Genomic DNA, 144,179 nt, shown 5'->3' with positions numbered 1-144,179 from the left:
GATACATGAAGCAGACATACTATGAAGGGGGACCGAGAGCGACCAGACTGTTAGCTAACGGAACGTAAACCAATCCCGGTCACCCTCTTTATCTGGGAACGCCCAAACCCAACTTCGGTCACGCCCCATCTTGCGCGGCATTCTGGATCTTTCCTCACAGCCCCACCAGATTTTGACGTCGAAAGGTAGGTGATATGAAATCATACTTATTTTAGAGTATATATATCAAATTTCATGAGTATTCATCTATATTTAGTCATCTAAAGACTACTAGATGTGAACGTTTGTACCACTGCAACATTATAATTGTTCGAATGTGTTCGGGGCGACGCTGTTTCCCAAGTAAAAGTAGCATCCTGTTCCTTAAACATGAACTCCCACTCGCCCCAAGATGAAGTCAGATCGTTTGTTTATGTTGCTAGCATATATAGCCAGTGTTTTGTCCGACGAAATGTGTTGTACATTTGTAGTCTTCTTAATAAGAGATCTAAGTTTGTCTGAAGTAGGGTGACCAGGTAGTGATGAACTGAGGTTGCGCGAAAATAATCGAAGGGAGAACAATAATTGTCGCGGGGAAAATAATGAACTGGTTTTCTCTCTCTCTCTCTCTCTCAATCTCTGTATAAAAAAACATCTGAAGCATAGACAGACAGAGTGACAAAGTCCAGAGACAGCACAGCAGACACGGTAGGTTTGTGTGTGCTTGTTTGTTTCTCTACAGGTGAATGGAGGTGTGTGTGTGTGAGGCTGCCATGCTGAACTGGGTGAAGGTAAGGTTGTGTGTGTGTGTTTGCATGTCTGGTAATATTTCGGCATAATCATTTTGGTTTCATGCTCATTCATATTCAAGTTCATTAACAATAGGCAAGATCTTCTTGATACCTTCCATTGTTCTTCATCTTTTCATCAGAATTTCACTCATATCCAACAAACCATAGCAATAAACTAAATTCATCATTGAGGTCAACAACCTCCTTATCCATATTCAAAAAACAATTCAAATCTAATTTAATTTCATCATAAATCACTCACATACAGTAAGTTCCCTCCTAGCACTGTTTTTTTAAATAATGTGCTAAATAAATCAAATAAAATAAACTCATCAGTCGTACAATAATAATAAAGTTCATATTATTTTACTTTCTTGTTTAAAATATTTTTGTGTGTTTGCAGAGCATGCCTAATATCCGGCAAATGCCGAAGAGGGAGAGGAAGGTGCGTCTGTGGGCCCCGGAGGCCATGGACTAGGCCATTGCAGAGGTCAGAGCAGGCAGGTGGAGTGCGAGGCGGGCAGCCACGTTGTTCGAGGTCCCTAAGTCCAGCCTGATCCCGGACACCATTGACCGTGGTAGGGCAGCCTGCGCCAAGAGGGGGGCCATAGAAGACTACTTCAAGCTCCTCACCACCACCTTGGAGGAACATGGGCTGAGGGAGAAACCCTGTCATATTTACAACTGTGACGAGACAGGGTTTCAGATGGACTCCAACCGGAGGAAGGTCGTTGTGCCCTGTGGGACGAAGCATGCCTACAGGCAGGCCCAGGGAACCAGGGAACACATCACGGTCCTGGCCTGCCTCAAGAGTTCACCCGAAGATCTGGAAAGGAGGAACACCACCAAGGCCCGCCTGCTCACCGCCCAGGAGATGACGGATGCCATCGACGAGACAGAGGACCGCGCCGCCCGCGCCGAGGCAGGAGCTCTGGCCAGGGCAGACCGACAGCGGCAGCGGGCTGAAACATCAAGGACTCCCACAACCTCCTCCCGTACCCCGCGTGGCGGCTCTCTCCACAGCCGCAGAAGAGGAGTGTATGAATGAAAAAATTTATAAATATGTATGGTGTGCTGTAAATAGTTGATATTGTTCTAAGTTATGTTTATTATATTTTTTATATATTGTTTATAAAATGTTAAAAAGTGCTGGATGTTGTGTTAAATTTGTCATATTTTTGTTGAAAACACATGTACTCTCAAATGTTAATGTGACAAGTGATTGTGATTAATATTTTGTTTGTTAGACAAATAAAACGGGGATGTTGTTTGCTCCTGAGATGAGATGGTAGACAAACGCTTTATACACTACCTTCCAGTTAACAGTAGATGGCAGCATTGATTTTAAAGGATGAAAACGGGTTCAAACAAAAGAACTTCCAAGATCTTTTTTCACAGTTCACAGGTCAGCAGGTCAGTAAAAGTTGATGAAAATGCGATCTGAACACAGGAGCGTTAAACTATGAATGCGCCCTCACGTCACCTCAGTACAGTGACCGTGAATGGCCACCTAATTATCATAATTAAAGTGCATCATTAGCATTATTTTTGTTGTCTAAAGGGAACTAAAATGGTAACATTTACGTTTTTAAATGATATCCGCATATATAGGACAAATAAAACAGCGTTGTTTTGTAAAAAACTCCAATGAAAACGGCGCAATGTACGTAATATTTGCTATTGTTATGCAAATGTGATAGAATCCTATAAAAAGGTGGACGCACTTGGGCACCATGACGTTAGACGAATCAGGACACAACAAAGATTTAACACAATACACACAATAAGGGACACAATCACAAACAAAATACTGAGAGAGCCAGCGGAAATAGAGAAGACATTTGAAGAATATTATAGGAAACTATACACACAACCGATAGCGGCAGGAGAAGAGGAGATAGAATTTTTTTTAGAAACATTTTATCTACCATCGATAGGGAAGGACTAGAATGAAATATTAAATGCAGAGATCACAGAACAGGAAGTTTGGAATGCGATCAGTAGAGCAAAGAGTAGTAAGTCACTGGGTAGCGACGGATTCCCCTCGGAATTCTACAAAACATTTAGGCAGGAACTGAGCCCCATATTAGAAGCAGCATTCAGACACACAATGGAAAAAGGCGCAATGCCGTCTTCATGGAAAGAGGCCATAATTACTACAATTCCAAAAGAAGGGAAAGATAGAGAACTGTGTAGCAGTTTCAGACCTGTGTCCATACTTAATGTAGATTACAAGATGTATACATCAATAATATCCAAAATATTTGAGACATTTATGACAGATATAATAGACGAAGACCAGACTGGATTCATTAAAGGAAGACAGTGCAGATAGTAGAGGAGATACAAAAGGAAGGAGGGAGTGCAGTATTAGTTAGCCTAGATGCAGAAAAAGCCTTCGACAGTGTAAGCTGGATATTTCTATATACAGTTACAGCATTGCAAGTTGAGGTCCCTCCTACCGTCATTCCAACGGCCTCTACCGCCCGTTAACGCCCTCGTCAACTGGCCAGGAGGCGCAAAGTCAAAGTCAAAGTCAAGTTGGAAATATATCCATCCAGCGCACCGCTGTGTGTGTGTGTGTGTGTGCACACTACAGACATGGACATATTATTTTGCAATGTAATGCTTTTCTGTAGATTATTTGACTGTCATTGGTACAGTAATGGTGTGGTATTTTTTCGATTTTCGATTAACGTGCGTTTTTTATGGATAATCAGCTAAGCTGTACAGTATTATTCTTTACGTTGAGACAACCGAACTGCTGGCACCGAAGACCCGCCCCTACTCTGCCTCTGATTCGCACTGTGGCTCTAGTTAGGCTCTGGTTGGAGGAAAATGTAACCTGGTCCGTCGACTCTTGTGATCAGTGTGTGGCCGTGGGTCCTAAAACGTAGGTTTAACGTTAGTTTGTTTACTGCAGTTATGTCAGAAAACGACAATCAACTAAGGTAACGTTACACTAGCAACTGCTCAAATAAAGCATATCCACATTTGCTGTCAAGTTAACGTTATGGTCCCTCGACCGCAAGGCTTTTCAACACTGGCCGTAACATTAGCTAACGTTCATTTAGCAGTATGTAATGTGTAACGTTTAGAATCAACGTCAGTGAAATGGCCCTGAATATATCAAATAATGTATTTCCCAGCTGCTAAAGATTGTAAGTCTATGACCAAAAATATATATCACTATGAATTGAAAATGGGGGACCCTGATGTAAACAAGACGAAAGTCTTTCTCTGGTCTGCATCCCCTTAACAATTGTGTGTATTGAGCTGTACTGTATTGTACCCATTCTGCAATCTGTTAATAACATTTACATATCTGTAGATACTATTGTTTGTTTGTTTGTTTGTTTATTAACACAGTTAAACAGAAGTAAAAACAGTACATAACAAGTTATAACGATTGTGAAGGAGAAGTTAGAAGCCTAGAGGCTTATCAAGAACGTCCCGTTTTATAAAATCAAACATACAAAAATACAAAAATATGCATATTATAAAATACCAGAATACATTAAAAGATTTGTGTTAATACAAACATACATACACACAGTACATACATGCATATACTGTGTACATAATAATATATAACAACCCACCCACCTGCCTACAAACCTACCCACCCACATAACCAAATACATACCTACATGTATGACCTGTTATCTATCTACTACTTTTGGATGAGAATCTTTTTGTAGTTTGCTTTAAAAATAAGCAGAGATGGAGATTTCCTCAGCATAGGATCAGCTGCATTCCAAAGATTGGACCCTCTATACCTCACTGAGAACTGCCTAAGTGAAGTACCACAATAAGGTATATGCAGGTCCCTGGACTGACGTGTAGCATATGAATGAACATCTGAATGTATGAGCTTCCTCCTGAGATTGTACATTTTAATTTTAATTTTTTTTCTTGTTTGCAGGCATGATGACTGACAACCCAATAAGGACTCAGAAACTGGAATTAAGGACCCCAACATTTTGCCATCCTTCCTCTGCAGAGTTCAAATAAACACACTTTTATTAGCTAAATAAATAAATAATAAATAAATAGCAAAAGTGTATTGTCATGAACTGAATAGACACTTCTTCAGGAGGCCAGGTTGCTTGGAGTTATAATAGATGAAACACTCTCTTGGTCAACTCACATTAACAATATTGTAAAAAAAATTTGCAGAAGTATTTCAATTATTAGACGGAATGCCTATTTTTTAACAGACACAGCTACCAAGCAAGTCATACAATCACTAGTTTTGTCACATCTGGACTACTGTCCAGCAATCTGGTCAAATGCATCCAAACAAGACTTAAATAAAATACAGCTTACTCAAAATAGAGCTGCAAGACTTGCATTGCATAGCTCAATTAGAAACAGTGTTGAGAAAATGCACAAGGAACTGTCATGGGAGTCAATGAGACTAGTGTGTAGTCTTATTTTGTTTATGAGAAATATTTATACTTTACATAAACCTGTGTGCCTCTTTTTGCAGCTGGTGCTTATTAGTGATGGTCATGGCTATGGCACTAGACAAGCCTTGAGGGGTCGGTTCGCCCTGCCGAGACCCAGAACTGAAGCCTTAAAGAAAACTGTAATGTACAGGGCAATGTCCTACTGGAATAGACTTCCACAATATTTGGTTTCAATTACCAGTAAGGTGGGATTCAAGAGGAGACTACGAGTGGCTGTAATGCAGAAAGAGATTGATTTTGGTTGGGTCTAATCTGTGTCTAATCCCTTACCTACTCTTACTAGTTACGCCTACTGGCCAGTATGACCACTACCGTGTCTTTATACCTGTATCACTGTACATAATAATACTACAACTCTGTACACTACATACATCTGATTCAGAAACGGGAATTAAGGACCCCAACATTTTGCCATCCTTCCTACCCAAAAGCAAACCAATTATTTTTGGAGTCTGTTACAGCAGACAACTTTTATGATGTTCTAGAGAGGAGATACAGTATGAATGATCCCAACAGGCAACCTTGTTTATGGTTTGATTCAGTTTTAAATAGACAATAATAAAAATAGTAAGATAAAATAGACAGAGTAAAATAGTGCAGTGCAATAAAATAGTAGAATAGAATAGATAAAACTTATTTTTTTACAATGACAATTTTATTAACAGATTGCAGAATGGGTACAATACAGTAGGCTACGGCTCAATACACACAATTGTTAAGGGGATGCAGACCAGAGAAAGACGTTTGTCTTGTTTACATCAGGGTCCCCCTTTCTTCTTTCATTATTCTATTTTCCGCTTTGACCTCCATTATTTTCTATAATTAATGGCAAAACCTTTACCAAACCAGTTATGAGGTTGTTGCATGTTTCTATTGTGAGTTTATTTGCCCAAAAAAAGTTGATGGCATCCACCAAAGCCTCCTTTGTGAGCGGTTTTGCCTCTCTTCGAATTAAGTCTTTGAGCATGTGCCAAACAATTTCAATGGGGTTCAGATCTGGAGACTCAGTGGGCGTTTTGACCCAATTAATCCCCTCTGCTTCAATGCAAAGTCGTGCAGCTGTGTGTTTTGGGTCATTGTCTTGGAAGAATCGGTGTCGTCTCCCAAATGTTGCACGTATGTAGGGGCCGGCCGCTGCCTTGATGATGGATTCCTCAAAAAACACCCGGTCCATGATCCCATCAAAAATTACCAGAGGGCCCCGGCCCATTCTGGAAATCGCTCCCCAAACATGCAGTTTCAATGGGTGTTTTGGGGCTGGTTTAACCATTCGATGGCCTTTCTTGGAGAAGCACTGTCTAGCAAAATGTTCTAGTGACACAGTGCTTTCGTCTGTGAAAATGACGTCATGCCACGAATTGAAAATGGGGGACCCCGAAATCTGAAATCTCGTGAAATCTGAAGTATCCGACGTTCTGACTCCCCCCCCGGCTGCACTCGTCTATTTTCGAGGCGAGCCAAAATCAATCTCGAACACGCCTAGCTGCTATTGGCCGAGCGCAAGATACGTTGGTTGGTTGGTGACGACTAGCAGCTGAATACATTTTATTTCACAGCGATACACTTTTTTTCAGTGTAATCACTACAGTATACAGTATTCTTACTGAGGACAGATCGCAATGACGACTTTTTACAGTAAACAAACGAAGAGATCTACTGTTGATCGCCCGTGCGTAATCGCAGCTCCAATCAAAGAAAAGCAGCCGCCAAAGACCAAGATTCGGATGGTTAAGAAAAAGGCTGTAAGTATTACATCAACATTATGTGACATGTGTCCGTTGGTACCCGTATCTCTGTCCGAAACCCTCATGCAACTGTGAGTATACCGGTTCGGCCAGAACCAGTCCTTCATGGTCAACATACTGTACGTTGGTTTCCTATTGAGACATCGGACATTTACGCATATAACGTAGAACATTTGCGCATATTTCTCTACAGTAACGTTTAGGGGTGGGACATTTGAGGTGTTGCCATTGTATGATCTAATAACAATGAGTGTAATCCTGGATGAACCCCCCCCCCTCCCTCCCCCCTTGTGTCAATGACATAATTAGGCTCATGTCTCAGGAAAGCAGCACACACACACACACCCCACACACACAGCCCTAACACACACACCCCCCACACACACACACCCAGGGCCGCCTGGGAGAAATGCGAGGCCCTGTGCGAGATTTAACGCGAGGCCCCCCCCCCCCCCCCCCCCCCAAAGGTAAAAAAAAAAAAAAAAAAAAAAATTATATATATATATATATATATATATATATTTTTTTTTTTTTTTTTTTTTTATATATACAGTCAACATATTCTTAAATAATAGCGCTGCCCGAGGCGGGGCATGATACAGTCAACATATAGCAAAAGAGAGAGCGAAAGAGAGCTCCCGTTCTACAGTCAATATACAGTGTACAGAGAGAGAGAGAGAGAGAACATGTGTTTGTCATGTGTGTGTGTGTTAGAGAGAGACTAGAGCATGTATGACAGATTCAAAAGGACAAAGATCAAAAGAGAGAGAGAGAGAGAGACACATTGGAAAGAAATTGAAATGCTATTTGGCCCTAAACAGAGAGTACACAGTGGCAGAATACCTGAGCACTGTGACTGAAGATCCTTGAGCACAGCCTAGCCATCGAGAAAGGCCGCCATAGGCAGACTGTGTGTGTTAGAAAGAGAGAGAGAGAGAGAGAGAGAACATGTGTGTTTGTCATGTGTGTGTGTGTTAGAGACTAGAGCATGTATGACAGATTCAAAAGGACAAAGATCAACACTTAAATCCAACAAGAAGAGCAGGGTATACCAGAGAAACCAAAGCAAGGAGCCAATGGCCGACATCAGCTAAATAGGCTAGCCAGGTACTCTGTGACACCAGGCCACACACAGCTTTGGCCTATGGCCCAACGCTACACAAGCTACACAAGCTACACAAGCTACACCATTCACACACAGCACATGTCGTATCTCCAAATGTTGTGAAGTAGCATATGTTTTGCCTGGAAAAAAACATCGTTATTAACAAAACATTCGGGAGGGGAAGGAAGTAAGAGTGGGGTAATGTCATGACATTTTCATTAATCTTAGTTACCTGGCTGCACGAGGGCGCAGGGCGAAAGGCCGCAACACAGGTCTCCACGTTGACGAAAGGCCTCAGCGCGCCTCCCTCCACCTTCGCTCCCCACCCCTCCCTCCTGGTATAGTACGGGGGGCCACGGCTCCGGCCGAGGAGACTGGGTGTGGGGAGGACGTGGTGGGCCGACAGCCAGCCAGCCAGCCCACACATGGCGTCTGGCTAACAGTTAGCTCAATCAGGCACGTGGCTCTATGTAGCTGCATACAGCCAGGTGCTAGTCTCACCACCAGGCACACACCGTTAGCGTTAGCTACTAGTAGTATTAGCTCGTCGACCAGTTTGGCTCCAGATAGAGAAAGACAGATCCACGGCGGGTATATAATCATATGTTGACTCACGGTCACTCACCATAACGCAGTATCAACGTGGAAGGAAACTTTCTTGGCCCCACGGTGTAATTTCTTCTTCTTCTTCTTCGAGTACTTTCCGGCAGACTGGACACCTTTCGGCGTATTGCTTCTTTTGAAAAGACATCCACTCGCCTCGCCGCGCTCCTCTGGATAGATTAGCTAACGTGATAATGACCGACCTCTTTCTTCGTCTTGGCTATTGGGCATAACTAAGCATAGTCAAAAGCTGCACGCGCGAAAATGTCAAACGCAGCCGACTCACGCTGCCGGCGTCTACACTGTCTACACATGAGTAAGTAAAACCACTCCCTTCGTTGAAACCAATGCTGCTGCAGAACCCCAGAGGCTGAGCTCCAATAGTGAGTATGTCTGCAGCTGCAGGACTGCAGACCCAGGAACAAGTCAGACACATTCTACAAACGTGTCTAATGTGAAATATATAAGCATATAAGCAAAACTAGATTTTAGGTCTGTGATGAAAAAGGGCCTCGCGGGAAGGGGGGCCTCGCAAAAAAAAAAAAAAAAAAAATAATAATAATAAAAAAAAAATTAATAATTTTTTTTTTTTTTTTTTTTTTTTTTTTTTTTGCGAGGCCCCCCTTCCCGCGAGGCCCTGTGCGACCGCACTGCTCGCACACCCCCTGAGGCGGCCCTGCACACACCAATGTACAGCCCCCACCCACCCAACCCCACCCCACCCACCCAACCTCCTCCAATGTACAGTTTCTACGTCAAATGTATATACACTTCAAATCTGATATGTCATAAATGTATAGATGTAGCAGTACTGTCTATCTGTATGTCATATATGTTATGATGAATTAAAAATGGGGGACCCTGATGTAAACAAGACGAAAGTCTTTCTCTGGTCTGCATCCCCTTAACAATTGTATGTATTGAGCTGTACTGTACCCATTCTGCAATCTGTTAATAAACTTATCAATCAATCATTCAATCTAACCTGCTTTGCAATCCTCGCCATTCCACTACTACTAATAATAATAATTTATTTTGCATCCCTTTTTTTCCTGTGCAGGCTGCAGTTACAACCATGTCGACGCCGCAGTCCACTGTCCTTGGTCCAACACCAGCAGATGCAGAAAAAACCATTTCTGAGATTTGTAATGGAATCGTCATGTCGATAGTCAAAGTATACGTTGCCACGCTGGAGAAACGGCATGAGGCGACGGAGAAAGACTTGGCCATACTGCGTACACAACTTCAGGCCACAGAGCAAGGTCGTGCTACGCTGGAGAGACGACTTGAGGCTACAGAACATCTGCACGCCACACAGCTTAGACAGCTACGCAACCAACAAAACAGACCAAGGCTAGTCGAACCCTCTGTCACTGCTCGGGCTTTTCACCTCCAGCTATTCACACCTGCAAGAGATGAAGGTTCTCCGTCTCCGTTCGAAGCCGCCACGGCTGCAGCAGCGGATGAAGGGGTTACAATAAGCTTGTCGGTGTCCCCGTTCAAAACCCCAGAACCGGAACGGGTTAGGATGAATTTGTCGCTGTCTCCATCCCCGTCCGTGTTCAAAACCCCAGAGGCTGAACGGGTTAGCATGGATTTGTCACTACCTCCGTCACCGTTCAAAACCCCCCAGCCGCCAGTGGCTAAACGAAAGAGGCCGACAAATGGTTCACTTTTGCCCAACATACAATTGCAAACCATTTCAGCGGAAGCAAAAGGCGTACGAAATGTCTAGCAAAGCCGGCAATCGAGCCGATGATTATGCAGCTCGACTTTCCAACATACCAACTGTGGTCTCAGAAGGTTAATTAGAGCGGCCTACAGGGAAAATCTGCCTTACCTCTCAACCTACGACAGTCGTTGATCGATATAGTTAAACACCGTTATAGTGTTTTTGAGTATGGAGCAGTTCGTGATCGGATCAATGGGCGTTTACGAACGCCACAGACAGAAGATCCCAGGAAGAAGTCCGTTGTGATTTAATTATTCTCACATTTTAGTGTGAATTTGGAGGCATACAGGACCCTGATGTAAACAAGACAAGCGTCTTTCTCTGGTCTGCATCCCCTTAACAATTGTGTGTATTGAGCCGTAGCCTACTGTATTGTACCCATTCTGCAATCTGTTAATAAAATTGTCATTGTAAAAAAATAAGTTTTATCTATTCTATTCTACTATTTTATTGCACTGCACTATTTTACTCTGTCTATTTTATCTTACTATTTTTATTATTGTCTATTTAAAACTGAATCAAACCATAAACAAGGTGGCCTGTTGGGATCATTCATACTATTCCAGTAGGACATTGCCCTGTACATTACAGTTTTCTTTAAGGCTTCAGTTCTGGGTCTCGGCAGGGCGAACCGACCCCTCAAGGCTTGTCTAGTGCCATAGCCATGACCATCACTAATAAGCATCAGCTGCAAAAAGAGGCACACAGGTTTATGTAAAGTATAAATATTTCTCATAAACAAAATAAGACTACACACTAGTCTCTCATTGACTCTCATCCATGACTGTAACTGAGGGGTACAATTCCCTGACTGTATTGATAAGTATGGTATTATTAAACCACTACCGCTTGTACTTTAACTTCTGGCCATCCAGTACATGATATAGATATGATGAACACTTTCCCACCTGATGAAACGAAGTCCACACAAATGTATAAATCGAATATTTTATATAGCAAAGGGTATATACAACGTTCACTTAATGACATTTATGATTTGAAATGCACTTGTAAGGCAAATGAGTATTCGTAGGTAAATCAACATTGAATGTCCAATCTCTGGTTACACAGGGAGCAAGTATACAACCTGGTTCTTTAGGGAACTATAGCGATGGTACTTAAATGATTATAGCTGGATACACTAAAGGGGGGGGGGGGGTCCCGCTGGTTGTAAGACAGTAGGGGGGGTTAGGAGAGCCGCTGGCGGTATCCCATCTGGCCGACGATTTCTTGGGAGAATTCAGAGTGCTGAACACGGTGCCCACAGAACCTCGGTCCGCAGATGAATACAGCTGGGCCCTCTGATGGACGGTAGCTGCCGGTCCACAACGAAGAGACGTGAGGCGACCTCACTCGGGGTAGAGCGCCGTCTCACCTGGACTCCTCTCGGGGGGGTAGTTCCAACACTCAGCAGTGTTGGCTGTTATCCATGGCATAATCAAAGCACCCAAAGCATGTAGATAATCCAAGCCGTGGAAGGCTCGCCGTCGTCCGGGTAAAGTAATCCAATGTACAGGTCCACTCGTCCTGGCCCGGAGCTCCTCGGATGCAAGCACCACACGTGGTCTGCCCAGCCTGGTTAAGACTCCAGATAACGTCAGGAACGATGGGGGTACTGCTCACTTTATAACTCTAACCGAACGATGCACCATACATAATAGACTATTATTAACTTAATAAAAATACGTCCCACTCGACGGTATAGTGCCAAACTATGACAATTCAACTATTAATCCACACGATGTCTCAATGCCTATTCTGAGGCCAAGTAGGCCTTACTGCACCACACGTGCGTCGTGGGTGAGGCTTCACGTCTGTTACTAGGTTGGAGGGTAAAGGACTAATGGACTAAAAAGAAAGTTCTACTTTACTTGCGCCATATATATATGCGCTGTGAACAAATAGTACCATTCGTATTTCGCCAGACGTATTCCTACGCGGAACCGGGCTTGCCACGACATGTTTGTCGGCACGATTGAACTTGAACCAAGGGGCATGGCTGCTGGCGCCAGGTTCTCGTCCAATGGTAGAATGAAACTATTATGGGCTGTTAGTAGACTAAAGGGATATTCAGTGCATATTGTACAAGGAATATACAGGGGATATCAAACGATATACAAATACTATTAAATATATATCCATAAATAAATATATATATTCGGTTTAATCTGATCCTTCACAACAGCCGCCCCCTAATTAGTCCCACCTAATTAGCTAAGCAGAGACAGATTAACCGCACTGTCTACCACTCAAGGTCCGCTGTAAGGGTCAGTCAACTCACAAAGTCATGGGGTCATGGTCATCATCGATAGTGTCTGGGAGTCTGGGCAGTTCTATTAGCCTCGCCACGGGTCGTGTGTAAGTTCGCCCTTGGACGAGCACTTCAGCTGCTCGGACCTTGCCATCGGCACCGGTGATCACTTTGCTTACGCGGCCAGCCGGCCACATAGCTCTGGGTAGTGACTGGTCGATAATCATGACGACTGTTCCTTCTGTCAAATTGTCTCTCTCTTTTACCCACTTCTGGCGGGTCTGTAGAGACGGTAGGTAGTGGAGTAGGAAGCTGCTCCAAAACTTGTCAGCTAGTACTTGACTGTACCTCCACATTCTTCGGCCGTTCGCTTCTTCAGGCCTGTACATTGTCTGGGGTAGCGCGGGGTCCAGCCGCCCCATTAAGAGTGTGTTGGGGGTGACTGGGTCGACATCTGCTATATCACTGGAGACGTAGCCGAGGGGTTTTGAGTTCAATACTCCCTCGATCTCCGTGAGGACTGTCATTAGGACTTCTTCCGCCACAGTCTGGGCCCCAAGCACGGCGTACAGGGCTGTCTTTATAGAACGTACTTCTCGTTCCCAGGTTCCACCGAAGTGGGGTGCGTTCGGGGGATTAAACTGGAAGTCAATCTGGGATGGAGCGAGGTGGGTCTTAAGTTCTGGGCCCATAGCTTGGAAGCTCTCTCTCAGCTCTCTTTCTCCGCCTTTGAAGTTTGTCCCGTGATCAGACAACAATGTAGACGGTTTTCCTTTCCGTGATGTGAATCTTCGGAAGGCCATAAGGAATGAGTCTGTGCTCATGGTCGGAAGGAGTTCGATATGTATCGCTCTGGTGGTCATGCATTTGAATACAATACCCCACCGCTTCTCGGTTCCTCTTCCTCTCTTTATATACAACGGGCCAAAACAGTCCATGCCTGTGGAGTGGAATGGCTTGTCGCCGAGTCGGAGGCGACAGGGAGGTATGTCAGCCATCCGGGGTATGCTGGGCTGCGCGCGCCACTTTCGGCAGTCTAGACAGGTTCGCTGGAAGCGTCGCACCGCTTCTCTTCCTTGAAGTATCCAATAGCGACGTCTGATCTCCGCGAAGACTCTCTCTGCTCCTGCGTGGTGTACATCCTCGTCGTATTTCTTTATGATCAGCTCTGTGACCTTGTGTCGGCTGTTCAAGACTATCGGGTACTTAACGTCATCCGATAGATCGGGAGCAGTCTGCTGTCTGATGGGACGGGCTTTCCTCCCTGTAGACAGTCTAGCTCGTCGGGGAACGAGTCTCTCTGGGCTCGTTGTAGTAGAAGAAGTTCTGCTTCTTCGTAGTCAGCTGCTGAAATGTCGGCAGTGGACTGAATCTCTGGGTGGTGCCACAGGAATGTCTTTAGCTGCGCACTCTGTAGGGTAATGCAGTCATCTATGTTGGGGTCTGTGGAGGCGACTGTGCTCAGTCCACAGAACATAGGTTTCTTGTTCTCAGCCTCCTCTTTACTTGCTTCCCGTGGGGTGGGCGTAGGCCACTCTTCTTCCGGGAGCTTGAGGAATTCTGGTCCGTCACTGTAGATGTTGCGACGGGTGAGGTCATCCAGGGACATTCCCCGGGTGATGACGTCAGCTGGGTTGTGTTTGGTGTCCACATACCGCCAGCTCGCTGCTTCTGTTAACTCTTGAATCTCGGTGACTCTGACTCCCACGAAGACCTTGTATCTGCATGAATCAGACTTGATCCATGTGAGTACTGTCGTGGAATCTGACCACAAGATTGTTCTGTGCACCGGAATGGTGAGTTCACGTTGGATTAACGTGGCTAGATGCGCTCCTGCTAGGGCTGCGCAGAGCTCTAGACGCGGGATAGATTGTTGCTTTCGTGGGGCTATTCTTGAGCGAGCCAGGATGAAAGCAGTGTGTATCTCTCCTCACCTCTCTTGGGCACGCAAGTAGGCCACCGATCCATAGGCTACTTCGGAGGCGTCACTGAAGACGTGTAGATCCATCTTGCATGTCTCTGGCCTCACCGTGGGTGGGAAGTAGCTGCGGCGTATATTGACGCCTGGGAGTGAGCGGAGTTCCGTCTCCCACTCTCTCCATGTGGAGGCAAGGTGTGCAGGTATTGGGTTGTCCCAGCCCTGGTCCTTGTCCCATAGTGCTCGTACAATCATCTTTGCCCTGGTGGTGTAAGGTAGAATACATCCCAACGGGTCATATTGTCTGGCGAGTGTTCTGTACACACTCCGTCTGGTGGTCGGTATCGCCGTCGACCTTCCCTGCTCCGTGGTCAGGGGTTTGTGTCTATAGTGGAGCGAGTCTGTTTTGAAGCGCCAGACTAATCCTAGTGTCATTTCTTGGGCTTCTCCTGGGATGGTCGCCATCCAGGTCTCGCTGCTGGCAGCCTTGTCCGCGGGGGAGAGGCTGCGCAATACGTGCGGGTCACTGCTGGCCCACTGCCTGAGATCAAAGCCGCCTTTGATCAGGGAGGCGCGTAGCTTGATTAGGAGAGCCTCGGCTTCTTCTTGAGTCGAAGCGCTTTGTAAACAGTTGTCCACGTAGAAACTGTTCTTCACACTGTGTCGGACCTCTTCATCTGCTGCTGGGTCCTCTGCGACGTGTTTCTGTAGTGCAAATGTAGCACAGCACGGGCTGCATGTGGTTCCGAAGGGGAGTACTTCCCACTGGTAGATGGCTGGGTGCTCATCTCCGATCTTCTCTCTCCATAGGAACCGCAGCAGGGGCTTGTCCTCCTCCACTAGTCTCACCTGCAGGAACATCCCTTTGATATCCCCGCTGATAGCCACCTTGTCCTGGCGGAAGCGTAGTAGCACGCCTAGTAGAGAGGGGCCGAGTGTGGGGCCGGGCAAGAGCTCTTTATTCAGATTTTGGGATCCGATCTGGTAGCTGCAGTTAAACACAATGCGATCCTTGCCGTTGTGGTGGACCTTGTGGTGCGGCACGTACCATGATTCGGTCGTCTGATCGGCCTCTTTAATGTCAATCTTTGTCACGTGTCCCGCTGTGATTAGCTTCTCAATCTCAGCGCGGTACACACTCTCTTGAGCGGGGTCTTTGGCTAGGTGCCGCTCTGTGTTCAATAGATACCGCTCCGTGGCGTCTTTCTTTGCGTGAAAGGTGGGCATTCCCTCTCGCCTCAGGAGTGGAGTTGCGTATCTCATCACTCCGCCGACTGTGACTCTCTTTGTCCCTTGCTCGAGTAGGTTGATGGCGTAAATGTCTTCTTTAGAACGAATATCTTTCTTTTCGTTCTTAAAGGGTATTGTCTCTAGTGTCCATAGCCTCTCGACATGCTGCAGGAGAGTGGTGTCTTCTTCTGTCGTTCTGGAGTGGAGGCAGCTAGTGGCTGCTGTTCGGTTGAGAGATTTAGCGAGGGGGCCTTGTAGTGTCCACCCTAGGCGGGTCTCGACTGCTGCAGGACAGCCTCGGGGTCCTGTATGGACCCGGTCAATCGGGACGATGAGGTCTGCATGGTCGGAGCCTATCAGCAGGGTCGGGGTGGCGCCGTCTATGAGCGGGATAGGTAGTTCACGCAGGTGCACATATTTATCCATCAGCTTGGCGATGGGGTAGGTGTACTGCGATAGTCCTATTTCTTGGCTGGTGAAAGCATTTGTAATCCTATACCGTCGCTCTGGCTGCCCGCTTGCTGCGATAGTGAAGGAGACATTCTCGCCCTTTATCGTCTTTAAATCTCTTCTTATTGTCCGAATCGTCATTTGGTTCTCGCTCCCCCGCAGTCCCAGCTGGGCCGCAGCGGACGCGAGCAGAAGGGTCTTCTCTGACCCGGCATCAAGGACGGCGTAAGTGTCCATGACTTTATCTTGGTAGCTCAATGTCACACGGACTACCTTTAAGAGCACTTGGGCGCCGCTGCTGCTGGCGGGGTCAATGTACATGACACTTGCCTTGGTGCCGCTCGATGGTGCAGGTGAAGGCCGTCTTCTGTTACTGTCGTGTAGTATATCTAGATGGGCTCCGTCACACCGACTGCACCTTTTCTTTAGGCGGCATTCGGCTGCCATGTGACTACGCGCACATCGGTAACAGCGCCTGTTGGACTTTATCCATTGACTCACTTCTTCTGCATTCATCTTTGTGAACAGGTCACATTGTGACAGCCAGTGTTCCTTCTCACAGTAGGGGCACACCATCTTCCACTTCTCTTTTCTCGAGGGGGTACTGTGGCTCTTACTGCTCGGTACTGACTCTGATTGGTGCATGACAGTCACCGATCTTCTTCCATCGTTTATTCTCCTGGGTCCCTCTCTGGAGCTTGGCGTGCTCTGCACGAACGTATCCAGTCGTAAGCTGCTGACTTCTCTCGCCAGGAAGTCGGCTAGATCGAGGAGGGATGGTTCGGGACCGTTAGGATCACGGTGGTCTCTCTGCCGCCTAAAACGCTCTTGTCTTGTGGGTGGCAGCTTCTCTAAAATCCTCTCGACGTTAGAGTTGGCGTATAGCTCGTGCATGCCCTTTTCCCATTGCGCTCCCAGCATCCCTACCAGGGACTGCACTTTTATCGACAGGTCGTCTAATGAGCGATTGTCTGTTGCTGGGGGTAGGCGATCAATATGCCTTATCTCTTGGATTACGTAATCCCATATACGTCCATATCTCTGGTCCAGCGCTGCTAGAGCCGCGGTGTATGGGGTCGTAGAGGTGGCATAGGCTAGCGCTATATTGTGCGCTCGCGGTACTTTCAGGTGCTTCAGTAATATTGCATACTTGTGGCGTTCATCAGCGACATCCACCATCATTGTCTCTAAGCACATCCGGAGCTCCGTGTACTGTGCTCGATTCTCATAGGTGAAGTCTGGAAACGTCGGCGTGGCAATGTATGACGCCGTGGATGGCTGATACATCGGCGAGCGTTGGGGGAGAGACCTCCTAAGCGAGTCTCCTCTTGCGCCTCTCTGTGGGCTGGTACCGGCAGGGTACCATGGCCCGCTGGTCCAGGTGCTGTTCCTCGGGGCTGGTTGTGCGTCATGCTCACCCGTGAATAGAGTCGGGGGTCTGTAGCGCAGCGCCGCGGGGGTATAGCCTGGGCTGTACTGGACCTCCTGGTCCGGTGGAGTACTGTGCTGTCGTCGGGCTTGGTTCTCCTCCTCTCCCTCTTCTTCTTCTATCAGGTCCTCTAGATCCTGTAGTCGTTTATTTAGCTTCTCCGCAGTGTATGCCGCTCCTTCCTTGTAGCTGGGTCTCGCTTGGACCGGTCTGGGAAGGGGGTCTGCGGGGGGTATAGGCTTGGTCTGTTGGTCAAGTTCAGGGTCGCTTGCTCGGTTAGGAGACGCTGCCCTTGACTGTTGTCTCGACGAGTTCCTTGAACCCCTGGCGGAGGGAGAGGTTGTTGCCTTGAGGATCAGCTGCTCCATTAGTTGCGCTTGTAGCTTGTCGCGCTCGGCTTCGCGCTTGGTGAGATCTGCTTCTCTTTGGGCACCGGCAGCGGCGCGCTGTGCGTCGGCCCGGTCTCTTGCCATATTCTCTTCCGTCTGAAGGCGTCTCATCTCCAGGCGTATGCGCTCTTCTTCGCTCCGTTGCTGCGCTTGGAGTTGTTCGCGCTCGATAAGCATCTGTGCTTGGAGTCGATCGCGTTCACCCTGAAGTCGATCGCGTTCAGTAGCGGCTGTCAGGCTGACGAGGAACGCCTGTGATAGCATCCTCTCCGCTTCGCTGGGGGAAGACGGTTGTAGGGGTGAGCCACTCCTGGGTGAGCCGCTCCTGGCTGTACTCGTTGGGGAGTCCTGGAGCTCTATTTCCTCGGCGCTCTCCTCCTCTTCTTCCGTGCAGAGTTCTCTCTCTGTAGGGTTGTCTTCCTCCCGGGGCTGGTCGGGGACTACTTCTTCGGTATTGGCGGGGGGTAAAGGCATGTCAGCTCCCTCCTGGTCCCCACCGTGAGCTTGGTCAGTTACATTAGAACCCACTAGGGCCTCTGTGGTCGGGGAAACCTGGTCGTTAAGGTCAGACATAATTTTACTTTCTACTTTTACCGCGTTTACCGTTTGTAGAAGGCTAGGTAGTTGACTGACAGCGTAATCCTCTAAGTACTGAGGTGGCTGTCGTCTGCGCTGCGGGCGTTCTACGTTAGGAGGACCGTTTCGTGGAGTGTTCATCATAGGCCATTTCAATATTAATAACACTATATTAATATTACACTAGTTACCATCCGGCTCGAAGGACCAATTGTAACTGAGGGGTACAATTCCCTGACTGTATTGATAAGTATGGTATTATTAAACCACTACCGCTTGTACTTTAACTTCTGGCCATCCAGTACATGATATAGATATGATGAACACTTTCCCACCTGATGAAACGAAGTCCACACAAATGTATAAATCGAATATTTCATATAGCAAAGGGTATATACAACGTTCACTTAATGACATTTATGATTTGAAATGCACTTGTAAGGCAAATGAGTATTCGTAGGTAAATCAACATTGAATGTCCAATCTCTGGTTACGCAGGGAGCAAGTATACAACCTGGTTCTTTAGGGAACTATAGCGATGGTACTTAAATGATTATAGCTGGATACACTAAAGGGGGGGGGGGGGGGTCCCGCTGGTTGTAAGACAGTAGGGGGGGTTAGGAGAGCCGCTGGCGGTATCCCATCTGGCCGACGATTTCTTGGGAGAATTCAGAGTGCTGAACACGGTGCCCACAGAACCTCGGTCCGCAGATGAATACAGCTGGGCCCTCTGATGGACGGTAGCTGCCGGTCCACAACGAAGAGACGTGAGGCGACCTCACTCGGGGTAGAGCGCCGTCTCACCTGGACTCCTCTCGGGGGGGTAGTTCCAACACTCAGCAGTGTTGGCTGTTATCCATGGCATAATCAAAGCACCCAAAGCATGTAGATAATCCAAGCCGTGGAAGGCTCGCCGTCGTCCGGGTAAAGTAATCCAATGTACAGGTCCACTCGTCCTGGCCCGGAGCTCCTCGGATGCAAGCACCACACCTGGTCTGCCCAGCCTGGTTAAGACTCCAGATAACGTCAGGAACGATGGGGGTACTGCTCACTTTATAACTCTAACCGAACGATGCACCATACATAATAGACTATTATTAACTTAATAAAAATACGTCCCACTCGACGGTATAGTGCCAAACTATGACAATTCAACTATTAATCCACACGATGTCTCAATGCCTATTCTGAGGCCAAGTAGGCCTTACTGCACCACACGTGCGTCGTGGGTGAGGCTTCACGTCTGTTACTAGGTTGGAGGGTAAAGGACTAATGGACTAAAAAGAAAGTTCTACTTTACTTGCGCCATATATATATGCGCTGTGAACAAATAGTACCATTCGTATTTCGCCAGACGTATTCCTACGCGGAACCGGGCTTGCCACGACATGTTTGTCGGCACGATTGAACTTGAACCAAGGGGCATGGCTGCTGGCGCCAGGTTCTCGTCCAATGGTAGAATGAAACTATTATGGGCTGTTAGTAGACTAAAGGGATATTCAGTGCATATTGTACAAGGAATATACAGGGGATATCAAACGATATACAAATACTATTAAATATATATCCATAAATAAATATATATATTCGGTTTAATCTGATCCTTCACAACAATGACAGTTCCTTGTGCATTTTCTCAACACTGTTTCTAATTGAGCTATGCAATGCAAGTCTTGCAGCTCTATTTTGAGTAAGCTGTATTTTATTTAAGTCTTGTTTGGATGCATTTGACCAGATTGCTGGACAGTAGTCCAGATGTGACAAAACTAGTGATTGTATGACTTGCTTGGTAGCTGTGTCTGTTAAAAAATAGGCATTCCGTCTAATAATTGAAATACTTCTGCTCATTTTTGTTACAATATTGTTAATGTGAGTTGACCAAGAGAGTGTTTCATCTATTATAACTCCAAGCAATCTGGCCTCCTGAAGAAGTGTCTATTCAGTTCATGACAATACACTTTTGCTATTTATTTATTATTTATTTATTTAGCTAATAAAAGTGTGTTTATTTGAACTCTGCAGAGGAAGGATGGCAAAATGTTGGGGTCCTTAATTCCAGTTTCTGAGTCCTTATTGGGTTGTCAGTCATCATGCCTGCAAACAAGAAAAAAATTAAAAATTAAAATGTACAATCTCAGGAGGAAGCTCATACATTCAGATGTTCATTCATATGCTACACGTCAGTCCAGGGACCTGCATATACCTTATTGTGGTACTTCACTTAGGCAGTTCTCAGTGAGGTATAGAGGGTCCAATCTTTGGAATGCAGCTGATCCTATGCTGAGGAAATCTCTATCTCTGCTTATTTTTAAAGCAAACTACAAAAAAATTCTCATCCAAAAGTAGTAGATAGATAACAGGTCATACATGTAGGTATGTATTTGGTTATGTGGGTGGGTAGGTTTGTAGGCAGGTGGGTGGGTTGTTATATATTATTATGTACACAGTATATGCATGTATGTACTGTGTGTATGTATGTTTGTATTAACACAAATCTTTGTATGTATTCTGGTATTTTATAATATGCATATTTTTGTATGTTTGATTTTATAAAACAGGGGACGTTCTTGATAAGCCTCTAGGCTTCTAACTTCTCCTTCACAATCGTTATAACTTGTTATGTATTGTTTTTACTTCTGTTTAACTGTGTTAATAAACAAACAAACAAACAAACAATAGTATCTACAGATATGTAAATGTTATTAACAGATTGCAGAATGGGTACAATACAGTACAGCTCAATACACACAATTGTTAAGGGGATGCAGACCAGAGAAAGACTTTCGTCTTGTTTACATCAGGGTCCCCCATTTTCAATTCATAGTGATATATATTTTTGGTCATAGACTTACAATCTTTAGCAGCTGGGAAATACATTATTTGATATATTCAGGGCCATTTCACTGACGTTGATTCTAAACGTTACACATTACATACTGCTAAATGAACGTTAGCTAATGTTACGGCCAGTGTTGAAAAGCCTTGCGGTCGAGGGACCATAACGTTAACTTGACAGCAAATGTGGATATGCTTTATTTGAGCAGTTGCTAGTGTAACGTTACCTTAGTTGATTGTCGTTCTGACATAACTGCAGTAAACAAACTAACGTTAAACCTACGTTTTAGGACCCACGGCCACACACTGATCACAAGAGTCGACGGACCAGGTTACATTTTCCTCCAACCAGAGCCTAACTAGAGCCACAGTGCGAATCAGAGGCAGAGTAGGGGCGGGTCTTCGGTGCCAGCAGTTCGGTTGTCTCAACGTAAAGAATAATACTGTACAGCTTAGCTGATTATCCATAAAAAACGCACGTTAATCGAAAATCGAAAAAATACCACACCATTACTGTACCAATGACAGTCAAATAATCTACAGAAAAGCATTACATTTGCAAAATAATATGTCCAAGACTAGTGTCGCATGCACACACACACACACACACAGACTGTAGGATAGCTCCCTCTCTCCACCGTGTAACTCGACTCCCCCTACTGGTTGAACCAGGCAGAGCAGCGTCAGCAGACGTCAACTTGCGTCAACCAACGGCATCAAGCTGGATACCAGCGGGAGAGTCCTCGTTTTTCAATCCCACATCTGTAAGGTATTGGAGAAATTTGGATTAGACAAAAACGCTATGAAAACAATTAGGGCATTATATCAAGAACCGACGGCTAGGATTAAGGTGAATGGTAGTCTGACGGACCGGATTAAACTAGAGAGAGCTACCAGACAGCTCTTCGGTGTATTCATCGAACCACTGGCTCAACTAATTAGACAGACCAAAGACATCAAAGGGGTGGAGATAAGGGGGACAGAACATAAATTGGGACTGTTCGCAGACAACGTGATAGTATATGAGACAACCAGACACAAGCTTCCCGACACTGATGGATCTACTGACAGAATATGGATATTACTCAGGGTATAGACTTAATGTGACGAAGACACAGACATTAGCACTGAACTACACACCAACGATAGAGATCAAAGAAAAATACAAAATCAAATGGGGCATGGACAGGATCAAGTACCTAGGGGTGAACATCACAAGAGGGGTGGAGGGGTTATACGATGCAAACTATACACAGATAAATCAGAAAATCAAGAGAGACCTAGAAAGATGGAGGGTAATGCCCCTAGATTTCAGCTCAAGGATCGAAATCATTAAGATGAACATATTACCAAGGTTATTATACCTATTTCAATCTCTACCTATATTAATACCACAAAAACAATTCAGGGAATGGGATAGACAGATATCAAGATTCATTTGGGGGGGGAAAGGCCAAGGATCAGAAATGTGACTCTACAATTACCAAAGGAGAAAGGAGGGATGGCAGTACCCAGTTTAGAAAGCTATTACTATGCAGCACAGCTTAGAACAGTAGCATGCTGGTGCAATGTGAATTATGAGGCCAAATGGAAAGATATAGAAACCAAAAGAGAGGGATTCAAAGTACAGACACTGATAGGGGATAGGGAGCTGTTCAGAAGACAGGAACAACTACTAGATCCTATTACTAAATTCACTATAAACATATGGAACACAATAGTAAAGAAATACAAGCTAGAAAAAGAATCCAAGATACTGAGATGGATAGCACACGACAACAAATTCAGACCAGGGATAGAAGACCATGGGTTCAAGAGATGGGAACGGGGGGGGGGTATAACAGCAATGTGTACAATGACAGAAGGAGGGGAGATGCAGACTCTACAAGACTTGAAAGAAAGATACGGACTAGAGAATAGGGACCACTTTAGATATTTACAGATTAGAGACTACTATAACAAGGAAATAAAGCAAGACAGAGACAAAGAACAGAATGGGGTAATTAAGATAATGGTAAAGTCATACGATGGATGGAAGGGAATGGTGATATCAGCACTATATCAGGCAATAATGGACAGTAAGGGAAATACAACATTGTATGTAAAAGAAAAGTGGGAGAAAGAGTTAGAAATAAAGATAACAGAGGAGGAATGGTATAACACATGTAAGACACAACAAACAACCACAGGATAAAGGATATGGAGGGAGTTTGGGTGGAAAAACATAATTAGATACTTTTTAGATACCCTCATTTATCAATTTTTCTCAGAAAGTATTCTATTTTCATACGTAAGCACAGAATTTAGAATGTGTGCATGCACAAAAAAAACGGGACTTATCACACGTGCGTACACAGGTCCTACGCACACCTGTCTTGATAAATATGACTTTGATCCTACGTTTGAGCTCGTGCACTGTTTTAAGTATTTGCATACCAGAACCGCCCCGATTAACCATATACGGTAATGGAACACCCCCATGAAATGTGGAAAAGTGGACTAACCCGAGCAAACTCTGAGAGACTTCACCGAGAGCGAGATTGATCACAGAGGTCCAACCAACAAATTGAACGTATACAGCATTTCCCGTTGTGAACAATCTTATTTGGAAACATGACACACAGAATAATAGTATTTAGCGTTTTATTTTAAACAATATTTAATCGTATGATTATAGATATTTTTAGAGAATAAATAAATCCAATGAAGTTGCCAAGTTCAAATCAAATCAAATCAAATTTATTTATAGGGCCCGACAACACACGTTAATGTCCCCATGGGCCGTACAGGTCTTCTTTAAACAAGTCAAGAAGACAACATAACAATAAGTCAAGAACAGAACAAGAACACCATAAGGTCCAAACATTTTTAGATGAATGCAAATAAATGAAAGAATGCAAGCACTCCCAGACATACCCCACGCAAAGGTAAGGAAAAAACTCACTAAAACCTAACAATAGGGAAAAAAGCTCCACAGGCAGTGTGGAGGAGAGAAACCTTAGAAGGGCCATTCAAGGGGGGATCTCCCTTCTTAGATGTTGGTGATAGTAGTGTTGCAGACGGACAGTTGGTAAGCATGCACTCATGTGTGTGGTGAAACACAGATGAGTGCATGCAATAGCAACTGTACATTTTGAAAAATTAAAGATAGAGCTAATAGCGATAGCAACTGAACATTTTGAAAGATTAAAGATAGAGTTGATAGCGGATCTATTTGAGGCACAGGGGCGGCGCAAAGAGGGTCACGTCCTCCCCGTCTTAGTCACGGGACATTCAACACTCCGGTCATTGCTCAGGGACAGCCAGAGACAGGGAGATAGGGGGTGGCGCAGAGAGGGTCGCGAACTCCCCGACATCATCGCGGGACATCCGGCACTCCGGTCACCACTACGAGACCTCCGGAGACAGGGGGGCACGCAGAGGGAGTCGCAATCTCCCGGCCTTCGTCACGGGACGTCCAACACTCCGGTCAACACTCCAGGACAGCAAGTCATAGGGAGACAGGGAGACGGGACAGGCGTTAGACAGCTCATGAGATTGTAGTAGGTGGACATAGCAATAGATACAAGTGGTAGGCATATATGTGAATGGAGTAGATATATGAAGTAAGCGTATTATGTGAATAGAATAGAAGTACTTAACCCAGCAATGAAACCGTGTTGACTGTTAATCTGTTAACAGTCTGTTAATACTGTTAATCAGTTGACAGGACCACGGACAGACGGCGGTGAATAACTGATCCAAGGCCTCGGAGGTGCATGTAGAGCAGTCACTACAATCTTGGCCAAGACCCCGAGGCATCCATCACCTTAGTCAGCGCCAGGAGACGGGCACTCAGAGAGAAGGGGGATGGAGGGGGGGAGGGAGGGGGGGGAGGGAGGGGGGGAGGGGGGGGGGAGAGGGGGGGGGGAGAGTTAGAGAGTTCCCATGTTTGTGGTGCTGCAAAGGAGCAGACATGTAGTACCCTGTAGTGCCATGTAGTACCATGTAGTACCCCGTAGTGCCATGTAGTACCCTATAGTACCCCGTAGTGCCATGTAGTACCCCGTAGTATCCTGTAGTACCCTGTAGTGCCATGTAGTACCCTGTGGTGCCTTGTGGTACCATGTAGTACCCCGTAGTGCCATGTAGTGCCATGTAGTGCCATGTAGAGCTATGTAAGCCATGTAGTACCCTGTAGTGCCATGCAGTACCATGTAGTACTCTGTGGTACCATGTAGTACCCTGTACCCTAACTAAACTACCCTATAGTAAACTACCCAGTGGTACCATGTAGTACCCTGTACCATAACTAAACTACACAGATTAATCTAAAGGTCAGTCCCCGACCAGGTGAGATCAAGGTAGGTTGAAGGAGAGAGAGAAAAGATGAGTCTTAAGCAGGGATTTAAAAGCTTCGACAGAGCAGGCGCCCCTGATGACGGCAGGTAATTTGTTCCACAGGTAGGGAGCGCGGTAGACAAAGGCTCTGTGGCCGGCGGATTTCTTTTTAACCCTAGGGGTCGATAGAAGCCCCGCATTTTGTGAGCGCAGAGCACGAGCGGGCGAGTATCGGGAGATGAGATCGGATAGATAGAGCGGTGCAAGCCCATTTAAAATTTTGTAGGTGAGGAGTAGCACTTTAAAGTCAGAGCGGGCTTGGATAGGAAGCCAATGTAGGGCGGACAAAACTGGTGTGATGTGATTGAATTTTCTAGTTCTAGTTAGTATCCGTGCAGCCGCATTTTGCACGAGTTGAAGATTTTTGATGCTTGAATTAGGTAGGCCTGAAAAAAGTGCATTACAGTAGTCCAGACGTGATGAGACAAAAGCATGAATCAGGGTTTCAGCATCAGCCAGAGTTAAAATGGGGCGTATTTTTGCGATATTACGAAGATGGAAGAATGCAATTTTGGTGAAATTTTTTATATGTGCATTAAATGAGAGGGAGGAATCAAAAATGACTCCGAGGTTTTTTATGGTGGAGCTCTGGGATACATGACAGGTATCAAAGTTGAGGGAGATGTCCTGAAACAGGCCTCTGTGGTTTGGGGGGCCAACAATTAACATCTCAGTTTTATCTGCATTAAGGAGTAGTAAGTTTTGCGACATCCATTTTTTGACGGCAAGCAAGCAGGCCTCAAGGTTTTGTAGTTGGGAGGAATCATTTGGCTTAATAGGTATATATAATTGGGTGTCATCAGCGTAAAAATGAAAGTTTATGCCAAATTTGCGTATGATATCGCAGAGGGGTAGCATGTAAATCGAAAATAGCAAAGGGCCCAGGACAGAGCCTTGTGGGACACCACATTGCACTGGGAGGGTCTCAGATGTTAAATCATTATAGACCACACAGTGTGTTCTGTCAGTTAAATAGGATTTAAACCAAGCTAGTGCGAGACCCCGAATGCCAACATGATTCTCAAGCCGACCTAGAAGAATCGAGTGATCGATAGTGTCAAATGCTGCACTGAGATCAAGCAATAAGAGCACAGAGGTGAGGTTTGAGTCAAGAGAGAGCAGTAAGTCATTTGTGACTTTGGTAACCGCCGTTTCGGTGGAGTGTAAGGCTCTAAAGCCAGATTGAAATGATTCATTAAGATTATTGTTTGATAAATGGTCAGTAAGTTGTGTTGCGACGATCCGTTCTAACACTTTGGATAGGAATGGGAGATTGGAGATAGGTCTGTAATTTTTCAAGATTAGAGGGTCGAGGTTCGGTTTTTTAAGTAGTGGTTTAATGACGGCTGATTTAAAGGCCAGGGGCACCACGCCAGTAGACAAAGAGGTGTTGAAGATATTGAGTAGTTCACAGACAACTCTGCGCTCTAATGCCTATTATGTGCGCTCGTCATGAGCCCGTTCTGGTCAGAGTCATATGGCTTCAGTGGATAACTATGATCTGCATTTAAGTGAATATGAATGAGACTCCGGCCACCGGCACATTATCAGCCAAAATGCGCATCGCAGATTATCTGTACATTGACCAAGTGGAATCCCGTTCACATTACTGATTACTGATGGAGCAAACTCTGAGAGATTGTTCACAGAGGCGCTGCCGAACCAAGATATAATATGATGTGTATAATATAATGTGTGTATATGATACAATCTATTTTGTTGTTGGTATTAGGCAGCCTATATGAAGTACATATAATAGCAGCCAGCCCATAGCCTACATTATGCAACAGTAACTTGCGCATATAATAACACACAGCCCTGCGAAGCCTGCATACAGTAAACTAACTTGATCATTAATCTAGCTGTTGTATCTTTACGCTTATGAAAACATTAAATAATATGTATAGGCTATAGGCCGTCGCTTTAGCCTATATTCTCAAATTGCATTTAATGGCTGAATGAATGAAAACTTTATTTAACAGATTGCAGAATGGGTACAATACAGTACGGCTCAATACACACAATTGTTAAGGGGATGCAGACCAGAGAAAGACTTTTGTCTTGTTTACATCAGGGTCCCCCAACTCGAGTCCTCGATATCCTCGCGGACGGACCAGTATACCTTTATATCATATCATATTCATATCATAGTTTACTCTATCAGCCTACCAGCATGTAATACGTTCTTTGTTAGAACTCAACTCGTTATTATTTTGCGCATAGATTGCAGAAATACGGGGACGTTTTGATTTAGGCTTTGACACAGAATACAAGTCATGATATCACCCACACGATATATGCTCTGTGTCCAGAGCATGTATGCTTTTCATTCATTTAAGACACATTTATTGCAAGGGTTTTGTATACACATACACTCAACAAATAACCTCTGTCTGTTCTCGTTGCAATGCGTTTATATCGTGGGTGTTCATATGACTTGTATTCTGCTTACAGCTTCAGGGTTCCACTTATTACATTTAACAATGGCAAAGCCTTTTAAATATAATCAAAACGTTCCCGTATTTCTGCAATATATGCGCAAAATAATAACGAGTTGAGTTACGCGGAGCGCAGTCAGTGCTTATTTCCGCGTAATATTCTACCACCGGGCGCCAACTACGCATGGTCCGACCTGTGCTTAAATATACGCACAAAGTCAAGCACAAGTTGAAATTGATAAATCCCACACTTTGCTTAGAAATGGTCGTACGCACGGCTTAAGCACATATCTGTGCGTACGTCACGTTGATACATGAGGGCCCAGAAATAAAGGGCAATTACACACCAGCAAAGAAACCATGTTGGAGGGAGTGTGGACAGGAAGTGGCGAACCATACACACATATTCTGTGGATGTCAGAAGATAAGGCACTACTGGGAAGAGATAGGAGGGATAATAAATGAAATAATAGGATACGAAATACCCCAGGGAGGCCAAGTGTTGTATCTGGGGAATCTATCACAAGAAGGAATCCAAGGGAAAGACAAATACTTGATTAAGATATTGATAGTGGCAGCCAAAAAAGCTTTAACTAAGCTGTGGTACAAGGTAGAAGTGCCGAAGAAGGACCAATGGATAGAGATAGTAGAGAGGATACAGGAAATGGAGAGAATCATACATCTGCTGAGGCTGCAAGAAGTAAAGTTAGAATGGAAATGGGGAAAGTGGGAAGAATATAGGAGGGGAAGGAACAACATCACAGGGGATTGAAAAGGATACAAGGAAATGAATGAAAATGTAAATAAATAATGCAAATATAGAATGGACCGAAGGACCCATGCCACACTTTTTCTTTTCTCATTTTTGTCTATTTGTTTTATATTTATGTACTGTTGATATGTTGAAATGTATTGTCTATGAATGTTGTCTATGTATGTTGTTGAAAAAAAAATTCAAAAAAGTAAAAAAAAAAAAAAAAACTACAACTCTGTACATACATCTGATTAGCACTATTACTCAGTAGTACTCATTTATATATTTTATACCCAGTTTAATCACCTGTATATTGTATATTACTATTGTACTCTGGTTGGATGTCAAACTTATTTTTGTTGTACTGTACTTGTGCTGCATGATGACAATACATTTGAATGTAATCTAATCTTAATAAGTCGTACGTTTGAAGTACTTGAAAAAGGTTAGTCGGAGAGGAAACAGCGGCAGCAGAGGAATCTCATTTCCAATTAGGAGTGTCTGCCATTTTCATTACCGTGTAATACATGAGAAGCAATATGCCTGTGTCAGGACACATAAACACTCTGCGTTTCCTCAAAGCCAAACGACACATTCATTACAGTGACCTTTCATTACAGTAGAGCTTATTAATTCTCCCTGATCCCTTTACAATGTAAAAATCTGTAACAGCAGCCACATGAAAGCCCGGTATCTGTGAGAAAGGAGAAAACCAAGGCACTCGACTTATAGTGATTGGTAAGTTCTTAGATACAGAACATGGTTAAAAAGTAGGGATGTCCGATATTATCGGCCGATATTGGCATTAAAATGTAATTTCGGAAATGATCGGTATCGGTTTTACATTTATTTGACCTTTATTTACCCAGGCAAGCAAGTAAGAACAAATTCTTATTTTATTTATTGTCAAAAGTATGCATAATGTTGTGTTAATTCCATGACAAGAGATATGTAATGTTAATTACCTAAAATTATTCAGTTTTTGGGGGGGGGGGGGGGGGGGGGGAGGAACCCAGCATATATCGGTATCGGTTGATATCGGTATCGGAAATGGAGAGTTGGACAATATCGGTATATTGGACATCGGTAAAAAAGCCAATATCCAACATCCCTATTAAAAAGTTAACTCTAACGCGTGTCTATAGTGTCTAGTCTTCTTCATGAGGTTACAGCCAGCTGGTGTGATGAAGCTACTAGAGAAAGACAAGAGTAAAACAGCTGAGTGGTGAAGCTACTAGAGAAAGACAAGAGTAAAACAGCTGAGAGGTGAAGCTACTAGAGAAATACAAGAGTAAAACAGCTGGGTGGTGAAGCTACTAGAGAAATACAAGAGTAAGACAGCTGGGTGGTGAAGCTACTAGAGAAATACAAGAGTAAAACAGCTGAGAGGTGAAGCTACTAGAGAAATACAAGAGTAAAACAGCTGAGAGGTGAAGCTACTAGAGAAATACAAGAGTAAAACAGCTGGGTGGTGAAGCTACTAGAGAAAGACAAGAGTAAAACAGCTGGGTGATGAAGCTACTAGAGAAAGACAAGAGTAAAACAGCTGAGAGGTGAAGCTACTAGAGAAATACAAGAGTAAAACAGCTGAGAGGTGAAGCTACTAGAGAAATACAAGAGTAAAACAGCTGAGAGGTGAAGCTACTAGAGAAATACAAGAGTAAAACAGCTGGGTGGTGAAGCTACTAGAGAAAGACAAGAGTAAAACAGCTGAGAGGTGAAGCTACTAGAGAAATACAAGAGTAAAACAGCTGAGTGGTGAAGCTACTAGAGAAAGACAAGAGTAAAACAGCTGAGAGGTGAAGCTACTAGAGAAATACAAGAGTAAAACAGCTGGGTGGTGAAGCTACTAGAGAAATACAAGAGTAAAACAGCTGGGTGGTGAAGCTACTAGAGAAATACAAGAGTAAAACAGCTGGGTGGTGAAGCTACTAGAGAAAGACAAGAGTAAAACAGCTGAGTGCTGAAGCTACTAGAGAAAGACAAGAGTAAAACAGCTGAGTGGTGAAGCTACTAGAGAAAGACAAGAGTAAAACAGCTGAGAGGTGAAGCTACTAGAGAAATACAAGAGTAAAACAGCTGGGTGGTGAAGCTACTAGAGAAATACAAGAGTAAAACAGCTGGGTGGTGAAGCTACTAGAGAAATACAAGAGTAAAACAGCTGGGTGGTGAAGCTACTAGAGAAAGACAAGAGTAAAACAGCTGAGAGGTGAAGCTACTAGAGAAATACAAGAGTAAAACAGCTGAGTGGTGAAGCTACTAGAGAAAGACAAGAGTAAAACAGCTGAGAGGTGAAGCTACTAGAGAAATACAAGAGTAAAACAGCTGGGTGGTGAAGCTACTAGAGAAATACAAGAGTAAGACAGCTGGGTGGTGAAGCTACTAGAGAAATACAAGAGTAAAACAGCTGAGAGGTGAAGCTACTAGAGAAATACAAGAGTAAAACAGCTGAGAGGTGAAGCTACTAGAGAAATACAAGAGTAAAACAGCTGGGTGGTGAAGCTACTAGAGAAAGACAAGAGTAAAACAGCTGGGTGATGAAGCTACTAGAGAAATACAAGAGTAAAACAGCTGAGTGGTGAAGCTACTAGAGAAAGACAAGAGTAAAACAGCTGAGAGGTGAAGCTACTAGAGAAATACAAGAGTAAAACAGCTGAGAGGTGAAGCTACTAGAGAAATACAAGAGTAAAACAGCTGAGAGGTGAAGCTACTAGAGAAATACAAGAGTAAAACAGCTGGGTGGTGAAGCTACTAGAGAAAGACAAGAGTAAAACAGCTGAGAGGTGAAGCTACTAGAGAAATACAAGAGTAAAACAGCTGAGTGGTGAAGCTACTAGAGAAAGACAAGAGTAAAACAGCTGAGAGGTGAAGCTACTAGAGAAATACAAGAGTAAAACAGCTGGGTGGTGAAGCTACTAGAGAAATACAAGAGTAAAACAGCTGGGTGGTGAAGCTACTAGAGAAATACAAGAGTAAAACAGCTGGGTGGTGAAGCTACTAGAGAAAGACAAGAGTAAAACAGCTGAGAGGTGAAGCTACTAGAGAAATACAAGAGTAAAACAGCTGGGTGGTGAAGCTACTAGAGAAATACAAGAGTAAGACAGCTGGGTGGTGAAGCTACTAGAGAAATACAAGAGTAAAACAGCTGAGAGGTGAAGCTACTAGAGAAATACAAGAGTAAAACAGCTGAGAGGTGAAGCTACTAGAGAAATACAAGAGTAAAACAGCTGGGTGGTGAAGCTACTAGAGAAAGACAAGAGTAAAACAGCTGGGTGATGAAGCTACTAGAGAAAGACAAGAGTAAAACAGCTGAGAGGTGAAGCTACTAGAGAAATACAAGAGTAAAACAGCTGAGAGGTGAAGCTACTAGAGAAATACAAGAGTAAAACAGCTGAGAGGTGAAGCTACTAGAGAAATACAAGAGTAAAACAGCTGGGTGGTGAAGCTACTAGAGAAAGACAAGAGTAAAACAGCTGAGAGGTGAAGCTACTAGAGAAATACAAGAGTAAAACAGCTGAGTGGTGAAGCTACTAGAGAAAGACAAGAGTAAAACAGCTGAGAGGTGAAGCTACTAGAGAAATACAAGAGTAAAACAGCTGGGTGGTGAAGCTACTAGAGAAATACAAGAGTAAAACAGCTGGGTGGTGAAGCTACTAGAGAAATACAAGAGTAAAACAGCTGGGTGGTGAAGCTACTAGAGAAAGACAAGAGTAAAACAGCTGAGTGCTGAAGCTACTAGAGAAAGACAAGAGTAAAACAGCTGAGTGGTGAAGCTACTAGAGAAAGACAAGAGTAAAACAGCTGAGAGGTGAAGCTACTAGAGAAATACAAGAGTAAAACAGCTGGGTGGTGAAGCTACTAGAGAAATACAAGAGTAAAACAGCTGGGTGGTGAAGCTACTAGAGAAATACAAGAGTAAAACAGCTGGGTGGTGAAGCTACTAGAGAAAGACAAGAGTAAAACAGCTGAGAGGTGAAGCTACTAGAGAAATACAAGAGTAAAACAGCTGAGTGGTGAAGCTACTAGAGAAAGACAAGAGTAAAACAGCTGAGAGGTGAAGCTACTAGAGAAATACAAGAGTAAAACAGCTGGGTGGTGAAGCTACTAGAGAAATACAAGAGTAAGACAGCTGGGTGGTGAAGCTACTAGAGAAATACAAGAGTAAAACAGCTGAGAGGTGAAGCTACTAGAGAAATACAAGAGTAAAACAGCTGAGAGGTGAAGCTACTAGAGAAATACAAGAGTAAAACAGCTGGGTGGTGAAGCTACTAGAGAAAGACAAGAGTAAAACAGCTGGGTGATGAAGCTACTAGAGAAATACAAGAGTAAAACAGCTGAGTGGTGAAGCTACTAGAGAAAGACAAGAGTAAAACAGCTGAGAGGTGAAGCTACTAGAGAAATACAAGAGTAAAACAGCTGAGAGGTGAAGCTACTAGAGAAATACAAGAGTAAAACAGCTGAGAGGTGAAGCTACTAGAGAAATACAAGAGTAAAACAGCTGGGTGGTGAAGCTACTAGAGAAAGACAAGAGTAAAACAGCTGAGAGGTGAAGCTACTAGAGAAATACAAGAGTAAAACAGCTGAGTGGTGAAGCTACTAGAGAAAGACAAGAGTAAAACAGCTGAGAGGTGAAGCTACTAGAGAAATACAAGAGTAAAACAGCTGGGTGGTGAAGCTACTAGAGAAATACAAGAGTAAAACAGCTGGGTGGTGAAGCTACTAGAGAAATACAAGAGTAAAACAGCTGGGTGGTGAAGCTACTAGAGAAAGACAAGAGTAAAACAGCTGAGTGCTGAAGCTACTAGAGAAAGACAAGAGTAAAACAGCTGAGTGGTGAAGCTACTAGAGAAAGACAAGAGTAAAACAGCTGAGAGGTGAAGCTACTAGAGAAATACAAGAGTAAAACAGCTGGGTGGTGAAGCTACTAGAGAAATACAAGAGTAAAACAGCTGGGTGGTGAAGCTACTAGAGAAATACAAGAGTAAAACAGCTGGGTGGTGAAGCTACTAGAGAAAGACAAGAGTAAAACAGCTGAGAGGTGAAGCTACTAGAGAAATACAAGAGTAAAACAGCTGAGTGGTGAAGCTACTAGAGAAAGACAAGAGTAAAACAGCTGAGAGGTGAAGCTACTAGAGAAATACAAGAGTAAAACAGCTGGGTGGTGAAGCTACTAGAGAAATACAAGAGTAAAACAGCTGGGTGGTGAAGCTACTAGAGAAATACAAGAGTAAAACAGCTGGGTGGTGAAGCTACTAGAGAAAGACAAGAGTAAAACAGCTGAGTGGTAAATAGCTGTATTCATCATCATCATCATACATCGGTCAAGCACAGAATTAATATTATACATAAGTGAACATTGCGCTATTTTATATACGACAGCGGGGCGACAGTGGCTCGGGAGGTAGAGCAGCTATATTATATACAACAGGGAGGCGACAGTGGCTCAGGAGGTAGAGCAGCTATATTATATACGACAGCGGGGCGACAGTGGCTCAGGAGGTAGAGCAGCTATATTATATACAACAGGGAGGCGACAGTGGCTCAGGAGGTAGAGCAGCTCTATTATATACAACAGGGAGGCGACAGTGGCTCAGGAGGTAGAGCAGCTCTATTATATACAACAGGGAGGCGACAGTGGCTCAGGAGGTAGAGCAGCTATATTATATACAACAGGGAGGCGACAGTGGCTCAGGAGGTAGAGCAGCTATATTAGATACAACAGGGAGGCGACAGTGGCTCAGGAGGTAGAGCAGCTATATTATATACAACAGGGAGGCGACAGTGGCTCAGGAGGTAGAGCAGCTATATTATATACAACAGGGAGGCGACAGTGGCTCAGGAGGTAGAGCAGCTATATTATATACAACAGGAAGGCGACAGTGGCTCAGGAGGTAGAGCAGCTATATTATATACAACAGGGAGGCGACAGTGGCTCAGGAGGTAGAGCAGCTATATTATATACAACAGGGAGGCGACAGTGGCTCAGGAGGTAGAGCAGCTATATTATATACGACAGGGGGGCGACAGTGGCTCAGGAGGTAGAGCAGCTATATTATATACAACAGGGAGGCGACAGTGGCTCAGGAGGTAGAGCAGCTATATTATATACAACAGGGAGGCGACAGTGGCTCAGGAGGTAGAGCAGCTATATTATATACAACAGGGGGGCGACAGTGGCTCAGGAGGTAGAGCAGCTATATTATATACAACAGGGAGGCGACAGTGGCTCAGGAGGTAGAGCAGCTATATTATATACGACAGGGAGGCGACAGTGGCTCAGGAGGTAGAGCAGCTATATTATATACAACAGGGAGGCGAAGTGGCTCAGGAGGTAGAGCAGCTATATTATATACAACAGGGAGGCGACAGTGGCTCAGGAGGTAGAGCAGCTATATTATATACAACAGGGAGGCGACAGTGGCTCAGGAGGTAGAGCAGCTATATTATATACGACAGGGAGGCGACAGTGGCTCAGGAGGTAGAGCAGCTATATTATATACAACAGGGAGGCGACAGTGGCTCAGGAGGTAGAGCAGCTATATTATATACAACAGGGAGGCGACAGTGGCTCAGGAGGTAGAGCAGCTATATTATATACAACAGGGAGGAGACAGTGGCTCAGGAGGTAGAGCAGCTATATTATATACAACAGGGAGGCGACAGTGGCTCAGGAGGTAGATCAGCTATATTATATACAACAGGGAGGCGACAGTGGCTCAGGAGGTAGAGCAGCTATATTATATACAACAGGGGCGACAGTGGCTCAGGAGGTAGAGCAGCTATATTATATACAACAGGGAGGCGACAGTGGCTCAGGAGGTAGAGCAGCTATATTATATACAACAGGGAGGCGACAGTGGCTCAGGAGGTAGAGCAGCTATATTATATACAACAGGGAGGCGACAGTGGCTCAGGAGGTAGAGCAGCTATATTATATACAACAGGGAGGCGACAGTGGCTCAGGAGGTAGAGCAGCTATATTATATACAACAGGGAGGCGACAGTGGCTCAGGAGGTAGAGCAGCTATATTATATACAACAGGGGGCGACAGTGGCTCAGGAGGTAGAGCAGCTATATTATATACAACAGGGGGGCGACAGTGGCTCAGGAGGTAGAGCAGCTATATTATATACAACAGGGAGGCGACAGTGGCTCAGGAGGTAGAGCAGCTATATTATATACAACAGGGGGGCGACAGTGGCTCAGGAGGTAGAGCAGCTATATTATATACAACAGGGAGGCGACAGTGGCTCAGGAGGTAGAGCAGCTATATTATATACGACAGGGAGGCGACAGTGGCTCAGGAGGTAGAGCAGCTATATTATATACAACAGGGAGGCGACAGTGGCTCAGGAGGTAGAGCAGCTATATTATATACGACAGGGAGGCGACAGTGGCTCAGGAGGTAGAGCAGCTATATTATATACAACAGGGAGGCGACAGTGGCTCAGGAGGTAGAGCAGCTATATTATATACAACAGGGAGGCGACAGTGGCTCAGGAGGTAGAGCAGCTATATTATATACAACAGGAAGGCGACAGTGGCTCAGGAGGTAGAGCAGCTATATTATATACAACAGGGAGGCGACAGTGGCTCAGGAGGTAGAGCAGCTATATTATATACAACAGGGAGGCGACAGTGGCTCAGGAGGTAGAGCAGCTATATTATATACGACAGGGAGGCGACAGTGGCTCAGGAGGTAGAGCAGCTATATTATATACAACAGGGGGGCGACAGTGGCTCAGGAGGTAGAGCAGCTATATTATATACAACAGGGAGGCGACAGTGGCTCAGGAGGTAGAGCAGCTATATTATATACAACAGGGAGGCGACAGTGGCTCAGGAGGTAGAGCAGCTATATTATATACAACAGGGAGGCGACAGTGGCTCAGGAGGTAGAGCAGCTATATTATATACAACAGGGAGGCGACAGTGGCTCAGGAGGTAGAGCAGCTATATTATATACAACAGGGAGGCGACAGTGGCTCAGGAGGTAGAGCAGCTATATTATATACAACAGGGAGGCGACAGTGGCTCAGGAGGTAGAGCAGCTATATTATATACAACAGGGAGGCGACAGTGGCTCAGGAGGTAGAGCAGCTATATTATATACAACAGGGAGGCGACAGTGGCTCAGGAGGTAGAGCAGCTATATTATATACAACAGGGAGGCGACAGTGGCTCAGGAGGTAGAGCAGCTATATTATATACAACAGGGAGGAGACAGTGGCTCAGGAGGTAGAGCAGCTATATTATATACAACAGGGAGGCGACAGTGGCTCAGGAGGTAGAGCAGCTATATTATATACAACAGGGAGGCGACAGTGGCTCAGGAGGTAGAGCAGCTATATTATATACAACAGGGAGGAGACAGTGGCTCAGGAGGTAGAGCAGCTATATTATATACAACAGGGAGGCGACAGTGGCTCAGGAGGTAGAGCAGCTATATTATATACAACAGGGAGGCGACAGTGGCTCAGGAGGTAGAGCAGCTATATTATATACAACAGGGAGGCGACAGTGGCTCAGGAGGTAGAGCAGCTATATTATATACAACAGGGAGGCGACAGTGGCTCAGGAGGTAGAGCAGCTATATTATATACAACAGGGAGGCGACAGTGGCTCAGGAGGTAGAGCAGCTATATTATATACAACAGGGATGAGACAGTGGCTCAGGAGGTAGAGCAGCTATATTATATACAACAGGGAGGCGACAGTGGCTCAGGAGGTAGAGCAGCTATATTATATACAACAGGGAGGCGACAGTGGCTCAGGAGGTAGAGCAGCTATATTATATACAACAGGGAGGAGACAGTGGCTCAGGAGGTAGAGCAGCTATATTATATACAACAGGGAGGAGACAGTGGCTCAGGAGGTAGAGCAGCTATATTATATACAACAGGGATGAGACAGTGGCTCAGGAGGTAGAGCAGCTATATTATATACAACAGGGAGGCGACAGTGGCTCAGGAAGTAGAGCAGCTATATTATATACAACAGGGAGGCGACAGTGGCTCAGGAGGTAGAGCAGCTATATTATATACAACAGGGGGGTGACAGTGGCTCAGGAGGTAGAGCAGCTATATTATATACAACAGGGAGGCGACAGTGGCTCAGGAGGTAGAGCAGTCGTCTGGTAATCCAGAGTTTCCCGGTTCGATTCTCGCTCCTCCCGGGCAGCGTGTCGAAGTGTCCTTGAGCAAGACACTTAATCCTCAGTTCAAACTAAAACCTGAAAATCACCCGAACTGGATTCATGAGGTATCTGCTCGACGGCGGCGACACATAGCAGCCGTCCTCGATAAATGATGAAAGATCAAATAAAGATGAGTAAACATTTCCCTCCAGAGACACTGGGTGCAGTGGGCTGAGTCAGCCAGGAGCAACGCGTCCGGAGACACGTCCTGTGATGTGTTTAACAGAATAAGAACAGCCATCAGACTATACGCCTCACTGAGCACAGAGTTACAGCACAAACTCCAGGGCCCTCATGTATCAACCTGACGTACGCACAGATATGTGCTTAAGCCGTGCGTACGACCATTCCTAAGCAAAGTGTGGGATTTATCTATTTGAACTTGTGCTTGACTTTGTGCGTATATTTAAGCACAGGTCGGACCATGCGTAGTTGGCGCCCGGTGGTAGAATATTTTTACAACGCGGAAATAAGCACTGACTGCGCTCCGCGTAACTCAACCTGTAACTGAGGGGTACAATTCCCTGACTGTATTAATAAGTATGGTATCATTAAACCACTACCGTCTTATGTACATTACTACTGGCCATACAGTACACAGGTATATGATGAGAACACCTCCACAATGACACGGTTTCCACACAAATCTGGATTTAAGTATTTATTAGCAGCAAGAATACATAATATACTTTACTTTCAATGCGCTTATAAGGCAAAGGAATGTGCGTAGGCAAATCAATAACGTATGTCCATTCTCATATTACGCAGGAGATAATAATACAACCTGAATATTAGGAATTATATCTATGGTACTCTGGGGAGGCAGCGGGAGATACTGGTAGGGGGTTCCCACCGGTTGTAAGCCAGCAGGGGGAGGAAATGTTCGAATGCAAAGTCTGGATCCACGGGGACTCAATAAGCTCCTGCTATGGGAGGCGGTATATTACTCCCTGGATCAGCAGACGAAAAGCAGCAGCTGTAATCCCAGTATGCGTGCAGCACAGGTGAAAGCCGGCCAGCCTCTCCAAGAGACGGGCTCGAGTGATGTTCCTCACGTCACGGGTAAATCCCACACAGTAGTGGGTGTAGACGATTCTTCTCCGCTCCAACAGCCTGGTCCAAAGCAATAATAATAATAATAATAAAGCCGGAAAGGGGCTCTGCATCCACCGGTGTAGATTCTCCGGTGCGCGGTACTTCACATTAACTAGGTTGAACTTGACGTTATTCCACTAAGCTCTGACACTTTACTATCCTATTCGCACGTGGCTATAAGTGCTCTATTTAGACGCACGGTTGCTCACTTCACTTGGTCGTTGACTCGTGATGAAGGCTTTACTAGTAAGGAGCGAACGATACGTTGAACAAACGTATTAGGATAAGACAAGACTCTATTTTGGGGCAAAACGGGCCCTACTTCACCGAACGTCGTATCGTGGGTGAGGCTTCACTTGGGTAACTCGAACTACTTCTGTATTCACCTGCGCCATATTTATATGTTAGGCGAATAAACTAGTACCAGCCTTATTCCTGTCTCGTATTCTTGGGCAGAACCGGGCATGTTGAGACAAGCCTTGACGGTGGCTTTGAACTCGACTCTGGGGGCATGGCAATGGCGCTGGTGGAACGCTATCCAATAAGAGAACGAAATATTATGGTCTGTACTAGGTTAAAGGGATATTCCGTGTATATGTACAAAGAATACACAAGGGATATCAAACGATATACAAATATTATGCAATATATATCAATCAGTAAATATATATATTCGGTTTAATCTGACCCTTTGTAACACAACCCGTTATTATTTTGCGCATATATTGCAGAAATACGGGAACGTTTTGATTATATTTAAAAGGCTTTGCCATTGTTAAACGTAATAAGTGGAACCCCGAAGCTGTAAGCAGAATACAAGTCATATGAACACCCACGATATAAACGCATTGCAACGAGAACAGACAGAGGTTATTTGTTGAGTGTATGTGTATACAAAACCCTTGCAATAAATGTGTCTTAAATGAATGCAAAGCATACATGCTCTGGACACAGAGCATATATCGTGTGGGTGATATCATGACTTGTATTCTGTGTCAAAGCCTAAATCAAAATGTCCCCGTATTTCTGCAATCTATGCGCAAAATAATAACGAGTTGAGTTCTAACAAAGAACGTATTACATGCTGGTAGGCTGATAGAGTAAACTATGATATGAATATGAATATGATATGATATAAAGGTATACTGGTCCGTCCGCGAGGATATCGAGGACTCGAGTTGGGGGACCCTGATGTAAACAAGACAAAAGTCTTTCTCTGGTCTGCATCCCCTTAACAATTGTGTGTATTGAGCCGTACTGTATTGTACCCATTCTGCAATCTGTTAAATAAAGTTTTCATTCATTCAGCCATTAAATGCAATTTGAGAATATAGGCTAAAGCGACGTGTCATGTTTCCAAATAAGATTGGCCACAACGGAATGCTTTCTACTTCAATTTGTTGATTAGAATAGATTACCTCGCTCCGTTGAAACTTCACTGAGCTCAGCACACAGACATGATAATAATAATAACAACAACAATAATAATAGCTTCATTTTACATAGCGCCTTTCAAGAGACCCATGCAAGGTCGCTTTACATAGATGGGGGGGGGAATAACAAAGTAATGAAGATAGTGGACAGACTATGTAAATATGATGATGGGATTCAAGTTCGCGTTTTTATTGATCATAGGCATGCTGTCATAATCAAACATTCTAGAACATTTGTCATCACAGATCATGTCATAATAGAACATAGGCTACATGGCATGGTCCATCGTGATATTGTGTAGACTGTTATTACTGTACCACCCATTGTGACAACAGCCTTGTGAGCTCCCGCACACAAACATGATGGAATTCAGTTTGTATTGATCACATAGGCAGGCTACATCATACATGGCAGTGAGATTCATTGTTCTTGTATATGCTCTCGTATTATTGTTTATATAGGCTACCCAATACTGACATCAAAATAGATTGTATGCCTCTAGAAATCATATGCAGCAGGTAGAAAATTGACGGAAAATCCGTCGCGATTTGGAATAAAATTGAGGAGAACTTTAATCCCTGGGTATTAATCAAACAAAACGGAAAAAGGCAGTCATATTCCAGCATGGTCTTTATTAGTGTTTGCGCTGCCCAGGCAGCAATGGTTAATAGATATCATATCCGACATCACCGTACGTGTACACGTCTGTCAGCCTGTCTCATAACACGCTTCCCTCGGTTTAGTCCATTTTTCCACATTTCATGGGGGTGTTCCATTACCGTATATGGTTAATCGGGCGGTTTTGGTATGCAAATACGTGAAAGTGTGCACGAGCCTCGGCGTAGGACCAAGGTGATATTTACAGGTGTGCGTAGGACCTGTGTACGCACGTGTGATAAATCCCGTTTTTTTTGTGCGTGCACACATTCTAAATTCTGTGCTTACGTGTGGAAATAGAACATTTTCTGAGGAAAATTGATAAATGAGGGCCCAGTAATCTTCCTGGGCCCTCATTTATTAACACTTCTTAGAAAGTGTTCTATTTTCATACGTAAGCACAGAATTTAGAATGTGTGCACACACAGAAATATTGGGATTTATCAACCGTGCGTACACAGGTCCTACGCTCCTCCGTGTTGATAAATACCTCTTTGTTCTACCGTCAATGCTCGTGCATGATTATCCATATATGGTCATGAAACACCCCCCATGGGATGTGAAATAATGGACTGACCCGAGCGGAACTCTGAGAAACTTCACGGGAGATTGTTCACTGAGGCGCTGCCGAACCAAGAAGACACAACCCGTGTTATGGGATAAATAAAAGGCGGACTTGTACATGGTGATGTCAGATATCAACGGCTCCCTAAGACCATTGCTGCAATTCTGCCTGGACAGCTCAAAATACTAATAAAGACCGTTCGTTGACCACTGTTTGTCGTTGGTGGTGTGTCATTATAACCGTGCTGTAATATGAATGCCTTTATTAGTTGTGTTCGATTGGCTATAATATGATTTTTAGAGGCATCTATTTTGTTGTCGGTATTAGCCTAATACCGACAACAAAATAGATGCCTCTAAAAATCATATACTATTAGGTAGCCTATATGAATTACATATAATAGCAGCCATAGCCTACATTATGCAACAGTAACTTGCGCATATATAATAGCACAATGCACAGCCCTGCGAACCCTGCACAGTAAACTAACTTGATCATTCATCTAGCTGTTGTATCTTTACGCTTATGAAAACATTAAATAATATGTTTTCATTGCATTAATAGCCTATATTCTCAAATGGCATTTAATGGCTATCCGACTCCTCGTCGCTATCCTCGCGGACGGACCAATGCATACCTTATATCATATTCCTATTCATATTCATATAATAGTTTACTCTATCAGCATACCAGCATGTAATACATTCTTTGTTAGAACTCAACTCGTTATTATTTTGCGCATAGATTGCAGAAATACGGGAACGTTTTGATTTATATTAAAAGGCTTTGACATTGTAAAACTAAATACGTGGAATTCTGTAAGCATAATACAAGTCATATCACCCACACGATATATGCTCTGTGTCCAGAGCATGTATGCTTTTCATTCATTTAAGACACATTATTGCAAGGGTTTTGTAATACACATACACCCTCTGTTCTCATTGCAATGCGTTTTTTATTCTTTCTTATACAGTAGGAAGGGGGAAGAACACTATATTGTGGGTGTTCATATGACTTGTATTCTGCTTACAGCTTCGAAATTCCACTTGTTTCGTTTTAACGTAAAGCCTTTTAAATATAATCAAAACGTTCCCGTGTTTCTGCGGTCTGTGCGCAAAATAATAACGAGTTGAGCTACGCGGAGCGCAGTCAGTCAGTACACCCCGTATATTTTGACCCATGACTTTTTACTCTCACATTGACACTTTACATTTATTTTTTGACATTTATTACTGTACATTTACTGTGTATTACTGTATATATCTGGCTGTATATTTTAGAATGTATATCCCAGACTGTATTTTTATTTTTATTTTTGATTTTAAAAATGTTGACTACCTAAATGTTTACTGTGAGCGATCTGTGGTGCTGAATTTCCCTCGGGATCAATAAGACATAGAGTATAACTGTATATTGTATAATAGTGTACATAGGACTCATTACCTTATGTATTTTATCTTAGTACTTTTATCATGTCTATTTTATTGCTATTCTATTATTATTTGTATTTTTTGCACAATCGAAGCGGGCTTGCCCACCTTCATTTCACTATATGTCTTGTGTAGGTATGTGATGAATAAACCTCTTGAATCATGAATCTTGAAAAGTACTTCAATTCTATTCTAACAGTGATGGCCGAGCTTCCATCACTGTTCAGTACGTGTGTGTGCTCGCGCGCTGAGGCTGCCTCACTAAACCATTTCTCCACGCATTTATTTCTAGAAATAGGAATAAATCAAAACCAACAATAAATAAACTCATAGAGAAGAAGACAGTAAATAGCATATTATTACAGTATATTCCATTATAATATCCCCGGCGATCAGTTTAGTTCTTATTTATTTAGTTTGCAGTGTGTGTGTGTAATGCTCACAATGCCTCATTGAGTCAGGACTATAAATGCAAAACATAATTATTAATGATACAAATATTGTCGTATTTATCTTAATTAAAATGATTTAATTCCGAGGATGTCTGTACAATCACCAACTATTTATCCCAAATGCTTTTACCAGTTTCATCACCTGTGCATTGTATGTTACTATTGCACTTTACTGTTACATTTGCACTCTGGTTGGATGGTGTATTGTACTTGTGCAATACATTTTTATCTAATCTAAGTTCAGTCGCAAATTGCTCCCGCGCTACCTGTTGAGGTCAGCACGGAGCAGATGCAATGCTGACCCTCTCGCTGTTTTGCACACGGCCCTCGCCGTTTTTCACACAACCTTTGCCTTATAAGGAGCTTGCGGGGTGTGTCTGTATGCAAATTCAGGTGTACGAGAACGCGCTTCCAGTTTAAGAATGAGTAACGTTTTTCATTCATGGAAACCCAGCTGCGATGATTTTGGCCACTTCACCGTTTCACACGTTCAGGAATGTTTAGTGTTAGTACCACATTTTTACCAAGATATTTACAAAGGTACTTACGAACATGTTCAAGAATGAGGACCACTGTTAGACTATCTGACTCTTAATAATAAACACTGTTAGGACTATCTGACTCTTAATAATAAACACTGTTAGGACTCTGGTACAGTGTGTTACTACGGTTACTACCATCATCACTATTACATATTTAATACTGTTATAACTATTTCCATTATTACCTGCACTTTGTTCTAATATTCTATTATCTATTTACTTACCCTACCTGTAACCCCCCCCCCCCCCCCCCCCCCCCCCCACATGCTGCTATGACACTTGAATTTCCCCAAGGGGATTAATAAAGGAACACTTGAATTGACTTGAGATCTGATTCTTTCATGACAGTGTGAACAGCACAAATCACATGGAATACAGGTCTGGTTTCTTTGCAATCCGACCTCAGTTTTATCGGAATTCATGCAACTTTTCCGTCACTCTAGTCTAGATTAACATTCATCACAATTCTGTGGTGGTCGGGAGTCACTGAAAACAAACATGGAAGACAGCCATGATGGAGGTGGTCAGTGGAGGGACAGTGAGGAGTTTTATCTATTTATTTATTATTTGGGTGATACTTCTGTACAAGTAAAACTTACTTTGTGCATGAGTCCGTTTCAGGAGCGTGGCCGGTTCACACTGGAATCAGATATTGGCCGGACACTTCTTTCTTTTTATCTGAGCAATAAATCAGAATTGTGCACTAAGGCTTGCTGTGTGAACACAGCACTAAGGCTTGCAGTGTGAACACAGCACTAAGGCTTGCAGTGTGAACGCAGCACTGAGGCTTGCAGTGTGAACGTAGCTTAAGGCTTGCAGTGTGAATGTAGCACTAAGGCTTGCAGTGTGAACGCAGCACTAATGCTTGCAGTGTGAATGTAGCACTAAGGCTTGCAGTGTGAACGCAGCACTAATGCTTGCAGTGTGAACACAGCACTAAGGCTTGCAGTGTGAACGCAGCACTAAGGCTTGCAGTGTGAACGCAGCACTAAGGCTTGCAGTGTGAATGTAGCACTAAGGCTTGCACTGGCAGTCCTACTTTTACTGCTGACATAAATCTGTTGTCGGCTTGGACACTTGAGCCAATGAGCAGTGATCTGAGTGGCTCACTTCCTGTCTCCTCTTGGACACAGATGACCTGACAGACACGCCATGTTTGCACTCGGCCTGAGTTGCGGAACAAACACCCGAAAGTGGCGGACCTGCGTGGATACCATTAAAACCATGTTTGACGGACATCGGCGAAGTGGAAACACTCTCGTTTGCTTTCTCGAACAAGTGGAAATGCATTAAATGTGCTGACGGGACAAACGGAGGACGGCTGGGACTTTCCTCCCCACCTTTATTTGGACAGAGATGAGCGCTGGTGCTGCTTCCTCAACGCTCTCCCTGCCTCCCCACCTCGTCCAGTTTTACACATATTCACACCTTGCCCAGAACAACCACAGCAGGTTCCTACCGGGTGCCAAGTTCTACTGGAGAAGCTCAGCGCCCTCGCTGCAGAAACAACGTGCTTATTGAGGGAAGAGCCTTGCTTACTCACCTTCGCTCGTCATTTGGCAGAGAGATACAAAGTTGATACAAAGTTGATGCAAAGTTGATACAAAGATGATACAAAGTTGATGCAAAGTTGATACAAAATTGATGCAAAGTTGATGCAAAGTTGATACAAAGTTGATATAAAGTAAACATAGGGCTGTGGGAACATAGGGCTGTAGGAACATAGGGCTGTAGGAACATAGGGATGTAGGAACATAGGGCTGTAGGAACATAGGGCTGTAGGAACATAGGGATGTGGGAACATAGGGCTGTGGGAACATACTGTAGGGCTGTGGGAACATAGGGCTGTGGGAACATAGGGCTGTAGGAACATAGGGCTGTAGGAACATAGGGCTGTAGGAACATAGGGATGTGGGAACATAGGGCTGTAGGAACATAGGGCTGTGGGAACATAGGGCTGTAGGAACATAGGGCTGTAGGAACATAGGGATGTGGGAACATAGGGCTGTAGGAACACAGGGCTGTGGGAACATAGGGCTGTAGGAACATAGGGCTGTGGGAACATAGGGCTGTAGGAACATAGGGCTGTGGGAACATAGGGCTGTGGGAACATAGGGCTGTGGGAACATAGGGCTGTAGGAACATAGGGCTGTGGGAACATAGGGATGTGGGAACATAGGGCTGTGGGAACATAAGGCTGTGGGAACATAGGGATGTAGGAACATAGGGCTGTTGGAACATAGGGCTGTAGGAACACAGGGCTGTAGGAACATAGGGCTGTAGGAACATAGGGCTGTAGGAACATAGGGCTGTAGGAACATAGGGCTGTAGGAACATAGGGCTGTAGGAACATAGGGCTGTGGGAACATAGGGCTGTTGGAACATAGGGCTGTGGGAACATATGGCTGTAGGAACATAGGGATGTGGGAACATAGGGCTGTAGGAACATAGGGCTGTAGGAACATAGGGCTGTGGGAACATAGGGCTGTGGGAACATAGGGCTGTAGGAACATAGGGCTGTGGGAACATAGGGCTGAGGGAACATAGGGCTGTGGGAACATAGGGCTGTAGGAACATAGGGCTGTGGGAACATAGGGCTGAGGGAACATAGGGCTGTGGGAACATAGGGCTGTAGGAACATAGGGCTGTAGGAACATAGGGATGTAGGAACATAGGGATGTAGGAACATAGGGATGTAGGAACATAGGGCTGTAGGAACATAGGGCTGTGGGAACATAGGGCTATAGGAACATAGGGCTGTGGGAACATAGGGCTGTAGGAACATAGGGCTGTAGGAACATAGGGCTGTAGGAACATAGGGATGTAGGAACATAGGTCTGTAGGAACATAGGGCTGTAGGAACATACGGCTGTGGGAACATAGGGCTGTAGGAACATAGGGCTGTGGGAACATAGGGCTGTAGGAACATAGGGCTGTAGGAACATAGGGATGTAGGAACATAGGGATGTAGGAACATAGGGCTGTGGGAACATAGGGATGTGGGAACATAGGGCTGTAGGAACATAGGGATGTAGGAACATAGGGATGTGGGAACATAGGGCTGTAGGAACATAGGGCTGTGGGAACATAGGGCTGTGGGAACATAGGGATGTGGGAACATAGGGATGTAGGAACATAGGGCTGTGGGAACATAGGGCTGTAGATCTATCTGCAGCCTTCGACACAGTCAACCATCAGATCCTCCTCGCGGCCCTCGCAGGAATGGGAGTGGCTGGATCTGCGCTGACATGGCTGACATCATACCTCAACGACCGCTCCTACCAAGTGTCATGGAGAGGGACTCTGTCGGCCACCCGCCCCCTCCGGACGGGTGTCCCCCAGGGCTCGGTCCTAGGACCCCTTCTCTTCTCCCTCTACACTAAATCACTGGGTAACATTATCACGTCTCATGGCTTCTCATATCATTGTTATGCCGATGATACTCAACTCTTCCTCTCCTTCCCTCCCTCAGATATCCACGTCTCTGAGCGGATCTCGGCCTGTCTGTCCGACATCTCCGCCTGGATGACGACCAACCACCTCAAACTGAACCTAAGCAAAACAGAATTGCTCCACCTGCCGGCCAAATCCTCCCCCCTGACCGACCTCTCCATCACAGTCGAGAATGCAGCTGTGACCGCGTCCCCGACCGCCAAGAACCTTGGTGTTGTCCTCGACGACCAGTTGAACTTCTCTGCTCACATCGCAGCGACAACCAGAACCTGCAGATTCCTCCTGAGCAACGTCAGAAGGATACGCCCCTTCCTGACAAAAGAAGCCACCCAACTCCTCATCCAATCAACAGTCATCTCCCGCCTCGACTACTGCAACGCACTGCTAGCTGGCCTCCCGGCCACTGCCACCAAGCCTCTTCAACTCATTCAAAACGCAGCGGCCCGCCTGATATCAAACCTACCGAAGTCGGCCCATGTCACCCCACTTCTTAGGGACCTGCACTGGCTCCCCATTGCTGCACGTATCCGCTTCAAGGCCCTCGACCTAGCATACCGTGCAGCAAAGGGAACCGCTCCCGCCTACCTCCGGTCAATGGTCTCTAACTACACACCCTCAAGACCCCTACGCTCTGCATCTTCTGGCCGCCTCAGACCTACTCCTATCCAAGCTCCCGGAGGGTCATCAAAGAGAAGCCGCCTATTCTCAGTCCTTGCCCCACAATGGTGGAATGAACTACCCATCCCAGTTAGGACAGCCGAATCCCGTCCAATCTTTCGCCGTCGACTAAAGACTCACTTCTTCAACCATTATCTGAAATGATTAAAAAAAAAAAAAAAAAAAAAAAAATCTAACCCTGACTAACCTTACTGTCATGCACTTGTCCTAATAAACTAACCTACACTGTAACACGCAACACTTGATGAACATTGTTACTCAGCTGATAGAGTTGTACCCTTCTTGCTGTCTTGTCGTACAGAACTTGTAAGTCGCTTTGGATAAAAGCGTCAGCTAAATGACTAAATGTAAATGTAAATGTAAATGAACATAGGGCTGTGGGAACATAGGGATGTGGGAACATAGGGCTGTGGGAACATAGGGCTGTGGGAACATATGGCTGTGGGAACATAGGGCTGTAGGAACATAGGACTGTAGGAACATAGGGCTGTAGGAACATAGGGCTGTAGGAACATAGGGCTGTAGGAACATAGGGCTGTAGGAACATAGGGCTGTGGGAACATAGGGCTGTGAGAACATTGGGCTGTGGGAACATATGGCTGTGGGAACATTGGGCTGTGGGAACATATGGCTGTGAGAACATAGGGCTGTGGGAACATTGGGCTGTGGGAACATAGGGCTGTGGGAATGGCTGTGGGAACATAGGGCTGTAGGAACATAGGGCTGTGGGAACATAAGGCTGAGGGAACATAGGGCTGTGGGAACATGGGGCTGTGGGAACATAGGGCTGCGGGAACATAGGGCTGTAGGAACATAGGGCTGTAGGAACATAGGGCTGCAGGAACATAGGGCTGTGGGAACATAGGGCTGTGGGAACATAGGGCTGTGGGAACATAGGGCTGTAGGAACATAGGGCTGTGGGAACATACTGTAGGGCTGTGGGAACATAGGGCTGTAGGAACATATGGCTGTGGGAACATATGACTGTGAGAACATAGGGCTGTGGGAACATAGGGCTGTGGGAACATAGGGCTGTAGGAACATAGGGCTGTAGGAACATAGGGCTGTGGGAACATAGGGATGTAGGAACATAGGGCTGTGGGAACATAGGGCTGTAGGAACATAGGGCTGTGGGAACATAGGGATGTGGGAACATAAGGATGTAGGAACATAGGGCTGTGGGAACATAGGGCTGTGGGAACATAGGGATGTAGGAACATAGGGCTGTGGGAACATAGGGCTGTAGGAACATAGGGCTGTAGGAACATAGGGCTGTGGGAACATAGGGATGTAGGAACATAGGGCTGTGGGAACATAGGGCTGTGGGAACATTGGGCTGTAGGAACATAGGGCTGTGGGAACATGGGGCTGTGGGAACATGGGGCTGTGGGAACATAGGGCTGTAGGAACATAGGGCTGTGGGAACATACAGTAGGGATGTAGGAACATGCTGTGGGAACGTAGGGCTGTGGGAACATACTGTAGGGCTGTGGGAACATAGGGCCGTGGGAACATAGGGCTGTGGGAACATAGGGATGTGGGAACATAGGGATGACCCACTGCCATTTCACTCCTTCCTCGACAAAATGCTGCCAAACTCCGTCTGTCAAAGTAGAAATCTGTCCGAGCTGTGAAATCCCTCGACGAGCCCGTCCGACCCGTGCAGGAGCAGCTGATTTGGCCTGATGAACCGTGAACGTGATTGGTCGAACACCAGGCAGCATCATTTCCAGTCTAGACGGCGTTTGGCCCCTGCAGTCTGAGGAGACTTGGCTGAAGTGGAGTCTGGCGCTGTGCCGTCAGCGCGTGGCTGATACAGTAAGTGGGGCAGTTCGCACACACAGTTAATGGTCACATTTGTGTGAATGTTTTCCCTCGTTTAGCCACCGGTCCGAGACCACGCGGAATGGTGGTGCACCGTTGGCCCGTTGCTCGCCCGCTCGTGTCAAAGTGTCAAATGAGTTCAACTCTGGCCTGTGGAACGGCACGACACGCCCAGGCCCGGCCCAGGCAGGAGCAGCCGGGAGGATTCTGGCTGATGAGCGGTGGACGTGATTGATTGGACCCCGAGCAGCATCATATCCCAGTACAGCCCGCTGTGGCACCAGCATGCAAAGGAACCTGCGTGCCAGCGGTACCAGGTACCTTTACTGACTCAATAAAGAACCTTCTCTCCTGTACCTTCTCTCCGGTGTCTCCTCTACTCTGTCTCCTTATCAGCCTTCCTGCTGTCTCAATAAAGAACCTTCTCTCCTGTGTTTCCTCTACTCTGTCTCCTTATCAGCCTTCCTGCTGTCTCAATAAAGAACCTTCTCTCCTGTGTCTCCTCTACTCTGTCTCCCTCTCAGCCTTCCTACTGTCTCAATAAAGAACCTTCTCTCCTGTGTCTCCCCTACTCTGTCTCCCTCTCAGCCTTCCTACTGTCTCAATAAAGAACCTTCTCTCCTGTGTCTCCTCTACTCTGTCTCCCTCTCAGCCTTCCTACTGTCTCAATAAAGAACCTTCTCTCCTGTGTCTCCTCTACTCTGTCTCCCTCTCAGCCTTCCTACTGTCTCAATAAAGAACCTTCTCTCCGGTGTCTCCTCTACTCTGTCTCCTTATCAGCCTTCCTACTGTCTCAATAAAGAACCTTCTCTCCTGTGTTTCCCTCTCAGCCTTCCTACTGTCTCAATAAAGAACCTTCTCTCCTGTGTCTCCTCTACTCTGTCTCCTTATCAGCCTTCCTGCTGTCTCAATAAAGAACCTTCTCTCCTGTGTCTCCTCTACTCTGTCTCCCTCTCAGCCTTCCTGCTGTCTCAATAAAGAACCTTCTCTCCTGTGTCTCCCCTACTCTGTCTCCCTCTCAGCCTTCCTGCTGTCTCAATAAAGAACCTTCTCTCCTGTGTCTCCTCTACTCTGTCTCCCTCTCAGCCTTCCTACTGTCTCAATAAAGAACCTTCTCTCCTGTGTCTCCTCTACTCTGTCTCCCTCTCAGCCTTCCTACTGTCTCAATAAAGAACCTTCTCTCCTGTGTCTCCTCTACTCTGTCTCCCTCTCAGCCTTCCTACTGTCTCAATAAAGAACCTTCTCTCCTGTGTTTCCTCTACTCTGTCTCCATCTCAGCCTTCCTACTGTCTCAATAAAGAACCTTCTCTCCTGTGTCTCCTCTACTCTGTCTCCCTCTCAGCCTTCCTACTGTCTCAATAAAGAACCTTCTCTCCTGTGTCTCCTCTACTCTGTCTCCCTCTCAGCCTTCCTACTGTCTCAATAAAGAACCTTCTCTCCTGTGTCTCCCCTACTCTGTCTCCCTCTCAGCCTTCCTAATGTCTCAATAAAGAACCTTCTCTCCTGTGTCTCCCCTACTCTGTCTCCCTCTCAGCCTTCCTACTGCCGGAGTGGATTGACCACTCTCCTATAAATAAAGGAGTTTAGCAGTATTCAGCTTGAATCCAACTAGGGTGGAAATACAACAGTGTGGCCATGAGCAGTGACCATTCCAGCAGTTAGCCAGGAGCCTGTAGATCACAATGGCTCTTGTTTTGAGTCTTTTGAGTCTGAGCCTCATAGTCACCCTGGTCTGCATACCAGTTTGTTTCCCAAGACCAGGAAATGAATACCGAACAGCTGCAACACAGTGTGGAACGACAACAGACATTATGTGCTTCACAGGGTCTCTTTCCTCCTCTGCAGATTACTTATCTCCCCGTAAAGAGCCAAGACAACAAGGGCCCGGCAGATTACGTGGCCGTTACACAACAATGTAACAATTCCTTCAGTTCTGCAAAATGACTATCAGTGGAATATGGACCTGAGGTTGAGAACAGGGAGCGTAGATGACCTGAGGGTCAGAACGGAGGGCGTAGATGACCTGAGTTTCAGAACAGAGGGCCTAGAATCCTAGATGACATGAACGCCTGATTGCTTTTACCAAACGGTTCGTGTTTCCGCGTTCCCGTTTTGCGCTCTGATTGGCCACTGATGTTTCTGGTCATGTGACATGTGCGCCCAATCGTGTGACGGCAAGTACTTTGGGCGGTTAAGCTTAGGCGCTCTTTTTCGAAGTTGGTTAAGGTTAGAGTTTGTCTTAGAGCATGGCGATATCGTGTGACGGCAAGTTCTTTCACCGGTTAAGCTTAGGCACTCTTTCGAAGTTGGTTAAGGTTAGAGTGTGGATCGTAGGCGTTAGGTAGTTTGCTGCTGGTCGAGGCGGAAATGGGCGCGTCATGCGATTGGGCGCACATGTCACATGACCAGAAACGTGCGTGGCCAATCAGAGCGCAAAACGGGAACGCGGAAACACGAACCGTTTGGTAAAAGCATAGACGTGGGCAGCACATACTGTTAAAGGCGCTATATATATCATTCAGCCACTAGATGTCGCACTAGAGCACCAGCATGTCGGACCAAAACAATAGTGTGCTTACATAGGATTACATAGATAGGGTACGATGAATATCGTAAGCTGTACCATCGAAGTTCAGATCAAACTGGCAAACTAGGCATTGCAGATCAAATATGAATCAGGATCCTGCAAATGTATGCCCAATATCTCATGTAAAATGTTGTCAGAAACATATTTTAGGTTCAACTTTATGTTGAGTAATGGTCTCAATTATTAATTAGTAATTAGCTCCTTAAGAAACATTTTTAGAAGTATTTGTGGGGCAACAGTGGCTTGGGAGGTAGAGCAGTCGTCTGGTAATCCGGAGGTTCCCGGTTCGATTCCCGCTCCTCCTGGGCAGTGTGTCGAAGTGTCCTTGAGCAACTCAACCCCTAACTGCTCCTGATGAGCAGGTCGGCACCTTGCATGGTCGCCTCCACCGTCTGTGTGTGAATGAATGGGTGAATGTGAGGAACAAATTGTAAAGCGCTTTGGATAAAAGCTGCTATATAAATGCACCATTTACCATTTACCTCCCCACCTACAGTATAGACAGTTATGGAAATCAGGAATAAGAAATATCTTCAGATGGGGGTCTGAGTCCTACTGTGGGTCTGTGACCTATTGCGTATCAATGTGAGGGTCCTAATGCGTATCAATGATGTGTATATATTCTCTCCCCACCGTATGTATAGCGTATGTATATTTCTACACCCACCCACCCCCTCCTAATGTACAGTCCCCTCCCCATCATATGTATATACTCTGTCAGGATCTATGGGTAACAGTACTGTATATTTGCATATCGTACGGTATGTCACAAATGTAACAGTACTAAATACCTGTATGTCATGTATGCCCCTATGCCATAAATGTCATGTATGTTGTGTATGTCATAAATGTCACTATGAATTGAAAATGGAGGACCCTGATGTAAACAAGACAAACGTCTTTCTCTGGTCTGTATCCCCTTAACAATTGTGTGTATTGAGCCGTACTGTATTGTACCCATTCTGCAATCTGTTAAATAAAATTTTCATTCATTCATTCAGTCCTAATGCGTATCAATGTGAGGGTCCTAATGTGTATCAATGTGAGGGTCCTAATGCGTATCAATGTGAGGGTCCTAATGCGTCTCAATGTGAGTCCTACTATGGGTCTGTGACCTAATGCGTCTCAATGTGAGGGTCCCAACATGAAGGCAGATAACCAGTGTTCTGTGATGTATAGCCTACTGCAGGCACTTAGACTATGTGCCATTACGTCCCGCTCTCGCTCACAAGTAACCATGGTTACATAAAGGGGCGTCGGCGTTCAGAACAATGCTGAATGCCTTGTCACTGGTCAGGATCTCCAGTGCGGAGTCTGCTCTCCATTGTGGTGAAGTACAGATAAGACTGCAGTGCTCCAGAAGTGACCTGGTCCCACCGTCAGACTCCTTATGTAACACCCACACCCTGGGAGAACACACACACACCCTGGGAGAACACACACACACCCTGGGAGAACACACACACACCCTGGGAGAACACACACACACAAATTCTTCAGGAGCACACACACAATTCCTCAAGAGAACATACACATAGAAGGGGAGGAGGACGTGACGGTAGATCTTTCTTCCAGGGCTTTTCCTCTATCTACTGATGTGACACTGTGGCCATCTGTCTCCAAACATCGGTCTCCAACCATCGGAGTAAAAACATCTGTCTCCAACCATCCGAGTAACATCTGTCTCCAACCATCTGAGTAACTACATCCGTCTCCAACATCTGTCTCCAACCATCTGAGTAACTGAACTGAAGACTGATCTCTCCACACACAAGCACACACACACACCACACATCCTGCACTCTATCACACACAAACACACTACAGGTCACTTTAAACACAAAAGAAACGGTCACTTTAAAAAAAACATAACTGTATGTTTTTGTATAGTATAGTTACCGGTAGTATAGTTATACAGTATAGTATAGTAGTGTATATAGGACTCATTACCTTTAAATTCGTAAGCATAGCATTGTATTGTATTTTATCTTAGTACTTTTTATCATGACTATTTTATTATCGATTCTATTATTATTTGTATTTTTTGCACAATCAAGGCGGGCATGGCCACCTTCATTTCACTGCATGTCTTGTGTATGTATGTGACGAATAAACCTCTTGAATCTTGAATAACAACATCTGTCTCCAACCATCAGAGCAGCAACACCGTTCTCCATCTGTCTCCACGACACAAATCAACACCAGACACACTTTGTGATAAGAAGTCAAACTCAAAAATCCAAATTTATTAATTTGCCAAACTTAATCTGCGGGGACAACCGGGTGCTGTGGTTACCACGGCAATACACAATATACAAAAGTAACAAAAACGTGTGGTGACATAGGAAACAGAATAATTTTAACAGTAGCATGAGATGGTCTTTAAGTGAAGGAATTTTACAGACAAAACCATTTTTCACGACATTACAATTTGGATATTGATATAGCGCCGACTCCATGTCATCACTGTACATATTCATAATCATCGCTGTACACACTGCTCAACTTCTTCCCAGAAGGAGCAAACTTGACGTTTTTAATTTTAGCCCTAATTTCTTCACCAGACACAGAGAATGAGTTCATACAGGATAGGGCGGGGCGAATAATCTATTTTATCGATTAATTCGAATTCATGATTTAGGACGATATTTTACAAAAAGTGATATTTGGTGAAAGTTAGATTTGCACTTTATTAAATTCATTCTTGTTTGATGATCAAGAGGCACCTTTTATTTGTTTTAAGTGAAGTTTGGTGAACAAGCAAGTTATTGCACTATTAATCCCAATAGGGACATTTATCTTTGTTTGATCAAGAGTGAAGATTGGTGAAAGTTAGGTTTGCACTTCAATCCCAATAGGGAAATTCCTCTTGGTTTGATATTTTTTTGTGTCAAATAAAAACAAAGCTTATTTGAATGATTTCCTTGGCGTTTCTAGTTTTTAAGAGAAAAAAAGCTAATCGTAAATCGGATGTGGTGTGAAAAAATCTGAGATAAAATATTTAGGCCATATCGCCCAGCCCTAATACAGGAGGGTTTCTCTGAAGACGGCGCGTCGAGACGGTAAAGAGACGTATTGGGAGTCAAGCTGGTTCCACACCTTCTTCTGACAAAACTAAATACATCTGTAACTTGAAAGAAGAATTACTAGGGTTTTTCAATTTTAACATTTGTTTTATTCCAGTGTCAAAAACAATACTTCTAAAATGATGCCCGGTTTGTCAAACTGGGTACCGGTCTGCGTATCAGCCAGGCCGATAGGTACTCCACACTTAACCCTGATGCTCACTGTCTTCACATTAGCATTTAACCCTTTCACTACCACACTACAGAAGGTTAACCCTTTACTATCACACTACAGACGATTAACAGTTAAGGGGCAGCGGAGGCCTAAAGGTTAGTGAAGCGGGTTTGTGACCAGAAGGTCGCCGGTTCGATCCCCTGGACCGGCAGGAAAGAATATGCCGCTGAAGTGCCCTTGAGCAAGGCACTTAACCCCCAACTGCTCCAGTGGAGTTGCTCAGTGGCCAATGGTGTCAGACTGTGGTTGTACTGGGCAGCTCCCAGGTGTGAATGGAACTGTGTGAATGTGAAGCAGGGCGTAGCTGAAAAAGAGCATCTGTGCTCAGCGAAACCTACCCTCAGGTAAATAAAGGTTAAACAAAACAAACAAAAATCCGTCTGTAGTGTGATAGTAAAGGGTTAACCTTCTGTAGTGTGGTAGTGAAAGGGTTAACCATTTGTTGTGTGACAGTGAAAGGGTTAACCTTCTGTATTGTCGCAGTGAAATGGTTAACAATTTGGTAGTGAAAGGGTCAATGATGTTTCGATCCCGACTGAACCTTCCTCAAGAGTTTATTCATACAGTTATATTGTCGTCTAACAGCTACAGTTACATGAGGATGTTGTTTGGATGATGTGAAAGAGTCAGTGTCGTACGTGTCTGCCGTACGCGCTGCCCTGTCCCTGTGTGGGCCTGTCCCTCTGTCCCTGTGTGGGCCTGTCCCTCTGTCCCTGCGTGGACACGTCCCTCTGTCTCTCTCTCGCCGCCCTGATGGCCAGACGCTGCGCTCGCTCCCGCTCCACCACCTCCTTCGTCTCCTTCTCCCTCTGGACCAGCTGCACCCGCTCGGCCTCCCAGGCCTGCACCCGGCTCCGGTACTGCTCCAGGTCGGGGCCCTCAGCCCCCGCCAGACTGGACCGGGCCAGGCCCGACGCCAGGGTCCTCAGGGAGGACGGCTCCACCTTCCCCTGGGCCTCCAGCTGACCCAGCAGCTCCTGGAGCAGGGGGGGAACAGGGCATTATGGTTACGCAATGGTTTTTAAGAGTGTACCCAGCTTAAAGTGGAGATGAAGCAGTGAACAATGTGATCCTAGTTTGTTTGTTGTGTACCTTGTGTAAGACAGGGTTCTATAATCAAATGTGAAATCTATCTTATTTGTCTGAAAAATCAAATATAATATCCCTGTTTTCAACATGGGCGCCGCCATTTTGTTGCTGACGTCATGGCTGACGTCATGGGGCTTGTTTGGTGTATACACTGCTGGTTAGCTGCCTATAGTGAATGGGTCAGTCAGTAAATAAAATGTTGCCTACAAAACAACGGGACCGCGGTGGTTCTGTTTGTATTGCTCCTGGCTGTTCAAACTAATTTTACCATGTGAGAGAGAGGAAAGTTGGTTAATTTCCACAAACTACCAGTGAAAAAAACAGTGTTGTTGGCACGTTGGCTCAGGCTGGCTGCACTCAGGCGGCGCGACCAGCCTGTTGGACAGGGAAGGAGGATCTGCAGCTGAAGCCGGACGCGGTTCCCTCAGTCTTCGACAGACAGACCGGCCCAGGCAGTTCAGCGTCGCGGAGCATTCAGCCTGCTGGCTACCTAGATCCACTTCAACCAGCAGAGCGTCGGGAGCTCCAGCAGCTTGTCGATGTGCTAATAGCCTGGAGCCAGCTACCGTTAGCTTGCCGAGGCTCCAGCACACCGACAAGCTGTGTAGCCAGCTACCGTTAGCTTGCCGAGGCTATTAGCACACCGACAAGCTGTGTAGCCAGCTACCGTTAGCTTGCCGAGGCTATTAGCACACCGACAAGCTATGTAGCCAGCTACCGTTAGCTTGCCGAGGCTATTAGCACACCGACAAGCTGTGTAGCCAGCTACCGTTAGCTTGCCGAGGCTATTAGCACACCGACAAGCTGTGTAGCCAGCAGGCTGAATGCTCCGCGACGCTGGTTGAAGTGGATCTAGGTATTGAATTGAATATTGAATACTTTATTTTGACACAAATCGTATGACAAAAAAACATTTTAAAAGACAAGACAATAACAGTGTCAATAACGCTGGTCAAAAATGGATAAAACACAATAAAGCCAAGGCTTGTTTCCATTGTGGTCCATACATGGAACATAAAAAGGCACAGAAACACAAATGGACATGTACACTGACAGGACACATTCTAAAAGAAAATTATAAAAACACCTAACCTGACAACTCATACAGTTAACTAATGTTAAAAGAAAATCCGCAAACCCTTAAAAGCAACTCATGATAAAAGAAATAAAAGCCAAGTTATGATAAAAGAGATAAAAAAAAACATTTTAAGACCAATTTGAGTTGCTGCTGAGCCATATTTTTAGGGCGGATTTAAATCCGAGAGGGGAGTTCAGGAGTTTTATAAATGTTGGCAGGGCATTCCACATTACCGTAGCCGAGTAAAAAAATTCATCTTTCCCCATGCATGTCCTGACTCTCGGCGGGACCAGGTCCGTGGGGCTTCCTCTTGTGGCGTGCTTGTGGACATCTCCTACTTTATTAAAATAATTTACTAGGTACTTGGGGACCGTTTCTTTTAGTACTTTAAAAACCAGTAGCATTTTAAGCTGGTGTACCCTTTCTTCAACCCTAAGCCATCCCAGCCTGCTAAAGTGGGCTGGCGTTAGGTGAGTCCTAAAGTGAAGGTTGTGCAGGAGTCTCACTAGTTTGTTTTGGGAGGTCTGGAGCTTTGTCTTCATTTGTTTTGATATGTTGCTGTACCATGAAGTGCAAGCATAGTCAAAGTGACATTGGATGAGGGCTCCAGCTAGGGTCCTCAGAGCATTTTTATTTATGAACGAGGAAATTCTAAATAAAATTTTGGTTTTTTGATTGACCTTAGTAATAACTTTTTGTGCCATTTTTTCGTTAGAAAGTTTGTTATTTATTTATGTTTGCTGATGACACCAACATTATAATGTCACATGAGAATTTTGCAGTATTAATTAGGGAAGCAAATGATGGTTTATCTTGTGTCTCAGATTGGTTCCAGACTAATAAGCTATCGTTAAATGTAGAAAAATCTAATTTTATTGTATTTTGTAATAAAGGTAAAAGTTATTCGAAAAAGGAGGCAAAGCTATTGATCAGTAACACCGAAATCAAACAAGTAACTTCAACAAAGTTTTTAGGGATCCTAGTTGATGATAAACTAAATTGGAAAAAACACATTGATCATGTTTGTAAAAAAGCAATGAAGTCAGTAGGTATAATTAGGAAGGTGTGTTCATTGATAAATAGAAGTTGTTTTTTAATCCTGTATTATAGTCTTATATTTCCTTACATATCTTATTGTAACATAATTTGGGCTAGCACTCATTCATCTCATCTTCAAAAAATTATTTTACTTCAAAAAAGATTTGTTAGACTGGCAACCCTCTCAGATCGATTTGAACCATCTGCTCCTCTTTTCAAGAAACTAAACATTCTGACTGTGTCTGAGGTTAATTCTTTACAGATATGTATATTTGTGTACAAATGCATTCATGATCACAATCTACCAAATGGTTTTAATAGTTTTTTTTCTTTTAATTCAGATGTCCATTCATATGCTACACGTCAGTCCAGGGACCTGCATATACCTTATTGTGGTACTTCACTTAGGCAGTTCTCAGTGAGGTATAGAGGGTCCAATCTTTGGAATGCAGCTGATCCTATGCTGAGGAAATCTCCATCTCTGCTTATTTTTAAAGCAAACTACAAAGAAATTCTCATCCAAAAGTAGTAGATAGATAACAGGTCATACATGTAGGTATGCATTTGGTTATGTGGGTGGGTAGGTTTATAGGCAGGTGGGTGGGTTGTTATATATTATTATGTACACAGTATATCCATGTATGTACTGTGTGTATGTATGTTTGTATTAACACGAATCTTTTAATGTATTCTGGTATTTTATAATATGCATATTCTTGTATTTTTGTATGTTTGATTTTATAAAACGGGGGACGTTCTTGATAAGCCTCTAGGCTTCTAACTTCTCCTTCACAATCGTTATAACTTATTATGTATTGTTTTTACTTCTGTTTAACTGTGTTAATAAACAAACAAACAAACAAACAAACAAACAAATAAAAATTTGGTTTTTTGATTGACCTTAGTAATAACTTTTTGTGCCATTTTTTCGTTAGAAAGTTTGTTATTTAAAATAAAGCCCAGGTAGGTGACCTCCTCTTTATCCTCAATAATGTTTTCACCTACTCTAATTTTAAAACCCTGGGATTTCTTTAGGTTGGCGTTTGACCCAAAGAGTATGGCCTCTGTTTTTCCCAGATGTAGAGACAATTTATTGTCACTGAGCCAGGAGCAGATCTTTTTCATTTCACTGCTCAGGACACTTTCCACTTTAGACTTATCCCTGTCTGAGACCAGGAGTGCCGAGTCGTCAGCAAACAGGAACAGGTTGCAATCGCATGCCGATTTCATGTCATTAATATATATTAAAAACAGTTGAGGTCCCAAAATGCTTCCTTGGGGGACCCCACATGTCACTGGAAGGGACGAGGACAAGGTGCCATTGATGTCTACCACCTGTTCTCTTCCCTCCAGGTAGGACTTTACCCATTTGGCTGACTTGCTATCAAAGCCTATCGCTCTCAATTTTTCTAGTAGGATGGAGTGGTTGACCGTGTCAAACGCCTTTTGCAGGTCCAACATTACCATCCCGCAGTAGTTCCCCTTGTCCATCTCCCGTTTTATATAATCTGTCAGGTACAGTAAACAGGTGTCGGTGGAGTGTGATTTTCTGAAACCTGATTGGAACTGGTACAATAGTCTATGTTCAGTCAGGTAGTTGTCTATCTGCTCATATACCAGCCTCTCAATTACCTTTGATATGGAACAAAGGATAGAAACGGGGCGGTAGTTACCTGGATCTAGTTTGTTTCCTTTTTTAAATAGAGGGGTTACCCTAGCAAGCTTGAGTTCTTGCGGGATGTGACCCTGGTTGATGGAGAGGTTGGTGATATGGGCTACAATGGGAGCTATGATGGAAGCAGAGTCTCTGAGAAATCTGGTGGGAATATTGTCATGGCCTGTGGCTTTTGTTGGCTGCAGCATACTGAGCTTTTTCATAACCTCTTCAGTAGTTACTTCAGTCAATTTAAAATCATTTTCACGTACACCCAGTTCCTTATAAAAGGCCTGGATGTGCTGTATGCCATTTCGGCCAGAGTGGATCGGCAGTTTGTTCACCAAAGTGGTAGCAACAGTTGTGAAGAAGGTGTTTAAACAATTTGCCACTCTCAATTTGTCAGAGATGATCGTGTTATCTATTTTCAGGTTGAGATTTGTGGTTTTAGTCTTGAGTCTATTATTGTGACCCAGTGTTTTTAAAGACTTCCACAGTTTTTGAGGATTATTTTTATTTTCCTCAATTTTTTCGTTAAAATAGTTCAGTTTTGCTTTTTTGATCATATTGGTTACTCCATTTCTTAGTGTTTTACATGTCTCAAAGAGCTGTTCATTTTTAGTTTTTCTGTATTTAGAGAAGCTCTCATTTCTCACTCTGATGGCTTTTAGAATCTCGGCAGTGACCCAGGGCTCTGTTCTGGCTTTGACCCTGGTCACCTTTGAGGGTGCAAGCGTGTCAATAACTGAAAGGAAGGTGGTTTTAAAGCATGACCAAGCTTTTTCTGTCGATGTGCAGTTTAGTACATTTGTCCAATCTACTTTGTCCAGAGCTGTTTTTAAGGCTTCACTTGTGTAGTTTTTCAGAGATCTGAATCTGATGGTGTTGTGACAATTTATTACAGGTCTGTGAATTTTACGAGTGCAGAAAATGATGTGATGGTCACTTAGACTGCACTCTATCACGCCACTTCTAGAGATCTTGGTCTGGTCTGATGTCAGAATTAGATCAATGATGGTTTGTGTGGAAGAGCAGACTCTTGTGACTTGAGTGATCAGCTGATTTAAGTCATGTAGGTTGCAGTAATTTCTGAATGATTTAAAGATTGGTGCATCTTTTTTAAGAGTGTTGGTATTAAAATCTCCAATCAAAATCACCTCAGATTTACAAAGATCCACTGAGCTCTCTTCCAGTAAATCATAAAATGAATTTTGAGTTGGAGGTCTGTAGAGGACACCGATTAAGAGAGGTTTTGTTTTAGGAAAAATTATATCAAGCCACACTGCTTCGATATCATTGTGATTTAACTCGGGCCTCATGTTAAAACAAATGTCCGCTCGGACATAAACACATACACCCCCCCCATTTCTATTTCTGTCTTTACGTATGACAGTGTAATTTTCTATTTCAATCTCAGAGTCATTTATGGAACTTTATGGAGGTAGCCAACATTTATGGAGGTAGCCAGCAGGCTGAATGCTCCGCGACGCTGAACTGCCTGGGCCGGTCTGTCTGTCGAAGACTGAGGGAACCGCGTCCGGCTTCAGCTGATTAGTGGTCTTCTGGACAAACATCCCACCCCAACAACATAATCCGAGGCAATGAAGTGTTTGCTGCAGATCCTCCTTCCCTGTCCAACAGGCTGGTCGCGCCGCCTGAGTGCAGCCAGCCTGAGCCAACGTGCCAACAACACTGTTTTTTTCACTGGTAGTTTGTGGAAATTAACCAACTTTCCTCTCTCTCACATGGTAAAATTTGTTTGAACAGCCAGGAGCAATACAAACAGAACCACCGCGGTCCTGTTGTTTTGTAGGCAACATTTTATTTACTGACTGACCCATTCACTATAGGCAGCTAACCAGCAGTGTATACACCAAACAAGCCCCATGACGTCAGCAACAAAATGGCCGCGCCCATAATGATAAATGCTTCAAAAATACACATAACAAATCGTTTTTTCTTAGAAACTGCTTATTTTTATAACGTGATTTTTTCTGTGGCTTATCTAAATACTAATGTGATGCTATGAATATGTATTTATCGCACTGCTTCATCTCCACTTTAAACTTACTGCAGCTTAGCCCTCTGTTTTCAAGAGTGTACCCACCTCAGATTCAGATTACTTTATTCACCATATTGTAGTACAAATGGAACGTGATTCAACATTTACAGTGTATGCTTTTTTCACAATTAAGAACAACACAACAGTAAATAAATAATTATAAAGTGCAAAACAGGACAGAACAGTGAGACAACAATAAGACTGTAAAGTGCAGTGGTTGGGGACATGGATACAGTGCAGCACAAAGTTCAAGTCCAGAAGTCCAGCCCTAGCAGCTCGCCATAGAGGGGGGGGGGGGGAGCAGGGGGACACCTGACCTGCTGGTGTAATGGAGCAGCTTAGCCCTCTCTGTTTTTAAGAGTGCACCCACCTTAAACCTGCTGGTGTAGTGGGGCAGCTTAGCCGTCTCTGTTTTTAAGAGTGTACCCACCTTAAACCTGCTGGTGTAGTGGGGCAGCTTAGCCCTCTCTGTTTTTATGAGTGTACCCACCTTAAACCTGCTGGTGTAGTGGGGCAGCTTAGCCCTCTCTGTTTTTAAGAGTGTACCCACCTTAAACCTGCTGGTGTAGTGGGGCAGCTTAGCCCTCTCTGTTTTTAAGAGTGTACCCACCTTAAACCTGCTGGTGTAGTGGGGCAGCTTAGCCCTCTCTGTTTTTAAGAGTGTACCCACCTTAAACCTGCTGGTGTAGTGGGGCAGCTTAGCCCTCTCTGTTTTTAAGAGTGTACCCACCTTAAACCTGCTGGTGTAGTGGGGCAGCTTAGCCCTCTCTGTTTTTAAGAGTGTACCCACCTTAAACCTGCTGGTGTAGTGGGGCAGCTTAGCCCTCTCTGTTTTTAAGAGTGTACCCACCTTAAACCTGCTGGTGTAGTGGGGCAGCTTAGCCCTCTCTGTTTTTAAGAGTGTACCCACCTTAAACCTGCTGGTGTAGTGGGGCAGCTTAGCCCTCTCTGTTTTTAAGAGTGTACCCACCTTAAACCTGCTGGTGTAGTGGGGCAGCTTAGCCCTCTCTGTTTTTAAGAGTGTACCCACCTTAAACCTGCTGGTGTAGTGGGGCAGCTTAGCCCTCTCTTCCATGTCATCCTCGTCTAGCTTCGCCGCCTCCTCCTCCTTCTTCTCCTCCTCCTCCTCCTCCTCCCCCCCCGACGAGTCTCCTCCAGAGGAGTCGGAGTCCAAGGTTGGGGACAGATCCTGGATCAGACCGTCCACATGGTCCAGCTGGGAGAGGAACACATGCGGAGATCAGGAAGTATAATTATCACATTGTATTTAATTGCCATTGCCTATATCTATAGGGAGGTGTAGTGGTTACTTCCTGATCTATAGGGAGGTGTAGTGGTTACTCCCTGGTCTATAGGGAGGTGTAGTGGTTACTTCCTGATCTATAGGGAGGTGTAGTGGTTACTTCCTGATCTATAGGGAGGTGTAGTGGTTACGTCATTGTTGTTTCCGGCCGGTCCACCTTGCAAAATTGCAACGTATTTCCCCATTGCCCATTTCTAAATCGTCTCGTTTAAAACAAATAAAGCATTAACATTTGCATGGTGTACCTTTCTGTGCGTATTCATCCACAATATATAGCTCAACATGAGAATATTCGCAATTAATCGTAAAGAAAAATCGTTGAATTTTATTTCAACCAAAAATGCTTAAACAATAATGTTAGTGATAGAAGGGAACTCATTTTGTGCAAAAATGGAAAGCTTTCCAATGTTCATGCGGCAGAATTGTTACAATCGCCGATAATCCATTTTCCCAATGATAAATCCCTATACGGGTGGACCTCACGGGCGGGCCAAAGTGACGTCAGACTACACCTCCCTATTGTAACGTATATTATGACCGAAAGGGCATACAGACCCTCATCTGCACCTGTGTTCAAGGACAGGCTTTGTCGAAGTGTCCTTGAGCGAGACACTTAACCCCTAATTGCTCCCGATGAGCAGGTCGGCACCTTGCATGGTCGGTGTGTGAATGTGTAAAATGTGAGGAACAAAACTGCAAAGCGCTTTGGATAAAAGCCGTTATATAAATGCACCGTTTACCATTTGACAAAGACTAACAGCCATGACTGGGAGGGGGGGGGGGGGGGGGTAGAGTGGCCAGCGGGAGTCTAATATGTCCTGTCTCTCTGTGTTATCTGCTCTCGCTGGCATCATATTGCCGCCTGGCCATCCGCCTGACAGATAAGGAGATTAGTCGAGCCGCTTCTCCCAGACGAGCCCCAGGCTCTCCAGACTTGTATAACTGTCATTAGCAGGTGGACTCCTGGAGCCAAGTCAGCGGACAGCCCTGTCGAGAGCCCAGACACACACTTTCAGATGCTAATAGTGCTGTATATACCGTATTGTACAGCCACGTCCTATATTATATTTTTATTCTAATTTCGTTTATATATTCCATTTTATTTTATTCCACTTGAATTAAAATAATAAAATAAATTATAAATTACTCCTTTACTTGCTTTGTAAGTGTTGATATTGTCGGTGCATGTCGATGCACCAAATGACCAAGACAAATTCCTTGTATGTACAATCTTACTTGGCAATGAATACTTTTGTGATTCTGATATACATTTCTATATTTATATTTACTGCATATATATATATATCCATATCTGTCTGAGTATACCTGCATATAATAATTCCATATACCTACTTATACACCTGCATATGACTGATATAAATCTGCATGATAGCATGCACAATAATGCTTTATATACTGTAATCATATATGTGACCCGACGTGACCAAACCCGACTTGTTGCGGCAAATAACATTGCTCAGAAATCGCAAACATTTCTGGCATTTCAGAATAGGTAAAAATCGAAATATTGTTTTTTTGACTGCTTGGCCATATTCTATATATGTTCCCTTATTTGCTAAACTTAATACAACTTGTAAATGAGTTAATTATTGTTATTTGTCCGATAGTATGTGTCCCAAAAGGACTACATCGCTGGGCTGCATGGGTGTGGTCTGTCTGCGCGTGTTATTCATGCATTAATCACAGGTACTTAGAGAGGTGTTGAAGCACACACAAGGATAGCTCTCCTTTCTTAATAGCAGAGAGAACGAAATGTTAAATTACACTTATCTTAACGTTATAGCTATAAGTTATAGCAACTTAACTTGTGACCAACGCCAGTGTCTATATTACGCGCGTCGAACTGACTCCGAAAAGACCGTTCATCATAAAACGCGAGTCGGGTTGTTTTGTCATTAACACTTTCGCGACCACTGGGGCCCGTCTAATATAATGGTTGAGGACCAGCTTTTGTAAACAAACCTGTGGCTTTTTGTAGAGCTAAATCTATACTTTATACTATAAAGTTTATAGTATTGCTATCTGTCCATTCTCATTGTCAATTGAGTTCATAAACCGTCCCTTCAAAATGGCTTAAAAAAAAATTCATCAATAGGTTGTCATTTTATAGCGCCGTGAATATAAGCTTTATAGCGGATTTGGGCTAGTATATTTTCTGAAAAGCTAGATAAATGGCTAATAGCTGCTAACGTTATATCCAATGGCATTTCCGTTTTACAGATGCTACAGAAATAACTAAAACTGCATATGATCGGGACTGTCCCAAAGCATGTATGCATGAAAGGGGGGGGGGGGGGGGGGGACGGGACGTTGTTTATTATTATTGATTACCAATAACAGTGTTCGTCTAACTAGCCACATACGCTGATCGTATCGTATCATAGCAAGCTCTGATCGGGCTGTAATTTACGTGAAAAAGATCTTACCATGAGCCGGTGGGATACCCCCGAGCATTTCCCCGTTATCGATCGCCATCTGGTAGATCGATATGTCCATTGGCTGATGATAAATCCCCTTATTGCATGGTGAAATCTGCGATTCGAAACGTAATCCAAGGTACAGGATGCTGATTCAGAATCCGGCTACAAAAAATCTCCATTGAAAGAAAAAAAAAAGTGATCCGTTCGCCCACAGGGCACATTGAAGTAGCGCGATAGCGCCCCTAAGAGGATCTGGCCGGTATTGCATATTGTAGAATTCATAGAGTATTGAAAATCTGCAGTGCCGCTCGGCGACCTTGAACAGGTTATTAAAATGGAATAAAAGCAATAACAACTTGCCATGGCTTTATACGCGATTCTGTCCACAACGCATGGATTCGAAGCACGTATAAATACGTGGTTCGTCCCCAATGTGTTAAACAACATTAAATCACATTTAGAATGTCACAAATTTTATGAGCGAACGAATTTAGTTCGAGTGGATTTAATGCAACCTAATGTCATAAGAAAGTAATTTAATAGTATTACTGCACAATCAAAGCGGGCATGCCCTGTTGTGTATGTGAATAAATCTTGTGTATCACGTAATTATCCAAAGTGACAGGTATGAATAATCTGAGCTATTATTAATACAGCTCTATTCTGTACTTTATTTTAAATGATAATAAAATCTTGAAACTCGATTAATATCTTGACGCTTTTATCCACTTTTAGACTCACAAGGTCTGTACCAGGGTTTCCGTTAGAAAAAATTGTTGCCGGTCTCCGTGACCTGCAAGATTTCAATCTACCGGACAAATGAGATTAATTCCGGTCATAGTTTATTGAGCTTTAAAACAATTGATAGGCAGGCTATATAAAGAATGTCATCCTCAAGGCATGTAGATTTATAATAGTATTACTTAAAACTAGGCTACTTTTGCGTATACAGTCATTAATATATTCCAAATAAAATAAGTCCCTCGATACTCCGTGCTGCTGCTGACTTGAAATAAAATAGACCGCGTATGTGGGCAGTCGGTCCGACACTAAACAGCAGTCTGTTATAATCACATTTTTATGAGCTAACGAATTCCGTTATATTGGACATTTGTATTAATTATATCAAGCGAAGAACTGAGAAAGCAGAGAGACGGCAACATTATCGTGGTTTGCGTGACGACTCTCTCCACCTCGCAACGACTTATTTGCAAAGAGTATGGCGCTGCAGAGCAGCTGATTCGCTGTTATTGGCTCTTTTCTGGGAACCGCACAGCAGCGCCCCCCACCCAACATTGGCTGAAAATGGCTGAATTGGAGTACTGCTGGAATACTGCATTGTGCTGCTGTTGCTATGGCTCTGCAGCTTCACAAAAGTTCGCACACCCAGCACTAAGCTCTCGCTGACAACGTCGTTGTCATTATTAGAAGCAACGAGGAAACAAATGTAATGATCGTTTCGTTCATCGCATAGGCTATTTAATTTTAGCCTATTTTAATACAATTCAAATAATCAAATTGTGCTTAGACTCAGGGAATTATTTTCACCGGACATTAAGACCGGAGAGATTAAATATGTCGGACTTCAACAGATTTTGCCGGTCAAATACCGGTAATTACCGGCTAACGGAAACGCTGGTCTGTACGACAAGTCATCAGGAAGGGCACAACTCTATCAGCTAACAAGATAGAGCATAGGTGTCAAACTCATGGCCTGCGGGCCAAATGTGGCCCGCCACGTCATTTGATGTGGCCCCCCAAGAGATCTGGTAAAAAAAAAAAAAAAAAAAAATTAACATTAATCTTGGGTTAAAAAAATAGCGGCGTTAAAATAATTGTGGGTTAATGCGTTAATAAAGCTTCAACTTTGACAGCCTTAGTTATTACACATTCTTACACATACATGTATGTTGAACATCTGAGGTATTGATGAAGTAACAAAGGAAAAAAGCCAAAAGCACTTACTCCTCAGACATTCTGACAATTTTACAGCCCAAAATACAAAAAATATCCAGGCGGAATAGGTAACAAAGGGTTGAAGAAATAATTGTCTGAACTGTCAGATGCAAACTGGCTGTGTGACATAACCGAGCATCTCGCTCAATTGAATAAGAAGCTGTAGGGACGCAAACAAGTCCCACCCAAAACTTGACCAATATAGTTGTGAACTGAGACAACCCTTATTTTGTTATTTTTGAGTACAGTTACAGTTGTGTGTTCATGCAGACACATAATAGCAATTTCATTACGAATTGAAAATGGTGGACCCTGATGTAAACAAGTCGAAAGTCTTTCTCTGGTCTGCATCCCCTTAACAATTGTGTGTATTGAGCTGTACTGTACTGTACCCATTCTGCAATCTGTTAATTAAAGTTAATTAAACTATCTTCCATTAGTTGGATGTATGGCCTCTGCAAGGTTGTGTGCAGCCATTTGTTTTTGTAACATCTGCTACATCTGTCCCACGTGTTCTTTGCAGCTCAGTTGTTAGTTCTGCCCCTCTTGACTGTGACAAAAAGGTTTTGAACAAACTTAATGTCATAGCTTGTATTTGATGGTCTTCTTTGTTATTTACTTGAATGGTTTGATCATTGATTAATGGAGTAATATGGGGTTCTGATAAACTAAAATTATTTGTTAAAATAACATAAGCTAACATATATTTTTACATCTATGCAAATGCATATGCAATATGTATAACTTGAATAAGTAATAAATACAGAAACAACATGTTTAACAATATGTAAATGAGTAGCTACATTTATTTTACATTACATTAACATTTATACGGTCTTTGGCCCTTTGAGGGCAACCATAATGCTGATGTGGCCCTCTGTGAATGAATGAATAAATTAACTTTATTCACTTTATTAACAGATTGCAGAATGGGTACAATACAGTACGGCTCAATACACACAATTGTTAAGGGGATGCAGACCTGAGAAAGACGTTTGTCTTGTTTCCATCAGGGTCCCCCATTTTCAATTCATATAGACATTTATGACATACACAACATACATGACATTTATGGCATAGGGACATATAGGTATTTAGTACTGATACATTTGTGACATAAACGGTATTCAAATATACAGTACTGTTACCCCTAGATCCTGACAGAGTATATACATATGATGGGGAGGGGACTGTACATTAGGAGGGGGTGGGTGGGTGGGAGAGAGAGATATACATACGGCGGGGAGGGAATATATACATGCAGTGGGGAGGAGACTGTCTATTAGGAGGTGGTGGGGGTTTTGGGCATTTACGGTGGCCAGTTTCGAATTTCAGCCTCGCGTAGGTGCTCTTTAAGAGCGGTTTTGAATGTGGGTAGGGATTCCCATTCCTTTACAGCTTTGGGTAGGGCGTTCCACATTGATGTGGCATAATTGCGAAACGTATTTAGTCCCTTGTTTGAGCCGAATCTGGGTTTAACATGATTTGTTGAGCTTCCTCTGGTGTAGTGGTTGTGGTATTCACTGACCTTTGGGAAGTATTTTGACATGTACATGGGTACCTTAGTCGTATAGTGAGTGTATCTTGTAGACCATGTGAAAATGAGTTTGACACCCCTGAGATAGAGTAACAATGTTCATCAAAGTGTTGAGTGCTACAGTGTAGGTTAGTATATTAGGACATGTGTATATAATACATTATATAAATACTATGTCCATATAGGCCTAATACTTGGAGATTGCTCATCACTGGGGCATGTTGAATTGAATTGAATTGAAAACTTTATTTATCCCCGAGGGGAGATTAAGATGTCCTTTACAGCATAAGCAGCGTAACAGCAATTTAAAAACAGTTTATACATAACATACACATGTGTTAAAAACAAGATGGACAAGTACAGGGATAAAAATAGCTAAAATAGGACTAAAAAGAGCTAAAAAAGTGGTGAAAAAGAAACAAGTCCAATCATGAATGTGTTGTTAAATAATTAAATTAATTTGTTACAGTCCACAACCCAGCTCCTCCAGTCCACGGCAGTTGGCCCGTCCTGGCCCTGCTTGGTTGTGGAGCCCGATTGCCACCAGCACAAAGGACTGCCCAAAGCGCTTTGTGGTATGTCGGGGGGGGGGATGAGTCTGTGGCTAAACGTGGACCGCATTGCAGTCAGCTCATCATAGAGGGGGTGGCAGGGGTTCTCAAGGATAGCATGCAGCTTCCTCCTCATCCTCCCCTCTGCCACCACCTCCAGACTGTTCAGGTCCGCTCCCACCACAGAGCTTGCTTTTTTTTTTACCAGTTTGTTTATTTTGTCTGTGTTGGTGTTGCCCCCCCCCCAGCATACCACAGCGAAAAAGAGGGCACCCGCCACCACAGACTGGTGGAACATCTGCAGCAGTTTGCTGCAGACATTAAAAGACCTGAGCCCTCTCAGGAAGAACAGTCTGCTCTGTCCTTTCCTGTAGGGCCTCGATGTTGTCCATCCTTCTATTATGTCATATAGAAGACAGTGTAATGGCATAGAGTTGCACTTACATAGCAGGGAAATATAATATAATTTCTTGCCACAACCCATGCTGTTCCTCATACTAGCTCTGGATAGTTAACCACAAACTAATGCAAAGTCAACGGGGTCAAGCACCTGTCTGTACAAGCTAACTGGGGCACACTGAAATCTACTTTGTGTGCACTGTGAAAGTAAGGAGCTTGACCCCAATGACTTTGGTAAGTACTAAGTAGTAAATAGGAACCAAAAATCGAAACTATACCTTTAACTAAAGAAGATACTCCTCTTTAACCTCTTCAACCTCCTTCCTAAAAATATAGTCTGCTCTGGTACACTACTGACATTTTAAGACTACTTATTAAATTAAAACAGACATAATCCTTTCACTACCACACTACAGAAGGTTAACCTTTCACTACCACACTACAGAATGTTAACCCCTTCACTACCACACTACAGAAGGTTAACCTTTCACTACCACACTACAGAAGGTTCTGTATCGTTAGTGGCTTAGCTTGGCATCGCTACTGCACTATCTCGCGTACGTGCACGCGTACTGAATAAACCACAAATGTACCTCTAATACCAGTATTAGTCTGACCACACCCCTCATCAGCTTACCTTCATAAGCAGGTGTGTGGTCACCTGCTCTCCTCCTTCTCGCTTTCACCACAAGGAAGAGGTGCCTCGGTAGATCCCCACACTTGACACCATGATGGAAGAAATTGGATTAGGAACAGCTTGGGAAACAAGGATACGTTGACATCATATCTTTATTTTCTCTCTCACTATTTTCGAGAAAATACGGCGATATTGTCTTCGTACTGGAGTGTCTAGAAGATGATGATCATTCTACAAACCCTCCACCGGTTTTCGTATTGGGAGCACGCCGCTGCATGCTTCTCAACTGCAGTTCCTTGCTGTGTTTGTTGGGGTGAAACCTGTCAGGCCACAGCTGAACTGTCGGACATGCCGCTGTTGTGAGGAGCGGTGCGTTCCAGGTTGGGTGAGTAGTGTTTGCTGGCGGGCTCCACTTGTCTGTTAGTGCTATGGGGGCTACTTGACAAAGTTTATGGAAACCGGCCCCAGGCTAGGGTCCTTTGTTTAGCCGTCTAGGCGACAGAAGGCCTTGGTCTGGCGACCATTATAGTTTTAACTAGTGGGCCGCGACCATTGACACTGGTGATCCCTGTGTGTTCTGGACGAGTGGATTCTCTCTGTCACCGTGTTAAGACCCCATCTTTCATATCCAAATGAGAGTATTCCTTCACGAGGGGATATGTGCATGTAATGTGCGATAGCGGCAGATTCATGTTCAAAGTCAGCTATACAGGCCAGTTGGTACTGTGCTGATTCCGCCGGACGTGTTAATGTCACCGTTGTGAAGCGGTGTTGACGTCTTGTTTTCTCTTTTCTCTTAAAAAGTGAGGAGGGTTCAGAACGGCGGCCTGTCTGGGTGAGTGTTATGTCATTGTTTACATGTTCATAGCTTACGGTTAGCCGGTCGGTGGCCTGGCGCGGGGTAGCTTGGCTTCTCGCGCGCCGCCGGGAGCTCGCTCCTGATCGCGTGCGTCGTAGATCGGCGTCTCGCGAGCGGAAGCAATAGCACCCGAACGGTTGGAGCAGCCGTTAGCTTGATGCTATTCTGTTGAACGTGCTTTGATTTTTAACATGTTTTACACTCTTGACCACGACGTCATCCTTGACAGGGGATGTTCGTCGACCCTGCCTGAGCCTAGACGGGGATTGCGTCAACAAAGAGGACTGTAGCGACTGGTGGAGCGGCGACGCTGCCCGGATCGAACAACACGGGACGGCTGTGTTCTACGGTGGCTTGTGACTGCACTTCGCTGATCTGCGTTCCGGGCAGGTACGGGGTTGGCCAGACCTCATAACACGTCTTCTGGTTTTACCTTGCTAAATGTATTGTGAATAACGGTGTTTTTTCCCAAAACGTGTGTTGTTGCAATGCATTTGAGATACGTTGCGGGTTGTGTGTGAGCTGTTTTTGTCACTGGCAGTTAGCTTCTCCGTGCAGGTCGTGATGTATTGATCTGGTTGTTGTGTGAGAAACATCATGGTGTTTATGTGTACCGTGTACTCACTACTAAGGCAACTAACCTATGAAGCTATGCTTGGTGACGAGTGAGTAAAAGAATGTTCTTTCTCAGACTGTAATGACAATGAACAGTGAGTTCACACATTAACAGGTTTTCCTGTTTTAACTGGCCGTATTGAGGGTAAAATAGGAGGATTGTGTTTCCCCCCCCGGTTCCCTGGGGACTTTATCACCTCCTATCAGACATGTTGTGCATTAATTGTGTCTTTTGTGTGGTAGGGATACGATGTAACTCTCAGCTTGATTGCTGAGGTTGTGCTAAATCTGCTGGAGAAACTTATTTCCTAAAGGGAAATTGGTTTGGTTGCTGTCATGTGTGCTTAGCAAGGCCTGTGGTCGATACTAATCGAGAATGATGTATTCTCTCATTGTGAAAAAAACGGCGTTCCTCTGTTGAGTGTTTTTGCCATTTTTTGTAGGTGATGATGGGTTGTGTGTGTCATGTGACCTACAACTGGGTTGTACTGGCCACAGAAGCACATGTGTATGTTGGACCGGGGTTCTTAGAGCCCTCTCTATTCTGTGTTTTTCCTTAGTAAAAATCAGATAGCAGGTTAGCTCGTGCGCTGTGTGGAGCTGTGAAACGCTTCATAGAGCTGACTATGACTGTGTCATATTCTCTTTTTGTCGTTACGTCGTATCATGGGTGTGGGGTCGTAAAGGGGTGAACTGGTAACCTTTCCTCTCCCCATTGTTCTGTCGGTCAGGGGTACACCCCCTGTCCTTCAAGGTTCCCGTCACGTGGCGGTTCGGCACGTTACGGGGGGGGGGGGGGGGGGGGGGGGGAGGGAGTTCCTGGTCCCACGGCCTGGTATATTGGGCGTGTGCACCGCAGGAATTCCCCCGCCATAGAGTACGTCACCGTGCGCGTCTCTGTTGGTAGGACTTCCGTGTGCTGTTCAGGTCCATGTGATGGATCTGTTTTCAGGGGGGGTGGTCAGGGCTCCTCCTCACCAAGCGCCTACTCAGGCCTTCTGTGAGTTCGGACTCCTTCTTCCATGTGAGGAAGCCTCCATCAGAGTACAGAGCCTTCCTCCTCAGATTGTCAAAGTGAGTGGACCCTCTAGAAGGGTCCTTTTCTATTGTATGTATATTCGATTCAATTCGTTTATTGAGTGTGTATGGGTTCGGTGCCTCTTCCCCGGAGGCCCTAAAACCAGTTTTTTACATGGCTCAAGGTGCAATATATTCTTTTCAATCTGTACAGCTCGCGTGGGAAGTCTCTCTGGGGATCCCCGTCTCTTTCCTATGGGAGGGTGGTGGGATGTAAAAATGTGAACATTTTTTACCCCGGCTGTGTAGACTGGGATACATACTGTTGATGCTTCCTTCTTTCTATTCCAGAAGTGTTGGAGTTAGGGAGTGTCACACCCCTCTTGTCGTTCCCCTGGGCGCCTTGGGGATTCAATGACAGGTCTAAATAGCCTGTTCATTGATGGGGGTGTGTCCCGACGCACGTATAGTGCTAGCTCGCTGTAAACAGGCGATTGACTGGCACGCCTTAGTTGCTTGTGGTTGAAACAGCGTTTTTATAAAGCAACTGAGATGGGGGTTTTTCCTCTTCCGGCGACCACATCCCATGACCTGGGTGGGTTGTCGACGGATTCTCGTTCATGTCTGGGGGATGATGACGGGATGGATCTGAACATATGTAGTGGGGTCTCACGCCCTTGGGGTGGGCCACCAGGCGCGGTTCGTCCCGACGTCTGGGTGGCGCCTTCTTTTCATGTTAAGATCAACACGCATATCTGCCCTTCTCCTGGAGTAGGCATGTCGGCGTGGTTAGGGCACGGGACTGGTTCTGGTCACGCTGGTCCAGATCAGTTGAACCCGTTGTCCGCCGGGGATGCAGATCTGCTGTTCTGGTACCCTGAGGGACTTGGGCTTTTTTCAGGGGGAAAAATGCCAGGTCGGTCTGGGTGTCACAGGGTTAAGCGCTATGGAGACCCTGGTTGGGTATGTTTTTACTCAGCACTGTCGTCATGGCTTACAGCCATGCCATTCTGTACACGCTCGATCTCGTCGGATCTCGGCCGCTACACAGGTTGGTCCTGGTTAGTACTTGGTTGGGAGACCGCCGGGGAATACCAGGTACGGTGTGCTTAGGGGCTGGTTCTCCATTATTTTTCGCTCCTCTCTCACGCATGGCGAAGAGGGGCCTGTGGGGGTGGTTTTTTGACCTCCTCTGGTGACCCTGTGCTTCCCGTACCGCCAGGCCCGGTCCGAAGTGATGTTTGCGACCCGTAGGCCTGGGTTAACCCTTTTTGGAAACTGAAACACTTGTACTGCGGTATAGCCGGTGTATACCCGCAGGTGTGTTTTGGAGTTTTTTCTTGAGGGGTTATAGGAACAACCACCGCATTGGGTAACACCGAGGTGGTTGATTCCCTGGTGTGTTGGAGCAGTGTCAACTCCCGGGTTCACCGTTTGAGGGTGCCCCTGCACGTTCATGACGTCTGCCAATCGTGTCAGCCTTCTCTGCCTCGACCCCTCTGGGTGGGGGTTGTTAAATGGAGGCTTGGTCATGCAACACCGCCAGCTTACGCTCCTTCCGCCGGGGCGGCTGTGTTCAGCTGTCCCCTCTGGCGCCTGTCTCGTCCGCAGTCTCCAGGCTAGGGTTAACAGCCTGTTGCCTGGTTTTTCCCCGGTGCGCTGCCTGCTTCCGTTGGTTAACCTTTTTTGTGTGCTTACGGCCATGCTGACTGCCTATTCTGCAGGGTCAGTGTGCCAGGCGGTGTACTATTGGGGGGACGGGGCCCGCTCGGCTTACGGCCATACCGACCTGAACACGCCCGGTCTCGTCCGATCTCGGAAGCTGGGCAGGTTCTGGCCTGGTTGGTTCCGCCTGGGAATACCAGGTGCAGTAACTGAGGGGCCTTTGTCCGAATACGCTGGCGATGTGGGGGGCGGGGCACTACGTGCCCACCTGGTGGGGTCTTGATGCTGGCATCATGGACTTCTCCGGGCCCCCATTCCAGGGAGTCCAGTCCTTTTGGTGGGTCTGGGTCTTCCTTCGTGCTCCGCTGCTACGGCCTTGCCACGGGGTTGGGTTTGCCCTTGACCCCGTGATTCTGGGGGCAGTAACGAGGTTGTTCCTCCGTTCGTTCCCGGGTGGCATGCGGGTTGTGCGTGTGTGTAGTCGTGGGGTCAAGCCACGGTCTGCTCACCCTGTGCGTTGAGTTGCTTGAGTGCCTCTTCGCACGGTCGGGTCCGTCGCCCTCCCGTGACGTCCCTAATAGGGGGGCTACCCTCCATTAGGGGGGGTCGGGGGGGCTCGGCCCTCCCTGTTCTGATGGTTTTGGGGGGCTGTCAGCGGGGTGTATTTGTCAGCCAAGTGGCTCCGCTTGGCCTCCCTTGTGCAGTAGCGATGCCAAGCTAAGCCACTAACGATACAGAACGTTAGGTTATGACTATAACCAAGTTCTGTTAGTTAGGGGCGATGCTTGGCATCGGACGCCGCTGCAGCCCTTGTCCTCACCTTGTGGTGAAAGCTTGGGAAGGAGGAGAGCAGGTGACCACACACCTGCTTATGAAGGTAAGCTGATGAGGGGTGTGGTCAGACTAATACTGGTATTAGAGGTACATTTGTGGTTTATTCAGTACGCGTGCACGTACGCGAGATAGTGCAGTAGCGATGCCAAGCATCGCCCCTAACTAACAGAACTTGGTTATAGTCATAACCTAACGTTAACCTTTCACTACCACACTACAGAAGGTTAACCTTTCACTACCACACTACAGAGGGTTAACCTTTCACTACCACACTACAGAAGGTTAACCTTTCACTACCACACAATAGAAGGTTAACCTTTCACTACCACACTACAGAAGGTTAACTTTTCACTACCACACTACAGAAGGTTAACCTTTCACTACCACACACATTTTTAAATAAACTATCATGACTTTTCCTTTTTCCTCTATGGGTGTTGTGTTTGCAGTGCCACAAGACAGAGTCATTGTCATAACAAAAGAGCCTGCCTAGAACGCTGCCAGGTGTTAATTGCCTCAGAGAGAGGGGGGCCATGGATTACAATGCATTCTGGGTAGTGTTGTAGTTTTTTTTAACACTGTAAGTGTAAACTGTCAAGGCCATTTTTCTCTGAATACGTTTTGTGATATCACCATGATTCATAGGAAGTAGCTTGAAAAGTATCCCACCAAAATGTTCAAGTGATGGCTTATTTTGAAGGTATGAATCTGTACTTTCATAATATGCAGTGTCTGTATCCCTGCATCACTGTACACATTAATACTACAACTCTGTACATATATCTGATTAGCACTATTACTCAGTAGTAATCAGCGATACAATCGTGCACACACGCGGTTACACGCCGTTGTAGTAGATCACTGAGGCAGAAGTGTGCGCGGATGTGCACGCGCACACACAAAAATGTGTTCACAATTGTCACTGGACTCGTCACGCCGGCCGGCACTTATCACCTAGACTTTGCATAATAATAGGATACCGATAGCATAACAACGAGAAGAGCCAAACCAAAATACAAGCCCTGTACCAATTGGTGGGGGGTTGCTTGATCTGTGGTCCCGACTGGAAGGATGAGACATTAAGGTCGCTTTCACACTAGAGCTGTTTGGTCCGGACTATCACTATTATTATTATTACCGCGGCGCGGCATTCACTGTAAAACAAGCACACTGCATCTATCTATCTATCTATCTATCTATCTATCTATCTATCTATCTATCTAACTGTGCATCTTGGGGTAGAAGGAAGAAAAAAACACAGCTGCTTATTATTATTATTATTATTATTATTATTATTACCGCGGCGTGCAGCATTTACTGCAAAACAAGCACACTGTGTAAACATGTCTAGTGGACAGACTTGGGCGAAGTGAAAGCCCTGATCGACATATGGGCAGAAGACCAAATAAAACAGCTGCTTGTGGGCACTCACAAAAACAACGAGGTGTACAAGTTGTTTAGCGAGAGGATGGCGGTAATGGGTTATAATCGAACGATGGATCAATGCCACGCCTCTGCTACTGCTACTATCACGCTTCACGCAGTTTGTGTTGACGCGCATTTCACTTCCTGAAGGGGAGGGATTTCCACTCTCCCTTGTGTCCAATAGACGAGCGTCCTTTTCGACCGCGTGACATTGTTCAGATAGTTTGGTGCGCCTGACAAATTGCTGTGTGAACGCAGACGAACCAAATGATGAATGCAACAATGTTGCAACGTCACCACCAGAACCGCACCGAGTCCACCAGAACTATATGTGAAAGCGCCCTGAGTTGTGCTTCAGTCTCTGAAGGAAACTGTCCTTCTGTAAACTAACTCCAAGTTACATTGTTAATTTAGTTTGTATTTACTTTTCTAGTTTAAGTTAATTCAATTAAAGAAATTGTAACTACAATTACATTTAAAAGATTTATGCATAATAATCATCTGTTCTGTGCGCAACCGAGGGAACATGTATGCGCGCGCGTGCACGTGGCGTTTGGGCAGTTCCCATATTACGACTGCACCACTGGTGGTACTAATCTATATATTGTATACCCAGTTTAATAACATGTACATTCTATATTACTGTTGCACTTTACTGTTACATATGCACTCTGGTTGGATGCCAAATTTATTATTATTTTTGTTGTACTCTACCTGTGCTGCATGACGACTATACATTTTAATGTAATCTAATGTAATGTAATAATGTGTAAAAATAACAGTTATGATCTGGTCCATCTCACCAGATGAGCTCAGCCTGCGTCACTCAGCTCCACCTGGACAGTGTGTTGAGATGAGACAGCGTGTGTGTGTGTGTGCATGTGTGTGTGTGTGTGTATGTGTGTGTGTGTGTGTGATGAGACAGTGTGTGTGTGTGTTGTGAGACAGTGTGTGTGTTGTGAGACAGTGTGTGTGTGTGTTGTGAGACAGTGTGTGTGTGTGTGTGTGTGTGTGTGTGTGTGTGTGTGTGATGAGTGTGTGTGATGAGTGTGTGTGTGTGTGTGTGTGTGTGTGTGTGTGTGTGTGTGTGTGTGTGTGTGTGTGTGTGTGTGTGTGTGTGTGTGTGTGTGTGTGTGTGTGTGTGTGTGTGTGTGTGTCAGGGGTCGCGTTAGGCCGGTAATTGCCGGTTATGACGTTTTTTTATGACAAAAAACGGAAAATGTAATTCCCTCCGGACATTCGAGTCGGTAAAAAAAATCTAATTAAAAATGAAAAATATAAACTCTGCAATATAGCCTAGTAATTTAACATATTTAGTCTCAATATCACGGCAATTTATCATTAGGCTTATTAAGACCGCAAATCAGACAACGTTACATCAATTTGAGGCATTGACTGAGCTGCTGAAAGTTGTCAAAGCTCCCGACTTCTTAACACCAACATGCAACAGACATATACAAACACCACAACTCGTTTGTTGACTTGGAGAAATCATTGGAGTGTATAATTCTTAAAGAGATGGATGAAAAAAATACAGAGGAGTGACTTCATCTGTGTCATAATTGACAAGACGGTCAATATAACAGTCGATCTAAAACCGATTACATATCTGAAACTAGAAAGTGAGGGGAAAGCTGAGACCTGTTTTCTTGGCAATTATACTGTTGAAGCTGGTAATACTCAATGCATTATTATTTTATCATATGTCCGACAAACTGTAATCATTCCGGACATTCTGGCCGGCAGTTTAAAATCCTAGCCGGTAATTACCGGTATTTGACCGGCAAAATCTGTTGAAGTCCGACATATTTAATCTCTCCGGTCTTAGGGCGCTTTCACATATAGTTTTGGTGGACTCTGTGCGGTTCTGGGGGTGAAGTTGCAACATTGTTGCATTCTTCATTTGGTTCGCCTGCATTCACATGGAAATCTGTGAGGCGGACCGAACCTTCTGAACAATGTCACGCGGTCGAAAAGGGCGCTCGGCTATTGGACAGTGGAAATGTGTGTGTGGCTGCGAGCCCGTGTGTGCGCGCGCGCGTGTGTGTGTGTCTGTGTGTGGACTGCGAGTCCTCCAGATCAGCGGAGCGAGTTTTGACATGGCATTGATCCATTGTTCTATTGAAGCACATTACCACCATCCTCTCGCTAAACAACTTGTAGACCACAGTGTTTTTATGAGTGCCCACAAGTAGCTGTTTTATTAATAATATAATAAGCCGCGTTTTTTCTTCCTTCTTCCCAAGATGCACAGATATATAGATAGATAGATAGATAGATAGATAGATAGATAGATAGATAGATAGATAGATAGATAGATAGATAGATAGATAGATAGATAGATAGATAGATAGAGAGATAGAGAGATAGAGAGATAAATAGAGAGATAGATGCAGTGTGCTTGTTTTGCAGTGAATGAATGCTGCGAGCAGTGGTAAGGTAATAATAGTATTGACGTGGCATTGATCCAATGCCGTGCGCCTCGGTAATAATAATAAGCCGCGTTTTTTCTTCCTTCTTCCCAAGATGCACAGTTAGATATATAGATAGATAGAGCGATAGAGAGATTAGATGCAGCGTGCTTGTTTTGCAGTGAGTGCTGCGAGCAGTGGTAATAATAATCACTTCCTATATTTGGTTCGCGTTTGGTCCGATGAAGACGAACCGAGACCGACGTTTTCAGGCGGACCAGAGTTCGCCTGTTTGGTCCGCGAACCGAGTTCGACACGCATTCACACAAACCCGAAAAACCGGACTATCGAATTCTGGTCCGAAAGTCCGGACCAAACAGCCCCTGTGTGAAAGCGACCTTAAAGGGGAACTATTTGACTATTTCTTTCACTATTTGGGCACTTTTACACAATTCCTGTGAGTCTATGGAACACCTCTGTAATATTTTTTATTTTTTTTATTCATTGTTTTGTATTTCTAATCAAGTACTCAAAAACAGCATTTTTCTACCTCAATATCTCAAGCTGTTTTGAGCCTGGGCTCCAACCACTGTGTGCAGCTCATCTTGTACCTCGCCATTATCATGCAGCAGTGTCTTTCTGACATCACAAATCATCACATTTTCAGATGACTCAGTTCAGTGAGGGTGAATATTGTGAGAGGAGAATTGGAAGAATGCGCCAATATGAGAATTAGAGACATAGATCATATTAATATAAGTCCACATAGCTAGGAAACAATGCTAAACACTCAAAAAGGCCATTTATAAGATAGTTCCCCTTTAATGTCTGGTGAAAATAATTCCCTCTAAGCACAATTTGATTATTTGAATTGTATTAAAATAGGCTAAAATTAAATAGCCTATGCGATGAACGAAACAATCATTACATTTGTTTCATCGTTGCTTCACCAAGCAGGTATAATAATGACAGCGATGTTGTCAGCGGGAGCTTAGTGCTAGGTTTGCGAGTGCATGCAGCTGCAGAGCCACAGAATCCACCATGTGTGCCGGCACAGTGCAGTACTCCAATTTAGCCATTGGCAATTCAGCTGTTGGGTGGGGGGCGCTGCTGAGCGGTCCCCAGATAGGGCCTGAAAACAGCTGAATCTGCTGCTCTGCAGCGGCATACTCTCGCAAATAAGTCGTTGGGAGGTGGAGTAGGGCTGGGCGATATGGCCAAAAACGTTATCGCGATAAAATTATAAAATTATTTTCATATAACTCGATATCGATAATTATCGTCGATATAATGTCTGTCAAGTTTAATTAACTTCTTATGCCCGGCGCCGATGGATGCGCTATTAATAGACTTGTTTTGCTGCTGCGAATGTCTCGAGTTGATGTCGTCATCAGTCCGCGCACGTTAGCAGTTAGCTAGAGCAAGCGGTGTATCCCATGACAATGTACTAAATATGACCCTAAAATACTCTGTTCCGCCCCAATACATTGCAACGACGTCCACCGTATACCCCACACTACTATAACCGTTACCCTCAGAATTCAAAACACACACCAACTCGGCAGGTAAACTATAAAATAGCGCCGTGCAAGCTAATTATCCTAGCCAGCCTCGTTTCCAAGCGGTGTATCCCATGACAATGTACTAAATATGACCATAAAATACTCTGTTCCGCCCCAATACATTGCAACGACGTCCACCATATACCCCACACTACTATAACAGTTACCCTCAGAATTCAAAACACACACCAACTCGGCAGGTAAACTATAAAATAGCGCCGTGCAAGCTAATTATCCTAGCCAGCCTTGTTTCCAAGCGGTGTATCCCATGACAATGTACTAAATATGACCACAAAATACTCTGTTCCGCCCCAATACATTGCAACGACGTCCACCGTATACCCCACACTACTATAACCGTTACCCTCAGAATTCAAAACACACACCAACTCGGCAGGTAAACTATAAAATAGGGCCGTGCAAGATAATTATCCTAGCCAGAGTTGTTTACTACTTGAGTCAATAATTGATACAAATGTCCAATATAACGGAATACGTTAGCTCATAAAAATGTGATTATAACAGACTGCTGTTTATTAATGTCGGGCCGACTGCCCACAGACACCTATTTGATTTAAAGTCAGCAGCAGCACGGAGTCTCTGGACTTATTTTATTTGGAATATAATGACTGTATACGCAAAAGTAGCCTAGTTTTAAGTTAAAATATTATAAATCTACATGCCTTGAGGATGTCATTCTTTATATAGCCTGCCTATCAATTGTTTTTAAGCTCAATAAACTCTGACCGGAATTTCTCTCATTTGACTGGTAGATTTAAATCTACCGGACCCTGAGACCGGCAACAATTTTTTCTAACGGAAACCCTGCCCCTGATGTGTGTGTGTGTGATGAGACAGTGTGTGTGTGTGTGTGTGTTGTGAGACAGTGTGTTTGTGTGTGTGATTCAGGGTTCGAAATTAACGGGGGCTTGAAAATTCACCAAATGCCCTCGAAAATCATTTAAGGGGGGCAAGAAAAGCCCAAGACAATTTACTAATTATATATATAATTTAGAGCTGGGCCGTTAACGGCATTAACGGGCTGCGTTAACGCCGGACTATTATCGCGCGATAATACAATTGACGCCGTTAATCTATTTCTCAAAGTTGGGTCTGGGAGCCACACATTAGTGTGATGTATTGTCCTTAAATACTTGCCGTAGTTCCCAGCGTGACGTTGTGGTACCCGGAAGTGATTGCACAAGTATGAACCTGAGCTGTAGTCGGAATAATGTGTCAAACTACAGTAGTGGTCCGGTAATCATTGTTATACAGGTGAGGTTAAGAAGTCCTCAGGATATAACACAATTAGGCGATGAGGACGTCTGAATCTGCGCAATGCAAGAAAGAAGAAGTCCGTCGGGACGTTTGTTTACCTTATCTCGCTTAGCGAGTTAGCATGTTAGCTCACGTTGCCCGGCACATGGAAACATCTACAAGAAGAATCCACTTGACACACTAAAGGAAGGATCGACTGGACTATCGTGAGTGTTTACAGCAGAAATGGCTTGGGTTATTGGAAATATTGGACCGTTTGATGACAATGTGGAGCAATGGAACTGTTACACTGAGCTTGAGCTACATTGGATTTGTTGAGAAACCTGCTTCTGCAGCAGTCTGTGTGTGAGCAACCAGTCAGCAGCATTGTGAATTTAGAGATTCACTAAAAGACACATTGAGAGACAGGCTTGTGTGTGGATTAAGAAATGAAGGTGCACAGAAGAAACTACTGACTGGACACTGACACTGGAGAGAGCTGTCAATATCAGTGTAACAATGGAAATGGCATCAAAGGAAGCCCAGCAGTTACATGCAACGACGAGTAGAGTGCACAAGGTCAGTGACGGGCAAAGCGGCCAGGGTCCGTGTTTTCGTTGTGGAAAAGCAGGACATCTTGCACCAACATGTTGGTGTAAAGAAATGGATTGTCGTAATTGTGGGAAAAAAAAGGCCACATTGTAGAAATAAGAAGGGCACAGAAAATTACGATAAAACTGGTTTTAAAAGAAACACTGGAAATTACAAAAAGAAGAGACATGTTCATGCTGTTGAACAAGGAGATGGAACAGCTAGTGACTCCTCAGATGAAGAGGCGAGGATAAATCTCCTACTCTGGTCATTATTTGGGTAGAACACATATTTTGAATGCCTTCGGCAGATTTTTCTTTTTTTTAGCCATTTTAATCTAGATTAACTCCAGGATTGCAGATAGATTAATCTAGATTAAACAAATTAATCTATGCCCACCTCTAATATATAATGTTTTTTTTTATTTTTTTTGCTACCTGATTATGGCAAAAGACATGATTATAGCCAAACTTAACTTAAATAATATTAATAATCACTATTATGGGCCCATAAAACATTTATTCAGCACTTTTGAATGCATACATTAATTCCAGACTGACTGCTGAAAGATTGTACAATTTAAACATTTTCTCTTTGCATACAACAAAATGTGCATTAAAGTCAAGTACATTTTCTTTCTCTGTAGGATAACTACAACAAAGTGCATTCAGAACAAAGCCAAGGTGCTTTAAAACTGCATAAAGATCTGCATAAAGACACACACGAGAGGGATAATAGCTTATAGCAGACTTAATGATGTTACTGTAGTGGCTACTGTCATAATTCATGGATTATTCAAGGACTGTTGTATTTACTACATCTCCCGTGCCTCTTAGCAGGGGATGACGTAGCTTACGAGAGACGAGTGAAAGAGGACCGGAAGCGTTGTTAGCTAGCTTAACCCTACGTTTAAAAGGTTTTAACCACGACGGGCATATAGTAATGGCGAGGATATAAAGCATGTTGTGATCTCATTGGATGTGCCCTGACAATTAATGCTTGTATATCTTATCGTGTGTTGTCATGTTTGTTTATATGTTTGTTTAAAAAATAATAAAAAAATAAAATACAAAAAAAAAATTCGGTGCCCCCGAAATACAAAAAAAGCCCCCGAAAATCAATTAACACTATCAATGCTGGAGCTCGGTGCGAGCTTTAGTTCTTCCTTGCCACCACCCACTTCAATGATAGAGCTCTCATATTTGCAAACGCATAAACTATGTCTTAAATTATGGCTATGTGTCTAATCTGGCCGTCGCTTATCAATGAATTGTTTGCAGTCAACATCGTCGAAACGGATTGTTTTTTAATCGGTTAATTTCCGTTATATTATCGTGTAGCTCCGCTCTGCGTCATACTGCAATACTCTTCCATATCAGTATTAGCACTGAATACATTTTCACATGCACCTTTACATACCTCATCTGCCTGGCCACACCCCCATCCGCTCCTCTACATAAGCAGGGGTGTGGCCATACTAACAGCTCCTTCCTAGTTTTCACCACGTCAAGTGCTTGCATGTACCACACTTTGAGATTGCTGAAATATTGAAGAAGGGAATAGGAGCTACGATGAAGGAGCTACGTTGACATTATATCTTTGTTTTCTCTCTCACTATTTTTCGAGGAAATACAGCGATAATGTCTTCGCCACTGGGGTGTCTAGAAGATGATGATCATTCTGACCTCCACCGGCATTTTCGTATTAGAGGCTCGCGTCGCTGGCCTAATCCCCACCTGCATTTCTCCAAGCTGCAGCTGGACAGGTATTACCTCCATTGCTGCAGCTGGATTTTGTTGAGAGGCGATCGGCTGTTGTGAGAGCTAGCTGCCTCTCCGGGTGAGTGATTGTTTTGATATGCGAGCGCCAGTTGTGTTGTTATGAGGGGAATAGCTACAAGATTTACGAAAGCCGGCCCCAGGCTGGTACCCTTTTTTCTGCCTCTTAAACGGCGGGGAGAGGGTTCTGGTTTGACGCCCACGCTACATGAGCTCCTCTTCGGGAGCTCTACTTGCTTGGGACCGTGACCGAATCTGCGGTTCAAACCCCCGGATCTCTGGACGAACGGTTTCTCTCTGTCACTGTGCGTGGCCCCATCTTTCAAGATGAAAGTTACCCAGCGCGAGGGAAGTGGGTTTTGGAGTTTTTGTTATCGGAATTTCTCCACGCCCAAGTCGGCTGCAGCCCATGGGGAATTGTGCTGGCACTGCTGTATCTGTTAATCACCGTTCTGAAAACTGTGTTAACTTCTTTTTCTCTTCTCTCTTAGGATGAGGAGGGGGACAGACGGCGGCTGTCTGAAGTGTTGGCCTATATTGTGTTCTCTCGTTGTACAGTTCGGTGATAGCTGCTTAGCTTGCGTTCTGGCTGGGTTGAGCTACCTGTTAGCCAGTTAGCTTTTAACTGCGGTGCTAGCTCTGTACGCTCGCTAGGCTAGAAACGTTAGCTTGAAGCTACCAGTTGGCCTGGAATTGGCTGTTAGCTTACGCTACACCGTTGAACATTAGCCGTGAGAATAGCAGGCCATAACACTCTGACTACGACGTCATCTTTGACAGAGGATGTAGTCGACCCTGCACTATGATCGGCTGTTGGAGGGGGGCGTTTGAAGAGCTTCTTTGCCCCGCCAGCGAGGGCCTTCGTCAACGTAAGGAGCCAGCCTGTTGCGGTCCTCTCAGCCTGCGTTCATTGGTGAAGGTAAGGGTCCGTTGGACACTTAACGCCTCTTCCTTCCTTACCTTCTGAATGTTTTGTAATAACGATGTTTTTTTCCATTACATTGGGGATGCGACATGTGTTGTGTGTGAATTGTCTTGTCGCTGGTATAGCTTTCTCTCTACCTAGAAAATCGGCGTTGTTTTTTACGTGAGTAAAATAAACTGGTTTTGTTGTATGATGAGAAATTGTGTGTTCATGTAACGTTAGGCAACGTAGTTGAGCTCACAACTAGCTGGGTTAATAACCCTGCAAAGCTATGCATAGTGGCATGTGATCGAGGGGTGAGTCCTTCTCTCAGCCTGTGATGACAATAAACAGGTGGCGTGTTCACATATTAACAGGGCTGTACCTGTTCAACCAAGTCGTATCAGGGGTAAGGTGGTGAGGGGTGGTCCCCCCGGTTTTCCCCTGGCCCTCCCCCCCCCCCCCCCCTCCCCTCAAACATGATTTTGTTTACAATATATTGTTTCACTATGTTTGTGGGGATACGGTGTAACCCCTCAGCTTCTGCTGGGGTTGTGCTCCTGCTTAGAGAAGCAAAATTAGTTTGGTCGGTCATGTGGACTTAGCAAGGCCTGTGGCCAGTACTTAATCGAGGACTTGTGTCTTCTCTCGTTATGAAAAACGGCGTTCCTCTTACGGTAGTGAGAGTGTACTTTTGCCTTTGTTACATGTGTAAGCTCTTGTACCGGGGCCCTTAACCCTTTAATCGCCAATGACGTGTTTAGACGTCATTCCTCGCCATGCGTAATCTGCCAATGACGTCGTACAGCGTCTTTGAGATCAATATTTCAAAAATCTGTCATGGCAATCATATTTCACCCACGGAGACTTGACGGGTGCTGTAGAGCTCCTCTCAACTCTCCAACGGTGCAAGACTGCCATCTGGTGGCCGATCGGCGAGGTGCCAAAACCGGAAGTGAGCAGCCGGAAGTGGTGCTCACCCATATTTCGTAAACAACATGATTTGGACGTATATAGTATTATACAACCTGGAACTGGACCAACAAGATCGACATCCCATAATAACGATCTTTTTGCTCCAGTAGCATCCCCCATCGCTACGAGGAAGCTGCGGTGAGTTTCAGCGTGTTTGATTATTATTGTCCATACAAACTGCTCTGATCTATGTATCACCCATACTACATAAATGATTTAACGTCGGCCACGGTTAACCCCCCCTCCGGTCACCAGCAGATGATGAGGCATGACGTTTAGGACCTTGTACAATTGAAATTTTTTATCTGACGTCAATCTGACTCTATAAAAGCCCCCCTTGACGGCGCACCGAGTTTTTTGGTATATTCTCCCAGAGCGGTCAGTCAAGGAATACATTTCCCCGGGGATTCAACGCGTGTCAACGCGTGTTTGTGCATTTCGAAACGACCGTGTAAGTACTATTTATACAAATTTGTTGGACTTATTATAGCATTGTGTTAACGTTTATGACCGTCTATAGTGTTTGTGAGATGTTTTTCCAGAGATTCTGGTCATATTTTCCACTCAAAAAGCTTGTTTCAAAAGTACCGATTTGATGTAAGAATTTCACCCAGGATGTCGTGCTTTGTGTTGAGGTAGCGTTAGCGCTAGCTGCGAGCTAACGCTTGACTAACGTGAACACAATTGACGTATTTATTTCGCAAATGCAGTGTTTTCAAATAGCCACATTGCTGTATTTAATGTATTCATTAGTTGGTCATATTCGTATATATAACATATTTCATTTTATCAACCTAGAATTGACGACAAGGCCTGCTGCTGGATGCTAGCTCCCATGCTAGCGTTGGCTAATAACATACAGCTGAGAGCCAGGAAGGGCCAGGCAGAGCAATGCAACTCTTCTTTTTTTTTATCCTCTTTTTCTCTGCCTGATTTTCTATGCTTTTCTCCCCATCCCAATTTTAGTCGTTATGCCAATTCCCACCCTCCCCTACCTGGTTGTTGTGTGCAAGTTCCCCCTACTGGTCGGTACAAGGGAACCCTGAAGTCTACCACATGCTTCCTCCGACACATGCGGAGACAGCCAGCGGCTCTCTTTTCACCTGGCAGCGAGGACTCTCATTGGTGAAGTGTAACGCGTGGGAGGTCACGCTGCCTTCACCACTTCCTGCCTTTCGCTGAGCAGGCGCCCAGACCTGACCTGTAGGCGTCGCTGTCCACAACGCCAGATTCCCACCCACGACTTCCCTCCCGCTAACTCAGCCAAACGAGTTAGTATGACGATCGGCCCAAGCCGCAGGCAATGCTGACTCCGGGAGTCAAGACCGCAGCCTCTTGCATTGCTGACGAGCGCAATCTCCGCTACGCCACCCGACCGCCCAACCATGCAACTCTTCTACCCAGGAAAGATGATTCTAGAGTAGCATAGAGTATGGAGGAAGACAAGGCTCTATGAAGAGAATGGGGTAAGTTTGAAGAAACATTTTAACACAGACATGAACGTTTTATAATTACCATCACAATATGAAGAAAAAAAGATTATCTGTCAGCTGTTCTATATTGCCAAAAAGATTGTCTACATTCCATTCATTACACATACATATGAAATAAGCAAGGAAAATTTATTTGTATCTTCCAAGTTTAATTTCAACAAGTTCAAGTGCAACTACATATGAACCATAATAATAAAAATGATGATGATAATCATACACTTATCTTATATCATTGGAAAGCCCTAGTTGTTAGCTTCAAAATGGTACCAAATATGAGGTACTTTGAAATACCCAGTAACTAATAATCTATCACAAACCAATGCAAGTTCATGTTCAGGGATTTCCTAAATGGACCAGAGGATCCCAGAGCGTTATAAGCTGAGTAACAATGTTCATCAAAACAGTGCTTAAACTTGAGCGCTGCAGTTGAGTGCATAGTAGCAGAGACATTATTAGTATAGTAGGAAGTACTATAGACAAGGAAGATGAATTAGTGAAACGGTGCATTATGGTAGAAGACGGTAAAAAGGTTTCCTCCTACATTTCAGATATTGATTGAAGATGGCTCCTTCATACACACACATACATTCACTCCTACACACACACACACATTCCTACACACACACACATTCACGCCTACATTCACATTCACTCCGACACACACACACACACACACACACACACACACACACACACACACACACACACACACACACTCACTCACTCACTCACTCCTACACACACACTCACACTCACCATGTCCTTAGACAGTCTGAGATCCGGAGCAGCGACAACTCTCTCCATGACAGCCAGGGCTCGGCCCAAATACCCACGGGTCCAGAGCAGAGGCAGGTCTCTGAACACAGCATGGATCCCCTGCAACATCTCCATCTTTCCTGGAGGAAGCCAGGGAACAAGAGAGTTTTATAGCATAGATCCCCTTCAACATCTCCACCTTTCCTGGAGGAAGCCAGGGAACAAGAGAGTTTTATAGCATGGATCCCCTTCAACATCTCCACATTTCCTGGAGGAAGCCAGGGAACAAGAGAGTTTTATAGCATGGATTAGGGCTGGGCGATATGGCCTCTAAATGATATCGCGATATATTCTGGCCATATCACGATACACGATATATATCGCGATATTTTGACATTTCCTCTAAAGCACTTAAAAATGCTTGATTTAACCCTTTGATGCATACAGTCACGCCAATATGATGATTATAATAAGTCCCTGCAACATATGTTTGCATTATTAAACCATGAAGGTGCTTTAAAAAATAATTAAATGAAAATGTACTAAGAGTAGTCTACTGACACACTAATAAAAAAAAATTATTTACATCTAAGACAATTTATATAAAAACGATTGGGTGCCTAAGACTTTTGCACAGTACTGTGTTTTCTATCCACTTAAGCCAAACACACACATAAAAAATCATTAAGTCTGCTATGAGCCATTATCCCTTTGTGTGTGATTATTATTTTCTCACTAGTGTATATATATATATATATATATATATACACTAGTGAGAAAATAATATATATATATACACTAGTGAGAAAATAATAATCACACACAAAGGGATAATGGCTCATAGCAGACTTAATGATTTTAGAATATATCAGATAATGAAATTAAATGTTTATATCATCAACTATCCAGTTAGTATTTATACTGTAACGTTTTGGCTACTTTAAATCATTGAATGTAGAGAGAGAGCGAGAGCGAGAGAGAGAGAGAGAGAGAGAGAGAGAGAGAGAGAGAGAGAGAGAGAGGGCGAGAACGCACGAGAGAGCCAGCCCCCCCCCCCCCTCGGGTTTTGTTTTAGGTTCGCGCTTTGAGCGTCTAAGCTGCCGTAGGTGATGACGTCACACTCGAATGTCAACAGGAAGAGTTTAACACACGGAGATGGAAACTGGATGCTGATATAAAGAAACGAATAACCAATAAATATGAAGTTATGTTTAAACTTCTGTTGTCAAGCGTCATCAATATAACCCACCCCCTTTTCTCACGAATGGAACTAGTGTTGTGGAGTCCGCTTTGAGCGTTTTCCAGGGTTAGCAGCTAACGCTAGCTAGTTAGCTTAGCCTAGTCATGTGGGATAACTAGTTAGCAGCTAACGTTAGCCCATTGCTTGCGTCAATTAAATTGCATGTTATTAAAGGTCCGCGCTGGTCTGTCTAATGAAATTACAATTGCATGTCATTTAAGGTCCGCGCTGGTCATGTGTCTATAATGAAATAAGAGGAAAGCTCTGCGCTAAAGCAAGTCTCATCAGCCGCTACGTGACAACATATACTCAATGTTCACGATATAGTAATTGACTACATCTCATGTAGAACAAGCCGCGATACATCGAGTATACTCGATATATCGCCCAGCCCTAGCATGGATCCCCTTCAACATCTCCACCTTGGCTGGAGGAAGCCAGGGAACAAGAGAGTTTTATAGCATGGATCCCCTTCAACATCTCCACATTTCCTGGAGGAAGCCAGGGAACAAGAGAGTTTTATAGCATGGATCCCCTTCAACATCTCCACATTTCCTGGAGGAAGCCAGGGAACAAGAGAGTTTTATAGCATGGATCCCCTTCAACATCTCCACATTTCCTGGAGGAAGCCAGGCAACAAGAGAGTTTTATAGCATGGATCCCCTTCAACATCTCCACCTTGGCTGGAGGAAGCCAGGGAACAAGAGAGTTTTTAGGAGCAGTGTTGGGGGTTAAGTGTCTTGCTCAAGGACACTTCGACACGCTGCCCGGGAGGAGTGGGAATCGAACCGGGAACCTCTGGTTTACCAGAAGACTGCTCTACCGCCCGAGGCACTGCCGCCCCATGCCGCCTTTCGGTGCACAAGGTACGGCCAGCCTTTCGGTGCACACGGTATGGCCAGCCTTTCGGTGCACAAGGTACGGCCAGCCTTTCGGTGCACACGGTATGGCCAGCCTTTCGGTGCACAAGGTACGGCCAGCCTTTCGGTGCACAAGGTACGGCCAGCCTTTCAGTGCACAAGGTATGGCCAGCCTTTCGGTGCACAAGGTACGGCCAGCCTTTCGGTGCACAAGGTACGGCCAGCCTTTCGGTGCACAAGGTACGGCCAGCCTTTCGGTGCACAAGGTACGGCCAGCCTTTCGGTGCACACGGTATGGCCAGCCTTTCGGTGCACAAGGTACGGCCAGCCTTTCGGTGCACAAGGTATGGCCAGCCTTTCAGTGCACAAGGTACGGCCAGCCTTTCAGTGCACAAGGTACGGCCAGCCTTTCAGTGCACAAGGTACGGCCAGCCTTTCAGTGCACAAGGTACGGCCAGCCTTTCAGTGCACAAGGTACGGCCAGCCTTTCAGTGCACAAGGTACGGCCAGCCTTTCAGTGCACAAGGTACGGCCAGCCTTTCAGTGCACAAGGTACGGCCAGCCTTTCAGTGCACAAGGTACGGCCAGCCTTTCAGTGCACAAGGTATGGCCAGCCTTTCAGTGCACAAGGTATGGCCAGGCTTAGGGTTAGGTTAGCTTTCAGTGCACAAGGTATGGCCAGGGTTAGGGTTAGGTTAGCTTTCAGTGCACAAGGTATGGCCAGGCTTAGGGTTAGGTTAGCTTTCAGTGCACAAGGTATGGCCAGGGTTAGGGTTAGGTTAGCTTTCAGTGCACAAGGTATGGCCAGGGTTAGGGTTAGGTTAGCTTTCAGTGCACAAGGTATGGCCAGGGTTAGGGTTAGGTTAGCTTTCAGTGCAAAAGGTACGGCCAGCCTTGTCCCACGAAGGAATGAACGAGAGAGTTAGAGACAGGAGAACAGACTCACCTATGAGAGCGTTGCCGAGCAGCTGAGCGCTGAGTCCCAGCGTGGTGTCCTCCAGCTTCATGCCAGCGATGAGCAGAGCTGCTCCCAGGCTCCTCTCCTCAGACACCTGGACAGGAGACACAGAGGGGGACTGTAGGAAACGCTTTCCTTCAAGGTGCTACACGTAGACAACACTCGGCCACTAGGTGTCGCACTAGAGCGTCAGCCTGTCCAGGGATTAAAGCAAAAAAAAATCTCCTGACAACTTTTTTTCAGGCCAAGTCATATTCTTATTTTAACCTCCACTGGATTTTTTTTTATAGCGTTAGCGTTTTAAGGGAGCCTACTTGTTTCAATCCAATGTACAGTTATCCCCCCCCCAACCTACCCAACCTCCTCCAATGTAGTTTCTTCGTCAAATGTATATACTCTCTTTTTTAGACTCTTATTGTATCACAAACAATACTGTATTTGTAAATCTGGTATGTCATAAATGTATAGATGTAGCAGTATTGTCTATCTGTATGTCATGTATGTCATATATGTTATGATGAATTGAAAATGGGGGACCCTGATGTAAACAAGAGTAAAGTCTTTCTCTGGTCTGCATCCCCTTAACAATTGTGTGTATTGAGCTGTACTGTATTGTACCCATTCTGTAATCTGTTAATAAAATAATCAATCAATCAATCAATATTTAACAGATTGCAGAATGGGTACAATACAGTACGGCTCAATTCACACAATTGTTAAGGGGATGCAGACCAGAGAAAGACGTTTGTCTTGTTTACATCAGGGTCCCCCATTTTCAATTCATAGTGACATTTATGACATACACAACATTTATGGCATAAGGACATACATGACATACTACAGGTATATAGTAATGCTACATTTGTGACATATACAATATGCAAATATACAGTACTGTTACCCATAGATCCTAACAGAGATTATATACATTATGATGGGGAAGATACTGTACATTAGGGGGGGTGGGTGGGTGGGAGAAAAAAGATACATACGGTGGGGAGAGAATATACGGTGGGGAGGAGACTGTCAACAGATACACCTGTGTGATGTTGCTACGGAGTTAAGCTAATAAAGGATACTCGTCACAGCCACAGCAGAGGACTCACGTATTTGTACTGTGAAGTAACACGACAATGACAAATGTGTTGTTTCTGTTTTTCTTTTTGACATAGTTGCGGAACACGGAACAAGTTAACAACTCACCACTGTCTACAGCCCCCGCATCATACTGTAGCCTAGCCAGTCTCTTGAAACACTGCTATCTTCAAACTTCCATTCCTCTCGAAACTTTCTTTTGTTGGGTGGTGCCGCTCATCCTTTTCGTCTGAAAACACCGCGTGGCGACTGTCGTAAGACTCGTGTTTTCTGACATGCGTTTCTACTATTAAGTATTATTACATTTTCATATAACAGGCTGACGGACTCCGGTAGAGCCGTCGCGCCCCTGCTAACCCTTCAATAAGCTTTGTGGTCCGGGCATAAATGTGTCTATAAATCCATTTATTTAGATCCAACCGTCTGAATGTATCTTGCGATTATTATACATTTCTCTCGAGTCACTGCGTGCATACTGCCATTATTGCTCGCCATGACTCTGCTTGGCGCAGCCGCGGTAGGAAAAAAAATCCCTTTTTCATGATATTTGACGCCTCCGATTGGCTCAATTTAGTTTCAATCTGTATGCATCTACAAATCATATTATACCAGGTAGCCAATTGACGGGAAATCCGTCAAGACTCCGAATCAAATTGACGGAACTCCGAATCAAATTGACGGAATTCAGTCTCAAGACGGAACGCTTTAATGCCTGCATGTCTCAACAAGCAGCACGTTTATCCAATCAGGTGCATTCCACATGGGGAACAGGAAGTATGGAGGGGCTACATGCAACATGTAAACAACAACATTAATTTTGGACCCCCCCCCCTTTTTTTATGATACATTTGTTAATCAATCATTTCTTTGGGGGAAAAGCAATACTTTTCTAAAAGCTCTGTGGATGTATTTTTTAAATTTTTATTATTATTAGTCAACATAATCTATAGCTATATATAGATGTTATCTATAGCACCTTTCAAAGATAGTTATTTAGCAATTTACTGATATCAGCTTAGTCGTGAGGTCATTAAGTGATGTTTACGTGGAGTTGTGGTTTAGCTGTCGAGTGACGTTCGACCTCATAGTCAGTTACGGTGCAGTTGTTTTAAATTATGTTGGAATTACAATTTAATAAAATACTGGGTTGTGATTTAATAAATGACAGGGTTTTGATTGAATAAATGACAGGGTTTTGATTTAATAAATGACAGGGTTGTGATTTAATAAATTACAGGGTTTTGATTTAATAAATGACAGGGTTGTGATTTAATAAATGCAAGGTAATAATGATATTGGACTTGCGGCGTGGTACCTTTAGTTGTTAAAGGTAGTATCAGCGACTTCTAGGCCAAAGAGCCCCACTTGGTTTACATTTTCTGTTTTGGTGTGATGCGTGGGTTGGAGTTTAGTAACTTATTACACTGTGGGTTTCTCCAGACCTCTCTCTGCAGAGCCTGAGGTGTGTCCAGCAGTAGCAACCCTCTCCCATATCCCCACTCCAATCCAACTCACACCTCAGACCAAAACTAAATAAATGAAGACAGTGCAATACCAAGCAGGGCTCTTTCGCCTAGAGGTCTCTGTCCGACGGCATTACACATTCTACCTTGAATCGGTAAATGCTTCCAACAAATGGAATGCCCTCCAACTGACTCTGAAGCTGAAGGTTCTTCCTTCTCTCGCTGCATTTAAAAGTATGCTCTCCAACCACTTTGTGTCGACTTGTGTCTTAGCTGATTTTGTATAGTTTATTCTTATTTATTGTGCCTATATGTATGAAATTGCTGATAAACTGTTTTGTTTTGTGAGCCCGTCATCGCTGTAATAAAGATTTGAAATTAAGAGACTCATGTGGATGCAGGGTAAGTGAAGGACGTTGGACTCACTGTGAGCTGAGGCTGAGTGGCGAGGTGGCTGCTGAGAGCGTACAGAGACAGGACCTGTGTGGTGCGGAGGTCAAAGGCCTCCTGGAGCATGACCTCTTCAACAACAGCACACGCACCTGAGGAGAAGAGCCAGCTGTCAGGCACAGAACATCACAGCGGCCTTTTTTCTTTTTTTTTACAAGGTTAATTTATATTATTTCTGCTTTATTATGTAGGACAGTGAGAGTAAAGAGGGTGACATGCAAGAAGGTCAGAGAGATGAACCAGGTGAGACAGACAGAGAGATGAGCCACGTGAGACAGAGAGAGAGAGACAGAGAGACAGAGAGACAGAGAGACAGAGAGAGAGAGAGAGAGAGAGAGAGAGAGAGAGAGAGAGAGAGAGATGAGCCAGGTGTCGAGAGATGAGCCAGGTGTCGAGAGAGAGATGAGCCAGGTGTGTGTGTGACAGAGAGAGAGAGAGAGAGATGAGTGAGTGAGTGTGTGTGACAGAGAGAGAGAGAGAGAGATGAGTGAGTGAGTGTGTGTGACAGAGAGAGAGAGAGATGAGCCAGGTGTCGAGAGATGAGCCAGGTGTGTGTGTGTGACAGAGAGAGAGAGATGAGTGAGTGAGTGAGTGAGTGAGTGAGTGAGTGAGTGAGTGAGTGAGTGAGTGAGTGAGTGAGTGAGTGAGTGAGTGAGTGAGTGAGCGAGTGAGTGAGAGAGAGAGAGAGGAACCAGGTTATTAGTAGCCCTAGTTACAGTATATGTAGCTCTGGCAGGTGGAGCAGGTTAGTTATATGTAGCTCTGACAGGTTAGTTATATACTCGTACTGGCAATCGCGTCCCGCTCTTCACCATATTGAGATATACCTCATCTCCTGTACCTACTGTACTACATAACGAAAAACAAAACACCCTTGGACTTGACCAGGCCCCGTCCCAGTGACTTACCCATAAGACACCAGGGGTGGTCACACACGCCCTTTCTCTTTTTTCGTTTCCATCATGGCGGATGCTTTGCACCCTGTGTAACTAGCGTTATGAAGTGTAAAGAGAAATTGAACAATGCCGGAGATTTGCCAGCCCCTGGAATCTTCGGCATGTTCCAACGGCGCTCGTATGGGTTCTCCGGCTCTGCAGCTGGATGCATCTCGATGCATCTCCGCGTTGAGTCTGTCCTGGTGTTTCCTCGTCTTTGGCAGTAGTTCAAGGGACGACGTGCGATGTGTAGCTATCGAGCTAACTCGCACCCAGGTAGGCTCTGTGCCATCAGGCATTAACGCTGGTGTTAGTAATACTGCTTGTTGTTCTGTTAGACAACCGAGTTGTGTATCGGCGCAAGGGGCAGGATGTCTGGGTAAACGTCCCTCTGAGTTGAACGTGTTCCAGGCTATCCTGGAGCGCGCTGCTAATACTAATGCTATATGCTGGGTTACTGTGTTCTGTCCCCGCTGAGGGATGTCTTTCTGAAAGGTCTTCCCTCCTCTTAACCATTCATGCTGACGGTCAATCGGTGTTTACTGTTGGGAGTATTGCGGGGCTTGTTTACCTGTTCATGGGTGAATGGGCTGAGGTCTAGGGCTGGTGTGCTTTTGGTGAATATTATGAATGGTATGCAGGACTGGTATTCTCTGGTCCGCATCCCCTTAACGTTGTGTGTATGGGCTTGCCCATTCTACAATGTATTGGTGGTGTTTTTAGTTCATTTATTCATTAACCCCTTCAGGGCGCACACCACAGTTGAGGTTGCTGGTTGCAACCACCACTGGTGCTCAATGTTTATGAAGCAGGTGGCATCAGTCCTTTGCCTCTGGCATGTTGAAAACAGTGCCCCGCCCGGCCGACACTGTGAGGTGGGTCGGCCCGACGAGTGGCTGGTGGGCTGTTCAGCCTGTACCGCCACGGTATAGAATTGGCAGCGATTAGTAACTTTGTTCGACTTGCTGTTTTTTCTGTCAAAAATGGTGTCTGGTGGCGAGGCCATGAGGGCCAGCCGACGTCGAAACATCGCGCAAGGTTGTTGACGTTATTAGCTTTGACCTAGCCGCAAGCTATAACCGCAGGGAGGGCTAGGATGCTGTCAACGCTTGTTTACAGACATCTTGGTTGGATAAGTCTCCATTTGAGGGGGTGAGAAGTTAAAAAGAATTTTTCCCTCCTCAGGGCTCCCCTCTCCGCAGAGGATCTTTGGTCTTCCGCTGGAGCGCGGGCGGTATTTGTCCTAGGCCCCACACCGCCTCACGCCGCGCAGCCAGAGGTGAGAGCACGGCCTCGTCAGCGACTATGGCGAGGCCCTCGACAGGCGGCCATGTTTCCCCCGCCAGAGGTACCCTGGGCGTTGAGTCAACAGGTGTCCACAAGGCCGACAGCCTTGGCGGCGGAGGGATCGGCCATATTGGATGAGCACGGCCTGAGAAACCGTCGCCATCCTGCCGCGAGCAGCCCGCTCTCCGATCACTCCCTCCCCCAACACCAGCGGAAAAGGGGCTCTGATTTGTTTCCTTTGGCTGCGGGCCGCGAGCCTTCGTTGAAGCGCATGCGGCCCCACGTTTCGCTTCTCATGGGGACAGGGGCTGACACCCAGTTGATGGCTGAGCCTGGGTCTGTCCGTGAGAATGTTGTGCTGTCAAGTTTGGTTGAGCCTGGTGTTACGTCTGTCAACTACAAGTGTTGTCAGCAGGGGGGCTCGAGACCTTTTTTTTTAGGCAAACAGTGCAGGCTTCCCCGACCTCGCCAGGCCGGGTGTCACGTTGGTGCCTCCCACTCCCGCAAGATCGGCAGTGGTCTGGCAGGCGCGCGTGATTTGGGTGGTAGTAATATCACTGCAGGGCTACGGTGTGTAGGAACCCATGGGGGCCTCACACCTTGCATGTCCAGCTGCAGAACAACTCCTCAGCATGTTCTGGAGGGGTGTTCAGTGGGGGAGCTTTTGTCACCTAGTTTGATGTCAGCTTCCCCCGTATCAAACCGGCCCTTTCTGTCGGGGTCCCTCCTTGGGTGCGATTGCCTCGTGGGTAGTCAGGGTCCGATGTCCCGACTCCACGGAACGTTCTGCTCGCACGGTTAGCGGATCCAGGGTTGGCTACGCACAGCGGGTGGGACCGGGCCGCCTATCTATTAGGGCTGCAACGATTAGTCGACATAATCGACGATGTCGATTATAAAAAATAATCGACGAGGAATTGTTGCGTTGATTAGTCATACAAAAAAAAAATAATAATGATTATATATATATATATATATTTTTTTTTTTGCACTATCTATCTTTGTGAAAGTGGCTTCTCAGCTCTGGTCCAGCCAGCTGAAGACTTCTTAGCTTAACATAACAGACCGACAGTAAGTTTGGGGGAACTAATGGGATAACTGGGGATGTTGTTTGGTCCTGACAAGAGTCTCAAAGCAACTCTGAGGTCATGCTCAATGTCCAATCTGTTCCTCTGCTCTGTCTTCAGCTGGACCAGAGCTGAGAAGCCACTTTCACAAAGATAGGTAGTGCAAAATTTTTTTTTTTTTTTTTTTTTATATAATTGTTTTTCGATTAGTCGACTAATCGAAAAAATAAGACAGATTAGTCGACTACCAAAATAGTCATTAGTTGCAGCCCTACTATCTAGCATCACATATGGCTACAGCAGTATCATATGTCGAGGTAGATGGAGAGAACGCTGAGGCGGGGACTTGTATTTACACAACCCCACCCGTTTTCGGGTTTGGTACAGACACTATTGTCAGGGTCACCAGCAGTGACAGCTCTGGTCAACGAGATCCAATCTCTGTGGACGAAGCAAGCCATCGTCGTGCCGTTTTCCTCCCGGTATTCTCTGGTGCCCGAGAAATCGGGAGGGGGGGGGGGGGTGTCAGACCCATGCTGGACCGTTCCCATGGGAAGGTTCAGCATTTTTGGATCATCGCCTACCTGTTGAACACTGTCAGGTGGGGGCCTGGTTCTCCTCCATAGACCTGTAGGATGCGTATTCGCATCCCCGATCTTCCGTCCTAGGGCTTACCTACACTTCCTTTGCAGGGTTTAGCGTACCAGAGGCTGCCGTTCGGCTTTTCTCTGGCTCCCCGCATCTTCACCAAGTGCGTGGAGGCCGCACTGGGGCCTCTGCATCATCAGGGGTTACGAAGTGTATTCTGCCCTGACGACGTTCTGGTCCTTGGCGGTCAAGGTGGATCGTCAGGTCTCATACCAGGCAGGTGGTGGAATTCCTTACCAGCCTGGGGTTTGCTGTAGACTGGAAGTAGAGTACTCCTCTTTCCAGTCAACGGTGGAGTGCTATGGGCATCCCTCTCAGAGCGTGTTATCAACACACATACATATCAAATTGAGAATGTATTTATGTTTCATTTCTTATTTTCTTTATTATTTAATTTGCTACAATTTATAGTATATTCATTTTGACGTCTGGTTATATATGGTGTCCCGTTAGGCTGCTGTCGCGTTTTTACTTTTGGGACTGATTACGACACCTGCGAGCAAGCGGCAGGGATGGTCGGAGTTGTACAGGCTCTCCTAATTCTAAGAGTGTACCACTATCAAGACTGTTGCCAAGAACAGAAGAATAAGACCCCTTTTATGTAGCATGCAGCCAACGAGGTATTTAATGTTTGTTTGTATTTTGCTTTGCTGACGTGTTGTTTTCATACTGTGTATATTATTGTTTGTGTTGACCTGACGCGACTTATGTTTTCTGTTTTAAGTTTTCACAGTGGATTGGAGGTGGATTGGAGGACCAAGCCTTTAATAAACCCGTAGAAGGAAACCACTTGTGTCTGCTGTGCTTGGGAGGAGTTATAGTGAAAACTCGACTGTTCATCGACGCAAGTGGGCGATGAAGCAAGTCCAAGTTTAAGGCCGGCGTCCAGCGGACTTTCCCCGACAATTGTTTGCTGCGCTGCCTGCGCACCGTCATCAAAGGACAGATGAGTCACGAATAGGGATGCCCCGATCGATCGGCCACCGATCGTTATCGGCCGATAATCAGTATAAATATGCGATCGGTGATAATGCTTTATTTTCGCTGATCGTCAAAGCCGATCTCACTCGCTGTCGCTGAGTTCTGTCTCAGACACCGGGTGGTGCGGCGTCTGCTCATCCCTCCAGCCCCTCCCGCATGCATGTAAACACGGGTCTAGTCTAGTGAGATGGGACACGGGAGGACGGCGTCTCCCTGAGCTAACGTTAGCTTAGCTACCGTTACAAAATGACCCAGTCAACTATTCACTTTTAGTTTAATACATGATGAGGCATTGTCTAACCGAACGGTATCTAGCCGGCCAGCTACCGATAGCTCCTGACATCAACAAACGCTCCATCAAGTCTAGTAGAGACATGTATGATACCTGTTAGCTGTTAGCTCACGTTAGCGCAAGTTAGTTCACTGTTCAAAACGAAATGTCCCATTGAACTAAATAATTCACTGAGGCGTTGTATTAACGTTATATATCCGGCTAGCAGTAGCTACAGATAGCTCCTGATATCAATGTCTTATAACACTGATTCGATGCGTATTCGAGCTGAGGGCTTGCTGAGCACAGTTAAGTAACGTTATACCAATAGGGTCCAGGTGCAGCGCCGGAGAATCCTGGCCGTAGCTCGAGGCTACTCGAGTATAGGTCCAGCTGCAGCTCCGGAGAATCCTGGCCGTAGCTGGAGGCTACTAGAGTACACACAGACAGTGGAGCTTGTTGCGTGGTGGCGATGTCTCGCAGATAATACAAGTACAAGTCTAATTATATAATATATATATTTTATAAAAAAATAAAAATAAAAGAATTTATATAAAATAAATTTTAATTTCTTTTAATCAAAAACGATCGGTATCGGATCGGTATCGGCCGATATGGCTCACGACGATCGGTGATCGGTATCGGTGGCAAGAAACGTGATCGGGGCATCCCTAGTCACGAACAATACGCACTACACGCATAAACACAAAGAAGTAAGAAGATGCACACAGTTTAATGAGCAGCGTTTCAAGATAAAGCCATAAAGGACTTGGACATTATAAATTAAGAGTGGTCAGGCCAAGAAGAGGGCTTTTGTAAACGTTTCTATAATATATTTGTCTGTGAATTCTAATTACTGTGGTGTGCGTGCTAAACGTTTTGACTTATTTGCCTATATAATTTAACTGAAGCTAACCATTTGTACACACATTAAGGTGTCAACGTTAAAGTGTAAATATATTTTCTGATTGAACACCCATTTCTAATTTAAAGTGTGTTTTGGAAATTATAACCTATAAAAGACACTTATAATTTATAGGTGAAGGCTATTATAGGCATTTAATATTTATGTTTCTAAGTGTTCTGAAGTGCTTAATATATATGTAGAGGTTATTTTGAAAGCCAATTGAATTAAGCAATTTGATTTATTTGGATAGTACTGCATTTAATTCAAATTTGAGTACAACAAATGTTAAAGGTTTAAAGGTGTATTTACTATTTTTTCTTTACAAATTTTGGTAAATTTAAAGTAGTGATTTACAATGACAGAGCCAAGTGAGCCTGCAATTGAGGTAGGGAATAGTGTTAGGGATAGTGCAAATTCCCAAGACCGACCTGAAGAAGGTCAGGTAGAAGGTGCTGAAGCCCAGCACGAGGAACCAAAACGATCTCAAAGAACCAGAACTCTAACAGAGAAGGGTAAAGCAATGCAGGAGGAAAAGATCAAAGCGCTTCAACAAAGATTCAACTACATTTACAATAAATGGAGGACACAAGTTAAATCTTCTAAAGGTCCGTTATCACAATCAACAGAACATTTGTCTAATGAGCTGCTTACAGATATCATTACAGATGTCACAGGTCTTTCTAATGATGTCCAGCATATTTATGATGAACTACGTGACATCTCAACTCCAGACCAGGACACACGTCTAAGAGTGGATCTGTGTGCAGGGATTTCTGAGTTAATTGTGTCCAGAGCCACATTTAGACTGGGGGGAAGTGTGTTAGAAGAAGGAGAGAAAGAGTGGCCAGAAGCAGGCTCTCTCTTTGACTCAAGCACCTATAAATCTGGTTCTGCCACTTCTTCCAGGAAAGGCACCTCAGTGCGTTCAAGCAGATCTTCTGTAAAGCGACGAGAAGCTGTCGCTGATGCTGCTGCAAGCCAAGCTGTTCTGGAAGTGTTAAAATAACAAGAAAAAGAACAATTGGAAATGCAGTGCCTAGAAGCAGAAGCTAAAAAGAAGCTAGCTGATCAAGAGGCAGCAGGCATAAAGCGTCGTTTAGAACGAGAAGCAGAAGAGGTTAAACGTCGTTTAGGACAAGAAGCAGAAGAGCTTGAACGAAGAATAGAGAGAGAGGAAGAGGAAGCTAAATTTAAAGCTCAACTGGAAGAAGAACATGGAGCTATACAAAGGACTCTGGAGGAAAAACGGAGAAAGATACAGCATTTGGAGGCAGTGAAAGGTCTTAATGCAGCACGAGCAAGAATTCTTGTGTACGATCAAGTGGAGGCCACAGAAGAAGAGCGGAAAGACGTACTAGAACATGAGAGGTTGCAGACAACAAAGTGCCTGCTCCCACAAGTCCTCTGTCGCTGTATACGTCTCCCGTACCACAAGTTATGACCACCTCCTCAAATGACAGTACAGCAGAGCTTGTTAAGATGCTGGCAGGTGCTTTAAGTGCCAACAGAATTCCAATTCCTGAACCTTCATTATTCAGTGGGGACCCATTGAAATACAATGACTGGAAACTTTCCTTTGAAATACTGATTGATCAGAAGAGCATTGAAGACAAGGAGAAGATATACTACCTCCGTAGGTATGTAAGTGGACAAGCTAAGAAAGCACTTGATGGCTATTTCTTACTCGGAACCAAATCTGCTTATGTTGCAGCATGGAAGATTTTGGAGGAGAGATATGGAAATCCATTTACAATAGCAAAAGCATACAGAGACAAGCTCCAAGCATGGCCCAAGATGGGATCTAAGGACAGCTTTGAGCTCAGAGAGTTTGCAGACTTTCTCAGGAGTTGCGAGGCTGCCATGGTCAACATCAAGGCATTGGACATTTTAAATGACTGTAATGAAAACAGGAAAATTCTTTTAAAGTTGCCTGATTGGCTAACAGCGAGATGGAACAGGGTGGTTATCCAAGAAGAAGAAGAGCGTAACCAATTCCCCTCCTTTAGCCAATTTGTAAAGTTTCTGACAAGAGAAGCGAAAATGGCCTGCAACCCTGTTACATCACTACAGTCACTGAAACAAGGTGAGACTGAAAAAACAAAATGCCCAAGATATCAAAGCTTTGAAGCAAAGGCACTGACCACATGTTCCAATGAAAAGACTGTCATAACATGTATTTTCTGTGAGAAGTCAGGGCATACTTTGCATAAATGCAGGAAGTTCATGGAGAAAACTGTTTCAGACAGAGTCAAATTTGTTCAAACCGGAAAGCTATGCTTTGGTTGTCTCAAGTCTGGTCACTACTCAAAGAGCTGCAACAGTAGGAATGTTTGCGACATGTGCCACAAGCAGCATCCTACATGTCTGCATGAGGAGCGAGCCAAAGAAGGACAAAGACCACCACAAGCTAAGCTAAATGAAGACAAGCCATGGTACAAAGAAAGACCCCAATCGGCACAATACAAGGAAGCAGCGACAACCTCTACTTCACATAGAGTAATACTTCATGAAGCTAACACACAAACAACTGCAATAATTCCTGTCTGGCCTTCATTCACGACTCAACAAACACAAGAAGTCCTTGTTTACGCTCTGTTGGATTCTCAAAGCGACACAACCTTTGTTATAAGGGAAGTAGCAGGAGCGTTGGAAGCAACCAAAGTCAAGGTCAAAGTCAAGCTCTCTACTATGACCTCAAGAACCACAGTAGTAAGCTCTGAAAGAATAGACAACTTACAAATCCGTGGCTTTTACTCTGGTAAGAAGATATTGTTACCACCAGTCTACACGCAGGATTTCATTCCAGCCAACAGAACACACATACCAACAGATGGAACTGCAAAAGCGCTGTCCCATCTAGAGCACCTCCAAGGAAAGATTGCACCTATGCAGGACTGTAAAGTGTCTGGCGAAGAAAGTCAGCCTTATGCACAGCGTACAGACCTTGGATGGAGTATTGTTGGCCATGGGAATCCCTGTGTAGACATCGGAATCAGCCATCGCATAGTATTGAGACGAGTAACAGCAGGTGCGAAACGTTCTGTTAATCTCAAAACTGAAGTACACTATGTGAGCCGAACCCAAGTAAAAGAAATGACTCCCTCAGACATAAGAGTTCTTGAATCAGACTTCTCAGAAAGAACTGGAGAACATGACCCTGTGTCTCAAGAAGATCTCACGTGCCTGTCGAAGTTGAGAGAGACCATCACGCAAAAGAACAATGGTCACTACGAAATGCCGTTACCATTCAAAGAAAAGAAAAGGAAAAAGAAAAAACGACCTGTCGGAGAACTCAAGGTGGGAGAAATGAAGAAAGATAATCCTGAACTCCACAAGGCTTTTGTGTGCAACACTAAAGCAAAGGGAAACAGATCATTATTGGATCGCCTACAGAGATTCTCGGAATGTGTCAAGTGTAGAAAGTACAGAAGATGTACTGAAGGACAAAGAGTGGGTGACTTACCACAAGATCGGAAGCAACTTCACCCTTCACTTACGCTGGCATAGACTGCTTGGCATAGACTGCTTTGATCCGATCTATGTGGAAGGGAGGAAGAATCTCAAAAGATATGATCTCTTACTTACCTGTCTATGTTCAAGGGCCATACACATAGGTGATTATGATATGACATAATATGATATGACAACTGATGCATTTATCAATGCCTTAAGAGCGTGCATTGCCATAAGAGGAAATGTTCGGCAAACAAAGTGGCACAAGGATAGAAGGAACTCGAAGGTCAACGACATTGTTCTTCTACAGGACGATCTGGCACCACATAATGAATGGAAGCTGGCCAGAATCACAGACGTCTATCCAGGGTCAGATGGTAGGGTGAGAAAATTGAAATCGCTGTTGAGTGACACCACCTTAAAAGGTAAACCTACAACTAAAAGAGTGTTCCTTGATAGACCTGTACTTGTAACGCTACTCGAAGCAGACTAATTTAATGTTTTGCCTGAAATTTATGTTAAATGACATTTACATTTAGTCAGTTAGCTGACGCTTTTATCCAAAGCGACTTACAAGTCTATCAGCTGGATGATCACAAGAAATGTTAATTTAGAAGTCAATCAAAATTATGTTCAGAGAAATCCGTGTGTGCGATTTGGTGGGAGTGTAACTGTGGCCATTATATGGTTTCATAATTTATATGTTATTTCAGTTTGTAAGTGTAATATTTGAGAATGTATTTATGTTTCATTTCTTATTTTCTTTATTATTTAATTTGCTACAATTTATAGTATATTCATTTTGACGTCTGGTTATATATGGTGTCCCGTTAGGCTGCTGTCGCGTTTTAACTTTTGGGACTGATTACGACACCTGCGAGCAAGCGGCAGGGATGGTCGGAGTTGTACAGGCTCTCCTAATTCTAAGAGTGTACCACTATCAAGACTGTTGCCAAGAACAGAAGAATAAGACCCCTTTTATGTAGCATGCAGCCAACGAGGTATTTAATGTTTGTTTGTATTTTGCTTTGCTGACGTGTTGTTTTCATACTGTGTATATTATTGTTTGTGTTGACCTGACGCGACTTATGTTTTCTGTTTTAAGTTTTCACGGTGGATTGGAGGTGGATTGGAGGACCAAGCCTTTAATAAACCCGTAGAAGGAAACCACTTGTGTCTGCTGTGCTTGGGAGGAGTTATATTATATGTACTGTATAACTACATATTATGTAGTCAGTCTATATATGAGAAATGTTGAATGAAAAAAGTTTCAGAGCGTCTTACTTTTGAAGTCTTCATCTTTGATGTAGGAATCAAGGAGCAGATTGAAGGAGAAGTCGTCTGGGAAGATCCCATACTGAACCTGAACACAGCAATGGAAATAAAGACTATTTTTATGTCTCATCATCACTTATCATCATACGTTCAGGTAAAGGTACTTTCAGTTTTACCATGGTACTGGCCACTGTATAAATAATTCAAGTCAAGTCAAGAGTTTTATTTGTCACGGCATACAAGGCATACAGTGAAAGAGATAAATAATTACCATGTACCATACTACCGTGGTAAAGGTTTGCCACCGTGGTTACCTTAAAGCTGAGTTTAGAGTGAGTTTACCTGCCAGGCACAAATAGTAAGTAAGTTCTGCATCACTTTTCAAGCTCATGCACAACAAATGTTTTCCATAGACGCCCAGAGGCACCAGCAGCGTTAACACTGAGTGCCAGCAGGGGGCGCACGATTTATCGTTTGAATGCCAGCCGGTTGAGACTGATTTTCCGATATTTCATCATTTTCGTGGAGCTATTTCTATATTCTATATTATGGCTATGTGTCTAATACGCCCGTCGTTTATCAAATTTAGCTCTTCCAGACATTTAAATGAAAAACTATTTATTGTTTTTAATAGACCTCCTGTTCACTATAAAGTGCCACGTTTTGATATATTGAGCTTTAAACTTTAAGTAAAAATAATTTGGAACACGCAACCTAAAACCCCTTCCTCTCCCAAACCGTTCCTGCATTTGTTTTATGTATTGTATTTTTTACGTTTAAATATCAACATTATCTGTCCACCCTCAGGACATTTACTATCAATATAATATACTTGTCTGACTTCATCATATCTTTTCAAATGCACACACACAGTAGGGAGAATGCCCCCCCCCCCCTTCTTCCCAGTCCCCACTCTGCTGTTCTCCGTCGCTCTGAACAGGGTTTTAGCTTGTTGTTAGCTTATGCTAACGTAACGTTAATTCCGGTCTTAAACACGACGTGGTCATAAAGGAATGGCGAGGATTGCAAAGCATGTTATATGCATTTGACCCGTTGCGGAATAAAAAAGCAGGGATTTGTTTTGGGTCGCGAAATAGGCACACTAGCCTTGCTATGTTGCAATGTGCGTGTTCCAGACGCTACTGCTACTACTGAGACGAGTACTGCTGTGTGCTGTGGAGCCGAGCGGATATGAGTCACGACACCACGGGATTTTCAAAATAGTATGGATATGAAGTGAGCGTTGCTAGCTGCCGGAGCCATAGTTATTATAGCTGGAGCTGCGCTTAGGCGGAAATGAGACCCGCCACAGGATTTTCAAAATAAGAGTATCGATATGAACCGAATGCCTATTGCACCAGTGCTACTGAAGTAAATCCATTCATCGCACAGACCGATGTTGCTGTAGCACGTGCGATATATATCTTGCACTGTACAGCCCTGGGCTAGATTGATGAAAAATGAATGGAAATCGCTAATAAAATAAATAACGATTAAAAAACGAGATTTCTCGTCCTCAACGCATGGCATGAACTAACGAGATTTCTCATGGCTGGCACTCAAAGTGTTAAGCTGAATTAAGAAACATTTATTATTTTCAGGGAAAAACAGTTCGTTTTCAGATGAGACTCCAGGATCACCTCTTGGCAGCCAAAACATCTGATTGGTTACTGATGCAGGGAGCTTTTGGCCAAGTGGTGTTCCTGGGTCTCGTCTGGTCAATGTTAGCATGGTGTTATTCACCGTCAAAAATAATGATATTCTCCTTTGGTTCATTACAATTTACTCAAGCATAGTAACAGACCCAATATTTCTGACACTGGGAATACATTCCCTGAGGTCCATAGATGTCCCTAGATACCAAGAACATGCAAATGGGCCATAGAAGTGGAGCAATCTTCCATTTACTTGGGTATGTACTTTTAGGTGAATCTTCTGAAAATAGGGTTAGGGCTTAAGAGGTTAAATAATACCATGGTATACACTAGGGCTGACCCCTATTAGTCGACTAATCGGTCGAAAGGAGCCGTAGTCGACTGGCCAACCTCTTATATAAAATATATAAAATATATAAAAAAAAGAAAAGTATAATTTTTTATTTAAATTTTTTTATCATTCTTTCCAAAAGAAAAGAGGCCTAGAAGCGTGGCTAACGCTAATGGCACGCATACCAGAGGCTAACTGCCTACGAAAACAGGCACAGAGGCACTGAAAGAGGATTTCACCCGTCTAATGAACACACTAGACTAGACAAATATCAAGATGTATCCATCAGTGAACCAATTGCATGCTTTTGCAGAGGACAAGAAGCCTTCAGTCGACTCCTTCAGACATTAAGCACCCCCCACAGCCCAAATGGAATGATAAAAAAATAAAAAAATAAATAAAAAAAATATATATATATATATTTTTTTGTCGACCGATAGTCCACTAACAGCAAATTTTGGCCACTCATAGTCGACCATCCAAATCCTTAGTCGGGGACAGCCCTAGTATAAACCAATGATACCTATGGGTAATATTATAGTATTTACTAGGGATGTCCGATATTATCGGCCGATATTGGTATTAAAATGTAATTATAATTTTTTTTACATTTATTTAACCTTTATTTACCCAGGCAAGCAAGTAAGAACAAATTCTTATTTTATTTATTGTCAAAAGTATGCATAATATTGTGTTAATTCCACAACAAGAGATATGTAATGTTAATTACCTGAAATTATTCAGTTTTTGGGGGGGGGGGGGGGGGGACCCCGCATATATCGGTATCGGTTGATATCGGTATCGGATTATTGGAGTTGGGGTATATCGGATATCGGTAAAAAAGCCAATATCGAACATCCCTAGTATTTACCATCATCGTAGGGAGCAAGAAATTATGGAAATACCAGGATACTGTTTTAGAAATATCATGATACTGTTTTAGAAATATCATATTTTTTTTGAAATATCAGGATACTGTTTTAAAAATATGAGTATACTGTTTTAGAAATATCATGACACTGTTTTTAAAATATCAGGATACCGTTTTAGAAATATCAGGATACCGTTATAGGTTTAGGTTAGGTTTACTTTATTTGTTCAAGGGGGACAGTGTAATTAATAAAACATTTTACAGATGTAAATGCACCCAATTTTAGAAATAGAAATATCAGGATACTGTTTTAGAAATATCATGATATACTGTTTTAAAAATATGATACCTTTTTTACAAGGGTCGTCCAGAATTGTCACATTTGTGCATCCGTAGTATTCTAAGATAAGACAATATATTCCTTTATTGATCTCCTTGGGGAGAAAGATAAACAGTATAAACAATATAATAAAAAAACAACATGAGAAAAATAAACAGTGTAAACAACATAATACATTTTTTAAGCTCTGAATATAACATTTGTAATATATACTCAATTGTACCTTGTTCTTCAGAGAGTGCAGTGCAGTACTTTGTACTTTGTTCCTCAGAGTGTGCAGTGCTTTGTACCTTGTTCTACAGAGTGTGCAGTGCTTTGTACCTTGTTCTTCAGAGTGTGCAGTGCTTTGTACCTTGTTCTACAGAGTGTGCAGTGCTTTGTACCTTGTTCTTCAGAGTGTGCAGTGCTTTGTACCTTGTTCTTCAGAGTGTGCAGTGCTTTGTACCTTGTTCTTCAGAGTGTGCAGTGCTTTGTACCTTGTTCCTCAGAGTGTGCAGTGCTTTGTACCTTGTTCTACAGAGTGTGCAGTGCTTTGTACCTTGTTCCTCAGTGTGCAGTGCTTTGTACCTTGTTCTACAGAGTGTGCAGTGCTTTGTACCTTGTTCTTCAGAGTGTGCAGTGCTTTGTACCTTGTTCTTCAGAGTGTGCAGTGCTTTGTACCTTGTTCTACAGAGTGTGCAGTGCTTTGTACCTTGTTCCTCAGAGTGTGCAGTGCTTTGTACCTTGTTCTTCAGAGTGTGCAGTGCTTTGTACCTTGTTCTTCAGAGTGTGCAGTGCTTTGTACCTTGTTCTACAGAGTGTGCAGTGCTTTGTACCTTGTTCCTCAGTGTGCAGTGCTTTGTACCTTGTTCCTCAGTGTGCAGTGCTTTGTACCTTGTTCCTCAGAGTGTGCAGTGCTTTGTACCTTGTTCTTCAGAGTGTGCAGTGCTTTGTACCTTGTTCTACAGAGTGTGCAGTGCTTTGTACCTTGTTCCTCAGTGTGCAGTGCTTTGTACCTTGTTCCTCAGTGTGTGCAGTGCTTTGTACCTTGTTCCTCAGAGTGTGCAGTGCTTTGTACCTTGTTCTTCAGAGTGTGCAGTGCTTTGTACCTTGTTCCTCAGTGTGCAGTGCTTTGTACCTTGTTCCTCAGTGTGCAGTGCTTTGTACCTTGTTCCTCAGAGTGTGCAGTGCTCTGTACCTTGTTCTTCAGAGTGTGCAGTGCTTTGTACCTTGTTCTTCAGAGTGTGCAGTGCTTTGTACCTTGTTCTTCAGAGTGTGCAGTGCTTTGTACCTTGTTCCTCAGTGTGCAGTGATTTGTACCTTGTTCTTCAGAGTCTGCAGTGCTTTGTACCTTGTTCCTCAGAGTGTGCAGTGCTTTGTACCTTGTTCTTCAGAGTGTGCAGTGCTTTGTACCTTGTTCTTCAGAGTGTGCAGTGCTTTGTACCTTGTTCTTCAGAGTGTGCAGTGCTTTGTACCTTGTTCTACAGAGTGTGCAGTGCTTTGTACCTTGTTCCTCAGTGTGCAGTCCTTTGTACCTTGTTCTTCAGAGTGTGCAGTGCTTTGTACCTTGTTCTACAGAGTGTGCAGTCCTTTGTACCTTGTTCTTCAGAGTGTGCAGTGCTTTGTACCTTGTTCTTCAGAGTGTGCAGTGCGCTGTACCTTGTTCCTCAGTGTGCAGTGCTTTGTACCTTGTTCTACAGAGTGTGCAGGCAGTGCTTTGTACCTTGTTCTTCAGAGTGTGCAGTGCTTTGTACCTTGTTCTACAGAGTGTGCAGTGCTTTGTACCTTGTTCTTCAGAGTGTGCAGTGCTTTGTACTTTGTTCTTCAGAGTGTGCAGTGCTTTGTACCTTGTTCTTCAGAGTGTGCAGTGCTTTGTACCTTGTTCCTCAGTGTGCAGTGATTTGTACCTTGTTCTTCAGAGTCTGCAGTGCTTTGTACCTTGTTCTACAGAGTGTGCAGTGCTTTGTACCTTGTTCCTCAGAGTGTGCAGTGCTTTGTACCTTGTTCTTCAGAGTGTGCAGTGCTTTGTACCTTGTTCTTCAGAGTGTGCAGTGCTTTGTACCTTGTTCTTCAGAGTGTGCAGTGCTTTGTACCTTGTTCCTCAGTGTGCAGTCCTTTGTACCTTGTTCTTCAGAGTGTGCAGTGCTTTGTACCTTGTTCTACAGAGTGTGCAGTCCTTTGTACCTTGTTCTTCAGAGTGTGCAGTGCTTTGTACCTTGTTCTTCAGAGTGTGCAGTGCGCTGTACCTTGTTCCTCAGAGTGTGCAGTGCTTTGTACCTTGTTCTACAGAGTGTGCAGTGCTTTGTACCTTGTTCTTCAGAGTGTGCAGTGCTTTGTACCTTGTTCTACAGAGTGTGCAGTGCTTTGTACCTTGTTCTTCAAAGTGTGCAGTGCTTTGTACCTTGTTCTTCAGAGTGTGCAGTGCTTTGTACCTTGTTCTACAGAGTGTGCAGTGCTTTGTACCTTGTTCTACAGAGTGTGCAGTGCTTTGTACCTTGTTCTTCAGAGTGTGCAGTGCTTTGTACCTTGTTCTACAGAGTGTGCAGTGCTTTGTACCTTGTTCCTCAGAGTGTGCAGTGCTTTGTACCTTGTTCTTCAGAGTGTGCAGTGCTTTGTACCTTGTTCTACAGAGTGTGCAGTGCTTTGTACCTTGTTCCTCAGAGTGTGCAGTCCTTTGTACCTTGTTCTACAGAGTGTGCAGTGCTTTGTACCTTGTTCTACAGAGTGTGCAGTGCTTTGTACCTTGTTCTTCAGAGTGTGCAGTGCTTTGTCCCTGGCGTCGTACTTCAGACACTGTCTGATCCAGCTGTGGACGGTCCAGTCTCTGAGGTACCAGCAATTTGGACTGTGGCGAAACCTACACAAGAAGAAATTAGATCAGATCAGATTAGACAAGATTAGATTGGATTAGACTAGGTTAGATTGGACAAGATTAGATTTGACACTAGACAATATTAGATTTGATTAGATTAGACTAGATTAGATTATACTAGATTAGACTATATTCAATTAAGACTCAATTATATTATATTAGACTAGACTAGATTAGATTATACTAGATTAGACTAGGTTAGATTCGACTAAATTAGACTATATTCAATTAAGACTAGATTATATTAGATTATACTATATTAGATTTGATTAGACTAGATTACATCATATTAGACTAAATTAGGCTAGACTAGATTCGATTAGATTCAAATGTAATGTCATTATACAGCACAAGTACAGTACAATGAAAAGAAGTTTGGCATCCGACCAGAGTGCAAATGTAACAGTAAAGTGCATCAGTAATATACAATAGGTGTAGGTGATTAAACTGGGTATAAAATACATACTTATATCTTGATTGTTTCATTTCAAGTCGATTGTGGTGGTGTACAGAGCCACAATGATGTCAAAATATTTATGGTCCTGTACATTCAAGTTTACTTGCGTTTTATTTGCCCTATGCATGCACACTGGAACCAGGCTAAAACATTCACTTTGTGTTATGTGATACATAGCTTTTACCATGGTAGGACCATGGTGAATTATTTATACAATAGCCAGGACCATGGTAATACTGAAATTACCACCATACTACCATGATACCTTTTGTGCGTATTTATGAAAAAACCTTCAACTGATTCTGGGAAGAAAATGTTCCATGAAAAAAGGAAATTAAATACTAAGATAAGATAAGATAAGATATTCCTTTATTGATCCCTTGGGAAAATTGAGGCATCATACTGTAGCAACATGGGGGAGGGAGAGGGGGGGTACAGGTATGGGCAGGGTAATAGTAGAAAGACATAAATATAGAATTTTAATCTGAATATATACTATGAGTAAGAGTAAAAGTAAACAGTATACACAAGCTGCAGTATATAGAAGGTACCCTAACTGGCATGATATACATCATACGTATGCATGTGCGTGTGTGTGTATGTATGTATGTACGTGTGTGTGTGTGTGTGTGTGTGTGTGTGTGTGTGTGTGTGTGTGTGTGTGTGTGTGTGTGTGTGTGTGTATGCATGATGTGTGTGTATGTGTGTATGTATGTGTGTATGTGTATGCATGTATGTGCATGTGTGTGTGCATGTGCATGTGTGTGTATGTATCTGCGTGTGAATGTGTATTTATGTGTGTGTATGTATGTGCGTGTGTGTGTGTGTGTGTGTGTGTGTGTGTGTGTGTGTGTGTGTGTGTGTGTGTGTGTGTGTGTGTGTGTGTGTGTGTGTGTGTGTGTGTGTGTGTGTGTGTGTGTGTGTGTGGTGAACAGGAAGGGGCAGTAACACAACAGAAACAAAGCCGGCAGCATGTGACCTACCAATCAAACCACACGCCTCTGAGAAAACAAAGTGACGTCATCACACAAGAATGAGCTCACTGAGCTTCTACAGAAGAGGCAGCTGATACACCTTTAGACGTTTCATTATCTAAGTATCACTGATCTTCCAGTAATTACACAGGGGCCAGTCTCACAGCTTGCGCTGAAATCAAATGTGAATTTGTGAAGTTTCTATGGTAGAGCTTGTAATTCAAGTTAAATTGTCATGTGATTACAGAGGTTTAGATGACACATGTGAGATTATAAACACAAAGTAAGGTTGGACCAACTTGTAAAGGTAGTATTGACTTGTAAAGGTACAGCAGTATGTACTTGTAAAGGTAGTACTTACTTGTAAAGATACTACTTACTTGTTACTTATAGAGGTAGTACCTACTTGTAAATGTAGTACTTACTTGTTACTTGTAAAGGTAGTGCCTACTTGCTACTTGTAAAGGTAGTACTTACTTGTAAAGGTAGTACTCTGCTTGATCAATCTCCTCTCTTGATGATATGTTGTCGACAAACTGGAAAAAATCAATAAAAATAAAACACAAACATGGTTATTACGTTTTGGGCACTGACAAAGGGCTAACCCTTTCACGGCAACAATACAGAAGGTTAACCCTTTCACTGCCACGTGACAAAGGGTTAACCCTTTCACAACCATCTGTAGTGTGGTAGTGAAAGGTTAACCTTCTGTAGTGTGGTAGTGAAAGGGTTAACCTTCTGTAGTGTGGTAGTGAAAGGGTTAACCTTCTGTAGTGTGGTAGTGAAAGGTTAACCTTCTGTAGTGTGGTAGTGAAAGGTTAACCTTCTGTAGTGTGGTAGTGAAAGGTTAACCTTCTGTAGTGTGGTAGTGAAAGGTTAACCGTCTGTAGTGTGGTAGTGAAAGGGTTAACATGTACATGGTTTCATGGGCGGCTACGTGGCGTAGTGGGCAAGGCGCTCGCCACGAAATCTGGAGACGCTGGGCTTGCCTGTTCGAGCCCAGCGCTCCACATTTGCTTTCAGTTTAGCTGGTCGTCCGTACTAATACACATTGGCCGTATTAGGGGGTGGGAAACTGATGGGTGGGGATCGGGCGTTGTGGACAGCGACTCCTACAGGTCGGTTGGTGCGCCTGCGCAGTAGAATCAGGAAGTGTCGGGGGCAGCGTGAGCCTCCCACGCGTTACTCCTCGCCACTGAGAGATCGAGCTGCGCAGGTGAAAAGATGCGACTGCTGTTACCTCAAGTACCGGAGGGGACTTGTGCTATGTATGACTTAGGTCGCTTTCACACAGGGGCTGTTTGGTCCGGACTTTCGGACCAAAATTCGATAGTCCGGTTTTTCGGGTCTGTGTGAATGCGCGTCGAACTCGGTCCGCGGACCAAGCAGGCGAACTCTAGTCCGCCTGAAAACGTAGGTCTCGGTTCGGCTTCTTCGAACCAAACGCGAACCAAATATAGGAAGTGATTATTATTACCACTGCTCGCAGCACTCACTGCAAAACAAGCACACTGCATCTAATCTCTCTATCTATCTATCTATATATGTCTGTGCATCTTGGGAAGAAGGAAGAAAAAACGCGGCTTATTATTATTACCGAGGCGCGCGGCTTATTATATTATTAAAACAGCTACTTGTGGGCACTCATAAAAACACCGTGGTCTACAAGTTGTTTAGCGAGAGGATGGTGGTAATGTGCTTCAATAGAACAATGGATCAATGCCATGTCAAAACTCGGCTCCGCTGATCTGGAGGGCTCCGCAGTACACACAGACACACACACGCGCGCGCGCGCGCACACACGGGATCGCAGCCACACACACATTTCCACTGTCCAATAGACAAGCGCCCTTTTCGACCGTGTGACATTGTTCAGAAGGTCTCGGTCCGCCTCACAGATATCTGTGTGAAAGCAGGCGAACCAAATGAAGAATGCAACAATGTTGCAACTTCACCCCCAGAACCGCACAGAGTCCACCAAAACTATATGTGAAAGCGACCTTAGTCCACATTGCAGCCGGCTTGTGGGAGGCAAGAAACAGCGTTCGTGACAGGGGAGGGTTGAATTGGATGATACGAAATTGGGATGGGAGAAAATATAGAAAATGGGAGAAAAAGTGGATAAAAAAAAAAAAACATGTACATGGTTTCTTGAGTGCTGTTGCCACACTGTTCAATATCTTACCCGTGACACAGTGAGCGAGCTGACCGGGAATTTGCGGTCATATGTCTTGTCCATGGAGTTAGCTAACAGAGCTGTAGGGTAGAATAGGGGACAGGACAACAGATTAAAGAGCAGCACGGCAGATTAGAGAGCAGCACGGCAGATTAGAGAGCAGCACGACAGATTAGAGCAGCACGACAGATTAGAAAATATAACAACTAGGGGTGTAAAGGTACACGTATCCGTACCGAACCGAACCGTTTCAGTGTGTATCGTACCGTACCGAACGGCTGTGTAGTGTACCGAACGAATACAACGGTCTAATCTAATATTATTATTATTTAAAAAACTAATTACAAAAACAAATTACAAGTCGATTATTAATTTCAATATAGAATATTCGTTGACAGCCCTACAAGTAGAATTAGTTACTGCACACTACATCACCCCTGAGTGGAACATGGAAAGCCAAACTTTCCCCCACTGTACCGAAAACCCGTACCGAACCTTGACTTCAAAACTGAGGTACGTACCGTACCGTGGTTTTTGTGTACCGTTACACCCCTAATAACAACAGATTACAGTAGAGAACAGGACAACAGTTTATATTACACAATATAACATACGGTATATGATTGTTTTAGTATTTTGATACCGATTTACATACTTCTGTCAGTTGAGATATAGATTAAAATAAACTAGCTGTGCTTTTTAAATCTGGAGCTGTGCCCCAGCTGGCAAATCCTTTATGGCTGTATGTATGTGCTTGTTGAGACACTGCCACCTTGTGGTGATTAGGAGCACTGACACAGCACTGACTGATGCAGGACACTGCCAGTTGATATAGCATTCATATTAATATAGCTGTTAAGAAATGCCACTTGAATGTGAATAGGCTGAAATGAAGCACATTCGAGTGAAATTTTAATGTTAATGATAAAGATTTAGATTGTTATTTCCACATTGGAGCAATGCATACTGTATACATAAAATGCAGCTTAAACTGTCATTGGGCACTCCTGCTGTGCTTTGTAACACCCATATTGTCTTGTATTTTATATTATTATTTAAAAAAATGGTCCTTAGCTCAATTTATTTTAATTAAAAAAAAATTCTTATGTACCTTAGATACTATTGTTACCTTGTGTGTATATATATATATATATATATATATATATATATATATATATGCTGTCAATTGATTAAAATATTTAATCTGATTAATCGCATGATTGTCCATAGACTTAACTCGTGATTAATCGCATTTAAAAAAAATATTGTATCTACCTTAAACAGATCTTTTTCAAGTTCCAAGTTTTAATACTCTTATCAACATGAGTCAACAAATGCTTGCTTTATGCAGCCATTTAACACAAAAGGATGACCCTCATGCATTGCAAATTTGCATCAAATTCAAAACAGAGTGATGCATAAAATAATAATTAAAAACAATGAATAAAGTGTGCATGAAATAATAGGGAAAAGAAAACGTTAGGAACTTGTTACATTCACCCACACAAGGGCTGATGACTCACACCCCCACCCCACCCTCTCTCTCTTTCTCTATATATCACACACACACACACACACACTTTGAGTCAGAAACAAACATAGTATCAATGAGAGTATCAATAATACACCTGAGTGAAGTCTAGTTAAAAAAAAAAAAAAAAGAAAAAAAAAGTAAAAAAGAAAAAAATCTAAAAAGTGAATCGTGAGTTTAAAAGAAATAGTGGCGTTAATAGAATCGGGCGTTAAGCGTTAATACCGCGTTAACTTTGACAGCCTTAATATATATATATATATATATATATATATATATATATATATATACACACACATGTATTTCATTAATCATTATATGAATACATTCATACCAATTATTTGCCTGTTCTATTCTCCATCCATCTATCATCCACAGCAACACTATATTATCACCGACATCCAGTTGGGGGATCCCCCTTTGAACAGCCCATCTGAGGTTTCTCTCCTCCATGCCGCCTGTGTCCCTATTACTAGGTTTTTAGTGAGTCGTTCCTTATCTTCATTGGGGAAAGGTTTTTTGTTTTTGATCTTTTTATTTTTATTATCTTTTTCCCCCTCCATTTTCCTCCGATTTTCTCCCATCCCAATGTTAGTCGTTATGCCAATTCCCAATCCCCTTCCTGGTCGCTGCGCACTTACCCCCCACAGTCGGTCTGGGAGAGTGGAGGCTACCACGTGCTTCCTCCGACACACGTCCAGCCAATCAACCGCTTCTTTTCACCTGGCAGCGCGGATTCTCACTGAGAGGGCGTAGCGTGTGGAAGGATCACACTATCCCACTCAAGTCCTATCCGCGCTTAGCAGGCGCCCCGACCGAACTGTAGGAGTCGCTGTTTACAACGACCCGGACCCACCCCGCCAGCTTCTCCCACCCTCTAATACTGCCAATTGTATTAGTGTGAACGGCCAGCCAAGCTGGTGACAACCCCGGAGCTGTGAGCTGGATTCGAACAGGCGAATCTAGCCGCTCCGGGGTTTGGTGACGAACGCAATCTCCGTTACGCCACCTGACCGCCCTGTTTTTGATCTTTTGTGATGTTTCTTCTTGACTTGTACAAGAAGACTTGTCCAGCCCACAGGGGCTATTCCATGTGATCTCTATACAAATACATTTGATTTGATTTGATTTGACACATTTTGGCAAATTTTTCCAAAATCCAGAGCCAGTGATGCGTGTTCAGTTCACCTAATGTCAATAATGTTTTTATTATTATTATTATTATTATTATTATTATTATTATTATTATTATTATTATTATTATTATTATTATTATTATTATTATTATTGTCTTATAGCGTCTTCGAAGGACACCTCTCATCCCAACCATGGACTGTTTGCCCTCCTCCCCTCCGGGAGGCGCTACAGGAACCTCCTTTCCAGGTCAAGTAGACTCAGGAACAGCTTCTTTCCCTCAGCTGTCATCTCTCTGAACTCTGTTGCCTATACTCAATGTATACCTACCTACTGCTTTCACTGTCTACCCATATACTCTGTATGATAGCATGTACATTTATATCTTTATATTTACCACATATATATATATATATATATATACACCCATATTTGTCTGAATATACCTGCATATAAACCCTCTATATACTAGCTTGTACACCTGCATATAACCCATAGCTCTGTATGATAGCATGTACAATAATGCTGTATATACCATATATATATATTTATTCTCACCGCATATTATAGCTATCCTCTGTCTGTACTTACCTGCACATAGTCCTTTACTATATCTATACTGTCGCCAAGTAGTAGTGGTTTCCAATATCTGTTCTGATTATGGAGTAAGTTATGATGTGAAATAAAATGCTAAGAAGAGTGTCATTCTGATTTTCAGGACTAAAAGTGATGAGGATATTTATTTTCGTTCTTTCTATCTGTCTGGGCAGGTGCTGGCCGCCTGCTGTAGTAGTAAATATTTGAGTCACATTATTACTGATCAAATGAGTGATGATGATGACATGTACCGACAGCGGCGTGTACTGTATGCTCATGCTGAGGAAGAAGTTTAATTTCTGCTCTGCTGGGGTGTAAGTTAACCTGTTTACTTTACTGTTCCATTTTCACTCTGGTTAGAAGCCAAACTTATTTGTGTTGTACTGTACTTGTGCTGCATGATGACAATACATTTGAATCTAATCTAATCTGTATCAGTGTGGAGAAGAAAAATGACACACAAACATATTTACCTAGAAGCAAACAAACAAAAAGACCAAAACAGTATGAAATCATTATGAAATCATTGTGAAATCGACCACGTCTTACCCAAGTTCTGCGGATCCTTCTCTTGTGCCTCCCAGAGTGTGGCGTCTGTGTATGCTGCCGACAGCAAGCATCTTCTGGCTGCAATGATGAACAATGACAATCACTTCTCTGATCAAGTTACCGTCTGGCTCATAGGAATCAACGGGCTGGCTAAATTACATACTTCTGATGGACAATAGATTGATTGATTGAAAACTTTATTAACAGATTGTAGAATGGGTATAATACAGTACGGTTCAATACACACAATTGTTAAGGGGATGCAGACCAGAGAAATACTTTTGTCTTGTTTACATCAGGGTCCCCCATTTTCAATTCATAATGACATACGCAACATACAGATATATATCATGACATAGAACCACGGTCTCTCTCTAGGTTCCCAAAAGGTTATGGTTTAGCTAACCTAACAACCAAGACATTATCCCTACTCTTACTAGATACGCTGCTGGCCAGTATGGCTTACTACCATAGTGTCTTTATACCTAGGCTGTATCACTGTACATATAATACTACAACTCTGTACATAGCCTTACTATTACTCAGTCAGTAGTACTAGTACCAATCTATATATTTTATATGCAGTTTAATCACCTGTACTATTGCACTTTACTGTTACATTTGCCCTCCGGTTGGATGTCAACCCGCTTTCCGTTTTACTGTACTTGTGCTGCATGATGACAATACATTAGAATCGAATCGAATCTAAAGTGAAGTGGAATATGTTCACTGTTTGCTAGCCGGTGGCTGGTTAGTTAGGACGACCAATAGCAAAGGAATTGCGACCGGAACGACAGATCAATCAAAACAAACTGTTCATATGATGTATTTTTGTCTGGATAAATAAGATAATTTACCTGTAAAGGTCGGATTAATACGTTTAACTTTGACAGCTGCAGTCAAGCAGCGCTGCAATACGGAGGCTGCCATCTTGGACGATACCATGTCCGACAGGAGCGGTGGGTTAATTTAGACTGGATATTTTTCTATCTATCATTCAGAATCTTATTTTGACAGTGCTAAACCTCTTAAAGGTTCGTGCAGTTCGTGAATATTCGTGCAGAAATGCCTATGTATTGTTAATCTCTTGTACACATAAACTAGTAAACTCAGCAAACATTAAACCCATTGTTTGTTTATACTGGTACGGTCCATGTGATTCGCGCATCATCTACTAAAGTGTCGAAATGAATGTTATGTATGTAAATGTAAATTTGCCTTCCCTATTTGAATATAATACTGACCTCAGATAACTAACTCTTTGTTTATGTGTGTGACACAATTTTCTAATTGCAGGGAGTTCTGTATCCCGTCAGCAGAGGGCGTTGTTAAGGCGAGCAGGAGGTGTCATGGTGAGAGTAGGGTCGAGCTGCAGACTCGGAGCCTCGGTCCAGATTGGGCACTTCCGCCCAGCCACAAGATTATTACTCCTGTGACAGGGCAATGCGCTGATTGGCGTAAAGTACGGAAGTATCTCGAATTACGTCTGACGTTTATGATAAATTCAGCAGCATGGGGAGGGCCGGGGGGAGGGGAGGTACAGGTAGTAGAAGACATAGAGGTACAGGTCACATAATTATAGTACAGTGGAGAAGTAAAAATAGAATAAAAAGGCAGTGTAAACAATATACAATATTATTAACTCTAATAATAACTCTGCATTCTGAGAACGGAATGCAGTGCCCGCAACGCGGGTTTGATTGATTGATTGATTGAAAAGTTTATTAACAGATTGCAGAATGGGTACAGTACAGTACAGCTCAATACATACAATTGTTAAGGGGATGCAGACCAGAGAAAGACTTTCGTCTTGTTTACATCAGGGTCCCCCATTTTCAATTCATCATAACATATATGACATACATGACATACAGATAGACAGTACTGTACAACTAGGTTAGGACATTTGTAGGGGCCAGTTTCGAATTGCAGTCTCACATAGGTGTTTTTTGAGAGTGTTTTTGAAGGTGGGTAGTGATTCACATTCCTTTACAGCTTTAGGCAGGTCTTGATTGATTGATTGATTGATTGATTGATTGATTGATTGATTGATTGAAAATTGTATTAACAGATTGCAGAATGGGTACAATACAGTACAGCTCAATAATACACACAATTGTTAAGGGGATGCAGACCAGAGAAAGACTTTCGTCTTGTTTACATCAGGGTCCCCCATTTTCAATTCATCATAACATATGACATACACGACATACAGATAGACAGTACTGCTACATCTATACATTTATGACATACCAGATTTGCAAATACAGTACTGTTTGTGATACAAAAAGAGTCCAGAAAAGAGAGTATATACATTTGACGTAGAAACTGTACATTGGAGGAGGTTGGGGTGGGGGGGGGGGACTGTACATTGGAGGTGGTTGGGGGGGGGGGGGGGGGGGGGGGGGTCGGGTGGGTGGGTGGGGGACACTGTACAACTGTACAGTACAAGCAAAACTGTACATTGGAATATTGACAACCATACTTGGTCATTTACTGTACATTGGAGGGGGTTGGGTTACAACACAGGAGCAGAGTATAAACAACAGTTGCGGGCACTGCATTCCGTTCTCAGAATGGATTTGACTCGAGAGAGATCATCAGCAGGCTATATATGATATTCAGACTCTAGATCTATTTGCAGAGCCAGATGAGATGAGGCAACCTGTGCGATTGGCTCTTGACAACTAATTTTGCACATACTGTATACAGTATGTGTGTATGCGCGCACTGCGCGAGGTGGCCAGAAGCGCGCAACTAGCCAACTACTATTATTACAGTATATTAATACAGTCTATTCCATTATATAGCTATAGGTGCTGTATGATGACAATACATTTGATTCCTATCTAATTTTGATCCATCGCAAAGCGCTCCAGCGCTTGAATACGGCCGGGGGATCCGCTCTATACAATGCAGACCCACGGCTCTCGTATTATAATGAGCCCGCGAGGCGTGTTATTATTAGAGTTAATAATATTGTATATTGTTTACACTGCCTTTTTATTCTATTTTTACTTCTCCACTGTACTATAATTATGTGACCTGTACCTCTATGTCTTCTACTACCTGTACCTCCCCTCCCCCCGGCCCTCCCCATGCTGCTGAATTTATCATAAACGTCAGACGTAATTCGAGATACTTCCGTACTTTCCGCCAATCAGCGCATTGCCCTGTCACAGGAGTAATAATCTTGTGGCTGGGCGGAAGTGCCCAATCTGGACCGAGGCTCCGAGTCTGCAGCTGGACCCTATTGCATGGTGAAGGAGACATGCGAGCATCCTGTTTCTAGGAAGGTCAAAAGTTGTTCTGCCATCACCGAATATACACACACTCATCCATTCTACATTCATTGCACACACTCACTTTAAACATTCACCTCAGACACTTTTGACACTACACCATATTTTATCTATTTATTACAAAAATATTTGCACTACCTCTCTACCTCATTTTTGCATTTGATTTGCATTTTCCCTTGTCACTCACTGACCACCAAAACGAAAGGTTATCCTATAACCTAGTTATATGAATACTGGCTGAGCGTCTCGCTTTTCGCCATTATGAGATATCTCTTATCTCCTAGTGTAACGGATATGTACCGCGATAGTGTGACTACGGTACATGGAAGTAAAACTCACTCCCCAGAGGCATCCAAACTGAGCGCTTAGGGAGGAATTCCTTTCTTGGCGCAGCGGTTTGTGTTGCTGGCCCGGGGTTCGACTCCCACTCAAGACATGGTCGAAATAGTGGCAGGTTCAGCGTTGGACCGGATACACTAGCACATAATGTGCTCACGAACAAACAAATGCACTCACATGCACGTGACCAGGCCACGCCCCCGCGTCCCACTATATGACGCCGGACATGGTCACACCAGTGGAGGTTTCTCTATGACAACACGTGAAATACAAATTCACTCATAATTCATAAATATTATTAATTTACATATACCTATATATATATATTTTTTTTTAATTATTATTATTATTTCTTTTTTATTATAAATGTTTTCCTCTGTAAAAAAAATGCCAGTGAATTTTTTTTTCTTCAAAAATGCCCAAAATTGACCGCTCTGAGCAGGCCTGCACTGCAGTAATTATTCGTGCAGAATATCTGCACAGGTTGACCAGGGTTAAATAAATAATAAATAATAGCCAATCAAAATAGGCTATTAACGTCATCTAAGCACGGTCTGTGCAGTTAAACTCTTGCCATTGAATGGTGGATTGAATGATCCAATCAGCTAATGGTTTCTCTTTTGCTGCTCTGCGGCTCTGCAGCTAGCATGATTGACAGCCTTGTGGCCCAATCAGATAATGGTTTCTCTTGTGCCGTACTGCGGCTCTGCAGCGAGCTTGTTTACAAAATAATTTTTATCTCAGTTTAAGAAGATAACTTGTTGGAGCTAACGTAGCTAAAGGGCTACCACCGCAGCTATCAGGCCCAGGGTGGAGTGTTTTGTTATTGTTCATGAACTTATTGTGCATCGTTTGATGATATATATATACACCTGCGATAAAAGCTAAACGTGACAACAACAACAACAACGTCATCGCCGACGCCTCGCGGGCACTTTGAATTCTCTAGTACTGTAGATAGCGTTGCAATGGAGGAAAGAGATATTGTCGACTAGCTTGCTTGCTAGCTAACGTTATGTTTAACGTTATGCAAGTCTTGTGAATGTCTAAACAGGGCTGATGGCATTGATGAAGATGATATCAATAACAACAATGTCTCTCCATGGCCCTATCTGGAATGAATGAATGGAAAAGATGACGTTGTGGGATGCATGCAGCAGGCGCGGCTCATCTAAGGTAAGGGACAATAATAATGTTGTTGTTTAAACTGCCGCCGTGCAGTTGTAACGTTATGCAAGTCTTGTGAATGTCTAAACAAACGGCATTGTTTGATTGATTGAAAACTTTATTAATGACGCAATGAAGCATATAGCACTAGTTAGAGGGGAAATTCGGATTCCTCTCGGATTCATTCATTGAGCAGAACTGCAATTCGCTCAGCTGCAGAAACGTTGAGGAGACAATACCCACAGGACTTGGAGGAGAACTTTGTTTTCACTGTCTGTCTATTGTCTACACATTCTGCCGTGAATTGAATTGAATTGAATTGTATTGCCGCCGAGCCACTGTATACTGTATGCTCTGCTTGGTTTGATCGGGCCGCCGAGCCACTGTATACTGTACATGGTCTGCTTGGTTTGATCGGGCCGCCGAGCCACTGTATACTGTACATGGTCTGCTTGGTTTGATCAGGGGCCGCCGAGCCACTGTATACTGTACATGGTCTGCTTGGTTTGATCGGGCCGCCGAGCCACTGTATACTGTACATGGTCTGCTTGGTTTGATCGGGCCGCCGATCCACTGTATACTGTACATGGTCTGCTTGGTTTGATCGGGCCGCCGAGCCACTGTATACTGTACATGGTCTGCTTGGTTTGATCGGGCCGCCGATCCACTGTATACTGTACATGGTCTGCTTGGTTTGATTTAGGGGAGTGGTCTGCCCTGCGGGGGGGCCCCGACATATTGCGCAACGCCACTGCATACCATTGACTCAGAATGGTCTGTTTTATTGAAATCGTCACAGCAGTATAGTTTGTTTATACTTCAGAAGGATGATATTTAAACATGGTCCCCAAAATGAATGGAAGCGAATGAGGAGCCTGACACCTGGGAGGAATAGGGGTGTTGCAGCGTTGGGGATGTTTAAAAAATATAATTTAATATATAATATAATAATTTGTGCTTCACCTAAAAATTTGGTCAGCAGCCTCCACTGGGTCACACTCTACCTTCCTCAGTAGATTTCCAACACTGAAAACCCAACCAAGTGACCTCAGGGCGCTAAGAGCGAGACGCTCAGCCAGTATTCATATAACTAGGTTATAGGATAACCTTTCGTTATATTATCATACTGGCCAATCGCTCTTCGCCATTATGAGATATGGGGCAGAGCAGACGCGTGGCCCGACAAGTGTACCCCCTGAGGGCCTGTAAGGCCCAACCAGGGAGGAGGGGAGTCCCGTCCACCCGCCCGTCCTAACGAAGGGGGGGGGAGGCAGTCAACTCCACCAAAGTGCGAAAAAAGGGGGAACCAGACACCCCTGAAAAACGCACAGCACAGGCGAGACCACGTGTGACACAGCACCCCGTGGCACACACCCACACACCCCTGCTAGCCCACCAAATGGTGGGACGCAGGAGAGGTCCCAGACCTCAGAACCGCCTGGGAGACAGAACCCCCAGTCACGTCCACGAGGTAAAACCTAACGAAGGGACCTGGGGAGGACCAGAAGGCCGCAGCACAGATGTCCTCCACCGAGGCCCCCCCTAACAGGGCAGCAGCCCTAGGGGGGACCTGTCCAGCCAACGTGCAGCAAAAGGCAACGCCCCTGCACAACCAATGTGACAGGTGCTGCTTGGACAGCGCCTCACCCGCGCCAGGGCCACCGTAACAAACAAACAGTTGAACGGAAGCCCTGAGAGCCTGAGTCCTGAGGTAAACCCCCAGTGCACGGACAGGACACGACAGGTGAAGGCCCGCCTCCAACTCACTAGCGTGAGGAGGCGGACGAACGCCTGAACCACAATATCCCTGGAGCGAAAAGAGCTCCGGATATTCTTTGGCACGAAGACTGGATTAGGCCTCAGAGTCGCACCGCTATCGGCCGAATAGACAGGCACTCAGGCCGCACCGAGAGAGCACACAGCTCACCCACGCGCTTAGCGGAGGTGATGGCCAAAAAGAACACGGTCTTCAAGACAGCTGATCCAATGGTGCCTGCTCAAGAGGCTCAAACGGGGCCTCCGACAACCGGCCCAGGACCAGTTGGAGGTCCCACTCGGAGACAGAGAACGTTCCACAGGCTTGAGACGCCGAGCGCCAAGCAGGAATGTTCCACGAGAGGGTGGCTGAACAATGTTCTGCCCCCACACTCGACCATACGCCACTCCCCAGCGTAAGCCGCGGTAGAGGACGGAGCGCGCGCGTACCGGATAGCGTTAACCACAGAATAGTCAAGACGCATCCCCACCAGATTCACACTGTCAGCAGTCAAGCCTAGAGGCTGCCCCAGAACAGGAGGCAGAACAGAGTTCCGCGTACCTGAGAGAGGGCCCGAAGTGACCACTAAACAGGCCACGGCGGGGCCACCAAGAGGCCCGGCGCGACCAGGACCAAGTCCAGTGCTCCCGACGTACCCGCCCCAACAGCTGAGCTATCAGGTGTAAGGGGGGGAATGCGTACAGAATCCCGGACGGCCACGAAATCGGTCCCAGACCTGCCCGACTATAACCTCAGTCTGTTCTCGTTGCAATGCGTTTTTTATTCTTTCTTATAGGAAGGGGGAAGAACACTATATCGTGGGTGTTCATATGACTTGTATTCTGCTTACAGCTTCGGGGTTCCACTTATTACGTTTAACAATGGCAAAGCCTTTTAAATATAATCAAAACGTTCCCGTATTTCTGCAATATATGCGCAAAAGAATAACGAGTTGAGTTACGCGGAGCGCAGTCAGTGCTTATTTCCGCGTTGTAAAAATATTCTACCACCGGCGCCAGCTACGCATGGTCCGACCTGTGCTTAAATATACGCACAAAGTCAAGCACAAGTTCAAATTAATCCCACACTTTGCTTAGAAATGATCGTACGCAGGGCCGCCTGGGAGAAATGCGAGGCCCTGTGCGAGATTTAACGCGAGCCCCCCCCCCCCCCCCCCCCCCCCCCCAAAGGTAAAAAAAAATAAAAATAAAATGTTTTATACAGTCAACATATTCTTAAATAATAGCGCTGCCCGAGGCGGGACATGATACAGTCAACATGTAGCAAAAGAGAGAGCGAGAGAGAGCTCCCGTTCTACAGTCAATATACAGTGTACAGAGAGAGAGAGAGAGAGACACATTGGAAAGAAATTGAAATGCTATTTGGCCCTAAACAGAGAGTACACAGTGGCAGAATACCTGAGCACTGTGACTGAAGATCCTTGAGCACAGCCTAGCCATCGAGAAAGGCCGCCATAGGCAGACTGTGTGTGTTAGAAAGAGAGAGAGAGAGAGAGAGAACATGTGTGTTTGTCATGTGTGTGTGTGTTAGAGAGAGACTAGAGCATGTATGACAGATTCAAAAGGACAAAGATCAACACTTAAATCCAACAAGAAGAGGGTCTATACCAGAGAAACCAAAGCAGCAAGGAGCCAATGGCCGACATCAGCTAAATAGGCTAGCCAGGTACTGTGACCAGGCCACACACAGCTTTGGCCAACGGCCCAACGCTACCCAAGCTACACAAACGACCATTCACACACAGCACATGTCGTATCTCCAAATGTTGTGAAGTAGCATATGTTTTGCCTGGAAAAAAACATCGTTATTAACAAAACATTCGGGAGGGGAAGGAAGGAAGAGTGGGGTAATGTCATGACATTTTCATTAATCTTACCTGCACGAGGAACGCAGGGCGAAAGGCCGCAACACAGGTCTCCGTTGACGAAAGGCCTCTCGCTGTCGGGACAAAGCTATGGCCAGAGCCTTGTCATGGTGCAGGCCCGACTACATCTTCTGTCAAAGATGATGTCGTAGTCAGAGTGCCAGGGCCTGCTATTCTCAAGGCTAACTGATAGCATCAAACGAACGTTCCCAGCTGACGCTAAACAGCTAACTGGCTAACAGTTAGCTCAATCAGGCACCTGGCTGTATGTAGTAGCCGCATAGCTTGCTTCTGCGTTAGCTAACAGCTAACAAGCTATGCGGCTACTGTCTACATACAGCCAGGTGCTCTCACCAGGCACACACCGTTAGCTACTAGTAGTATTAGCTAGTCGACCAGTTTGGCTCCAGAGAGAGAGAAAGAGAGATAGGTCAGGTCCACGGCGGGTATATAATCATAGGTTGACTCACCATAACGCAGTATCAACGCGGCGGCGCCAATGGTAAAGTTGGAAGGAGACTTTCTTGGCCCATGGTGTAATTTCTTCTTCTTCTTCTTCGAGTACTTTCCGGCAGACTGGACACCTTTCGGCGTATTGCTGCCTAACAGATTTATCTGCTCACAAGTTCTCTTCTCCTTCTTTTGAAAAGACATCCACTCGCCTCGCCTCGCTCCTCTGAATAGGTTAGCTAACGCTAGTTAGCCTTTAGCTAAGCTAGCTACTAGCCGACATCATCATGGCTATACCATGACAAGGCTCCGGCCATTTGTCCCGCTAGCGAGAGGCCTTTCGTCAACGTTCCTTGGTGACCGACCGACTGATAATGACCGACCTCTTTCTTCGTCTTGGCTGGCATAACTAAGCATAGTCAAAAGCTGCATGCGCGAAATAGTCAAACGCAGCTGACTCACGCCGACACATGATGTAAGTAAAACCACTCCCTTCGTTGAAACCAATAGTATGTCTGCTGCAGAACCCCAGAGGCTGAGCTCCAATAGTGAGTATGTCTGCAGGACTGCAGACCCAGGAACAAGTCAGACACATTCTACAAACGTGTCTAATGTGAAATATATAAGCATATAAGCAAAACTAGATTTTAGGTCTGTGATGAAAACGGGCCTCACGGGAAGGGGGGCCTCGCAAAAAAAACAAAAAAAAAATAAAAAAATATAATAAAAAAAAATTAATGATTTTTTTTTTTTTTTTTTTTTTGTGCGAGTCCCCCCTTCCCGCGAGGCCCTGTGCGACCGCACTGCTCGCACACCCCCTGAGGCGGCCCTGATCGTACGCACGGGTTACGCACATATCTGTGCGTACGCCACGTTGATAAATGAGGGCCCAGCTGTATTATAGGTGAGATGGCCCTTTAAGTAGCACCTTGTGACCTGGCTCTACAAAGAGTCAACACATCTACATCCTCTTTGAGTGTATAATTACTTATTACCTCATCGATTGAGGTCATCAAAGATCAAACATGTTCTCAGACTCTGCCGTTGTTCTGAAAAGGTTGTTGTCTGTGTTTGAATGATGACGAGAATTCAGAAGTAGTTGTTTTTCAGTAGGGCCTAACATAAAAAATAGTTTGGTTCCGGTTGCCGACCGACCCTACTGATTTATGTGCGACCCAAATTTAAAAATAAATGTAAAAATTTAAAAAATTACAATAAAGTTTCATTAAATCTTAGAAAAAAAGTGCAGTCCATGTCAAGAATGAGAATATATAAAAAGCAAGTATTTCACTATTTGCACAGCTCTCTGATGTCGGGATATTTTGTGAGTAGTATTTAGGGGTGGCATTTTACATTGTACTTTTGTAGTACAGTGTCTTTGTATTTTAACCTTTAGTACATGTACATTCCATATAAAAGCAACAATATATGGATATTAAACATGCTGGCAGAGTACATGCATCCATGTTGTTGTGAAAAAAAATAAAATAAAAAAGATTCCCTATCCATAGTCGCCGTGGGAAAAAATGTAATAAAAAATTTAAGAAATTCCCTACCTATACCCATGGCCTTAGCTGACAACCAACAGGAACAAACAATCTTTTTTGTTAGGCCTAGCCTGGTAGTGGGTGCAGCCAGCCTGTCATTCAGGAGACCGGGATCATACAGTTAGTAATAATAATAATAATAATAATAACTTTATTTGTATAGCACTTTTCATACAGAGGTTGCAGTTCAAAGTGCTTCACAACAGCAAAAAATACAGGCATAAGCGAGCATAAAAAGATAGACAGGTAGAATCACAGTGTTTCACATTAGGATCTAGCATCCCAATAGGCTCTCCGCTTACAGTTTTCAGTAACACAAATAGTAAAAATAGTTTAAAATGATTCAGTTTAAAAATAGTCAAAAAATTATAAAATAGAACGGACATAAAAAATACAGGCATGAGCGAGCATAGCAAGATATGGCAAATCACAGTGTTTCACATTAGGATCTAGCATCCTAATAGGCTCTCTATTCAGTAATACTCCTGTAATTCATGAACAAATAATCACAGTGTTTCACATTTGGATCTAGCAAATAATAAGAATAAAATGATTCAGTTTAAAAATAGTCATAAATAATCAGTGTTTCACATTTGGATCTAGCAAATAATAAGAATAGTTTAAAATGATTCAGTTTAAAAATAGTCATCAGTAAGAAGTAAAAAGTGCAATAACCGACACATGAATTTGATAGGCAGTGTAAAAGAGTAGGCAGGGTAAGAATAAATACAAGTTGTGTCAGGATATCCCTGATGTTTCCTCTTGCCACTAGGTGGTAGCAGATATCTATCAGTGAAATGCCTGAGCAAAGAGATAGGTTTTAAGCTGTCTTTTAAAGATGTCTAGCGAGTTGGCTTCCCTGATGTTTTGGGGTAGTTTGTTCCATAGTTTTGGGGCATAGTTGATAAAGGCTGCATTACCGATCCTCTTTTGACTGCTTCTGGGAGCCTCTAGTAGTCCAGCAGCTGATGATCGCAGTGTTCTTGCTGGTGTGTAATTTATTAGAGTGTTGGCGATGTAGCTAGGTCCCTGTCCATTTAGAGCTTTGTATGTAAGGAGAAGGACCTTAAAGTCAATTCTAAATGTTACAGGAAGCCAGTGTAAAGCGGCTAGGACTGGACTAATGTGCTCTCTCCTTTTGGTTCTAGTTAGCAGTCGGGCTGCAGAGTTTTGGATTAGCTGAAGCCTCTCTGTGGTTTTCTTAGGGAGACCTGTGAAAAGTGCATTACAGTAGTCTAACCGGCTAGATATGAATGCATGAATTAGCTTCTCAGCATCGTTCTGATTAATAAATGGTCGTACTTTTGCTATATTTCTGAGATGGAAGAACGATGTTTTCGTCACTTTGCTAATATGAGAATTGAAGTTCAGTTCTGAATCTATGATAACCCCAAGACTAGTGACCTCAGATTTGATCCAAGGGGTTAGTCCCCCCAGGTTCTTTATTAATGTTTCTTTTTTAGTTTTGGAGCCGATAATTAGAATTTCAGTTTTGTTCTCGTTTAGTTTCAGGAAGTTCTTACTCATCCATTTATTTATTGCCAGTAAGCAGTCTGTAGTGGAGCTAATCGCTGTATCATTTGGTTCAGCAGATATGTACAGTTGTGTATCATCCGCATAGCTATGGAAATCTACATTATGTTCTCTGATGATATCACCCAGCGGTAACATGTAAAGGGAGAAGAGTAAAGGACCTAAGCAACTCCCTTGTGCAACTCCATAGTTGTTGTCGTATATATCAGACATGTGATCTCCTAGTTTAACATAGAATTTCCTCCCTCTGATGTATGTTTTAAACCAGCCCAGCACATGGTCTGAGAAACCGACATGGTTTTCAAGACGATCGATTAGAATATCGTGATCGATTGTATCAAATGCTGCACTGAGATCTAACAGGATAAGGATGGAGATCTTATTCTCGTCAGAGTTTAGTCTGAGGTCACTGATTATTTTGGTGAGGGCAGTTTCAGTGCTATGATATTTTCTGAATCCTGACTGAAATTCTTCTAAGATGTTGTTTTCTTCAAGAAAGGAATTTATTTGAACTGAAACTATCTTTTCAAGTACTTTACTAATGAATGGTAGGTTGGATATTGGACGATAATTTGCCATTTCATTACTATCCAAGTTAGGTTTTTTTAGTAATGGCTTTACAACTGCTGTTTTAAAGGCATCCGGGAAAATACCAGTCCTAAGGGAAGTGTTTATGATATCTAGCACAGGGCTTGAAACACTATTAAATACCCGTTTGAAGAAAGCTGTAGGTATAGGGTCAATGTCTGAGGTGGAGGAGTTACATTCTGAGACAGTTTTGCAGAGTACATCTAATGTGATGCATGTTACATTGCACGGTTTGCCGCAATCAACTTTATTTCCATCATGAGTAATGCTGGCCCTGATCAAGGTTATTTTGTTGTTAAAGAATAGTGCAAGTTCTTCACACTTAACCGTTGATGACTGAGGAGGTGTAGGGGCAGTGTTGAGTAGTACATTAATAGTGGAAAAGAGGATTCTGGAGTTTCCAGCATTTTCTGTAATGATTTTAGAGAAGTAATCTTTCCTTGCTAAGCGGATGGTTTTATTATAAGCAGTTAAAGCATCTTTGTATATATCACAGCATATGGTGGTTTTTGTTTTTCTCCATTTTCGCTCCGCTGCACGACATTTCCTTTTTTCTTTGTTGACCGTATTATAGTTTAACCAGGGCGAGGCTCTAGTTTTCTTCTTTTTCGTTTTTAATGGGGCGACAGAATTTAATATAGATGACATTGCATCATTGAGATTTTCTACCATTTCATTTAGAGAGCTGTCATGATTGTGTGGTTCATGTAGTCTGATAAGATCAATGAACTTTGATTCAGCTTTGTCGTTTAGGAGCCTCTTTTTAACTATGATTTCTTTTTTTGTTTTAGTAAGGGTTATTTGAGTATCAAAAAATATACAGTGATGGTCGGAGAGAGGTATAATTCAGTTATTGAGATATTTGTTATGCTTAGCCCAGTTGTTGTTATAACTAAGTCTAGTGTATTCCCAAGCCGGTGAGTTGCATTTGTTATATGCTGTATTGTAGATTTTTTTGTTCCATAGTTTTGGAGTCTGTTTTCTTATTAAAATGGATGTTCAGGTCCCATTTAGGATCACCTTATCATATCCGGTAACACATAGTGAGATCAGTTCAGAGAGCTCCTGTATAAATATTGGTGAGTGTCTAGGCGGGCGGTATATTGTGACAATAATAGTTGATTCTGTTTTTAGTTCAATGGCAAGATATTCCATTGACATGAACTCGCCTAGTTCTGTGATTCTAAACAAGAGTTTTGAGGAGAAGATTGCTGCAACTCCTCCGCCCCTTTTATTTTTTCTGGGTATTTGAAAAAAGTTATAGTCTGGTGGACAAGCTTCTATCATTATTGATGTAGCTGTGTCATTATTTAGCCATGTCTCTACTAGGCAGATGCAATCTAAGTTATTTTCTTTAATCAGATCATTTACTAAGAATGTTTTATTATTCAGTGATCTGACATTTAGGAAAGCTAATTTTATTTGTTGGACTTCTTTAGAGGAGGTCTGCTTTGGTTTGACCGTGATGGCCCTGAGGTTAATAGCAGGTAAACGCATTGGTGGCGTATATTTTTCACCATGCCATTGGCTAGTTATGATTACTTGTATGTTTTTAGAGATGGCATGGTAATTGTGCTATACTGTACCGTACTGACTGCACTGTGCTTTCGGGAACATTTGATCAGACGAGATGGCCTTGTGTGATATGGGGGGGGGGGACGGGGGGGGGACGTCTTGTGCTGTACTTCGTGGTGAGATTGTGTCCTTCATGACTATCTCTCGTGCTGGTGTGAGCTTAATATTCTTGGAGGCCATCAAGGCATGACGCATGTTTGCTGATAGGAGCTTTGAACCTAAGCGATTTGGGAAGAAGCCATTTCTTTGAAAACGTTCTGGGTTATTCCAGAAAACATTGAAGTTGTCAATGAATTTCAGGCCGTGTACGAGACATGCAGCCCCTAACCATGAATTAAAATTTAGGAGTCGACTGAATGCTTCCTGTCCTCTGCGAAAGCATGCAATTGGTCCACTGATGGACACATCAGTGTTTGTGTACACAGACTGATGTTTGTCTAGTGTGTTCATTAAACGTGTGAAATCGTCTTTCAAAGTCTCTGTGCCAGTCTTCTTTCGCAGGATGTCAAACGATCCAGAGTGAATGACAATTTTTGTTATTCCTGGTCTGATTAGTGTTGGAAGTTTTTCGGCTAGCTCTTTCACAGTTGTATTGTCTAGACAGATATTTTCTGTGTTTGCCATCTCCACATACCTTGTTATGGAATCTCCAATCAGTATGCAGTCTATTTTCTGTGTGAGGTTAGCATTTTTCTTTCCAACAGTTTTGGGGCCGTTTGTTTTTGGGCTAGGCCTAGTCTGCCGGTTCTTTCCACAGTCCTGTGGCCTTGGTGAAGCCTCGTTAGCCTTCTCAGTAGCCGGCATATTAACGCTGGTCCCGTACCTTCGGCGTTGGCTACCGCGACGTTCTCGGCGCATGATAGTCTCTTCGCTGTTAGCCGTTCGCTCGGTCTGGGTCGTGTTTGCCAGCCGTGTCGCTAGTGGCTCTGTTTTCCTCGTCGTCTCGTCGTTAGCGTGTGCTTCGCTAGCATTAGCGTGAGCTCCGGCATGCCAGCTGTTTGCTTCGCTAGTGTTAGCGTGAGCTCCGGTATTCTTGCTATTAGCGTCGTTAGCGTGAGCTCCGTTACGCTCGCTGTTTTCTTCGTTAGCGTTGTTAGCTACGCTTCTATATCTCTTTGCCTTGGGTGTTGATATGCGTGTTTCCGAGAGTAGGTTGAAACTATTTCCTGGCGGTACCGGGGGTGAGGTCCTGGATAGTTTATTTCTCCTTTTATCCTTGTCGGTGATCCACTGCTTTGGTCTAGCTCCTTGGTTGTGCCAAGGACCGTCTTTTGGGTGGTGCTGTTCTGTAGTTACTAGCATAGGCCAGTTCTCAATCATGGTATTGTTGGCTATATTTGTAGTAGCTTCATAAATAGAGTCAATGAGTTGCTCATCCTGCTGTATTTGGTACAGGGTAGAAACCCGAGCCTCCAGCTCTACAATCCTCTTTCTCATCTCCAAGCAATTAGTACATTCTGTGGGAGAGCCGAGTCCCGGCATCTTCCTTTATTTCTTTTCAGGTTAGGCTAAGCTGAAGCTAAGCTAGGTACTTAGCTGGTGGTGGTGGTGGTGATGATGATGATGATGGTGGTGGTGGTGGTGATGGTGGTGGTGGTGGTGGTGATGGTGGCGATGGTGGTGGTGATGGTGGTGGTGGTGGGTCACTCACTTCACAACCGGGGTCTTTATGAAATATCATACAAGAGAGCTGTCCGTCGCTCTCTCCTAAACGGGGCAGCTTCTGTCGCCCCGGATATGTCCGTTTCTCCCCTACACGGGGCAGTTCCGTTGCCCTGGAGCTGTGCTATTACTCACACTGTCGTCTTCCGTCTCGTTAAAACTCAAAATAACAAGGAAAACCTTCCTCGTCTTTCATAAATATCCTTGCCTTCCGACATAGTCCTTTGTGTGTAGCTGATAAGACGGCTCGCTATTCCTCCCACGGAGAATCTTGCTACTCGTCCTTTCGACTGTGGTAAAAAATCTGAATAGATAAGAAGATTCACAGTTCTGGAGAAGTACCATAGGAATTGGGAGTTAACGTACAGAGTAATTAAAGTTGAAAGGGCTGTAATAAATCATTATAATAGCGATAGGCAAAAGCAGCGGAGCGGAGCGACAGTAAAAGCAGCTTGCTTTGCTGAAGCAGGAAGTACTCTCACTTCATCCCCTGGTGATGTTCCTCTGACTCCACACTCTAACAAGACAAGAGGGTCTCCCTCACAATATGTCAATAAAGCACACCACAGGAAAAAGGTACATTATTGTACGTTATGTTAAGTATTTACAAAAATTTGCAATGTGAACATATTACAAATAAGTAATATATTGACGTATTTACAATTACATATTCAAATTTCTTTTAACGTTTTCAGAAAAAAAGTCCCCTGCCGGTGGACAAACCCAGGACGCTCACATGGGAGGCAAGTGTCTCAAGACACACTTTTCTGATAGCCTCACTCTTCTTCATACTGGATACATATACTGCCCTGCAGAAGCTAACCGCAGTAACAATTATTTTTATTTTTAAATAAGTGAAATTAAACATCTCAATATCTGTCATCTCAGAGTTCAATCTTGCTCTGTTTTAGAGAAAAGGGGTATACAGAATTGCAGTAACTACAAAATCACTGGATTGTCAAAGAACTATTCTTTTAATTTAATAAACATACATTTGCATAAAACAAGCATATCTGTCCACTCCTGTTAGGGTTTGGGGTGATGATGAAGGAGAGAACACAGTATGCAGACCAGGAGGAAGGAACGGAGGCAGAGACGAGGGGTGATGCTTAAGAAGGGATGTTTACTGACTCAATCAAAATACAAAACAAACGAAAGGAACTAGTACTACTAAACAACGAAGGAAAACAAGAAAACGACAGGGGTAGACAGGCATGAACTCACTAGACATCAACAGGGAAGGCAGGCACGACACGGGGAAAACGAGGAGACAATGACGCCAAAAAGATCCCAACAAACCACAAGCAATAAATACAGATACTACTTTTTTTTGTATCCACTTTTTCTCCCATTTTTTCTATATTTTCTCCCATCCCAATTTCGTATCATCCAATTCAACCCTCCCCTGTCACGAACGCTGTTTCTTGCCTCCCACAAGCCGGCTGCAATGTGGACTAAGTCATACATAGCACAAGTCCCCTCCGGTACTTGAGGTAACAGCAGTCGCATCTTTTCACCTGCGCAGCTCGATCTCTCAGTGGTGAGGAGTAACGCGTGGGAGGCTCACGCTGCCCCCGACACTTCCTGATTCCACTGCGCAGGCGCACCAACCGACCTGTAGGAGTTGCTGTCCACAACGCCCGATCCCCACCCATCAGTTTCCCACCCCCTAATACGGCCAATGTGTATTAGTACGGACGACCAGCTAAACTGAAAGCAAATGTGGAGCGCTGGGCTCGAACAGGCAAGCCCAGCGTCTCCAGATTTCGTGGCGAGCGCCTTGCCCACTACGCCACGTAGACGCCCTCAAAATACAGACACTACTTAACACTGATTACAATGGAAAACACCTGGGGGAAGAGGGCACTAAAACTAATACAATAATCAACAACACCGGAACAAGGACTGAACTAATACAACACACAGGAGAAGAATACCAAACACAAAAAACAACCTAAACAGATAACACCTGTAATAAATAACCTAATTGTAACAACAGTATATTTCTAATGCAATCAGTGAGCATCTTCACCGACTGCATTAACTGCAGGTGAAACCCAGATGGCGCTATAACACCACCATCAATCCCTTGTGTGGGACAGTAACTCCTATTGTCCCTACTGTCAATGTGGGGTTGCCTCTCCCAACCTTGTGCAGGTCTGGGAGTGTAACAGTACCTCCCCCCAAACGGGGGGCTTCCAGACCCCCGAGAACAACGTCCGGACACGGGTGAAGCAGGAAGCCGGGACCCCAGAACGAACCCAGGGAGAGGACCCGGAGACCTGGGGCCGGGAGCCCGAGCAAAAAACCCAGGAGGGGCACAGCAGCCAGGGGGGCTGAAAACGGGTGCAGAGGCCCGGAGAGGGGGGGTTGGGATGGGGACAGAGACCCGGAGAGTGGGACTGGATCCGGGGACCGAGGCCCGACGAGGGGGGGTGGGGATGGGAACAGAGGCCTGGAGAGGGAAGGCGGGGAGATAAACAGGGGACCGGAGAGGGGAGTTGGACCCGGGGACCGAGGCCCGACGAGGGGGGGTGGGGACGGGAACAGAAGCCCGGAAAGGGGAGGCGGGGAGAGAAACAGGGAGCCGGTCAGGGAGCCTGGAGCCAGGGACCGAGGGTAAGGACCCCGGAGCAGGATCGCGGACGAGCGACCCTCCAGCCGCCGGACTAGGGACCGGATCAGGAGAGCCGGAACGGAGTTGCGGCGGCGGCGACCCCCGGAGCAGGATCCAACGCAGACCACGGCGAAGACCACGGCGAGGACCAGGGCACCGATCACGGCGTAGGGCTGGACCAGACGGGGAGCCAGGACCAGTCGAGGAGCCAGGAGCCGGTGTAGCAGCCGGACCAGGTGTAGAGGCTGGGCAGGACGTGGAAACCGGACCGGTCTCGGCGGTGAGGCGTGGCGTAGGATCCGGAGATGAGGAGCCTGGAACGGTGACAGCCGGGGCTACGCTGACTGGAACCAGGCTGGCTGCGACGGCCGGATCAGCTGTGGAGGCCTTGTTAGCTGTACTAGCCCCGCTCGCCCTCTGAGCCTTGCTAGGCCTCGGAGGTCTGCAAACTGCGGGAGCTAGGCTAACCGTGGGGCCTGAGCCAGCTGTAGGGACTAGGCTACCGGGCGGGACGCGTCTATGCCAAATACAACGGCGTTCGGTTTCCGCGTAGCCGTTTTGCGCTCTGATTGGCCGAGCGCGCGCATGCGCATGAGCCGCGACAAGCCTCTCTGCCTCTGCTGCCGCTGTATGTTGGAGAACCAGCGGTCTTCCGCTCCTCCTCACTCGAGAGTGAGAGCAAAGCCGCGCGAGGGGGCGGCACCTCGGCACAGCTCAGCCCTGTGTGACACAAGCAGGAAGGAGGAGATGGGAGTCCTTCCAATCAGAATATGTTGTTTCTTTACACATATGTTGGCTTATGAATATGTCTTTATATTTACAAATGAATGACTAATTCGGTCAGAAATAGCGTATCTAATAACGTTAGTAAGCACTGCTTATATGCTTATTATGTCCGCGGGGTACAGTAAACGTTTCTCCCGGTACATTCTGAAGAGCACACCGCTGTATGTTGGAGAACCAGCGGTCTTCCGCTCCTCCTCACTCGAGTGAGAGCAAAGCCGCGCGAGGGGGCGGCACCTCGGCACAGCTCAGCCCTTTGTGACACGAGCAGGAAGGAGGAGATGGGAGTCCTTCCAATCAGAATATGTTGTTTCTTTACACATATGTTGGCTTATGAATATGTCTTTATAGCTACAAATGAATGACTAATTCGGTCAGAAAGCAGTAACATAACAGTTGCAATGTTGTGTTACTGCTTCTCGGCATAAGCCCCATAATAAGACCGTCTCTGGTTTGCTCCAGCGGACACCAGAGCTCAGCGATGCCGCTCGCGGGAGCATTTTCTCCCCGCTGGCGATCGCAGCATGGAGGGTCGCGGACCAGCCTGGCAGCAGAGGGCAGAGAGGCTTGTCGCGGCTCATGCGCATGCGTGCGCTCGGCCAATCAGAGCGCAAAACGGCTACGCGGAAACCGAACGGCGTTGTATTTGGCATAGACGCGGGCGGGACTGTACTAGCTGTGGACATCTGGTCAGCTTCAAGAACTAGGCTGACCCTGAACCTTGAGCCTAAACCAGCAGTGGGGACTGTGCTAGCTGGGGAGGCCTGGTTAGCTGCGGGGGCTAAGCTAACGGGCGGAACTGTGCTAGCTGTGGACGTCTGGTTTGCCCCAGGAACCAGGCTGACCGTGAACCTTGAGCCTAAGCTAGCAGTGGGGAATGTGCTAGCTGGGGAGGCCTGGTTAGCTGCGGGGGCTAAGCTAACGGGCGGGACTGTGCTAGCTGTGGACGTCTGGTTAGCTACAAGAGCTAAGCTAACGGGCGGGGCTGTGCTAGCTGTGGACGTCAGGTTAGCTTCAGGAACTAGGCTGACCGTGAATCTGGAGCCTAAGCTAGCAGTGGGGACTGTGCTAGCTGGGGAAGCCTGGCTAGCTGCAGAGGCTAAGCTAGCAGACGGGGTTGTGCTAACTGTGGACGTCTGGTTAGCTGCAAGAGCTAAGCTAACGGGCGGGGCTGTGCTAGCTGTGGACGTCTGGTTAGCTGTAGGAGCGAACAATGCGTAGGAGCGAGACAATGACGCCACAAAGATCCCAACAAACCACAAGCAATAAATACAGACACTAATTAACACTGATTACAATGGAAAACACCTGGGGGAAGAGGGCACTAAAACTAATACAATAATCAACAACACCGGAACAAGGACTGAACTAATACAACACACAGGAGAAGAATACCAAACACAAAGAACAACCTAAACAGATAACACTTGTAATAAATAACCAGTGTTGGGAAAGTTCACTTTCTACATGAACTAGTTCAGTTCACAGTTCACAATTTTTTTAATTAATTAGTTCAGTTCATAGTTCATAATTCAAAATGTTTAACTAAAGTTCAAAAAATGAACAAATGTATAGTTTATAGTTCTTTAAAAAAAGATTATAGATTTTTCACGTACAGTTACTTACATTACAAAAACACACATTGGGACAAGTGGGGGGGGGGGGGGGTTCCTCCAGTTCATCTATGCCATCATCCACACCATAAGAAAGCAAAAACAAAACAAAAAGAAAAACAAGCAAAAAGGAAAGCAAACCAAGACAGGCACTGTACAGTATTGCACTTGCCTCGAGCCCATTCACATGTAGACATACATATATTTATTTTTTTATATCCTAGGTCTGTCCATACAATGGGGCATTGGGCCTTTAGAAGGATCCAAGAAATTTCAGCAGGAAAATAGTCTAATAGTGGGGCCCACACCTCCTGAAAGGAAGCGTTGTTGCCTCTATGCATTGCACAGTGTCTTTCATGGGGTAGCACACCGAAGATCTCTCTATACCACATTTGTATAGATGGAGGCTTATCCTTAATCCAGTTTATCAGAATGCATTTCCGGGCTGAAAGTAGAAGTTTATCAAATAGATTGAATTGTAAGGGTGTCAAATTAATTTCCTTTGATGGGAGTCCCAGTAAGAAAGCTCCCGGATCCTTCTTTATTTTCACCTTGAAAATGTTGCTTAACTCATGTGCCACTTGGCCCCAGAACCTGGATAAACACTTACATTCCCAAAAGTAGTGATAGTAGGTACCCAGGTCTGTTTGACATTTCGAACATAAAGGAGATATTGAACGGTCCATTTTGTTAGTTCTTTTTTCAATACGTTGCTGCAAGCTATTATTTGTAAAAATTATTGAACCACAGACAGCTATCGGAATACTGGCATTTCCATAACGCTTTGCTGCCGCCCATTCAGTCCACACTAGTAGCAGCTGCAGCTTTCATCTCTACAGTATATTTTCAAAAACATGAGGAAAAACTTTGCTTGAATTGTCTTTATTATGAAAACAGAAACAGGACGTTTGCTTATTCTCAATGTGCCGTTTAAGGTTTGCTGTCGGCATCGTCGGACTTGCTTCTTCAAACCGGGTGGACAAAGTTTACAGACAAACGTTAGATTTTTCCCGTCTGAGTCAGTACTGACTTTAACGTTAAACTCTTTTAAATGCTCATACGCCAACGTTATACAGTCTGACTCTGAGTGAGTGCTGCTCTCGACCTGCTGCTGCAGCTCTCGGCTTCTGCTCGCCGATTCCGCTGTTCCGGTCTGGTCTGTTTGTTGTGAGGAGTCTGATGATGTAGCCAGGGGGTGACAGGCGCGTTGCCAGATTGGGTGGTTTTCCGCATTATTTGAAGCCTGTTTACGGTGTGTTTTAACTGGGTTTTCGGCTGAAAGACATATGAAATCTGGCATCTTTGAACGCCGTTATATAAGAGTGCTGAGAATGAACGCACTTTTGAACGCCGTTATACAGGGCTGAGAATGAACGCTACGTTAGCGGATATACAGTACGTTCAGTTCACGTAAATACGAACGCGTTCAGGTACATCACTGTAAATAACTGTAACAACAGTATATTTCTAATGCAATCAGTGAGCATCTTCACCGACTGCATTAACTGCAGGTGAAACCCAGATGGTGCTATAACACCATCATCAATCCCCTGTGTGGGACAGTAACTCCTATTGTCCCTACTGTCAATGTGGGGTTGCCTCTCCCAACCTTGTGCAGGTCTGGGAGTGTAACACACTCCCATGTTGATAAGAGTATTAAACACTGGAAGATATCCCTTTAAGGTACATTTTGAACAGATTTATGGACAATTATGGACAATCGTGCGATTATTCGCGATTAGCCCTAATATATATAGAGGAGGACAGACTTTGTTTGGTGTGTGAGCAACTGTAGGTAACATTGAAAATTAGGTAAATCTTTTGTTTTACTCTCGTAAGGGAAGTACTTTTTAGTAAAATGTCCATTTATGTAAAAAAAAAATTAGCAGGATGAATATGAACAACTTGAGTCGTGCTTCAGGAAGGGAACCTTTTTGTATCAGATTTCATTTGTCAAGCTTGGAGAGAGAAGATAGAATACTTTGTTTAAGACCGAGCTGTAATCTGTATTTGTGTAATCTGTATTCAGATAATTCAATGAAATGTAATGTAATAAATAATAATGGAACACTGTTACAATATCTTCGGTGTCTTATAAATCCATGAGGGTTTGGCACTTTGTGTGCATGACACGAAAATACAATAATGAGATAGGATTAGATTAAAATGTATTGTCAGTACAGTACAACGAAGTTTGCCATCCAACCAGAGTGCAAATGGAACAGTAAAGTGCAACAGTAATATTCAATGTACAGGTGATTATCTAAGGTATAAAATATATAAATCTATATAAAGTAATAGTGCTAATCAGATATATGTACAGAGTTGTAGTATTATTATGTACAGTGATACAGGTATAAAGACACTATGGTAGTAAGTCATACTGACCAGCAGCGTAACTAGTAAGAGATATGTACAGATATAGATATAATATCTACAGATATGTAACAAGGGTTACATGCAGGTATGTACAGTATGTTATCTACGGTAAGAATAAATATATATATATATATACGGTATAGTGCATGCTATCATCATACAGTATATGGATTATATGCAGGCTAGCTGATCCGTATCGGCTTCCATTCATTTGTGCTAAACTAGGCTAGCTTGCAGCCGGATAGCCTTCTACTGAACACACAGAGAGGAAACTGGTATCTATGTTCTTGTCTGACTCTGGAGAAGACAGTGATGTTGGTATCTATGTTCTGACTCTTGAGAAGACAGTGATGTTGGTATCTATGTTGTTCTGACTTTGGAGAAGACAGTGATGTTGGTATCTATGTTCTGACTCTGGACAGGAGTTTTTCCCCATAATGTCGGCG

At 44.3% G+C, this 144,179-nt stretch overlaps 2 protein-coding genes across 2 annotated transcripts in view; both read right to left on the bottom strand.

Annotated features, from left to right (window-relative positions):
* Positions 1-55,255: 55,255 nt before the first annotated feature.
* On the bottom strand, positions 55,256-121,482 carry mrps27 (mitochondrial ribosomal protein S27; the record flags this gene model as incomplete). The annotated part of the gene is made up of 11 exons (XM_084323608.1): positions 55,256-57,271; positions 64,246-64,431; positions 90,182-90,321; positions 93,228-93,333; positions 96,224-96,339; positions 107,081-107,159; positions 112,990-113,104; positions 115,028-115,086; positions 116,736-116,806; positions 120,538-120,615; positions 121,395-121,482. The coding sequence occupies 11 exons, from the start codon at positions 121,480-121,482 to the stop codon at positions 56,921-56,923; spliced, it is 1,389 nt and encodes a 462-aa protein (XP_084179734.1). The 3' UTR covers positions 55,256-56,920.
* Positions 121,483-136,819: 15,337 nt separating this feature from the next.
* znf366 (zinc finger protein 366) overlaps positions 136,820-144,179 on the bottom strand; it is a gene marked incomplete at both ends in the record, with an annotated part of 55,918 nt that continues 48,558 nt past the window's right edge. The window contains one exon of the mRNA XM_084323151.1: positions 136,820-136,858. Within this exon, the coding sequence (XP_084179277.1) occupies positions 136,820-136,858 (39 nt within the window). The remainder of the gene's footprint in view (positions 136,859-144,179) is intronic.

The sequence above is a fragment of the Notolepis coatsorum genome (genome assembly GCF_963971535.1).
Source record: "Notolepis coatsorum genome assembly, chromosome: 10".
Classification (NCBI taxonomy): domain Eukaryota; kingdom Metazoa; phylum Chordata; class Actinopteri; order Aulopiformes; family Paralepididae; genus Notolepis; species Notolepis coatsorum.
This window is presented reverse-complemented; position numbering and strand designations above follow the sequence as displayed.